This window comes from Lissotriton vulgaris, unplaced genomic scaffold, assembly GCF_964263255.1.
Source record: "Lissotriton vulgaris unplaced genomic scaffold, aLisVul1.2 SCAFFOLD_1561, whole genome shotgun sequence".
Classification (NCBI taxonomy): Eukaryota; Metazoa; Chordata; class Amphibia; order Caudata; family Salamandridae; genus Lissotriton; species Lissotriton vulgaris.
Window position 1 is genome coordinate 59,419 of NW_028249242.1, and position 144,179 is coordinate 203,597.

General features: G+C 52.5%; 1 protein-coding gene across 1 annotated transcript; it reads left to right on the top strand.

The window, feature by feature from the left end:
* Positions 1-44,200: 44,200 nt before the first annotated feature.
* LOC147663644 (uncharacterized) lies at positions 44,201-113,092 on the top strand. Its single transcript, XM_086950299.1, has 2 exons — positions 44,201-44,478; positions 112,339-113,092. Exons 1-2 carry the CDS (start codon positions 44,214-44,216, stop codon positions 112,437-112,439), a joined length of 366 nt encoding a protein of 121 aa, XP_086806425.1. The 5' UTR covers positions 44,201-44,213; the 3' UTR covers positions 112,440-113,092.
* Positions 113,093-144,179: the final 31,087 nt, after the last annotated feature.

The following is a 144,179-nucleotide window of genomic DNA, read 5'->3' on the forward strand; positions in this document are numbered from 1 at the left end:
CACATTAGCACATTACTTCTAAGGAAACTTACACATACTTACTCTCTTAAACAATCACTTATAGAACCACATACTTATTTAAACAGGAACTCTTTCAATCTCTCACTCTCACATATACTTACTTATATACATCAATTCTTATATATACAAGATTTAAACATATGTAGTTACTCATAAAGACACTAGTGAGAGAGGCATTCACTCTCTAACACACACATATACACACTCATCCACCCATACAATCCTACACAAATGCTGTCTTCAAAACACATACAAACAGTGAGTCAGTCATTGATGCATCTATGTGCTAAGTAACAGCCCCACCAAACCATACAGACACTCATACTGATACTAAAAAAACATGTCATGAGTGATGTAATATGTGATGTCATCAGCAGTGCATTGCACGCGCAAGTTATAGTGAGTCCAACTAACTATAACGTGGGAATTTCAATGGTTTTATATCAGTAAAATTTCCAGCTAACTATAACTGGTGTGAAACCTATGGTTTTTTCAGTGAATTTAATAGGTTTTTTAAATGCTAATTCCTAACTATAACCGGTCTGAAACCTATGGTTTTTTCAGTGAATATATATATGTATATGTATATATATATATGTATATGTATATATGTCTATATATATGTGGGGCACATATAATATATTGTTTCCGGGGTCCTGTGCATGGGCAGGAATATTCTAATGCTTATGACTTTGATGAGGATACCCCTGGAAGAGAACTAGGATTACAGGTAAGTAACTAATCCTTCAGACTACCTAGTGACCAATGCTAGCAATGTCACTACCAACCATAGTATGGCACTTGTTAATTTCCCCTGGGGAGGGGTAAATGGCCTCAAAAGGGTTGTTGTTAGTTCAGACCTCCCAGTGGACTGTCTTTTGGGCAATGATTTGGAATCCTCCTTATGGTCAGATGTGGAGTATAGGACTCATGTGGAAATGTTATGTTTGTCAGCACATGTCCTTGCTGTGACTAGGTCACAGGCCAAGAAATGCCCAGCTGAACTAGTGCTGGATCCTGGAACAATGGACCAGACACTAACCAAGCGTAAGAACAGTAGGGTTAAGGCAGTGCCTTCCCCCTTGCCTCAAGGTGAGGATCAGCTCGCAAAGGAGACTGACCCAAAGACCCCCAGAAGGAACTGTCCTAGAAGAACTTGAGCCTGAACATGTTGAGTTTCTTGGGACAGGGGGACCTTCCAGGGCAGACTTGGGACAGGCACAATTAGACTGTTCATCTCTTGAACCCCTCAGACAGCAGGCTGCTGCTGAGGCTGCAGGGAATGCCACAGGTGCCCATAAAGTGTATTGGGATGATGGACTCCTTTACTCTGAGGCAAGAGACCCCAAGCCTGGTGCTACCAGGAGGCTGGTCATCCCCTTGTCTCTGAGAGGTTTCCTGCTCACCTTGGCCCATGAAATTCCCCTTGCAGGTCACTTAGGCCAGAACAAGACTTGGGACAGGCTTGTCCCACACGTTCACTGGCCCCATATGTCTGAAGACACTAAAGAGTTTTGTCGCTCATGTGTCACCTGTCAAGCCAGTGGCAAATCAGGTGGCACAACAAAGACCCCCCTTATACCACTTCCTGTGGTGGCGGTACCCTTTGAAAGAGTGGGGATTGACATTGTTGGACCAATGGACCCCCCAACAGCCTCTGGGCACAGATTTATACTGGTGGTAGTGGATCATGCCACCAGGTATCCAGAAGCTATTCCCCTTAGGACCACTACAGCTCCTGTTGTGGCCAGGGCCCTACTTGGAGTTTTCTCCAGAGTGGGGTTTCCTAAGGAGGTTGTCTCTGACAGAGGTGTAAACTTCATGTCAGGATACTTGACTGCTATGTGGAAGGAGTGTGGTGTCAACTACAAGTTCACCACCCCCTATCACTCACAATGCAATGGGCTTGTTGAAAGATTCAACAAGACCCTCAAAGGGATGATAAAAGGGTTACCTGAAAAGCTTAGGCGAAGATGGGACATCCTTTTACCCTGCCTTCTGTTTGCTTACAGAGAGGTCCCACAGAAGGGGGTTGGTTACAGCCCTTTTGAACTTCTCTTTGGGGATCCTGTAAGAGGACCCCTGTGTCTTGTGAAGGAAGGATGGGAGTTACCTCTCAAAAAGCCTAAACAGGACATAGTGGACTATGTAGTTTGTCTCCGCTCCAGGATGGCAGAGTACATGGAGAAGGCATCCAAAAACCTTGAGGCCAGCCAAGAACTCCAAAAAGCTTGGCATGAACAAAAGGCTGTCCTTACTGTTTACCAGCCTGGACAGAAGGTGTGGGTGTTGGAGCCAGTGGCCCCAGCAGCTCTCCAAGACAAATGGTCTGGACCCCATACTATCATTGAACAGAAGGGAGAGGTCACCTATCTAGTAGACCTTGGAACTCCCAGGAGCCCTCACAGAGTACTTCATGTGAACAGGCTCAAGGCATTTGTCAACAGGGAAGACATGGGCTTGCTCATGGCTACAGATGAGGGACAAGAGGAAGAGAGGGACCCTCTCCCAGACCTGCTCACTCAGAACCCTGATGATGGGTCAGTAGATGGTGTAGTCTTTTCTGACAGCCTCTCTGAGCATCAACAAGAGGATTGTAAACAGGTTCTTCAATCCTTCAGACAAATGTTCTCTCTGACACCCAGTCAGACAAACTGGTGCACCCATGTGGTGGACACTGGTGACAGTCTGCCTATAAAGAGTAAGATCTACAGGCAACCTGACCACGTCAGGGACTGTATAAAGAAAGAAGTACAGAAGATGTTGGAATTGGGAGTCATTGAACCCTCAGAGAGCCCTTGGGCTAGTCCTGTAGTTCTAGTGCCTAAACCTCACACCCAGGATGGTAAGAGAGAGATGAGGTTTTGTGTAGACTACAGGGGTCTCAATGCTGTCAGTAAAACAGATGCCCATCCAATACCAAGAGCAGATGAACTCGTAGATAAATTGGCTTCTGCCAAATTCTTGAGTACATTTGACCTGACAGCTGGTTATTGGCAAATCAGGTTAGCTGAGGATGCCAAGGCCAAGACAGCATTTTCTACCCCAGGAGGTCATTACCAGTTTGTGGTGATGCCCTTTGGTTTGAAAAATGCACCTGCCACTTTTCAAAGGTTGGTGAACCAAGTTCTCTCTGGGTTGGATTACTTCTGTGCAGCATATCTAGATGATATTGCTGTCTTTAGCTCCACCTGGGAGGATCACCTGATCCACTTGAGGAAAGTTTTGGAGGCCCTGCAAAAGGTAGGCCTCACTATCAAGGCTACCAAGTGCCAGATAGGGCAGAGTCAAGTTGTATACTTGGGCCACCTTGTAGGTGGAGGCCAAGTTCAACCTTTGGAGAGCAAGATACAGGCCATAAAGGACTGTGCTCCTCCAACCACCCAGACACAGGTCAGAGCTTTCTTGGGCCTGTTTGGTTACTATAGGAAATTTGTCAGAAATTATGGAACCATTGTGACTCCACTTAATGACCTGACAAGTAAGAAAATGCCAAAGAAAGTTCAGTGGACAGTTAACTGTCTAAAGGCATTTGATGACCTAAAGCAGGCCATGTGCACTGCACCTATTCTCAAGAGTCCAGACTACTCCAAGCCATTCATTGTCCAAACAGATGCTTCTGAGTTGGGTGTGGGAGCTGTTCTATCTCAACTGAATATTGATGGTCATGACCAGCCCATTGCTTTTATAAGTAGAAGGCTGACCCCTAGAGAGAAACGTTGGTCAGCTATTGAGAGGGAGGCCTTTGCTGTGGTTTGGGCCCTGAAGCAGTTGAGGCCATACTTGTTTAAAACTCACTTCAAGATTCAGACCGACCATAAGCCCCTCTTATGGCTAAATCAAATGAAGGGTGAAAACCCCAAACTTCTTAGGTGGTCCATTTCCCTACAGGGAATGGACTTTACAGGGGAGTACAGACCAGGGACTGACCATGTCAACGCAGATGGTCTCTCCAGGTACTTCCACTTAGAACAAGAAGACTCACCTGGTCAAGGTTAGTTTAATGTCCCTAAGTTTTGGGGGAGGGGGGCTTTATATAGGAGAGTAGGGTCTGCAATCCTATGGTCACCTCCGATTTTTGTTTTTTGCTTCACTGGTTTACGACTTTCCCTGGCTGTGGGTCTGCTAATCAGACCCACAGCCTAGCTGTCTCTAAATTGACAACCATGTACCTTAGGTGCATATCTAATTGGATACTGAGTCACCTTATCACTCCCTGTACAGTGTACCCTAGGTACCCAGGGCATAGGTGCACTCGGGGCCTACCAGGGGCTGCAGCATGTATTATGCCACCCCTGGCTGGCCATCCAAATCTGACACAACTGGCTGATCAATCAGCTGGGGCAAGGTAGTGTAATCACCCTTTGCTTTAGCTGTAGTATCCCTATGTCTAACCCTAAAATGGACACATATCCTCCTATCAGTCACTCCTATGGCAGGCCTTATCAATCCTGAAGGCAGAGTGTTTGGAATTATGTGGAATGGTGCTCTAGCATGAGCTGAGCCTGTCTGCAGCTTTCGGAACCAAGTCCTTTAGCTGTTTCCATGATAACGCTATACCATATACTCTTAAGTACATTATAATCCTCGCGGTTATTGCCAACTTTGGTATAGCAGTATCAAAACATGTCGAGTAAGGTGTCATACGAATTGGAATACTACCCCCTCGCCAATTCTGGCGACGGGGGTAGCATTTCACCCTTCTAGAGGGACACGACATGTATGTAACTGTGAACCCCGGTTAAAGTTAACTCTAGCATCAGCATCACAAAATGGATGCTGCCACCACAGACACAAGTCTGACCTCCTGCTGCTGGGAGTCCTTCCAGCGAGGGAGGCTTCGACAAAGGGTTTCCTGCCTTGGGAGATACTAACACCACCCCAGACAGGATTTTTTGTATTAGGTAGGACAGGGCTGAAAGGAATGAGACATGCCTGGGGCACACAAGGTGTCCCTGTGCATACACCGGTCTAAACCAGTTCCTGGGGCACTCCAGCCCCAGTTCTGGCGCCAGACCGGACAAAGGATAGGGGGTGTAACCACCCCCCTTCCTGATCCCACCCAGAGGAGGGACCTAGTCGTAGTACAGCCCCATTTAGCCAGATAAAGGTAGGAGCTGGTCCCATTCCAAATTAGATTATCCTGAACAACTTTACAAGAAGAAACTCTGGACTTCGACGTTCTGCTCCACAGAAGACTGAAGAAATCTCCCTTGTGGGCAAGGAGTGTCCACCCTGCACAAGCCGGCACCATCAGCGTGCAGTGGCTTCCCTTTGTCGTCTTCCTTCAAGGATCCAGACTTAAGAGCCCGACGAGACCCGGATTCCCAGACCTCTCTGACCTCTGCCTACATCCGTGGGTGCGCCGAAACACGTGGGACCTGCCATCTAGAACGAAGCAGCACTTCGCTCCAGCACGACTTCGGAGGTAACCTCGTCCAAGTGCTTTGGGGACTGAGAAGCCCCGACCTAGAGCAGCTCCTGCACCGAAGACTAGCCCTCCAGCATCCATGAGATCTGCGTGGGGCCCTTCTGCCTGTTTGCTGTTCGACGCGTTGTCTGGTCACTTGCCGGCTGGCTAGTGACCTCCTAGACGACGAACTCCGAAATCTTCACTGCTGTTCTGGTTGCTCCAGACTGGCCCTTGCTCCCTTTCAAAAGAGGAGCAACCCCGGACCCTCCTGGTCCACTCCAAACGCCGTTTCCACTCACTGCGTGGGTTGCCTTTGCCAATGCCTGTTGACTCCGAATCCGAAGCCGACACCGCCGACAGCGAGAGCCTGCGTGGGACAGCTCGTGCCTCCATCCTGGTCGTCGAAGACACCACCTGGTCCACGTGGCTGCAGAGACAAGCGTCCACCCTCACCTGATCGCGACGGCGACATCTGGTTCCACTCCTGGTTCCACTCCAGTCACTGGCTACTGACTTTAAACATTGTACCCTCTGCTTTCAGGTTCTTCTCTTCACTGATCCACCCTTGGATCACACCGGACATCTTCCTCCTGATCGCCTGCAGCATCTTTTCTTCCAGGCTCCATAGACTTCAACGCCGGAACCCGACACGACTTGGCACCTATGCACCCGCAGCCTGTGGGTGAGGTAACACGAGCATTTCGGTGCTCAAGGGTAGCTTGACTCTCCTAATGTCCAGTTCCACAGTCGTTTTTGTCTTACCTAGTCAGTATTGTCCGTACTCACCTTTTTCTTGAACTGTACTGTCCTTAGACACTGTTACGCATCTCGCGTGTGAGTTCACACTCTGCACACGCGTTCCGTGGGCCTCCTATTACTTACCTAGAGTTAGTGTAGCGTGGTCCGAGCGATCCTACAGCCTCTGGACAGCTCCATTCCTTTTATCGACTTTCACATTCCACTTACTTAGTATATGGTTTGTCGTGCCCCTAGGGCACCATTGTAATTTGTGCAACTTAAACGTATTTTTCCTAAGAGATTGTCATGTGCTTAGCCCTCTGATCTCATAAAGAGTTCAGAGGTGTATGTTAGTTAATAAATATCTTGTTTATTTTCATAACAACCTGTGTGGTGTCCTTTCACTTGGTATTCAAGTGGTTATATGTGGTAAAACAGCTGGCTTCACATGCCAAAAGAGTTTAGCCTAAGACTGCTTTGTCCATGCTACACTTAGGATAGCTGGTCTATACGGTTGACTTACAACCAATCACCATAATGGTTGTTTGGACTGTTACAAGATAATCACTAGAACTAGTGAGCATCATATATCAGGCCAACTTCTCACATTTGGTGTCAAACGCTTTGGAATCCCAAATCCGGGGGGAGAGGGGGGGGGGGTTGAATACCACCCTTCTAGAGGGAGAAATCTGAAAGAAACACGTTAGTGTTAGATTCCTTACCTTAGAATAACCCCAGGCGTCAGTCTGGATCCGGAAACTTTTGCGTAGCAGTACCCCTGCGCGTCGGTAGGCGTCGTCTGCAGGCGTCCCCTGCGGCTCCGCGTCCGTCGTCGGCGTCGTGCGCCGTGATGACGTCGCTGGAGTACATAGACGCCGCCTCCGCGCGCTGACGTCAGTTCTTCTTTTTTCCGCGCCAGTGGACGCAGATCTGGAAGAGCAGTACTCCGGTCTTTGACCAAGTTTTTCGACTTTTTTCTCTATTGTGCCTGATAGGATGCCTGGATTTAAGAATTGCGATGACTGTGAGCGCACGATGTCGGTCACAGACCATCACCGCCTCTGCCTCCGGTGTCTGGGCCCCGACCACGACGTGGAATCGTGCCTCGACTGCCGGGCCCTTACCAACAAGGCTAGGCGGGAGCGGTCCCGCAAGCTGCTGGAGCTCCGGGTGTCGGCCCCACGTCGGGACCGGGAGCGGTCCCGGTCCGGCCGGAGGTCGGGGGAGCGTTCGAGGGAGCGGTCGCGGAGCCGCGCTGGGCGCTCCGGAAGTCGACACCACTCGTCAGGCTCGTCAGGTAGGAAGCACAAGAAGTCGGGGCGTCGTCATCGTACCCCCGACTCCCCCCGACGCTCGCGCGATGCGGCCGGGGGCTCGGGTGACCCCAACCCCGCGGCTCCGCGAGAGTCGCCGGCGCGGCCTGCCTCATACCCTCCGGTCCCTGGGCATGGCGCGACGCCTGAGGAGATCGAGGCGTTCCTCATGGCCATGAGGGCGCTCGCTTCTCCGACGGGGCCTACGGCGCCTTCGGGCCCAGTGCTACCGTCTGGGGGCCCTGGCGGTTCGGGTGTCCCTGCCTCGGCGCCGTCGGGTGCTCCGGGCCCGGCGTCGCCGACGGCTCCGACCCCGGCGCCGCAGGGGCCTTCGGGATCGGCGCCGGCTGGTCTTCCGGCCTCCCCGGCGCCGTTGCCATCGGGGTTACCCCCGGCGCCGTCCCCGCGCGGCGCCGGTTCTCCACTGCCGGTTCCGGCCGGCGGTGGGGTTCCGGCGCCGGCTCCGGGCGGCGCCGTCCCCTTACCTTCTCCGACGCCGGACGCGGCGCCGGATGGGCGTCGCACGACGCCGGTCCCGGCGCCGATGGGGCCCATGAACCCCGAGGAGCCGGTCTTCATCATTGACTCCGAATACGGAGAGGATGAGGAGTACGGTGAAGGTTGGGAGGGGTCCGAGGACCCTCTGGCTCGCGAGTGCCAGTATGACCCGGACTGGACGGGTGACTTGGGGGATGCCAGTGGTTTGGACGACTCCCCTAACCCTGGTTTGATCTCTCCTCCAACCGTGGCATCGGTGGAGGGAGCTGCCTATTCTGTGGTGCTGATGAGGGCTGCCAAGGCCTTAAACCTTGAGCTCCCCGTCGCGGCCGTGAGGCCTAACATCCTCACCGAGGTCTTCAAGCCGCAGTCATGCCCTTTGGAGCCTCTGCTGCCGTTTAATGAAGCCTTGTCTGACGTTCTGTTGGGCACGTGGTCCAGGCCCGCTTCAGGTGCGCCTGTTGATCGGAACGTGGCCAGGCGCCACCGTCCTTGTCCGGACGACCCCAAGTACCTGTCTACCCACCCCACTCCTGAGAGTCTGGTGATCCAGGCCTCGACCTCCCAGTCCGCATTCCCGTCGGCCCCGCCCGACCGGGAATCCAGGAGGTATGACCAGTTTGGAAAGAAGGTCTTCTCGTCCATTAGTTTGGGCCTGCGGTCTTGCAACACCGCCTGCCTCTTGGGCCGCTACACCCACTCTGTGTGGGATACGGTCGCGGAGCTGCTGCCAGAATGCCCCATGGAGGTGCGGGCAAAGCTCGGTCAAGCTGTAGCTGAGGGCCGGGATGCAGCGAAATATTCCATTCGGTGTGGTCTTGATACGACCGACTCGCTGGGCAGGGCTATGTCTACGACGGTGGCGATTCGCCGTCACGCCTGGCTGAGATCCGCCAATTTTTCGGCTGATGTCCAAAATACCCTGATGGACATGCCGTTTGATGGCTGTCACCTGTTCGGTGACAAAGCGGACCACGCGCTGGAACGCTTCAAGGACTCCAGGGTCACGGCCAAGTCCTTGGGTCTCTCGACCCAGCGTCAGCAACCGGGTTCGTTTCGTCCCTTTCGTGGCCAAGGAAGGGGCGCCCCCACACGTGCTGCCAGCCACGCGCCGCAACAATCCTTCCAACGCGGTGGCGGCCGTGGAAACCGCCGTGGTGGCGGTCGGGGACAACGGCGGGGTCAGACCACACCTTCCCCCGCAGCATCTACCCCAAAATCCTCCTAGTCCGTGCTTTCGGCCCCATGTGACGCCAGTGGGTGGCAGGGTTCGCCATCACCACGCTCACTGGCGCACGATCACTTCGGACAGGTGGGTGCTGCAAATTGTCCGAAGGGGCTACTCCCTCCCCTTCGAGACCTCTCCTCCAGCCATGCCACCGCAGAACCACCGTGTGTCGGGGGACCACTTGACACTTCTGCAGGAGGAAGTTACGGCCCTCTTGGCCAAGGGGGCCATCGAGCGCGTTCCTGGGCCAGAAGTAGGGCGTGGTTGTTATTCCCACTACTTTCTGGTGCCCAAGAAGGACAAGGGGGGCCTACGTCCTATCTTGGATCTAAGGAACGTCAACGGCTTCCTCCGGAAGGAGAAGTTCAAGATGTTGACGTTAGCTCAGGTCTTGGCTGCTCTAGACCCGCAAGACTGGATGGTAGCGTTGGACTTGCAGGACGCCTATTTTCACATCCCCGTCCTGCCGGCCCACCGGCGTTACCTGCGGTTCACGGTAGGCCAGGAGCACTTTCAGTTTATCGTGCTCCCCTTCGGCCTTACCAGCGCCCCACGGGTGTTCACAAAGGTGATGGCGGTGGTCGCAGCCCATCTGCGCAGGTTAGGGGTTTCAGTCTTCCCCTACCTAGACGACTGGTTGTTGAAGGCGGGCTCGCCCCAGACAGTCGTCCACCACCTTCAGATGACGGCAGACCTCTTGCACGGCCTGGGGTTCTCCATCAACGTGCCGAAATCACACCTGTGTCCCTCTCAAAAGCTCCTTTTCATCGGAGCGGTTCTGGACTCGGCGCAGTTTCGGGTTTATCCTCCGGAACGGCGGGTTCGGGATATTCAGGCTTTGATTCCCATCTTTCAGCCGCTATCCCGAGTCTCGGTCAGGTTGACGCTGCGGCTGCTGGGACTGATGGCTTCCTGCATCCTTCTGGTGCATCACGCCAGGTGGCGGATGCGGGCTCTGCAGTGGGACCTGAAGTTTCAGTGGGCCCAGCATCAGGGCAACTTGTCCGACCACGTCTTGATCTCGGAGGGCACTGCGAGACAACTGCAGTGGTGGCTTACGGACCGCGATTGGGTCAGGGGCAAGTCCCTCTCCCTTCCCCAACCGGAGCACGTTGTCGTGACGGACGCGTCCCTCCAGGGCTGGGGTGGCCACTTGGGAGAGGCAGAGATCAGAGGCATCTGGTCTCCGGCGGAGTCCCGGCTCCATATCAATCTGTTGGAGCTACGGGCGATTCGTCTGGCACTGAAGGCATTCCTCCCCTTTGTCAACGGGAGTGTAGTGCAGGTGTTCACCGACAACACCACCGCCATGTGGTACTGCAACAAACAGGGCGGTGTGGGGTCGTGGACCCTTTGCCAGGAGGCTCTGCGCCTCTGGCAATGGCTGGGACGTCAGGGCGTGACTCTGACGGTTCAACACCTGGCAGGTTCTCTGAACGCCAGGGCGGACGAACTCAGCCGTCGGTGCTCGATGGATCACGAATGGCGTCTGAACTCGGACGTGGCGCAAGGCATCTTTCTGCAGTGGGGAGAGCCTTGGTTAGATCTATTCGCCACAGAAGAGAACGCGCAATGTCATCAGTTCTGCGCGTTGGAGTTTCCAAGACGGCACTCGCACGGCGACGCCTTTCGGCGCGAGTGGAGTTGCGGTCTGTTATACGCCTTTCCGCCTATACCACTTCTGCCCAGGGTGCTGAAGAAGATCAGGCGCGACCGGGCCCAAGTTATCCTTGTGGCTCCGGACTGGGCTCGAAGGTACTGGTATCCCGAGCTACTCAGCATGTCAGTCGGTCCCCCGATCCGCCTGCCCCTTCAGGAGGACCTTCTGTCGCAGCAGCAGGGGACGGTCCTCCACCCGAACCTGTCCAGTCTCCACCTCCATGCTTGGAGATTGAGCGGCGGCAGTTGAGGCCATTTGACTTGCCTCCTGAAGTCTGTGATGTTATTCTGGCAGCCAGGCGTCCCTCCACTAAGTCGGTATACGCCTGTCGGTGGAACAGATTTGTGGCATGGTGCACAGCAAAGGCTGTGGATCCTCTTTCTGCCCCTCTTTCGGAGGTTCTTCTGTTTCTTCTTTCTCTTGCCCAGCAGGGCTCTGCTCTGGGCACTATCAAGGGCTACCTTTCTGCCCTTTCAGCCTTTTTGAGGCTTCCTGATCAGCCTTCTTTGTTCAAATCCCCGATTGTAACTCGATTCTTGAAAGGCATCACTCACATGTTTCCACCTGTTCCGTTTGTGATGCCTCAGTGGGATTTGAACCTGGTTCTAACTTTCCTGATGTGCGCTCCCTTTGAGCCCCTTCATTCTTGCCCTCTCCGTCTCCTGACTTTAAAGACGGCTTTCCTGGTTGCCATCACCTCTGCCAGGAGGGTGAGTGAGCTCCAGGCTCTTTCTGTCCAACCTCCTTTCCTGTCCATTCATCCTGACAAGGTGGTTCTGAGGACTAGACCTTCTTTCCTGCCCAAGGTTGTTTCGGCCTTTCACATCGGGCAGTCCATCACCCTCCCTTCCTTCTTCCCGCCTCCGCATCCTTCAAAGGATGAAGAGCGGCTCCATCGTCTGGACCCAAAACGTGCGCTTTCATTTTACATGGATCGCACACGCCAGTTCCGGGTGGATGACCAACTGTTTGTTGGCTACGTGGGTGCGAAGAAGGGACGGGCGGTTTGTAAACGAACCATCTCTCGATGGGTCGTCCTCTGCATCAAAGCGTGCTACTCTTTGGCTCGGAAGGAGCCTCCTGTTGGGCTGAGGGCCCATTCCACTCGGGCCACGGCGGCTACTACTGCCCTGGGCCGGGGAGTCCCCTTGCAGGACATTTGCCAGGCGGCTACGTGGGCCTCGCTGCACACCTTTGCGAGGCACTACTGCCTGGACAGTCAAGTCCGGAGGGATGGCTTCTTTGGCCGTTCTGTCCTCCAGGACTTTCTGGTGTAGTTTTGTATTGGTTCGCAGACCCACCACCGGGGTTGGTATTGCTGGGGTATGTATTCTAAGGTAAGGAATCTAACACTAACGTGTTTCTTTCAGATGAACAAGTTACTTACCTTCGGTAACGATATATCTGTAAGAAACATTAGTTAGTGTTAGATTCCTTACCGAACCCACCCATCCTCCCCGTTCTGCGAACTGATACCTAGGGTTAAGGTCATCCCTTTCAGGGCCCTAGTTTGTACATGGCACCAGTGTTGGTTCTCTCATGGCTCTGCGTCTCCTGGCGCGGAAAAGCTGTGTGCAAAGAACTGACGTCAGCGCGCGGAGGCGGCGTCTATGTACTCCAGCGACGTCATCACGGCGCACGACGCCGACGACGGACGCGGAGCCGCAGGGGACGCCTGCAGACGACGCCTACCGACGCGCAGGGGTACTGCTACGCAAAAGTTTCCGGATCCAGACTGACGCCTGGGGTTATTCTAAGGTAAGGAATCTAACACTAACTAATGTTTCTTACAGATATATCGTTACCGAAGGTAAGTAACTTGTTCGACATGTACACACTTAGTTTCCCGCTAAATCTTTAAAAGAACCTCAGCATGGCAAAATGGATGCTGCTGCCACAGACTCGAGTCTGACCTCCTGTTGCTGGACAAAACTCCGGCAGGGGAGGCCTGGACAATAGGTCTCCTGTCCAGGGAGGTACCAGCACCTCCCCAGACAGGTTTTAGTGTATTGGGGCAGGGTGGGTTGCATTCAGTGAATGATTTTCAGGCACTGCCTGGGCCACACAAGGTGTCCTATGCATATCCCAGTACAAACCGGTTGCTAGGGCACTCAGCCTCAGCTCTGGCGCAAAACTGGAAAAAGAGGAAGGGGTGTAACCATCCCTCCCCAGGTCCTCCCATAGGTGGGACCCTAAAGTTAGTCCAACCAATAAACTTAGTATAAGTTTGGGAACCCAGTCACTGAGACTTTAGATTACCCTGGACGAAACTCTGAAACATAAATCTTGGACCTTCGACATTCTATATCGACTGGCAGAAGGAAGAAATCTCCCTTGGTCAAGGAGTGACTCCCCTGTTAAAACAGGCACCAAAAAAGCATCTTGCCTGTCTGCATTTTCAAGGCTCCCGACTGATCCCGAAGAATCTGCGACACAGGACACAGACTTCCAGACATCTCCGAGGCTGACAAGAGTCCCCAGCAAAGCTGAGACCTGTAGCTATCACAAGAGACGTGGGACCGGAACTCCTGGACATCCTGCACAGTTGCTAGTGCATAGACTTCCCGAGCTTTCCCGAAGTTGTGCATTGGGCTACTTGTAGTCCAAGCACTGAGCACCTTTTTCTCGAAGATTGTGGGCCTACACTCCACGAGTGTTCCGTGGGCCTGCTTTCAGCATTTCCGCTCAAGGCGCCTTTGCGATCCCTAGTCCGTCGACTGGTGGGTCCCCAAAAAGAACAATCCTTTGATTCTTGGGTTTTCCTGGTTGCTCCATATGTGCCCTGACTCCCCTCCAAAGGGTGAAGTCCCTCAGACCGGGCTGGTCTGCACCGAAGCCAGTCTTGTCATCTTGTGTGGGTTGCTGTTTCCAAGGCTTGTTGGGTCCAATCCAGATACCGACACTATAGCACTCTACATCCGACATGGGAAAGCTCGAATCCAGCTCCTGGTTGTCGTCGATGCCTCCTGGACCTCGTGGCTGAAGAGTCAAGCTTCACCTCCTTCACCTTAAAGCACCCGACATCTGCTGGCATCTTCCTGTCTCCTTCCTGGTCACTGGCTAGTGACCCAGGCTCTGTCCCCTCTGCTTTCAGATTCTTCAGATCTTCGATCCACCCATGGATCTATCCGTATCTATGAAAGATGCCAATACTGGAGAACCAAAGATTACAGGTAAGAAACTTTTATTCTTTTAGTGAATACTTCTGTATTATTTTGGAATTTTGGGGGGGAAATATGCATTTAATTCTGCAATTGGACAGGTACTCCAAAAATATTTATTACATGATGTGAGGTTTTCAGTTTGTGAAACTTAAAAATCAAATTGTGAATTTTGTTGCACTATCTAGAACTTTGTGTGTATGGTCCTAACTACGGTGCTACGGTGGTACACAGTGCATGCCAGTATCTGAAAGAAACACGTTGGTGTTAGATTCCTTACCTTAGAATATCCCCAGGCGTCAGTCTGGATCCGGAAACTTTTGCGTAGCAGTACCCCTGCGCGTCGGCAGGCGTCCCCTGCGGCTCCGCGTCCGTCGTCGGCGTCGTGCGCCGTGATGACGTCGCTGGAGTATATAGACGCCGCCTCCGCGCACTGACGTCAGTTCTTCTTTTTTCCGCGCCAGTGGACGCAGATCTGAAGAGCAGTACTCCGGTCTTTTGACCAAGTTTTTCGATTGTTATTTCTCTAATTGTGCCTGATAGGATGCCTGGGTTCAAGCACTGTGATGACTGTGAGCGCACGATGTCGGTCACAGACCATCACCGCCTCTGTCTCCGGTGTCTGGGCCCCGACCACGACGTGGACTCCTGTGTCGACTGCCGGGCCCTCACCAACAAGGCTAGGCGGGAGCGGTCCCGCAAGCTACTGGAGCTCCGGGTGTCGGCCCCACGTCGGGACCGGGAGCGGTCCCGGTCCGGCCGGAGGTCGAGAGAGCGTTCGAGGGAGCGGTCGCGGAGCCGCGCCGAGCGTTCCGGAAGTCGACACCACTCATCAGGCTCATCAGGTAAGAAGCACAAGAAGTCGGGGCGTCGTCATCGTACCCCCGACTCCCCCCGACGCTCGCGCGATGCGGCCGGGGGCTCGGGTGACCCCAACCCCGCGGCTCCGCGAGAGTCGCCGGCGTGGCCTGCCTCATACCCTCCGGTCCCTGGGCACGGCGCGACGCCTGAGGAGATCGAGGCGTTCCTCATGGCCATGAGGGCGCTCGCTTCTCCGACGGGGCCTACGGCGCCTTCGGGCCCAGTGCTACCGTCTGGGGGCCCTGGCGGTTCGGGTGTCCCTGCCTCGGCGCCGTCGGGTGCTCCGGCCCCGGCTCCGACCCCGGCGCCGCAAGGGCCTTCGGGATCGGCGCCGGCTGGTCTTCCGGCCTCCCCGGCGCCGTTACCATCGGGGTTACCCCCGACGCCGCCCCCGCGCGGCGCCGGTTCTCCGGTGCCGGCTCCGGCCGGCGGCGGGGTTCCGACGCCGGACGCGGAGCCGAACCTGTCCAGTCTCCACCTCCATGCTTGGAGATTGAGCGGCGGCAGTTGAGGCCATTTGACTTGCCTCCTGAAGTCTGTGATGTTATTCTGGCAGCCAGGCGTCCCTCCACTAAGTCGGTATACGCCTGTCGGTGGAACAGATTTGTGGCATGGTGCACAGCAAAGGCTGTGGACCCTCTTTCTGCCCCTCTTTCGGAGGTTCTTCTGTTTCTTCTTTCTCTTGCCCAGCAGGGCTCTGCTCTGGGCACTTTCAAGGGCTACCTTTCTGCCCTTTCAGCCTTTTTGAGGCTTCCTGATCAGCCTTCTTTGTTCAAATCCCCGATTGTAACTCGATTCTTGAAAGGCATCACTCACATGTTTCCACCTGTTCCGTTTGTGATGCCTCAGTGGGATTTGAACCTGGTTCTAACTTTCCTGATGTGTGCTCCCTTTGAGCCCCTTCATTCTTGTCCTCTCCGTCTCCTGACTTTAAAGACGGCTTTCCTGGTTGCCATCACCTCTGCCAGGAGAGTGAGTGAGCTCCAGGCTCTTTCTGTCCAACCTCCTTTCCTGTCCATCCATCCTGACAAGGTGGTTCTGAGGACTAGACCTTCTTTCCTGCCCAAGGTTGTTTCGGCCTTTCACATCGGGCAGCCCATCACCCTCCCTTCCTTCTTCCCGCCTCCGCATCCTTCAAAGGATGAAGAGCGGCTCCACCGTCTGGACCCAAAACGTGCGCTTTCATTTTACATGGATCGCACACGCCAGTTCCGGGTGGATGACCAACTGTTTGTTGGCTACGTGGGTGCGAAGAAGGGACGGGCGGTCTGTAAACGGACCATCTTTCGATGGGTCGTTCTCTGCATCAAAGCGTGCTACTCTTTGGCTCGGAAGGAGCCTCCTGTTGGGCTGAGGGCCCATTCCACTCGGGCCACGGCGGCTACCACTGCCCTGGGCCGGGGAGTCCCCTTGCAGGACATTTGCCAAGCGGCTACGTGGGCCTCGCTGCACACATTTGCGAGGCACTACTGCCTGGACAGTCAAGTCCGGAGGGATGGCTTCTTTGGCCGTTCTGTCCTCCAGGACTTTCTGGTGTAGTTTTGTATTGGTTCGCAGACCCACCACCGGGGTTGGTATTGCTGGGGTATGTATTCTAAGGTAAGGAATCTAACACTAACGTGTTTCTTTCAGATGAACAAGTTACTTACCTTCGGTAACGATATATCTGTAAGAAACATTAGTTAGTGTTAGATTCCTTACCGAACCCACCCATCCTCCCCGTTCTGCGAACTGATACCTAGGGTTAAGGACATCCCTTTCAGGGCCCTAGTTTTACATGGCACCAGTGTTGGTTCTCTCATGGCTCTGCGTCTCCTGGCGCGGAAAAGCTGTGTGCAAAGAACTGACGTCAGCGCGCGGAGGCGGCGTCTATATACTCCAGCGACGTCATCACGGCGCACGACGCCGACGACGGACGCGGAGCCGCAGGGGACGCCTGCAGACGACGCCTACCGACGCGCAGGGGTACTGCTACGCAAAAGTTTCCGGATCCAGACTGACGCCTGGGGATATTCTAAGGTAAGGAATCTAACACTAACTAATGTTTCTTACAGATATATCGTTACCGAAGGTAAGTAACTTGTTCTTCATGTTTCTATCACTAAAGTGATGATTTGAGCTGCACATTAAAAGGCATTTTTTTCCCTGTTTTTAGTTATAGTAGAAAAGCAAACTTCAGAGCCTTCAAATGTAATTCTCACTTGTGGAGGTGGAAGTGGCATTGTGCAGAGTACAGCTGTGCTCATTATGAAACAAGAAAAGGCCAATTTGGAGAGAGAGTTGATTCAACAGAAAAAGAAATACGAACGTCTTTTAAGGTAAAGCAATCTGTAAGGCTGAAATGCATGATTACACTGTTTTAGTGAGATTCCTTCAAGGGCCACTACTATGAATGCAGCTTTCATGCAATGTGCACATTTTTATATTTAAAGTGTTATTGCGCATCACCAAGTTTCAACAGAGGTCCTTAAACACTCTTGATCATGAGCATAGAGACCAGAAGTATTGTGGCTATGGATTCCCCCCTGACCCCATTTTGTTCTCAAGTGGGAATAGGGGCTATTTGCCACCTTGTATATTTTTATCTGAAAGAAACACGTAGTGATAGATTCCTTACCTTAGAATTACTCCTAGGCGTCAAACTGGATCCCAAACGTTTTTGTGAGCAGTACCCATGCGTGTCGGTAGGGGTCGTCGTGCGGCTCCGCATGCGTTGTTGCAGCCAGGATAACGTCGCTGGAGCTACTTAGACGCGCCCATGCCTGCTGACGTCAGTTCTGTTCTTTCTTTTTCCGCGCCAGTAAGCTCAGATCCGGGAAGAGCAAGTAACCCCTGTTACTTTTTCACTGAGTTTTTTTGAGGCCTTTTGTCTCAATTCTTTGCAGTCGATAGACTCCTGCTGCCGAATGGATGCCCAGCTTTAGGAACTGTGGGGACTGTCACTGCATGATGTCGGTGATAGACCCACACCGCGTGTCTCTCTACTGCCTGAGGCCCGACCACAACTCCAAGTCGTACCCCGACTGCCGGACCATGGCGCCAAAGACTTTGTGGGAGCGGTCGCGAAAGTTGCTGTAAGTCCGGCAGTCGGCTCCGTGCTGCTCCAGGTCCCGGTCCCGTGGGAGGTCGAGGGACCAGTCGCGGAGCCGTCACCATTGTTCCTCTGGATCGAAATCTTCGCACTGGGGGTCAGGTAAGTCAAAGCATTCCAAGAAGTAGTTGAAGAATCGATGTCGCTCTTCGACTTCCCCTCACCCATCGCGGTTGAGGGAGTGGGGGGGTGCCGCGGCTCCGGCGGAGCCTGAGACGTCGCCGCCGGCCTACCCGCCCGCCTGCTCAGGTGCAAGAGTTTTTTGCTGCCATGGCCAGACTCTTTGGGCCGCCTGGCGCCGCTGGTGCGCCTATGGGCCCTGCAGGCCGGACTGGGGGGTCCTCCCCTTCTATCGCCGGCGGCTTAAGCTCCATCGCCGCAGGCCCCCCTGGATCCAGGTTCCAATCCCAGCGGCACCGGTTGACCTCATAACACCACCACCGATGTCGACCCCTCCTCCGGCACCACCTCAGATGTTGTTTGATTCCACAGTCGACGTGGGCCCCAGTTTCAGCCCTGAACCGGACACAGCGTCGATCGGCGTCGCTCGACGCTGATTACGACGGCGATGGGGCCTTTTTACCCCTATGTCCGTCCTCCTTATTTTCAGTCTGTTTCACAGACTTTGGAGGACTGGAGGGTTCTGAAGACCCTCTCACACAAGAGTGTGATTATGATCCGGACTGGACTGAGGATTTGGGTGATGCCAGTGGTATTGACAACTCACCTGACCTTGGCATGCTGTCTGCTCCTACCGTGGCTACGGAGGAGGGAGTTGGTTACGCAGTGGTGTTGCGTAGGGCGGCCGAGGCCCTCAACCTCGAACACCCTACAGGGGCTGTCAGGACTAACCTCCTGACAGAAGTGCTTCAGCCAGCGGCAACCTCTTCTGAGCCCTTGCTGCCTCTTAATGACTTACTTCCTGAAGTTCTTTTGGGCTCTTGGTCCAGGCCCAACACAGGGGCTTCTGTGGACAGGAACGTGGCCCGACGCCATCGCCCGGCTCTGGGCGACCCCTTCTTTCTCTCCCAACACCCCACTCCCGAGAGCTTGGTTGACCAAGCCTTTGCTTCTCAGATCGCATTCCCTACCTCACCTCCGGATAGGGAATCAAAGAAGCTGGAGCAGCTTGGCAAGAAGCTGCTTTCATCTGCCAGCTTAAGGCTGCAGTCGGTGAACACTGCATGCCTCTTGGGTCGTTATTCCCACTCTTTGGGATACGGTTGCGCAGGTGCTGCCCAACTGTCCGGAGGAGGCCCTGACCGGATTCTCCCAAGCTATAGCAGCTGGGAGAGACGCAGCAAAGTTCACCATCGTTGTGGGCTTGATACCGCTGACTCGCTGGGCAGGGCGATTTCCACGATGGTGGCGCTTCGGTGCCACGCCTGGCTGAGAACTGGCTTCTCGGGGGATGTCCAGAACACTCTGATGGGGATGCCCTTTGATGGCATTCCCCTCTTTGGCAGTAAAGCGGATAGTGCGTTAAAGCGCATCTGAAAGAAACAGGCTAGTATTAGATTCCTTACCTTAGAATATCCCCAGGCGTTGGACTGGATCCGGAAACTTTTGCGTAGCAGTACCCTTGCGCGTCGGTAGGCGTCGTCTGCGGGTCCGTCATTGGTGCCGGGATGAAGTCGCCGGAGTACTTAGACGCCGCCCTCGCGCGCTGACGTCAATTCTTTTTTCCGCAAGCGCCGATCCGGAAAAAGTGGTACCATTAGTCAATTTTTGACTAAACTTTATTGATCATTTTTTATCTTTCTTCGAAGTCGATCGACTACGACGGTGCCGATAGGGATGCCCAGGTTTAAACCCTGCGTCGACTGCAGCAGAGTGATGTCGGTTACCGAACCCCATCGCCAGTGTCTACATTGCCGGGGGCCCGACCCCGATGACAAGTCGTGCCCCGACTGCCGGGCCTTGACGTCGAAGGCTAGGCGGGAGCGGTCCCGCAAGCGCCTTGAGCTCCGGCATTCGGCCCCGCATTGTTCAAGGTCCCGGGTCAGAAGGAGGTCGAGTGACCGGTTGCGGTGCCGGAGTCATCACAGCTCGGTGAGTCGTCACCACTCCTCGGGCTCCAAGTCCTCAGGCAAGAGGCACAAAAAGTCAAAGAAGCGACATCGCTCTTCTGAATCCGCGCGACGCGGCCGTGGTTTCCGGCGACACCGCCCACGCGGCTCCACCGGAGCCGCAGGTGTGGCGGCCTGCTCCATACCCGCCAGTGTAGGAAGGTACCTCCTGACTATGGTTGCCCCCAACTTTTTGCCCTGTGTTTTAGCTGGTTTTTGACATAGTCGACCTGGGATCCTGCCAATCAGGACCCCAGGCCTACTGCTCTCTCTGTAAAATGGATTCCATGTACCTTAGGTACATTTCCAATTGGTACTGGGCCACCTTATCAGACCCTGTAACTCAGGGCATAGGTGTACCCAGGGCCTACCAGGGCTGAAGCATGCATTATGCCACCCCTGGCTGGCCTCCTAAATTTGACACAACTGGCTGCATGACAGCTGGGGCAAAGTTGTGTAATCACCCTTTGCTGTAGATATAGTATACCTATATCTAACCCTAAAATGGACACACAGATTCCTATCAGTCACTCCTATGGCAGGCCTTAACAATCCTGAAGGCAGAGTGCCTGGAATCGTGTGAGATGGTGCTCTGGCATGAGCTGAGCCTGTCTGCAGCTTGCGGAACCAAGTCCTAATAGCTGTTCCATGATATCGCATACCATATACTCTTAAGTGCATTATAATCCTCGCGGTTAAATGCTATCTTTGGTATTGCTTTATCAAAGCATGTCGAGTAAGGTGTCATACGAATTGGAATACTAACCCCTCGCCAATTCTGGCGACGGGGTTAGCATTCCACCCTTCTAGAGGGACACGACATGTATGTAACTGTGAACCCCGGTTAAAGTTAAACGAAGCCTCAGCTCCACAAAATGGATGCTGCCACCACAGACACGAGTCTGACCCCCTACAGCTGGGAGTCCTTCCAGCGAGGGGAGCCTGGACAAAGGGTTTCCTGTCAGGGGCGGTGCTAGCACCGTCCCAGACATGGTTTTGTGTATCCTGGGTAGGCAGGGCTTTACAGGAAGGTGACTGCTGAGTGGCACCCCGGTGCTCACTACGCATAGGCCGGTCAGAACCAGTTCCAGGGGCACACCAGCCCCTGGCCTGGGGAAAGTCCGGCATGGCAGAGGGGTGTAACCACCCCCCTCCTAGTCCCACCCATAGGCAGGACCTAGTCACCGGGTCAGCCCCCTTTTTTAGTATAAAGATAGGAGCGGGCCCCCTGTTCAAATTAGATCATCTTTGGAATCAAGACACGACTTTCTACGAAAGGACATCAAGATTTCTTCTTCAAGATTCTCCCTTGTGGCTAAGGAGTAGTCACCCTGCATCCGCAGGCACCATCCTAAGAACACTGCGGTCTGCTGCAAGTCCTTCTTCACGAATCCGACGACCCAGCTCGACGAGACCCGGCTTCCCTGGCACCTCTGACCTCTACTCACCTCTACAGCAAAGCTGAGAACCGTGAGTGCGACGAGACCTCGAGGGACCGACTATCGCCAAGACTGCACGACTTCTTTGCAACAAGCCCACCGTGTGCTCCACTGGTGAGTGCTTTGGGGTCCAAGAAGCCCCAACCCTGAGCAGCTCCAGCACCGAAGATCAGCCTTCCAGCATCTCCACGATCTGCGTGGGGCCCTTCTGTTTTTGCGTGCTCACCGCGCTGTGTGGCTACTAGCCGGCTGGCTTGTGGCCTTCTTCACGACGCCCGACGACATCACTGCTGCTCGTCTGGTTGCTCCAGACTGGCCCTTGCTGCCTTCTTCAAGAGAGGCACCCCGGACCCTCCTGGTCCACTCCAGACGCCATTTTGAGTCCACCGCGTGGGCTTGAATTTGCCAAGGCTTTGTTGCCCAATCCTGGGTCCAGCGACGCCGACAGCTTCATCCATCGTGGGACAGCTCGCTCCTCCATCCTGGTCGCCGACAACGCCTCCTGGTCCGAGAGATCTGCGAGCACAGCGTCACCCACTCACCTAGTCGAGGTGACTACCATCCGGTGCCCTCCTGGTGCCACCTGACTACTGGCTAGTAGTCTCGAACTTGGTCCCCTCTGCTTTCAGGTGTCATCTTCCTTCGATCCAGGCTTGGATCCATCGAACTTTCTTCACTGGTCGCCTGCCAGCAACTTCTTTCTTCCAGGCTCCTGGTCCGTCTACGAGGATTCCCGACGTCTTTTGAGACCTATGCAGCTGCAGCCCCTGGGCTAGGTAACTTCGGCATTTCGGTGCCCCAGCATAGCCTCACTATCGAAGGGTCAGAATCCACTTTCGTTTTCCTCCTACCAGGTCGGGTTCGCCCGAGAACACTAACTTTGTCATTACTAGCTACCATAGACTTTGTCCCGCATCACGCGTGAGAGTGCACACTCTGCACCTGAGTCCCCTAGGCCTCCTAGAAGTAATCTGAAGGTTCTATAGTCAAGACCTAGCGATTCCAAAGCCTATTAGTACTGTACTTACCTGCTAGTAATTTCGCATTCCACTTTCAGAGTATATGGTTTTCCGTGCCCCTCGGGCATTTGTATATACTGTGCTAACTTAAGTATTTTCGTAAGAGTTTTGTTTTGTGCTTAGTACCCTGTCCTCATAAAGAGTACAGGGCTGTTGTGATTCTTAATAAATATCTTGTTTATTTTCATAACACTTGTGTGGTGTCCTTTCACTGGGTATTCAAGGGGTATATGTGTGGTAAACAGCTGGCTTAACACGCCCTCTCGAGTCTTTAGCCTTAGACTGCTCGTATCCACGCTACTAGGATAGCTGGTCTATAAGGTTGACTTACAACCAATCATCAATAAGGGTTGCTGGACTGATACATAGTGTTCACTAGAATAGTGAGTGTAGGAGAGTAGGGTCTGCAATCCTATGATCACCCAGGTTTTTTGCTTTTGTTTCACTGGTTTACGACTTTCTCTGGCTGTGGGCCTGCTAATCAGACCCACAGCCTGGCTGTTCTCTTTCTAAATTACGACATGTACCCTAGGTGCATTTACCAATTGGTACTGGGCCACCTTATCAGACCCTGTAACTCAGGGCATAGGTGTACCCAGGGCCGCCAGGGGCTGCAGCATGTATTATGCCACCCCTGGCTGGCCTCCTAAATTTGACACAACTGGCTGCATGACAGCTGGGGCGAAGTCGTGTAATCACCCTTTGCTTTGGATATAGTAGCCCTATATCTAACCATACAATGGACACCCGAGTTCCTATCAGACACTCCTATGGCAGGCCTTGACAATCCTGAAGGCAGAGTGCGTGGGCTCGTGTGAACTAGGCTCTGGCCCGAGCCGAGCCCGGTTGCAGCTTGCGGAATCAAGACCCAATGGCTGTTCCATGATAACGCGTACCACATCGGTAACTTCGGTGTCGCGTTATCAAGACATGTCGAGTAAGGTGTCATACGAATCGGGATGCTGCCCTCTCACCAACTCTGGCGACGAGGTTAGCATTCCGCCCTTTTAGAGGGACACGACATGTACGTAACTGTGAACCCCGGTTAAAGTTAACTAAAGCCTCAGCTCCACAAAATGGATGCTGCCACCACAGACACGAGTCTGACCTCCTGCTGCTGGGAGTCCTTCCAGCGAGGAGAGCTTGGACAAAGGGTTTCCTGTCGAGGGCGGTGTTCGCACCGTCCCAGACAGGGTTTGTGTATTCTGGGTAGGTAGGGCTTTTGCGAGAAGGTGACTGCCGAGTGGCACCCCGGTGCTCACTACGCATCTGCCGGTCAGAACCAGTTCCAGGGGCGCCAGCCCTGGCCTGGGGAAAGTCCGGCAGGGGAGAGGGGTGTAACTACCCCCCTTCCTGGTCCCACCCTTAGGGCAGGACCTAGTCATGTACCCACCCCTTTCTTTTGGATAAAGACCGGAGCGGGGACCCTTCCAAATTAGAACATCTTTGAATCAAGAACTACTTTCTACGAAAGGACACTCAAGACTCTTCTCAAGATTTCTCCCTTGTGACTAAGGAGTAGTCACCCTGCATCAGCGGGCACCATCTAAGAACTCTGCGGTTTGCTGCAAGTCCTTCCTCAAGGATCCGACGGCCCAGCTCGACGAGAACCGGCTTCCCTGGCACCTCTGACCTCTACCCACGTCATCAGCTCAGCTGTGATCTGTGGGTGCGACGAGACCTCGAGGGACCGGCCATCATCAGAACCTGCACGCTCTTAACCAGCACGACCATCGAAGCAATTCTCTGGTGAGTGCTCTGGGGTCCGAGAAGCCCCGACCCTGAGCCGCTCCAGCACCGAAGTGCAGTCTCCCAGCATCTCCACGATCTGCGTGGGGCCCTTCTGCTCGCTGCTCAGCACGTTGTCTGGTCACTAGCCGCTGGCTTGTGCCCTTCTGTGACGACATCCGACAATCAACACTGCTGGTCTGGTTGCTCCAGACTGACCCTTGCTTCCATCTTTGCGAGAAGCACCCCGGGCCCTCCTGGTCCACTCAAGACGCCATCTTAGGCCCACCACGTGGCCCTGAGATCTGCCAAGGCTTGTTGCCCCATCCTGGGCCCAGCGACGCCGACAGCATCATCCTTCGTGGGACAGCTCGCACCTCCACCGTGGTCGCCGATAACGCCTCCTGGTTGTGAGACTGCAGAGCCTAGCGTCGCCCACTCACCTGGTCGAGGTGACGGCCAACCGGTGCCCTCCTGGTACCCTCTGACTACTGGCTAGTAGTACGAACTTGGTCCCCTCTGCTTTCAGGTATCAACGATCTCTGATCCAGGCTTGGATCTCTACGAACTATTCATCACTGGTCGCCGGCCAGCAACTCCTTTTTCTTCCGGCTCCTGGCTCGTCAGCGAAGACCCCGACGCCTGTAAGACTTGTGCAGCCGCAGCCCTCGTGGCTAGGTAACTCGGCATTTCGGTGCCTGCATAGCCTCTTTACTCTAGGGTCCCGAGTCCCTCGCTTCCGACTTGCCTTATCGGGTCCGCCCGAGACCTTAAACTTTCCGTGTCCTCGGACACTTGTTTTAATTGTGCACTTGAAGTATTTTCCTAAGAGATTTGGTTTGTGCTTAGTACCCTGTCCTCATAAAGAGTACAGGGCTGTTGTGATTCTTAATAAATTTACTGTTTATTTTCATAACATTTGTGTGGTGTCCTTTCACTTGGTGTTCAAGAGGTATGTGATGGTATAACAGCTGGCTTAACACGCCCTCTCGAGTCTTTAGCCTTAGACTGCTCGTATCCACGCTACTAGGATAGCTGGTCTATAGGTTGACTTACAACCAAACACCATAAGGGTCGTTGGAACGATACATAGCGGTCGCTAGAATAGCGAACGCTGCATATCGGGCCAACTTCTCACAGTGAGCACTGCATATCAGGCCACCTTCTCACAGCCGGTCCCTGAGCAAAACGCGACACCGGAGGAGATCGATGCCTTCCTCAGGGCCAAGAGGTCGCTCACTCCTCCGTCGGGTTCCGCGGCGCCTTCGGGCCCCGCGGTCCTGACTGGGAGCCCAAGCGGAGCCCAAGCGGGCCGAGCGTGTAGAAGAGTAGGGTCTGCTTTCCTATGGTCACCCCACTTTGAGAAGTTGGCCCGATATGCAACGTTCGCTATTCTAGCGACCGCTATGTATCGTTCCAACGACCCTTATGGTGTTTGGTTGTAAGTCAACCTATAGACCAGCTATCCTAGTAGCGTGGATACGAGCAGTCTAAGGCTAAAGACTCGAGAGGGCGCGTTAAGCTAGCTGTTTACCACACATGTACCCCTTGAACACCCAGTGAAAGGACACCACACAAGTGTTATGAAAATAAACAGTATATTTATTAAGAATCACAACAGCCCTGTACTCTTTATGAGGACAGGGTACTAAGCACAACCAAATCTCTTTAGCAAATACTTCAAGTGCACGTTTAAACAAGTGTCCGAGGACACGGAAAGGTTAAGGCAAGTCGGAAGCGAGGGACTCGGGACCCTAGAGTAAGGAGGCTATGCAGGCACCGAAATGCCGAGTTACCTAGCCACGAGGGCTGCGGCTGAACAAGTCTTTCAGGCGTCGGGGTCTTCGCTGACGAGCCAGGAGCCGGAAGAAAAGGAGTTGCTGGCCGGCGACCAGTGATGAATAGTTCGTAGGGATCCAAGCCTGGATCAGAGATTGATGAAACCTGAAAGCAGAGGGGACCAAGTTCGTACTACTAGCCAGTAGTCAGAGGGTACCAGGAAGGCACCGGTTGGCCGTCACCTCGACCAGGTGAGTGGGCGACGCTAGGCTCTGCAGTCTCACGGACCAGGAGGCGTTGTCGGCGACCACGGTGGAGGTGCGAGCTGTCCCACGAAGGATGGTGCTGTCGGCGTCGCTGGGCCCAGGATGGGGCAACAAGCCTTGGCAGATCTCAGGGCCACGTGGTGGGCCTAAGATGGCGTCTTGGTTGGACCAGGAGGGTCCGGGGTGCTTCTCGCAAAGATGGAAGCAAGGGCCAGTCTGGAGCAACCAGACCAGCAGTGATGGTTCTCGGATGTCGTCACAGAAGGGCACAAGCCAGCGGCTAGTGACCAGACAACGTGCTGAGCAGCGAGCAGAAGGCCCCACGCAGATCGTGGAGATGCTGGGAGACTGCACTTCGGTGCTGGAGCGGCTCAGGGTCGGGGCTTCTCGGACCCCAGAGCACTCACCAGAGAGTTACCTCGATGGTCGTGCTGGTTTTAAGAGCGTGCAGGTTCTGATGATGGCCGGTCCCTCGAGGTCTCGTCGCACCCACAGATCACAGCTGAGCTGATGACGTGGGTAGAGGTCAGAGGTGCCAGGGAAGCCGGTTCTCGTCGAGCTGGGCCGTCGGATTCCTTGAGGAAGGACTTACAGCAAACCGCAGAGTTCTTAGATGGTGCCCGCTGATGCAGGGTGACTACTCCTTAGCCACAAGGGAGAAATCTTGAGAAGAGTCTTGAAGTCCTTTCGTAGAAAGTATTCTTGATTCAAAGATGATCTAATTTGGAAGGGTCCCCGCTCCGGCCTTTATCCTAAAGAAAGGGGCGGGTATGACTAGGTCCTGCCCTAAGGGTGGGACCAGGAAGGGGGTAGTTACACCCCTCTCCCCTGCCGGACTTTCCCCAGGCCAGGGCTGTCGCCCCTGGAACTGGTTCTAACCGGCAGATGCGTAGTGAGCACCGGGGTGCCACTCCGCAGTCACCTTCTTGCAAAAGCCCTACCTACCCAGAATACACAAACCCTGTCTGGGACGGTGCGAACACCGCCCTTGACAGGAAACCCTTTGTCCAAGCGCTCCTCGCTGGGAGGACTCCCAGCAGCAGGAGGTCAGACTCGTGTCTGTGGTGGCAGCATCCATTTTGTGGAGCTGAGGCTTTCGTTAACTTTAACCGGGGTTCACAGTTACGTACATGTCGTGTCCCTCTAGAAGGGCGGGATGCTAACCTCGTCGCCAGGGTTGGTGAGAGGGCAGCACCCCGATTCGTATGACACCTTACTCGACATGTCTTGATAACGCGACGCCGAAGTTACCGATGTGGTACGCGTTATCATGGAACAGCCATTGGGTCTTTTCTCCGCAAGCTGCAACCGGCTCGGCTCGGGCCAGAACACAGTTCACACGAGCCCATGCACTCTGCCTTCAGGATTGTCAAGGCCTGCCATAGGAGTGACTGATAGGAACTCGGGTGTCCATTGTATGGTTAGATATAGGGCTACTATATCTAAAGCAAAGGGTGATTACACGACTTCGCCCCAGCTGTCATGCAGCCAGTTGTGTCAAATTTAGGAGGCCAGCCAAGGGTGGCATAATACATGCTGCAGCCCCTGGCGGCCCTGGGTACACCTATGCCCTGAGTTACAGGGTCTGATAAGGTGGCCCAGTACCAATTGGTAAATGCACCTAGGGTACATATCGTAATTTAGAAAGAGAACAGCCAGGCTGTGGGTCTGATTGGCAGGCCCACAGCCAGAGAAAGTCGTAAACCAGTGAAACAAAAGCAAAAAATCTGGGTGATCATAGGATTGCAGACCCTACTCTCCTACAATGGTCACCCCACTTTTTGCTTTTGCTTCACTGGTTTTCGACTTAATGTGGCTGTGGGCCTGCTAATCCGACCCACAGCCCAGCTGTGCTCTCTCTAAATTCACTACAATGTTCTTTAGGTACATTACCAATTGGACATTGGGTCACCTTATGAGCCCCTGTACAGTGTACTATAGGTATCCAGGGCATAGGTGCATCCAAGGCCTACCAGGGGCTGCAGCATGTATTATGCCACCCTTGGCTGGCCATCCAAATCTGACACAACTGGCTGATGAATCAGCTGGAGCAAGGTGGTGTAATCACCCTTTGCTTTAGATATAGTGTGAGAAGTTAGCCTGATATGCAGTGCTCACTATTCTAGTGATCACTATGTATCAGTCCAAACAACCCTTATTGATGATTGGTTGTAAGTCAACCGTAGACCAGCAATCCTAGTAGCATGGACAAGAGCAGTCTTTAGGCTAGACTCTAGAGGGCGTGTTAAGCCAGCTGTTATACCATCACATCTACCCGTTGAACACCAAGTGAAAGGACACCACACAAGTTGTTATGAAAATAAAAGGATATTTATTTAGAACACAACAGCCCTGGACTCTTTATGAGGACAGGGCGCTAAGCACAATACAAAGCTCTTTTGAAAATACTGAAAGTTGCACAATTTATACAAATGCCCGAGGGGCACGAAAAACCATATACTCTAAAAGTGGAATGCGAAATTACTAGCAGGTAAGTACTACTCTAATAGGCTTTAGGATCGCTAGGACTGGACTACTGAACCTTCAGATTACTAGCAGGAGGCCTAGGGAGATCGGGTGCAAAGTGTGCACTCTCATGCGGGACAAAGTATATGGATGGTAGATTTCGTTAAGTCAGTGTTATCGGATGAATCCGACTAGGTAGAGCTGAAACGAAAAAGGATCTGGAACTTTGGATAGTTAAGCTATGCTGGAGCACCGAAATGCTGAGGTTACCTAGCCCAGGGGCTGCGGCTGCATAGGTCTGAAAAGACATCGGGAATCCTCGTTGCAGTCTATGGAGCCTGAAAGAAGAAGTTGATGGCAGGCGACCAGTGATGAAGTTCGATGTGATCCAAGCCTGGATCGGTGATGGAGGATACCTGTAAGCAGAGGGGACCAAGTTCAGAATCACTAGCCAGTGATTAGATGGGCACCAGGATGGCACCAGGCGAAGTCACCTCTACCAGGTGAGTGGGCGACGCTGGGCTCTGCAGTCTCTCGGCCAGTAGGCATTGTCGGCGACCAGGATGGAGGTGCGAGCTGTCCCACGAAGGTATCTGCTGTCTGTGAGAAGTTGGCCTGATGCAAAGTGCTCACTAGAATAGTGAACATTATATATCAGTCCAAACAACCCTTATGGTGATTGGTTGTAAGTCAACCTTATAGACCAGCTATCCTAGTAGCGTGGATACGAGCAGTCTTCAATCTAAACTCTAGAGGGCGTGTTAAGCCAGCTGTTATACGATCACATATACCCCTTGAACACCAAGTGAAAGGACACCACACAAGTGTTATGAAAATAAACAGTGTATTTATTTAAGTCACAACAGCCCTGTACTCTTTATGAGGACAGGGTACTAAGCACACAACAAAACTCTTATGAAAATACTTCAGATTGCACAATTTACACAAATGCCCGAGGGGCACGAAAAACCATAAACTATGGAAGTGGAATGCGAAATTACTAGCAGGTAAGTACTGTACTAATAGGCTTTGGAATCGCTAGGACTACGTTACTGAACCTTCAGATTACTAGTAGGAGGCCTAGGGGACTCGGGTGCAGAGTGTGCACTCTCACGCTGGATGCGGGACAAAGTCTATGGGAGCTAGTAAAGACAAAGTTAGTGTTCTCGGGCGAACCCGATAAAGTAGATCGAAAACGACAGTGGATCCTGACCCTTGGATAGTGAGACTATGCTGGGGCACCGAAATGCCGAAGTTACCTAGCCCAGGGGCTGCAGCTGCATATGTCTCAAAAGACGTCGGGAATCCTCGTAGACGAACCAGGAGCCCGAAGAAAGAAGTTGCTGGCAGGCGACCAGTGAAGATTGTTCGAGTGATCCAAGCCTAGATCGAAGATGGATGACACCTGAAAGCAGAGGGGACCAAGTTCGTGACTACTAGCCAGTGATTAGATGGGCACCAGGAGGGCACCGGATGGTAGTCACCTCGACTAGGTGAGTGGGCGACACTGGGCTCTGCAGTCTCACGGACCAGGAGGCGTTGTCGGCGACCAGGATGGAGGTGCGAGCTGTCCCACGATGGATGATGCTGTCGACGTCGCTGGACCCAGAATTGGGGCAACAAGTCTTGGCAAATTCAAGCCCACGCGGCGGACCTAAAATGGCGTCTGGAGTGGACAAGGAGGGTCCGGGGTGCTCCTGTTTTGGAAGGGAGCAAGGGCCAGTCTGGAGCAACCAGACCAGCGGCAGTGATGTCGTCGGGCGTCGTTAAGAAGGCCACAAGCCAGCGGGCTAGTAGCCAAACAACGCGGTGAGTAGCAAAAAGCAGAAGGGCCCCACGCAGATCGTGGAGATGCTGGGAGGCTGGACTTCGGTGCTGGAGCTGCTCAGGGTCGGGGGCTTCTCGGACCCCAAAGCACTCACCAGAGGATCCCTCGGCGGTCGTGCTGGATAGAAGTCGTGCAGTTTTGATGATGGCCGGTCCCTCGAGGTCTCGTCGCACCTACGGTTCTCAGCTTAGCTGTAGAGGTCAGAGGTGCCAGGGAAGCCGGGTCTCGTCGTGCTGGTCGGTCGGATCCCTGAGGAAGGACGTGCAGCAAACCGCAGAGTTCTTAGATGGTGCCTGCGGATGCAGGGTGACTACTCCTTAGCCACAAGGGAGAAATCTTGAGAAGAAGTCGAGAGTTCCTTTCGTAGAAAGTAGTTTCTTGATTCAAAGATGATCTAATTTGGAAGGGTCCCCGCTCCTGCCTTTATCCTAAAGAAAGGGGTGGGTACGCGACTAGGTCCTGCCCTAGGGGTGGGACCAGGTAGGGGGGTGGTTACACCCCTCTCCCATGCCGGACTTTCCCCAGGCCAGGGGCTGGTGTGCCCCTGGAACTGGTTCTAGCCGGTAGATGCGTAGTGAGCACCGGGGTGCCACTTGCAGTCACCTTCCTGTAAAGCCCTGCCTACCCAGGATACACAAAACCCTGTCTGGGATGGTGCTAGCACCGCCCCGGACAGGAAACCCTTTGTCCAAGCTCTCCTCGCTGGAAGGACTCCCAGCAGCAGGAAGTCAGACTCGTGTCTGTGGTGGCAGCATCCATTTTATGGAGCTGAGGCTTCGTTTAACTTTAACCGGGGTTCACAGTTAAATACATGTCGTGTCCCTCTAGAAGGGTGGAATGCTCACCCCATCGCCAGAATTGGCGAGGGGTTAGTATTCCAATTCGTATGACACCTTACTCGACATGTTTTGATAACGCAATACCAAAGATAGCATTTAACCGCGAGGATTATAATGCACTTAAGAGTATATGGTATGCGTTATCATGGAACAGCTATTAGGACTTGGTTCCGCAAGCTGCAAACGGGCTCAGCTCATGCCAGAGCACCATTTCACACGATTCCAAGCACTCTGCCTTCAGGATTGTCAAGGCCTGCCATAGGAGTGACTGATAGGAATCTGTGTGTCTCCATTTTTTAGGGTTAGATATAGGTATACTATATCTAAAGCAAAGGGTGATTACACCACCTTGCCCCAGCTGTCGTGCAGCCAGTTGTGTCAAATTTAGATGGCCATCCAGGGGTGGCATAATACATGATTCAGCCCCTGGTAGGCCCTGGGTACATCTATGCCCTGAGTTACAGGGTCTGATAAGGTGGCCCAGTCCCAATTGGATAATGCACCTAAGGTACACATGCCAATTTAGTGAGAGAACAGCTAGGCTGTGGGTCTGATTGGCGGGCCCACAGCCAGGGAAAGTCGTAAACCAGTGAAACAAAAGCAAAAAATCTGGGTGATCATAGGATTGCAGACCCTACTCTCCTACACTGTCAACGTCGCTGGACCCAGGATTTGGGCAACAACTCTTGGCAAATGTAAGCCCACGCGGTGGACTCAAAATGGCGTCTGGAGTGGACCAGGAGGGTCCGGGGTGCTCCTCTGTTGGAGGGAAGCAAGGGCCAGTCTGGAGCAACCAGACCAGCGGTGTTGTCGTCGTGGTGCGTCGTCAGGAGGGCCACAAGCCAGCAGGCAAGTAGCCGGACAACGCAGTGAGCAGCAAAGAGCAGAAGGGCCCCACGCAGAACTGGTGGATGCTGGGGGGCTGAACTTCGGTGCTGGAGCTGCTCAGGGTTAGGGCTTCCCAAACCCCAAAGCACTCACTCGAGGATCCCTCGGCGGTCGTGCTGGGCAAGCGTCTTGCAGTCCTGAAGATGGCCGGTCCCTCGAGGTCTCGTCACACCCACGAATCTCAGCTGGGCTGATGATACAGGTAGAGGTCAGAGGTGCCAGGGAAGCCGGGTCTCGTCGAGCTGGGCAGTCTTGATCCGGAGGAGAGACTTACAGCAAACCGCGATGCGCTTGGGTGGTGCCTGCTGTGCAGGGTGGCTACTCCTTAGCCACAAGGGAGAGTCTTCTGAAAGGTTCAAGAGTTCTTTCGTGGAAAGTCATCAAGATTCGGAATTATCTAATTTGGGAATGGGGCCCGCTCCTATCTTTATACTAAGAAAAGGGGCTGGCACGCGACTAGGTCCTGCCCATGGGTGGGACCAGGAAGGGGGGTGGTTACACCCCTCTCCCATGCCGGACTTTCCCCAGCTCAGGGGCTGGTGTGCCCCTGGAACGGGTTCTAGCCGGCAGATGCATAGTAAGCACCGGGGTGCCACTTGCAGTCACCTACCTATTCAGCCCTGCCTACCCAGGATACACAAAACCCTGTCTGGGATGGTGCTAGCACCGCCCCTGACAGGAAACCCTTTGTCCAAGCTCTCCTCGCTGGAAGGACTCCTAGCAGCAGGAGGTCAGACTTGTGTCTGTGGTGGCAGCATCCATTTTGTGATGCTGAGGCTCGAGTTAACTTTAACCGAGGTTCACAGTTACATACATGTCATGTCCCTCTAGAAGGGTGGAATGCTAACCCCGTCGCCAGAATTGGCGAGGGGTTAGTATTCCAATTCGTATGACACCTTACTCGACATGTTTTGATAAAGCGATACCAGAGTTGGCATATAACCGCGAGGATTATAATGCACTTAAGAGTATATGGTATGCGTTATCATGGAACAGCTATTAGGACTTGGTTCCGCAAGCTGCAAACGGGCTCAGCTCATGCCAGAGCACCATCTCACAAGATTCCAATCACTCTGCCTTCAGGATTGTTAAGGCCTGCCATAGGAGTGACTGATAGGAATACGAGTGTCCATTTTAGGGTTAGATATAGGTATACTATATCTACAGCAAGGGGTGATTACACCACCTTGCCCCAGCTGTCATGCAGCCAGTTGTGTCAGATTTAGATGGCCAGCCAGGGGTGGCATAATACATGCTGCAGCCCCTGGTAGGCCCTGGGTACACCTATGCCCTGAGTTACAGGGTCTGATAAGGTGGCCCAGTACCAATTGGTAAATGCACCTAAGGTACACGTGTCAATTTAGTGAGAGAACAGCAAGGCTGTGGGTCTGATCAGCAGGCCCACAGCCAGAGACGACGTAAACCAGTGAAGCAAAAAGCAAACATCTGGGGTGATCATAGGATTGCAGACCCTACTCTCCTACATATAGTATCCCTATATCTAACCTAAAATGGAAACATATCCTCCTATCAGTCACTCCTATGGCAGGCCTTATCAATCCTGAAGGCAGAGTGCTTGGAATTATGTGAGATGGTTGTGAGAAGTTGGCCCGATATGCAACGTTCGCTATTCTAGCGACCGCTATGTATCGTTCCAACGACCCTTATGGTGTTTGGTTGTAAGTCAACCTATAGACCAGCTATCCTAGTAGCGTGGATACGAGCAGTCTAAGGCTAAAGACTCGAGAGGGCGCGTTAAGCCAGCTGTTTACCACACATGTACCCCTTGAACACCCAGTGAAAGGACACCACACAAGTGTTATGAAAATAAACAGTATATTTATTAAGAATCACAACAGCCCTGTACTCTTTATGAGGACAGGGTACTAAGCACAAACCAAATCTCTTTAGCAAATACTTCAAGTGCACAATTAAAACAAGTGTCCGAGGACACGGAAAGTTTAAGGTCTCGGGCGGACCCGATAAGGCAAGTCGGAAGCGAGGGACTCGGGACCCTAGAGTAAAGAGGCTATGCAGGCACCGAAATGCCGAGTTACCTAGCCACGAGGGCTGCAGCTGCACAAGTCTTACAGGCGTCGGGGTCTTCGCTGACGAGCCAGGAGCCGGAAGAAAAGGAGTTGCTGGCCGGCGACCAGTGCTGAATAGTTCGTAGAGATCCAAGCCTGGATCAGAGAGTGTTGATACCTGAAAGCAGAGGGGACCAAGTTCGTACTACTAGCCAGTAGTCAGAGGGTACCAGGAGGGCACCGGTTGGCCGTCACCTCGACCAGGTGAGTGGGCGACGCTAGGCTCTGCAGTCTCACGGACCAGGAGGCGTTGTCGGCGACCACGGTGGAGGTGCGAGCTGTCCCACGAAGGATGATGCTGTCGGCGTCGCTGGGCCCAGGATGGGGCAACAAGCCTTGGCAGATCTCAGGGCCACGTGGTGGGCCTAAGATGGCGTCTTGAGTGGACCAGGAGGGTCCGGGGTGCTTCTCGCAAAGATGGAAGCAAGGGCCAGTCTGGAGCAACCAGACCAGCAGTGTTGATTGTCGGTCGTCGTCAAGGAAGGGCACCAGCCAGCGGCTAGTGACCAGACAACGTGCTGAGCAGCGAGCAGAAGGGCCCCACGCAGATCGTGGAGATGCCGGGGGGCTGCACTTCGGTGCTGGAGCGGCTCAGGGTCGGGGCTTCTCAGACCCCAGAGCACTCACCAGAGAGTTACCTCGATGGTCGTGCTGGTTTTAAGAGCGTGCAGGTTCTGATGATGGCCGGTCCCTCGAGGTCTCGTCGCACCCACCGATCACAGCTGAGCTGATGACGTGGGTAGAGGTCAGAGGTGCCAGGGAAGCCGGTTCTCGTCGAGCTGGGCCGTCGGATCCTTGAGGAAGGACTTGCAGCAAACCGCAGAGTTCTTAGATGGTGCCCGCTGATGCAGGGTGACTACTCCTTAGTCACAAGGGAGAAATCTTGAGAAGAGTCTTGAATGTCCTTTCGTAGAAAGTAGTTCTTGAATCAAAGATGATCTAATTTGGAAGGGTCCCCGCTCCGGCCTTTATTCTAAAGAAAGGGGTGGGTACATGACTAGGTCCTGCCCTAAGGGTGGGACCAGGAAGGGGGGTAGTTACACCCCTCTCCCCTGCCGGACTTTCCCCAGGCCAGGGCTGCCGCCCCTGGAACTGGTTCTAACCGGCAGATGCGTAGTGAGCACCGGGGTGCCACTCCGCAGTCACCTTCTCGCAAAAGCCCTACCTACCCAGAATACACAAACCCTGTCTGGGACGGTGCGAACACCGCCCTCGACAGGAAACCCTTTGTCCGAGCGCTCCTCGCTGGAAGGACTCCCAGCAGCAGGAGGTCAGACTCGTGTCTGTGGTGGCAGCATCCATTTTGTGGAGCTGAGGCTTCAGTTAACTTTAACCGGGGTTCACAGTTACGTACATGTCGTGTCCCTCTAGAAGGGCGGAATGCTAACCTTGTCGCCAGAATTGGTGAGAGGGCAGCACCCCGATTCGTATGACACCTTACTCGACATGCCTTGATAACGCGACACCGAAGTTACCGATGTGGTACGCGTTATCATGGAACAGCCATTGGGTCTTGATTCCGCAAGCTGCAACCGGGCTCGGCTCGGGCCTGAACCTAGCTCACACGAGCCCACGCACTCTGCCTTCAGGATTGTTAAGGCCTGCCATAGGAGTGACTGATAGGAACTCGGGTGTCCATTGTATGGTTAGATATAGAACTACTATACCTAAAGCGAAGGGTGATTACACGACTTCGCCCCAGCTGTTGTGCAGCCAGTTGTGTCAAATTTAGGAGGCCAGCCAGGGGTGGCATAATACATGCTGCAGCCCCTGGCGGCCCTGGGTACACCTATGCCCTGAGTTACAGGGTCTGATAAGGTGGCCCAGTACCAATTGGAAATGTACCTAGGGTACATGGAATCCATTTTAAAGAGAGAGCAGTAGGCCTGGGGTCCTGATTGGCAGGATCCCAGGTCGACTATGTCCAAAACCAGCTAAAACACAGGGCAAAAAGTTGGGGGCAACCATAGTCAGGATGTACCTTCCTACAATGGTGCTCTAGCATGAGCTGGTATCCCGAGCTACTCAGTATGTCAGTCGATCCCCCGGTTTGTCTGCCTCTTCAGGAGGACCTTTTGTCGCAGCAGCAGGGGACGGTCCTACACCCGTACCTGTCCAGTCTCCACCTCCATGCTTGGAGATTGAGCGGCGACAGTTAAGGCCATTTTACTTGCCTCCTGAAGTCTGTAATGTCATTCTGGCAGCCAGGCGTCCCTCCACAAAGTCGGTATACGCCTGCAGGTGGAACAGATTTGTGGCATGGAGCATAGCAAAGGCTGTGGATGCTCTCAATGCCCCTCTTTCTGAGGTTCTCCTCTTCCTTCTTTCTCTTGCCCAGCAGGGCTCTGCTCTGGGCACTATCAAGTGTTACCTTTCTGCCCTTTCAGCCTTCTTGAGGCTTCCTGATCAGCCTTCTTTGTTCAAGTCCCCCATTGTCAACAGATTCTTAAAGGGCATCACTCATATGTTCCCTCCTGTTCCTTTCGTGATGCCCCAGTGGGACTGGAACCTGGTTCTAACTTACTTGATGTGCGCTCCCTTTGAGCCGCTTCATAACTGTCCTCTACGTCTTCTTACACTTAAGACTGCTTTCCTGGTTGCCATCACCTCTGGCAGGAGAGTGAGTGAGCTCCATGCTCTTTCCTCTAAACCTCCCTTCCTTTATGTCCATCCGGACAAGGTTGTGTTGCGTACAATACCCTATTTCCTGCCCAAGGTAGTCACAGCCTTCCACATCCGGCAGTCCATCACCTTGCCCACCTTCTTTCCGCCTCCGCATCCCTCGAAAGAGGAAGAGAGGCTCCACCGTCAGGACCCAAAACATGCGCTCTCTTACTATCTGGATCGCACACGCCAGTTCCGGGTGGATGACCAACTCTTTGTTGGTTACGTGGGTGCTAAGAAGGGACGGGCGGTGCTCAAGCGGACCATCTCTTGGTGGATCGTGTTGTGCATCCAAGCGTGTTACTGTGAGAAGTTGGCCTGATATGCAGTGCTCACTATTCTAGTGATCACAATGCATCAGTCCAAACGACCCTTATGGTGATTGGTTGTAAGTCAACCTTTTGAACCAGCTATCCTAGTAGCGTGGATACGAGCAGTCTTCGGGCTAAACTCTAGAGGGCGTGTTAAGCCAGCTGTTATACCATCACATATACCCCTTGAACACCAAGTGAAAGGACACCACACAAGTGTTATGAAAATAAACAGTGTATTTATTTAAGTCACAAGAGCCCTGGACTCTTTATGAGGACAGGGTACTAAGCACACAACAAAACTCTTATAAAAATACTTCAAGTTGCACAATTTACACAAATGCCCGAGGGGCACGAAAAACCATATTCTATGGAAGTGGAATGCGAAATTACTAGCAGGTAAGTACTGTACTAATAGGCTTTGGAATCGCTAGGACTACGTTACTGAACCTTCAGATTACTAGTAGGAGGCCTAGGGGACTCGGGTGCAGTGTGTGCACTCTCACGCGGGATGCGGGACAAAGTCTATGGGAGCTAGTAAAAACAAAGTTTAGTGTTCTCGGGCGAACCCGACCTGGTAGGAGGAAAACGAAAGTGGATCCTGACCCTTGGATAGTGAGGCTATGCTGGGGCACCGAAATTCCGAAGTTACCTAGCCCAGGGGCTGCGGCTGCATAGGTCTGTTTAGACGTCGGGAATCCTCGCTGACGAACCAGGAGCCTGAAGAAAGAAATTGCTGGCAGACGACCAGTGAAGATAGTTCGAAGTGATCCAAGCCTGGATCTTGAAGATAGATGACACCTGAAAGCAGAGGGGACCAAGTTCGTAACTACTAGCCAGTAGTCAGAGGGCACCAGGAGGGCACCGGATGGTAGTCACCTCGACTAGGTGAGTGGGCGACGCTGGGCTATGCAGTCTCACGGACCAGGAGGCGTTGTCGGCGACCAGGATGGAGGTGCGAGCTGTCCCACGATGGTTGATGCTGTCGGCGTCGCTGGGCCCAGGATTGGGGCAACAATCCTTGGCAAATTCAAGCCCACGCGGTGGACCTAAAATGGCGTCTTGAGTGGACCAGGAGGGTCCGGGGTGCTCCTCTTTTGGAAGGGAGCAAGGGCCAGTCTGGAGCAACCAGACCAGCGGCAGTGATGTCGTCGGGCGTCGTTAAGAAGGCCACAAGCCAGCGGGCTAGTAGCCAAACAACGCGGTGAGCAGCAAAAAGCAGAAGGGCCCCACGCAGATCGTGGAGATGCTGGGAGGCTGGACTTCGGTGCTGGAGCTGCTCAGGGTCGGGGCTTCTCGGACCCCAAAGCACTCACCAGAGGATCCCTCGGCGGTCGTGCTGGATAGAAGTCGTGCAGTTCTGATGATGGCCGGTCCCTCGAGGTCTCGTCGCACCTACGGTTCTCAGCTTAGCTGTAGAGGTAGGTAGAGGTCAGAGGTGCCAGGGAAGCCGGGTCTCGTCGTGCTGGTCCGTCGGATTCCTGAGGAAGGACGTGCAGCAAACCGCAGAGTTCTTAGTTGGTGCCTGCGGATGCAGGGTGACTACTCCTTAGCCACAAGGGAGAAATCTTGAGAAGAAGTCGAGAGTTCCTTTTGTAGAAAGTAGTTTCTTGATTCAAAGATGATCTAATTTGGAAGGGTCCCCGCTCCTGCCTTTATCCTAAAGAAAGGGGTGGGTACGCGACTAGGTCCTGCCCTAGGGGTGGGACCAGGAAGGGGGGTGGTTACACCCCTCTCCCATGCCGGACTTTCCCCAGGCCAGGGGCTGGTGTGCCACTGGAACTGGTTCTAGCCGGCAGATGCGTATTGAGCACCGGGGTGCCAATTGCAGTCACCTTCCTGTAAAGCCCTGCCTACCCAGGATACACAAAACCCTGTCTGGGATGGTGCTAGCACCGCCACTGACAGGAAACCCTTTGTCCAAGCTCTCCTCGCTGGAAGGACTCCCAGCAGCAGGAGGTCAGACTCGTGTCTGTGGTGGCAGCATCCATTTTGTGGAGCTGAGGCTTCAGTTAACTTTAACCGGGGTTCACAGTTACGTACATGTCGTGTCCCTCTAGAAGGGTGGAATGCTAACCCCGTCGCCAGAATTGGCGAGGGGTTAGTATTCCAATTCGTATGACACCTTACTCGACATGTTTTGATAAAGCGATACCAAAGATGGCATTTAACCGCGAGGATTATAATGCACTTAAAAGTATATGGTATGCGTTATCATGGAACTGCTATTAGGACTTCCGCAAGCTGCAAACGGGCTCAGCTCATGCCAGAGCACCATCTCACAAGATTCCAAGCACTCTGCCTTCAGGATTGCCAAGGCCTGCCATAGGAGTGACTGATAGGAATCCGTGTGTCCATTTTGGGGTTAGATATAGGTATACTATATCTAAAGCAAAGGGTGATTACACCACCTTGCCCCAGCTGTCGTGCAGCCAGTTGTGTCGGATTTAGATGGCCATCCAGGGGTGGCATAATACATGCTTCAGCCCCTGGTAGGCCCTGGGTACACCTATGCCCTGAGTTACAGGGTCTGATAAGGTGGCCCAGTTCCAATTGGATAATGCACCTAAGGTACACATGTCAATTTAGTGAGAGAACAGCTAGGCTGTGGGTCTGATTGGCAGGCCCACAGCCAGAGAAAGTCGTAAACCAGTGAAACAAAAGCAAAAGATCTGGGTGATCATAGGATTGCAGACCCTACTCTCCTACATGACCCCCCCCCCCCCCCCAAAAAAAACTTTGGGACAATAAACTAACCTTGACCAGGTGAGTCTTCTTGTTCTAAGTGGAAAAACCTGGAGAGCCCATCTGCATTGCCATGATCAGTGCCAGGTCTATGCTCCACTGTAAAATCCATCCCCTGTAGGGAAATGGACCACCTAAGCAGTTTGGGGTTTTCACCCTTCATCTGATTTAGCCATAAGAGGGGCTTATGGTCGGTCTAAATCTTGAAATAAATGCCAAACAAGTATGGCCTCAGTTTCTCCAGGGCCCAAAGGCCTCCCTCTCAATAGCTGACCAATTTTTCTCTCTGGGGGTCAGCCTTCTGCTTATAAAAGCAGTGGGCTGGTCATTACTGTAGGAGAGTAGGGTCTGCAATCCTATGATCACCCAGATTTTTTGCTTTTGTTTCACTGGTTTACGACTTTCTCTGGCTGTGGGCCTGCCAATCAGACCCACAGCCTGGCTGCTCTCTCTCTAAATTACAACATGTACCCTAGGTGCATTTACCAATTGGTACTGGGCCCCCTTATCAGACCCTGTAACTCAGGGCATAGGTGTACCCAGGGCCTACCAGGGGCTGAAGCAGGTATTATGCCACCCCTGGCTGGCCTCCTAAATTTGACACAACTGGCTGCATGACAGCTGGGGCAAAGTCGTGTAATCACCCTTTGCTGTAGATATAGTATACCTATATCTAACCCTAAAATGGACACACAGATTCCTATCAGTCACTCCTATGGCAGGCCTGAAGTTTCAGTGGGCCCAGCATCAGGGCAACTTGTCCGACCACGTCTTGATCTCGGAGGGCACTGCGAGACAACTGCAGTGGTGGCTTACGGACCGCGATTGGGTCAGAGGCAGATCCCTCTCCCTTCCCCAACCGGAGCACGTTGTTGTGACGGATGCGTCCCTCCAGGGCTGGGGAGGCCACTTGGGAGAGGCAGAGATCAGAGGCATCTGGTCTCCGGCGGAGTCCCGGCTCCATATAAACCTGTTGGAGCTCCGGGCGATTCGTTTGGCACTGAAAGCATTCCTCCCCTTTGTCAGCGGGAGTGTGGTGCAGGTGTTCACGGACAACACCACCGCCATGTGGTACTGCAACAAGCAGGGCGGGGTGGGGTCGTGGACCCTTTGCCAGGAGGCTCTGCGCCTCTGGCAGTGGCTGGAACGTCAGGGCGTGACTCTGACGGTTCAACACCTGGCAGGTTCTCTGAACGCCAGGGCAGACGAACTCAGCCGTCGGTGCTCGATGGATCACGAATGGCGTCTGAACCCGGACGTGGCGCAAGGCCTCTTTCTGCAATGGGGAGAGCCTTGGTTAGATCTATTCGCCACAGAAGAGAACGCGCAATGTCATCAGTTCTGCGCGTTGGAGTTTCCAAGACGGCACTCGCACGGCGACGCCTTTCGGCGCGAGTGGAGTTGCGGTCTGTTATACGCCTTTCCGCCTATACCACTTCTGCCCAGAGTGCTAAAGAAGATCAGGCGCGACCGGGCCCAAGTCATCCTTGTGGCTCCGGACTGGGCTCGAAGGTACTGGTATACCGAGCTACTCAGCATGTCAGTCGGTCCCCCGATCCGCCTGCCCCTTCAGGAGGACCTTCTGTCGCAGCAGCAGGGGACGGTCCTCCACCTGAACCTGTCCAGCCTCCACCTCCATGCGTGGAGATTGAGCGGCGACAGTTGAGGCCATTTGACTTGCCTCCTGAAGTCTGTGATGTGATTCTGGCAGCCAGGCGTCCCTCCACAAAGTCGGTATACGCCTGCCGGTGGAACAGATTTGTGGCATGGTGCACAGCAAAGGCTGTGGACCCTCTTTCTGCCCCTCTTTCCGAGGTTATCCTCTTTCTTCTCTCTTGCCCAGCAGGGCTCTGCTCTGGGCACTATCAAGGGCTACCTTTCTGCCCCTTCGGCCTTTCTAAGGCTGCCTGATCAACCTTCTTTGTTCAAGTCCCCTATTGTAACAAGGTTCTTGAAGGGCATCACTCACATGTATCCTCCTGTTCAGTTTGTGATGCCTCAGTGGGACTTGAACCTGGTTCTAACCTTCTTGATGTGTGCTCCCTTTGAGCCACTTCATTCCTGTCCTCTCCGTCTTCTGACTTTGAAGACGGCCTTCCTGGTCGCCATCACCTCTGCCAGGAGAGTGAGTGAGCTCCAGGCTCTTTCTGTCAAACCTCCTTTCCTGTCCATTCATCCTGACAAGGATGTCTCTGCTTTTCACATCGGGCAGTCCATCACCCTCCCCTCCTTCTTCCCGCCTCCGCATCCTTCAAAGGATGAAGAGCGGCTCCATCGTCTGGACCCAAAACGTGCGCTTTCATTTTATATGGATCGCACACGCCAGTTCCGGGTGGATGACCAACTGTTTGTTGGCTACGTGGGTGCGAAGAAGGGTCGGGCGGTACATAAACGGACCATCTCTCGGTGGGTCGTTCTGTGCATCAAGGCGTGCTACTCTTTGGCTCGGAAGGAGCTTCCTGTTGGGCTGAGGGCCCATTCCACTCGGGCCACGGCGGCTACTACTGCCCTGGGCCGGGGAGTCCCTTTGCAGGACATTTGCCAGGCGGCTACGTGGGCCTCGCTGCACACTTTTGCAAGGCACTACTGCCTGGACAGTCAAGTCCGGAGGGATGGCTTCTTCGGCCGTTCGGTCCTTCAGGACTTTCTGGTGTAGGATTGTATTGGTTCGCAGACCCACCACCGGGGTTGGTATTGCTGGGGTATCTATTCTAAGGTAAGGAATCTAACACTAACCTGTTTCTTTCAGAAGAACAAGTTACTTACCTTCGGTAACGATATATCTGTAAGAAACAGTAGTTAGTATTAGATTCCTTACCGCCACACCCATCCTCCCCATTCTGCGAACTGATACCTAGGGTTAAGGACATCCCTTTCAGGGCCCTAGTTTCAAATGGCACCAGTGTTGGTTCTCACATGGCTCTGCGTGTTCTGGCGCGGAAAAGCTGTGTACAAAGAACTGACGTCAGCGCGCGGAGGCGGCGTCTATATACTCCAGCGACGTCATCACGGCGCACGCCGCCGACGACGGACGCGGAGCCGCAGGGGACGCCTGCAGACGACGCCTACCGACACGCAGGGGTTCTGCTAAGCAAAAGTTTCCGGATCCAGACTGACGCCTGGGGATATTCAAAGGTAAGGAATCTAATACTAACTACTGTTTCTTACAGATATATCGTTACCGAAGGTAAGTAACTTGTTCTTCAGGCTCCATAGACTACAACGAGGATTCCCAACGTCTTTAGAACCCTATGCAGCCGCGGCCCCTGGGCTAGGTAACCTGAGCATTTCGGTGCTCCAATGTAGGTTCACTATCCAAGTGTCCAGATCCTTTTTCGTTTTTAGTCTACCTAGTCGGATTCGTCCGGAAACAGTGACTTTACAAATACTAGCCTCCATAGACTTTGTCCCGCATCTGCACCCGATCTCCCTAGGCCTCCTGCTCCTAACCTTAGGGTTCAGTAGTGTAGTCCTGGCGATCCTGAAGCCTCTGGATCTTGTTACTTACCTGCTAGTATTTTGCATTTCACTTTTAGTGTATATGGTTTTTCGTGCCCCTCGGGCATTTGTGTAAATTGTGCGACTTAAAGTTTTTTCTTAAGAGTTTTGTATTGTGCTTAGCTCCCTGACTCATAAAGAGTTCAGGGTAGACTTGGTATTAATAAATATACTTTATTTTTATAACAACTTGTGTGTTGTCCTTTCACTTGGTGTTCAAGGGGTATATGTGATGGTATAACAGCTGGCTTAACACGCCCTCTAGAGTTTAGCCTAAAGACTGCTCTTGTCCATGCTACTAGGATAGCTGGTCTATAAGGTTGACTTACAACCAATCTTTAATAAGGGTCGTTTGGTGTGATACACAGTGATCACTAGAATAGTGAGCACTATGTATCAGGCCAACTTCTCACACTGGGGATATTCTAAGGTAAGGAATCTAACACGAACTACTGTTTCTTGCAGATATATCGTTACCGAAGGTAAGTAACTTGTGCATTTGGTCAATTCTGTGAATGCTTGACAATGATGTAGTTCTAGTTTGAATCACTAAAGTTACCAAGTATTTTTTTTTCCAAACTAAGAATTGAGTCTCAGCTAAAGATGGAAAACCAGAAGTTGAAGGAAGCAGCAAGAAATGATTTGATATCTGAAGCATCACAGGACCCTCTTCCAACACCTGCTGGAAAACCTGAAGCTCCAGTTGAAAATAACGATCATGTTCCTTCTAAATGTCATGAATCCACAACACAGGAAACAATTATTTTGGATTCCCCAAAAAGTAGTATTTTTGATCCCAGATCAAAAGCATTATCGTTGCCTCGACCGACACAGTTCTTTGACAACTCAAATTTGGGAACAATTTCGGGTATGTATCATTTGTTAGAGCATAGTAGAACGAAGTTAAATGAGTGAGTTGTTTATTTGTATATTTCTCCATGAGGGGATATCAATTGATGATCATAAACACTGATCTTGTACAAAAAAAGCATTTATAACAACCTCTTTACAGATTACTTTAACAGAATGTTTGTTTTCCTTTATAAACAAGGCAATTTAAAATATATCTTATTAGTGTTAAACTAAGGGACTGAATCTACTTTACTGTAGTGAGTATTTTAAAGATAAGCGAATTAAAGTAATTAAATAGACCATGATCGAGAGCAGTTTCATGGTGACAAAATAGAACACTACACTGTCCCTGCAATGTTATATGTGCTGGTTCTCTCTCTTGGCATTCTCTCGACAAAAAAAGGCATCATATATTATTCACTGAAAAGAACACAGGTTAAAATAACGTTATTGTTTGGTGAATTTGTCAACGTTTTGAAATGTAAAAAATACACAGAAATTTACCAGTTATAAATAGCAGACCTTACTATAACTTGCACCCCTGCTGTGCACTGCTTATTAACTTACATATTACGTCGCTCATTACATCATTGATGACATCACTTATGACTTCAAGCAATTAGTGTGCTAGTGTGTTTACGTATTGGCAGGTAACTACCATATTACTTTTCTACCGGAATTTGTACAGCCTTGGTCCAGCTGATGGATGTGTTTTCAAAACATATGTGCTCCTAATGCATCATAGGTGTGTGGAGTTATTAAACACATTAGAAACGTTTGCACCCAAGACTGTGTGCATGTATCTGAAAGAGACACGTTAATGATAGATTCCTTACCTTAGAATATCCCCAGGCGTCAGACTAGATTCAGAAATTTTTTGCGTAGCAGGACCCATGCGCGTCAGTAGGCGTCGTCCGCTGCTCCACGTCCGTCGTTGGCGTTGTGGGCGCCGTGATGACGTCGTCTGAGTATATAGACGCCGCCTCCGCGTGCTGACGTCAGTTCTTCTTTTTTCCGCGCCAGCAAGCGCAGATTTGGAAAAAGTTGTACCCTAGTCACTTTTTGACTAAATTTTTGAGATCCTTTTTGATCTATTTTCGAAGTCTGCTCGACTCTGAGGGTGCCGGTAGGGATGCCCGGGTTCAAGCCCTGCGCCGACTGATGTTGGTTACCGACCCCCATCGCCGGTGCCTGCACTGTTTAGGCCTGGACCATGACGACAAGTCCTGCTCCGACTGCCGGGCCCTGACTTCTAAAGCTAGACTGGAGCGGTCCCGTAAGCGACTCGATTTCGGCAGTCCGCCCCGCACCGCTTGAGGTCCTGGTCCGAAAGGAGGTCGAGGGACCAGTCACGGGGCCGGAGCCCCCACAGTTCCGGCCCCGTCGCTCTTCTGACTACCCCCGACGCTCGTGCCACGCGTCCGGGGGTTCGGGCAACACCACCCACACGGCTCCGCTGGAGCCGCAGGGGTCGGGCCTGCTCCATACCCGCCGGTCCCTGGGCAGAACGCGACGCCGGGGGAGATTGCAGACTTCCTCATGGCCATGAGGTCGCTCGCTCCTCCGCCTGGTTCCGCGGCGCCTTCGGGTCAAGCGGTTCCGACTGGGTCCCCAAGCGGGTTGGGTGCTTAGATGCCGGCGGGTGCTTTCGGCTCCGGCGCCATCGGCGACTTCGGTCCCGACGCTGCAGAGCCCCACTGGGTCCGGTTCCGGATCCGGGTTGCCGCCGGTCGACCTCACGACCTCGCTGGCGTCTGCCCCGAGAGTGTCGCCCCTGGCGCCGTCCCCGGACGACGTCGTCCCTGGTCCTGCCCTCGATTCCGGTCCGGCGCCGGAGCGGCGCCGCTCTCGACGCCGCTGGGAGATTTTTATTTCTATGACCCTGACCCATCTTTTGAGCCTGAGTACCAGGCGGTGGGTGATGAGGAGGATTGGGAGGGGTCTGAGGAGCCTCTGGCACATGAGTGTGTTTTCTGAGGACTGGACAGGAGAGCTTGGGGTTGCCAGTGGTCTGGACACTTAGCCCGACACTGGTTTTGTCTCCCTTCCTAGCGTGTCTACAGAGGAGGGGGCTACCTATAGTGTGGTGCTGATGAGAGCGGCCAAGGCCTTGGGCCTTGAGCTCCCCGTCGCGACCGTGAGGAATAACCTCCTCACTGAGGTCCTTAAACCGCAGTCAAGCTCGGCCGAGCCTCTGCTCCAGTTTAATGAGGCCCTATCAGACATTCTTCTGGGCACTTGGTCCAGGCCCGCCACAGGGCAGCCTGTGAATAGGAGCGTGGCCAGGCGCCACCGCCTGGCTCCGGGCGACCCTTGCTTTCTGTCTACCCACCCCACCCCTGAGAGCTTGGTTATCCAAGCCTCCAATTCCCAGACCGCATTCCCGTCGGCTTCCCCCGACCGGGAATCCAAGAGGTACGAGAATTTCGGTAAGAGGGTATTCTCCTCCCTAAGTTTGGGATTGCGGTCAGTCAATACTGCGTGCCTCTTGGGCCGCTACACCCACTCTCTGTGGGACAGGGTCGCGACCGTGCTGCCAGAATGCCCGGTGGAGGTCCGGGCTAAACTCGGCCAGGCCCTTGTGGAAGGCCGCGATGCGGCACGTTACTCCATCCGGTGTGGGCTGGACACTACCAACTCTCTAGGCAGAGCGATGGCAACGACAGTGACAATTCGTCGTCACGCCTGGTTGAGGTCCGCCAATTTCTCGGCCGATGTCCAAAACACACTTATGGACATGCCGTTCGATGGCCGTCGCCTCTTTGGCGATAAGGCAGACCATGCGCTTGAGCGCTTTAAGACTCCAGGGCTACGGCCAAGTCCTTGGGCCTCTCGGCCAAGCGCCAGCAAACGGCTGCTTTTCGCTCCTTTCTTTGTCAAGGAAGGGGGGCCCCCACACGTCCTGTCAGCCATGGGCCGCAGACTACCATCCAGCGCGGTGGCGGACGTGGAAACTGCTGTGGCGGCGGTCGGGGACAACAGCTAGGCCAGTCCACACCTACCCCTGCAGCATCCGCCTCGAAATCCTCCTAGTCCGTGCTTTCAGGCCCATGTGACGCCAGTGGGGGTCAGGGTTCGCCATCACCACCACCGCTGGCGCACTGTCACTTCAAACAAGTGGGTGCTGCAAATCGTCCGAAGGAGCTACTCCCTCCCCTTCGAGGCGACCCCTCCAGCCATGTCACCGCAGTGCCACCGCGTGTCAGGGGATCACTTGCGACTTCTACAAGAGGAAGTTACCGCCCTCTTGGCCAAGGGGGCCATAGAGCGCGTTCCTGGGCCAGAAGTAGGGTGTGGTTGTTACTCCTACTACTTTCTGGTACCCAAGGAGGGCAAAGGGGGCCTACGCCCTATATTGGACCTGCGGAACCTCAACGGCTTCCTCCGGAAGGAGAAGTTCAAGATGCTGACATTGGCTCAGGTCTTAGCGGCCCTAGACCCTGGAGACTGGATGGTAGCGTTGGACTTGCAGGACTCTTATTTTCACATCCCCGTCCTGCCGTCCCACCGGTGTTACCTGCGGTTCACGGTAGGCCTCGAGCACTTTGTTTACCGTGCTCCCCTTTGGCCTTACCAGCGCTCCACGGGTGTTCACGAAAGTGATGGCGGTGGTGGCAGCTCATCTGCGCAGATTAGGGGTTTCAGTCTTCCCCTACCTCGACGACTGGTTGTTGAAGGCGGGCTCGCCCCAGACAGTCGTCAGCCACCTCCAGACTACGGCCGACCTCCTGCACCTGCTGGGGTTCTCCATCAATGTGCCGAAGTCACACCTGTGTTCCTCTCAGAAGCTCCTCTTCATCGGAGCGGTTCTCGACTCGGCGCAGTTTCGAGTTTATCCTCCAGAACAGCGGGTTCGGGATATTCAGGCTCTGATTCCGATCTTTCAGCCTTTATCCCAAGTCTTGGTCCGGTTGACGCTGCGGCTTCAAGAGGGCCCACTTCACTCGGGCCACGGCGACTACTACTGCCCTGGGCCGGGGAGTCCCCTTGAGGGACATTTGCCAGGCAGCTACGTGGGCCTCGCTACACACATTCGCAAGGCACTACTGCCTTGACAGCCAAGTCCGGAGGGATGGCTTCTTTGGCCGTTCCGTCCTCCAGGACTTTCTGGTTTGATTATTGGTTCGCAGACCCACCACCGGGGTTTGTATTGCTGGGGTATCTATTATAAGGTAAGGAATCTATCACTAACTTGTCTCTTTCAGATGCACAAGTTGTGAGAAGTTTGCCTGATATATGATGCTCACTAATTCTAGTGATCACCTTGTATCAGTCCTAACAACCCCTATGGTGATTGGTTGTAAGTCAACCTTATACACCAGCTATCCTAATGGTAGCATGGACAAAGCAGTCTTAGGCTAAACTCTTTTGGCATGTGAAGCCAGCTGTTTTACCACATATAACCCCTTGAATACCAGATGAAAGGACACCACACAGGTTGTTATGAAAATAAACAATATATTTATTAATAGCAAACACCTCTGAACTCTTTGAGGTCAGAGGGCTAAGCACATGACTTTGGAAAAATAAGTTTAAGTTGCACAAATACAATGTTGCCCTAGGGGCACGTCAAACCATATACTAAACAAGTGGTATAAGGAAATCGATGAAAGGAAAGGAGCTGTCCAGAGGCTGTAGGATCGCTGGGACTACACTACCCTAACCTTAGGTAAGTAATAGGAGGCCCACGGAATGCGTGTGCAGAGTGTGAACTCACACGCGAGATGCGTAACCAAGTCAATGGACAGTACAGTTTACGAAAAAGGTGAGTACGGACAGATCTGAAAGAAACACGTTAGTGTTAGATTCCTTACCGGAGAATATCCCCAGGCGTCAGTCTGGATCCGGAAACTTTTGCGTAGCGGTACCCGTGCGCGTCGGTAGGCGTCGTCTGCAGGCGTCTCCTGCGGCTCCGCGTTCGTCGTCGGCGTCGTGCGCCGTGATGACGTCGCTGGAGTATATAGACGCCGCCTCCGCGCGCTGACGTCAGTTCTTCTTTTTTCCGCGCCAGTGGACGCAGATCTGAAGAGCGGTACCCGGTCTTTTGACCAAGTTATTTCAAACTTATATCTATCTTTTGTGCCTGGTAGGATGCCCGGTTTCAAAAACTGTGACGGTTGTGACCGCACGATTTTCGGTCACGGACCATCACCGACTCTGTCTCCGGTGCCTGGGCCCCGACCACGACGTCGACTCCTGCGTCGATTGCCGGGCTCTGACGAACAAGGCTAGGCGGGAGCGGTCCCGCAAGCTACTCGAGCTCCGGGTGTCGGCCCCGCGTCGAGAGCGGTCGCGGTCCGGACGGAGGTCCAGGGAGCGTTCGAGGGAGCGGTCGCGGAGCCGCGCCGGGCGCTCCGGAAGTCGACATCACTCATCGAGTTCATCAGGTAAGAAACACAAGAAGTCGGGGCGTCGTCATCGTACCCCCGACTCCCCCCGACGCTCGCGCGATGCGGCCGGGGGTTCGGGTGACCCCAACCCCGCGGCTCCGCGAGAGTCGCCGGCGCGGCCTGCCCCATACCCTCAGGTCCCTGGGCAAGGTGCGACGCCTGAGGAGATAGGGCCCTCATGGCCACGAGGAATGCCTCTATCTCCTCCGGCGGGTTCCACGGCGCCTACGGGCCCAGTGCACCCGTCCGGGGGCCCTAGCGGTCCAGCTGACCCTACCTCGACGCCGTCGGATGCTCCGACACCGGCGCCGCCGACGGCGCCGACACCGGCGCCGCTAGGGCCTTCAGGGTCGACGCCGGATGGACGTCCATCCAACCCGGCGCCGATTCCATCGGGGTTGCCCCCGGCGCCGCCTCCGCGCGACGCCGGTTCCTCGGTGCCGCCTTCGGGCGGCACTGAGGCTCTGGCTCCGGGTGGCGCCGTCCCCATACCCTCACCGAATCCGGACGCGGAGTCGGACCGGCGTCGCTCGACGCCGGGCTCGACGCCGATGGGGCCTGTCGACCCCGTGGAGCCGGTCTACATGGTTGACACCGACTATGGTGATGATGTAGAGTACGGTGAGGGCTGGGAGGGGTCTGAGGACCCTCTGTCACGTGAGTGTCAGTATGACATGGACTGGACAGGTGATTTGGGGGACGCCAGTGGTTTAGATGACTCTCCTAACCCTGGTTTTGTCTCTCCTTCTTCCGTGGCATCGGAGGAGGGAGCTGCCTATTCAGTGGTGTTGATGAGGGCTGCCAAGGCCTTAAACCTTGCTCCCCGTCGCGGCCGTGAGGCCTAACATCCTCACTGAGGTCTTCAAACCGCGGTCATGCCCTCAGGAGCCTCTGCTGCCGTTTAACGAAGCCTTATCAGACGTTCTGTTGGGCACGTGGTCCAGGCCCTCTTCAGGTGTGCCTGTTGATCGGAACGTGGCCAGACGCCACCGTCCTTGTCCGGACGACCCCAAGTTCCTGTCCACCCACCCCACCCCTGAGAGCCTGGTGATCCAGGCCTCTACCTCCCAGTCCGCATTCCCGTCGGCCCCGCCCGATCGGGAATCCAAGAGGTATGACCAATATGGCAAGAAGGTCTTCTTGTCCCTGAGTTTAGGACTGCGGTCTTGCAACACCGCTTGCCTCTTGGGCCGCTACACCCACTCTGTGTGGGATACGGTCGCGGAGCTGCTGCCAGAATGCCCCATGGAGGTGCGGGCAAAACTCGGCAAAGCTGTAGCTGAGGGCCGAGATGCAGCTAGATATTCTATTCGATGTGGTCTTGATACGACCGACTCGCTAGGCAGAGCGATGTCCACGACGGTGGCGATTCGTCGCCACGCCTGGTTGAGATCCGCCAACTTCTCGGCAGCTCCATGCTTGGAGATTGAGCGGCGGCAATTGAGGCCATTTGACTTGCCTCCTGAAGTCTGTAATGTAATTCTGGCAGCCAGGCGTCCGTCCACGAAATCGGTATACGCCTGTCGGTGGAACAAGTTTGTGGCATGGTGCACAGCAAAGGCTGTGGATCCTCTTTCTGCCCCTCTCTCCGAGGTTCTTCTGTTCCTTCTCTCTCTTGCCCAGCAGGGCTCTGCTCTGGGCACTATCAAGGGCTACCTTTCTGCCCTTTCGGCCTTTCTTAGGCTTCCTGATCAGCCTTCTTTGTTCAAGTCCCCAATTGTAACGAGATTCTTGAAGGGCATCACACACATGTATCCTCCTGTTCCGTTTGTGATGCCTCAGTGGGACTTGAACCTGGTTCTAACCTTTTTAATGTGTGCTCCCTTTGAGCCCCTTCATTCTTGCCCTCTCCGTCTCCTGACTTTAAAGACGGCTTTGCTGGTTGCCATCACCTCTGCCAGGAGGGTGAGTGAGCTCCAGGCTCTTTCTGTCAAACCTCCTTTCTTGTCCATCCATCCTGACAAGGTGGTTCTGAGGACTAGACCTTCTTTCCAGCCCAAAGTAGTTTCTGCTTTCCATATCGGGCAGTCCATCACCCTCCCTTCCTTCTTCCCGCCTCCGCATCCTTCAAAGGATGAAGAGCGGCTCCATCGTCTGGACCCAAAACGTGCGTTTTCATTTTACATGGATCGCACACGCCAGTTCCGGGTGGATGACCAACTGTTTGTTGGCTACGTGGGTGCGAAGAAGGGACGGGGGGTACATAAACGGACCATCTCGCGGTGGGTCGTTCTCTGCATCAAGGCGTGCTACTCTTTGGCTCGGAAGGAGCCTCCTGTTGGGCTGAGGGCCCATTCCACTCGGGCCACGGCGGCTACTACTGCCCTGGGCCGGGGAGTCCCCTTGCAGGACATTTGCCAAGCGGCTACGTGGGCCTCGCTGCACACCTTTGCGAGGCACTACTGCCTGGACAGTCAAGTCCGGAGGGATGGCTTCTTTGGCCGTTCTGTCCTCCAGGACTTTCTGGTGTAGGAATGTATTGGTTCGCAGACCCACCACCGGGGTTGGTATTGCTGGGGTATCTATTCTAAGGTAAGGAATCTAACACTAACGTGTTTCTTTCAGATGAACAAGTTACTTACCTTCGGTAACAATATATCTGTAAGAAACATTAGTTAGTGTTAGATTCCTTACCGAACCCACCCATCCTCCCCGTTCTGCGAACTGATACCTAGGGTTAAGGACATCCCTTTCAGGGCCCTAGTTTCAAATGGCACCAGTGTTGGTTCTCTCATGGCTCTGCGTCTTCTGTCGCGGAAAAGCTGTGTACAAAGAACTGACGTCAGCGCGCGGAGGCGGCGTCTATATACTCCAGCGACGTCATCACGGCGCACGCCGCCGCCGACGGACGCGGAGCCGCAGGAGACGCCTGCAGACGACGCCTACCGACGCGCAAGGGTACTGCTACGCAAAAGTTTCCGGATCCAGACTGACGCCTGGGGATATTCTAAGGTAAGGAATCTAACACTAACTAATGTTTCTTACAGATATATCGTTACCGAAGGTAAGTAACTTGTTCTTCTGACTAGTTAGGACTAAAACGACTGGAAATCTGGATACTAGGAGAGTTAATCTACCCTTGAGCACCGAAATGCCTCCTGGTCCACGTGGCTGCAGAGTCAAGTGTCCACTCTTCACCTGATCGCGACGACGACATCTGGTTCCTTCCTGGTTCCACTCCAGTCACTGGCTAGTGACTTTGAACATTGTCCCCTCTGCTTTCAGGGTTTCAGCACTCCTGATCCACACTTGGATCACACCGGACACCTTCCTCCTGGTCGCCTGCAGCATCTTTTCTTTCAGGCTCCATAGACTCCAACGCAGAAACCCGACACGACTTCGCACCTATGCACCCACAGCCGTGGGTGAGGTAACAAGAGCATTTCGGTGCTCACGGGTAGATTGACTCTCCTAGTGTCCAGTTTCACAGTCGTTTTAGTCCTAACCAGTCAGGATTGTCCGTACTCACCTTTTTCTTGAACTGTACTGTCCATAGACGTTGTTACGCATCTCGCGTGTGAGTTCCCACTCTGCACACACGTCCCGTGGGTCTCCTATTACTTACCTCAGGTCAGGATAGTGTAGTCCCAGTGAACCTACAGCCTCTGGACAGCTCCATTCCTTCTATCGATTTCCTTATACCATTTATTTAGTATATGGTTTGTCGTGCCCCTAGGGCACCATTGTAATTTGTGCAACTTACTTGTATTTTTCCTAAGAGATTGTCATGTTCTTTGCCCTCTGACCTCAAAGAGTTCAGGTTGTTATTAATAAATATATTGTTTAGTTTCATAAGAACCTGTGTGGTGTCCTTTCATCTGGTATTCAAGGGGTTATACGTGGTAAAACAGCTGGCTTCACATGCCAAAAGAGTTTAGCCGAAGACTGCTTTGTCCATGCTACCATTAGGATAGCGGGTCTATAAGGTTGACTTGCAACCAATCACCATAAGGGTTGTTTGGACTGATACAAGGTGATCACTAGAATTAGTGAGCATCATATATCAGGCCAACTTCTCACAGTCTTCACCATAGGGAATCTCTACCTGTGGTGTGTTTTGGCAAAGTAAAAGGCTGGTGCTGGGATGGAGTACTGAAGTGAGGCTCCACTAATGTTTGGCTCAACTTCCTCCAATCACTATCCACCATATATGCCTTTCTTTCCAGGACTGAGTTGCAGTGTGCTCTCAGGGTCAACCTCTGGCTACCTAAAGCTGGAGGCTGGGTCCCTCTGTTTGGCTTACTGGAGGGACAGGTCAGGTTTGGCGCCCTTAGGTCCCAGGTTTGGCTGTGCCGAACAGTGTCCATCTGTGGGAGGTCCCTAACTAAGTTTAAGGGGGATCCCTCAGGAGTTTGTTTTATTTTCACCTGGCTAGGACTGCTAGCCTTTGTGAGAAGGTGGCCTGATATGCAGTGCTCACTATTCTAGTGAACACTATGTATCAGTCCAGCAACCCTTATTGATGATTGGTTGTAAGTCAACCTTATAGACCAGCTATCCTAGTAGCGTGGATACGAGCAGTCTAAGGCTAAAGACTCGAGAGGGCGTGTTAAGCCAGCTGTTTACCACACATATACCCCTTGAATACCAAGTGAAAGGACACCACACAAGTGTTATGAAAATAAACAAGATATTTATTAAGAATCACAACAGCCCTGTACTCTTTATGAGGACAGGGTACTAAGCACAAAACAAAACTCTTACGAAAATACTTAAGTTAGCACAGTGTATACAAATGCCCGAGGGGCACGGAAAACCATATACTCTGAAAGTGAAATGCGAAATTACTAGCAGGTAAGTACAGTACTAATAGGCTTAGGAATCGCTAGGACTTGACTATAGAATCTTCAGATTACTCCTAGGAGGCCTAGGGGACTCGGGTGCAGTGTGCGCACTCTCACGCGTGATGCGGGACAAAGTCTATGGTAGCTAGTAATGACAAAGTTAGTGTTCTCGGGCGAACCCGACCTGGTAGGAGGAAAACGAAAGTGGATCCTGACCCTTGGATAGTGAGGCTATGCTGGGGCACCGAAATGCCGAAGTTACCTAGCCCAGGGGCTGCAGCTGCTTAGGTCTCAAAAGACGTCGGGAATCCTCGTAGACGGACCAGGAGCCTGGAAGAAAGAAGTTGCTGGCAGGCGACCAGTGAAGAAAGTTCGATGGATCCAAGCCTGGATCGAAGGAAGATGACACCTGAAAGCAGAGGGGACCAAGTTCGTGACTACTAGCCAGTAGTCAGGTGGCACCAGGAGGGCACCGGATGGTAGTCACCTCGACTAGGTGAGTGGGTGACGCTGTGCTCGCAGATCTCACGGACCAGGAGGCTTGTCGGCGACCAGGATGGAGGAGCGAGCTGTCCCACGATGGATGAAGCTGTCGGCGTCGCTGGACCCAGGATTGGGCAACAAAGCCTTGGCAAATTCAAGCCCACGCGGTGGACTCAAAATGGCGTCTGGAGTGGACCAGGAGGGTCCGGGGTGCCTCTCTTGAAGAAGGAAGCAAGGGCCAGTCTGGAGCAACCAGACCAGCAGCAGTGATGTCGTCGGGCGTCGTGAAGAAGGCCACAAGCCAGCCGGCTAGTAGCCACACAGCGCGGTGAGCACGCAAAAGCAGAAGGGCCCCACGCAGATCGTGGAGATGCTGGAGGGCTGATCTTCGGTGCTGGAGCTGCTCAGGGTTGGGGCTTCTCGGACCCCAAAGCACTCACCAGTGGAGCACACGGTGGGCTTGTTGCAAAGAAGTCGTGCAGTCTTGGCGATCGTCGGTCCCTCGAGGTCTCGTCACACTCACAGTTCTCAGCTTTGCTGTAGAGGTGAGTAGAGGTCAGAGGTGCCAGGGAAGCCGGGTCTCGTCGAGCTGGGTCGTCGGATTCGTGAAGAAGGACTTGCAGCAGACCGCTGTGTTCTTAGGATGGTGCCCGCTTGATGCAGGGTGACTACTCCTTAGCCACAAGGGAGAATCTTGAAGAAGGAAATCTTGATGTCTTTCGCTGAAAGTCGTGTCTTGATTCCAAAGATGATCTAATTTGAACAGGGGGCCCGCTCCAATCTTTATACTAAAAAAGGGGGCTGGCCCGGTGACTAGGTCCTGCCTATGGGTGGGACTAGGAGGGGGGTGTGAGAAGGTGGCCTGATATGCAGTGCTCACTATTCTAGTGAACACTATGTAAGTCAACCTTATAGACCAGCTATCCTAGTAGCGTGGATACGAGCAGTCTAAGGCTAAAGACTCGAGAGGGCGTGTTAAGCCAGCTGTTATACCACATATACCCCTTGAACACCAAGTGAAAGGACACCACACAAGTGTTATGAAAATAAACAGTTATTTATTAAAGATCACAACAGCCCTGTACTCTTTATGAGGACAGGGTACTAAGCACAAACCAAAACTCTTACAAAAATACTTAAGTTAGCACAGTATATACAAATGCCCGAGGGGCACGGAAAACCATATACTTGAAAAGTGGAATGCGAAATTACTAGCAGGTAAGTACAGTACTAATAGGCTTTGTAATCGCTAGGACTTGACTATAGAATCGTTAGATTACTTCTAGGAGACCCAGGGGACTCTGGTGCAGTGTGTGCACTCTCACGCGAGATGCGGGACAAAGTCTATGGTAGCTAGGAATTGCAAAGTTAGTGTTCTCGGGCGAACCCGACGTGGTAGGGAGAAAACGAAAGTAGATTCTGACCCTTGGATAGTGAGGCTATGCTGGGGCACCGAAATGCCGAAGTTACCTAGCCCAGGGGCTGCAGCTGCATAGGACTCAAAAGACGTCGGGAATCCTTGTTGACGGACCAGGAGCCTGGAAGAAAGAAGTTGCTGGCAGGCGACCAGTGAAGAAAGTTCGGTGGATCCAAGCCTGGATCGATGGAAGATGACACCTGAAAGCAGAGGGGACCAAGTTCGAGACTACTAGCCAGTAGTCAGTGGGCACCAGGAGGGCACCGGATGGTAGCCACCTCGACAAGGCGAGTGGGTGACGCTGTGCTCGAAGATCTCACGGACCAGGAGGCGTTGTCGGCGACCAGGAAGGAGGATCGAGCTGTCCCACGAAGATAGAAGCTGTTGGCGTCGCTGGACCCAGGATTGGGCAACAAAGCCTTGGCAAATTCAAGCCCACGCGGTGGACCTAAAATGGCGTCTGGAGTGGACCAGGAGGGTCCGGGGTGCCTCTCTTAAAGAAGGAAGCAAGGGCCAGTCTGGAGCAACCAGACCAGCAGCGGTGATGTCGTCGGGCGTCGTTCAGAAGGCCACAAGCCAGCCGGCTAGTAGCCAAACAACGCGGTGCACAGCAAACAGCAGAAGAGCCCCACGCAGATCGTGGAGATGCAGGGAGGCTGATCTTGGGTGCTGGTGCTGCGCAGGGTTGGGGCTTCTCGGACCCCAAAGCACTCACCAGTGGAAGACTCGGTGGGCTTGCAGTAAAGATGTCGTGCAGTCTTGGCGATCGTCGGTCCCTCGAGGTCTCGTCGCACTCACGGTTCTCAGCTTTGCTGTAGAGGTGAGTAGAGGTCAGAGGTGCCAGGGAAGCCGGGTCTCGTCGAGCTGGGTCGTCGGATTCGTGATGAAGGACTTGCAGCAGACCGCAGTGTTCTTTAGGATGGTGCCTGCAGATGCAGGGTGACTACTCCTTAGCCACAAGGGAGAATCTTGAGGAAGAAATCGTGAAGTCCTTTCGCAGAAAGTCGTGTCTTGATTCCAAAGATGATCTAATTTGAACAGGGGGCCCGCTCCTATCTTTATACTAAAAAAGGGGGCTGACCCGGTGACTAGGTCCTGCCTATGGGTGGGACTAGGAGGGGGGTGGTTACACCCCTCTGCCATGCCGGACTTTCCCCAGGCCAGGGGCTGGTGTGCCCCTGGAACTGGTTCTGACCGGCCTATGCGTAGTGAGCACCGGGGTGCCACTCAGCAGTCACCTTCCTGTAAAGCCCTGCCTACCCAGGATACACAAAACCATGTCTGGGACGGTGCTAGCACCGCCCCTGACAGGAAACCCTTTGTCCAGGCTCCCCTCGCTGGAAGGACTCCCAGCTGCAGGGGGTCAGACTCGTGTCTGTGGTGGCAGCATCCATTTTGTGGAGCTGAGGCTTCGTTTAACTTTAACCGGGGTTCACAGTTACATACATGTCGTGTCCCTCTAGAAGGGTGGAATGCTAACCCCGTCGCCAGAATTGGCGAGGGGTTAGTATTCCAATTCGTATGACACCTTACTCGACATGTTTTGATAAAGCAATACCAAAGATAGCATTTAACCGCGAGGATTATAATGCACTTAAGAGTATATGGTGTGCGATATCATGGAACAGCTATTAGGACTTGGTTCCGCAAGCTGCAGACAGGCTCAGCTCATGCCAGAGCACCATCTCACACGATTCCAAGCACTCTGCATTCTGGATTGTCAAGGCCTGCCATAGGAGTGACTGATAGGAATCTGTGTGTCCATTTTAGGGTTAGATATAGGTATACTATATCTACAGCAAAGGGTGATTACACGACTTTGCCCCAGCTGTCATGCAGCCAGTGCTGTCAAATTTAGGAGGCCAGCCAGGGGTGGCATAATACATGCTTCAGCCCCTGGTAGGCCCTGGGTACACCTATGCCCTGAGTTACAGGGTCTGATAAGGTGGCCCAGTACCAATTGGAAATGTACCTAGGGTACATGGAATCCATTTTACAGAGAGAGCAGTAGGCCGGAGGTACCTTCCTACAGCCTTGGTGCTCTTAATCTGCTGATTGGGGAGTGTAGGAAGGTGGATACCGGACTATGGTTACCCCCAACTTTTTGCCTGGTGTTTTGCTGATTTTTCGACTTAGTTGACCTGGGACCCTGCTATTCAGGACCCCAGGCCTACTGCTCTCTCTCTAAAATGGATTCCATGTACCTTAGGTACATATCCAAATGGTACTGGGCCACCTTGTCAGACCCTGTAACTCAGGGCATAGGTGTACCCAGGGCCTACCAGGGGCTGCAGCATGTATTATGCCACCCCTGGCTGGCCATCTAAATCTGACACAACTGGCTGCAGGACAGCTGGGGCAAGGTGATGTAAACACCCTTTGCTTTAGATATAGTATATGTAGGAGAGTAGGGTCTGCAATCCTATGATCACCCAGATTTTTTGCTTTTGTTTCACTGGTTTACGACTTTCTCTGGCTGTGGGCCTGCCAATCAGACCCACAGCCTGGCTGTTCTCTTTCTAAATTACGAGATGTACCCTAGGTGCATTTACCAATTGGTACTGGGCCACCTTATCAGACCCTGTAACTCAGGGCATAGGTGTACCCAGGGCCGCCAGGGGCTGCAGCGTGTATTATGCCACCCCTGGCTGGCCTCCTAAATTTGACACAACTGGCTGCATGACAGCTGGGGCGAGGTCGTGTAATCACCCTTTGCTTTAGATATAGTAGCCCTATATCTAACCCTCCAATGGACACCCGAGTTCCTATCAGTCACTCCTATGGCAGGCCTTGACAATCCTGAAGGCAGAGTGCATGGGCTCGTGTGAACTAAGCTCTGGCCCGAGCCGAGCCCGGTTGCAGCTTGCGGAATCAAGACCCAATGGCTGTTCCATGATAACGCGTACCATATCGGTAACTTCGGTGTCGCGTTATCAAGACATGTCGAGTAAGGTGTCATACGAATCGGGATGCTGCCCTCTCACCAACTCTGGCGACGAGGTTAGCATTCCGCCCTTCTAGAGGGACACGACATGTACGTAACTGTGAACCCCGGTTAAAGTTAACTAAAGCCTCAGCTCCACAAAATGGATGCTGCCACCACAGACACGAGTCTGACCTCCTGCTGCTGGGAGTCCTTCCAGCGAGGAGCACTTGGACAAAGGGTTTCCTGTCAAGGGCGGTGTTCGCACCGTCCCAGACAGGGTTTGTGTATTCTGGGTAGGTAGGGCTTTTGCGAGAAGGTGACTGCGGAGTGGCACCCCGGTGCTCACTACGCATCTGCCGGTTAGAACCAGTTCCAGGGGCGACAGCCCTGGCCTGGGGAAAGTCCGGCAGGGGAGAGGGGTGTAACTACCCCCCTTCCTGGTCCCACCCTTAGGGCAGGACCTAGTCATGTACCCACCCCTTTCTTTAGGATAAAGGCCGGAGCGGGGACCCTTCCAAATTAGATCATCTTTGAATCAAGAATACTTTCTACGAAAGGACTTCAAGACTCTTCTCAAGATTTCTCCCTTGTGGCTAAGGAGTAGTCACCCTGCATCAGCGGGCACCATCTAAGAACTCTGCGGTTTGCTGTAAGTCCTTCCTCAAGGAATCCGACGGCCCAGCTCGACGAGAACCGGCTTCCCTGGCACCTCTGACCTCTACCCACGTCATCAGCTCAGCTGTGATCTGTGGGTGCGACGAGACCTCGAGGGACCGGCCATCATCAGAACCTGCACGCTCTTAAAAACCAGCACGACCATCGAGGTAACTCTCTGGTGAGTGCTCTGGGGTCCGAGAAGCCCCGACCCTGAGCCGCTCCAGCACCGAAGTGCAGTCTCCCAGCATCTCCACGATCTGCGTGGGGCCCTTCTGCTCGCTGCTCAGCACGTTGTCTGGTCACTAGCCGCTGGCTTGTGTCCTTCTGTGACGACATCCGAAAATCAACACTGCCGGTCTGGTTGCTCCAGACTGGCCCTTGCTTCCATCTTTTCGAGAAGCACCCCGGACCCTCCTGGTCCACTCAAGACGCCGACAGCGACATCCGTCGTGGGACAGCTCGCACCTCCACCGTGGTCGCCGACAACGCCTCCTGGTCCGTGAGACTGCAGAGCCTAGCGTCGCCCACTCACCTGGTCGAGGTGACGGCCAACCGGTGCCTTCCTGGTACCCTCTGACTACTGGCTAGTAGTACGAACTTGGTCCCCTCTGCTTTCAGGTTTCATCAATCTCCGATCCAGGCTTGGATCCCTACGAACTATTCATCACTGGTCGCCGGCCAGCAACTCCTTTTCTTCCGGCTCCTGGCTCGTCAGCGAAGACCCCGACGCCTGTAAGACTTGCAGCCGCAGCCCTCGTGGCTAGGTAACTCGGCATTTCGGTGCCTGCATAGCCTCCTTACTCTAGGGTCCCGAGTCCCTCGCTTCCGACTTGCCTTAACCTTTCCGTGTCCCCGGACACTTGTTTTAAACTGTGCACTTGAAGTATTTGCTAAAGAGATTTGGTTTGTGCTTAGTACCCTGTCCTCATAAAGAGTACAGGGCTGTTGTGATTCTTAATAAATATACTGTTTATTTTCATAACACTTGTGTGGTGTCCTTTCACTGGGTGTTCAAGGGGTACATGTGTGGTAAACAGCTGGCTTAACGCGCCCTCTCGAGTCTTTAGCCTTAGACTGCTCGTATCCACGCTACTAGGATAGCTGGTCTATAGGTTGACTTACAACCAAACACCATAAGGGTCGTTGGAACGATACATAGCGGTCGCTAGAATAGCGAACGTTGCATATCGGGCCAACTTCTCACATTGGTGAGCAGCGGTTGGGATTTGAGCTTGCTGTTGTTTTACCACACGTATCCTAAGAATATCTTGTTGAAAGATCACACAAGTACTGTTAGTACATATAACTAAAGCTTAGAATACTCTGAGTTCTACTGAACCAGCTGTTGTAGCTCCTCAAGGCTTAGCACACCTTGGCTACAGCTCTTAGCAAGGGAAAAGTAGGTAAACACATAGTGTAGGTAGGTGCATCACTTACACCACACTAGAAACAGTATGTCGGACAAAGGAGGAAACTCTGAGTCTCCCCTTGTGTCAGTTGACCCTCCACAGGTCATCCCGTCAAGATATACTGCGCTTAACTTCCATGAGTTACGACAAGTATGTACCTCTAGGAAGATTAAGCAAGGGGCTAACCCCACCACCTCCTTTCTGATTGGTCTCCTAGAGACTTATGATGCCAGAAAGGCTGAGAAGCTTCTTAGCCCTTCTAATCCAGAAGGAGGCATGCCTCCCCTCGAGGGAACCCGGGACGATCCTGACCTCATTCACCTCGCAACTGAGAACGAAGATGGCGAGGAGGATGAGGATGAGGATCTCTCTGGGGACGAGGCAGATAAGGGACAGGTAGAAGTCGTCAGACTGACACGGTCCAACTTAAGCAGACATGATAGTGGTACTGGGGGACCCCCGGCGCTACTGTCAGGTGCGCTTAACATTGGGAATGGACGAGTTAGGTCTCTATCAAGAGCCTCTAACAGATCCGTTCGAACCAATGGCTCTCGCAACTCTTCTCAAAGAGGGATGACGTCCCCTCAGAGGAGAGTGTACGAAGCTAAGGAAAGGGCAGCTAATCTGAGGATCGAAAGGGAAGAACTTGCCCTGGCCAAAGAAAAGCTTGCTTTTGCTAGAGAGCAACAGTTAAGTGGGGCAGTCCCCACTGGTGGCAGCAATGTACCTAGTAATAGGGAAAAGAGTTTCGATACGAAACACCTTGGGAAGATAGTGCCCCCCTTTAAACAAGGGGACGACATCCACAAATGGATTACTGCTTTGGAGAGGGCCTGCACTGTGCAAGGTGTTCCCCAGAGTCAGTGGGCAGCTATCTTGTGGCTCTCCTTTGAAGGTAAAGGAAGAGACAAGCTTCTCACCACAAGGGTAGAGGACGCTAACAATTACCAAGTCTTGAAGAATACACTCGTTGAAGGGTTCGGCCTAACCACTGAGCAGTACAGGGTGCTGTTCAGGGATACCCAGAAAACGCAGACTCAAGACTGGTCTGATTTTGTCGATTGTGCCACTAAGGCTTTTGAGGGCTGGTTGCTGGGCAGTAAGGTTACTGATTACAAAGGATTGTACAATTTGATGATGAGAGAACAAATTTTAAACAATTGTCAGAACCAGTTGTTGCATCAGCATCTTGTCGACTCGGATCTGACCTCTCCCCAAGAATTGGGGCAGAAGGCAGACAAATGGGTTCGTACGAGAGTTAAACAGAACCAGGGCCAGAATCAAGGTGGTCAGAAGAAAGCAGACCAGAAGGGTAAAGATTCTAAGGGGGAACAAAATGACCAGAAGTCTTCGACAGGTCCCCAACAACCCAAAGAGGGTGGGGGTCAGGCTCCCCAAAAGAAGAAAGAAGGCCAATCCAAACGATGGTGCCAGTACTGTAAAAGTAAATCTCACTGGTTTAGTGAGTGCACCAAGAAAGGAGGAGGGCAGACTCCTGCCACTGCAGCCCCTAAGGCACCTGTGCCCCCTAGTACAGCCAGCAGTGGTAGTGCACCTCCCAAGGGTTTAGTAGGGTTAACCCTGGGTTCTGAGGGGCATGACAACTTAGTTGGCACACTCACTCAGGCTGTCCTTGTCAGTGACGTGGACGTGTCCCCTGACGTAAGCCCCAATACTTTGGGCAAATACAGACAGACGCCTTTCATAAATGGAAAGATGGCTCAGGCCTATAGGGACACTTGTGCCAGCGTCACCATGGTGACGCCTAACTTTGTGGACCCTGGACAGATCATGCCAGGTACAGAATTCCTGGTGACCAATGCAAGCAATGTCACTACCAATCACAGTATGGCAATTGTAGCTTTCTCCTGGGGAGGGGTAACTGGCCAAAAGAAGGTTGTAGTTAGTCCAGACCTCCCAGTGGATTGTTTGTTGGGCAATGATTTGGAGTCGTCACAATGGTCAGAAGTGGAGCACCGGACTCACATGGAAATGTTAGGTTTGCCAGCACATGTGTTCGCTGTGACTAGGTCACAGGTCAGGAAATGCCCCACTGAACAGGTGCTGGATCCTGGAACAACGGACCAGACACCTCCCAAGAAAAAAAGCAGTAGGGTTAAGGCTGCGCCTTCCCCCTTGCCCCAGGTCGAGGATCAAGTCTCAGAGGAGGCTGACCTACAGGAATTGAGGGAAACTGAGCCGAGAGAGTTCGAACTTGATCAAGTTGAATTCTTGGGCTCAGGGGGACCCTCAAGGGAAGATCTGGGGAAGGACCAGTTAGACTGCCCTTCTCTTGAACCCCTCAGACAGCAGGCTGCTGCTGAGGCTGCTGGGAACGCCACAGGTACCCACAAGGTATACTGGGAAGATGGACTCCTATACACTGAGTCAAGAGACCCCAAGCCTGGCATGACCAGGAGGCTGGTCGTCCCCTTGTCTCAGCGTGGTTTCCTACTTACCTTGGCCCACGAGATTCCCTTAGCAGGTCACTTAGGCCAGACGAAAACGTGGGACAGGCTTGTCTCGCACTTTCACTGGCCTCACATGAACGAAGATACCAAGGAGTTTTGCCGCTCCTGTGTCACTTGCCAAGCCAGTGGTAAGTCAGGTGGCACGACAAAGGCCCCCCTTATACCAATGCCTGTGGTGGGGGTGCCCTTTGAACGGGTGGGGATCGACATCGTCGGTCCCATGGAACCACCGACAGCATCAGGGCACAAGTTTATACTGGTGGTAGTGGATCATGCCACCAGGTATCCTGAAGCTATTCCCCTTAGGACCACTACAGCACCTGTTGTGGCAAGAGCCCTAGTTGGAGTATTCTCCAGAGTGGGCTTCCCTAAGGAGGTCGTCTCCGACAGAGGTGCAAACTTTATGTCGAGCTACTTAACTGCTATGTGGAAGGAATGTGGTGTCAACTACAAGTTCACTACACCCTATCATCCACAATGCAATGGGCTTGTTGAGAGATTCAACAGGACCCTAAAAGGGATGATTCATGGACTACCGGAAAAGCTTCGGCGTAGATGGGACGTCCTGATCCCCTGCCTCTTGTTCGCCTACAGAGAAGTCCCACAGAAGGGGGTTGGCTACAGCCCTTTTGAACTTTTGTACGGGCATCCTGTAAGAGGACCCCTGTGTTTGGTGAAGGAAGGATGGGAGAGACCTCTCAAAAAGCCTGCAACCAACATAGTGGACTATGTGCTCGGCCTCCGCTCGCGGATGGCTGAATACATGGAGAAGGCATCCGAAAACCTTAAGGCCAGCCAAGAACTCCAAAAAGCTTGGCATGACCAAAAGGCTGTCTTGACTGTTTACCAGCCCGGACAGAAGGTGTGGGTGTTGGAGCCAGTGGCCCCAGCAGCACTCAAGGACAAATGGTCCGGGCCCCACACCATCCTGGAGAAAAAGGGAGAGGTCACCTACCTGGTCGACCTGGGAACTCCCCGGAGCCCCCACAGGGTGCTTCATGTCAACAGGCTAAAAGCATATGTCGACAGGAAGGACATGAGTTTGCTCATGGCCCTAGATGAGGGACAGGAAGAGGAGAGTGACCCTCTCCCCGACCTGCTCTCTCAGAATCCTGACGATGGCTCGGTAGATGGTGTTGTCTTTTGTGGCAGCCTCTCCGAACGTCAACAGAGCGACTGTAAACAGGTTCTTCAGTCGTTCCGACATCTGTTTTCTCTGACACCCAGTCAGACCGATTGGTGCACCCATGAGGTCGACACTGGTGACAGCTTGCCCGTAAAGAGTAAAATCTACAGGCAGCCTGATCACGTTAGAGACTGCATCAAAAGTGAAGTGCAGAAAATGTTGGAGCTGGGAGTCATTGAACCCTCGGATAGCCCTTGGGCTAGTCCCGTAGTTCTAGTGCCGAAACCTCACACCCAGGGTGGTAAGAGAGAGATGAGGTTTTGCGTAGACTACAGGGGTCTCAATGCAGTCACTAAGACTGACGCCCACCCAATACCAAGGGCAGACGAGCTTATCGATAGATTGGCTTCGGCCAACTACTTAAGTACGTTTGACCTGACAGCTGGGTATTGGCAAATCAGGTTAGCTGAGGACGCCAAGCCTAAAACCGCGTTTTCAACCCCTGGTGGGCATTATCAGTTCGTGGTGATGCCCTTTGGTCTGAAAAATGCACCTGCCACCTTCCAACGGTTGGTGAATCACGTCCTTACTGGGCTGGATGACTTCTGTGCGGCGTATCTTGACGATATTGCTGTCTTTAGCTCCACCTGGGAGGATCACCTGGTCCACCTGCGGAAGACGTTAGAGGCACTGCAAGCAGCAGGTCTCACTATCAAGGCCACCAAGTGCCAGATAGGGCAGACACAGGTTGTATACCTGGGCCACCTTGTAGGTGGAGGTCAGGTTCAGCCACTGGAGAGCAAGATACAGTCAATCAGGGACTGGGCTCCTCCAACCACCGAGACTCAGGTTCGAGCTTTCTTGGGCCTGACTGGTTACTACAGGAAGTTTGTCAGGAACTATGGTTCCATCGTGACACCATTAAATGAACTGACAAGTAAGAAAATGCCAAAAAAGGTTCAGTGGACAGCGAGCTGTCAAAAAGCATTCGATGACCTAAAGCAGGCCATGTGCACGGCGCCTATCCTCAAGAGTCCGGACTACTCCAAACCATTCATTGTCCAAACAGATGCTTCTGAGTTGGGTGTGGGAGCTGTTCTTTCTCAACTGAATTTTGATGGTCAAGACCAGCCCATTGCTTTTATAAGCAGACGGCTGACCCCTAGAGAGAAGAATTGGTCAGCTATTGAGAGGGAGGCCTTTGCTGTGGTTTGGGCCCTGAAGAAGCTGAGGCCATACTTGTTTGGCACTCACTTCAAGATTCAGACCGACCATAAGCCCCTCTTGTGGCTAAATCAGATGAAGGGTGAAAACCCCAAACTGCTTAGGTGGTCCATTTCCCTACAGGGGATGGACTTCACAGTGGAACATAGACCTGGTACTGATCATGGCAATGCCGATGGGCTCTCCAGATATTTCCACTTAGAACAAGAAGACTCACCTGGTCAAGGTTAGCTAGTTGTTCTGACGTTTGGGGGGGGGTCATGTAGGAGAGTAGGGTCTGCAATCCTATGATCACCCAGATTTTTTGCTTTTGTTTCACTGGTTTACGACTTTCTCTGGCTGTGGGCCTGCCAATCAGACCCACAGCCTGGCTGTTCTCTTTCTAAATTACGAGATGTACCCTAGGTGCATTTACCAATTGGTACTGGGCCACCTTATCAGACCCTGTAACTCAGGGCATAGGTGTACCCAGGGCCGCCAGGGGCTGCAGCGTGTATTATGCCACCCCTGGCTGGCCTCCTAAATTTGACACAACTGGCTGCATGACAGCTGGGGCGAGGTCGTGTAATCACCCTTTGCTTTAGATATAGTAGCCCTATATCTAACCCTCCAATGGACACCCGAGTTCCTATCAGTCACTCCTATGGCAGGCCTTGACAATCCTGAAGGCAGAGTGCATGGGCTCGTGTGAACTAAGCTCTGGCCCGAGCCGAGCCCGGTTGCAGCTTGCGGAATCAAGACCCAATGGCTGTTCCATGATAACGCGTACCATATCGGTAACTTCGGTGTCGCGTTATCAAGACATGTCGAGTAAGGTGTCATACGAATCGGGATGCTGCCCTCTCACCAACTCTGGCGACGAGGTTAGCATTCCGCCCTTCTAGAGGGACACGACATGTACGTAACTGTGAACCCCGGTTAAAGTTAACTAAAGCCTCAGCTCCACAAAATGGATGCTGCCACCACAGACACGAGTCTGACCTCCTGCTGCTGGGAGTCCTTCCAGCGAGGAGCACTTGGACAAAGGGTTTCCTGTCAAGGGCGGTGTTCGCACCGTCCCAGACAGGGTTTGTGTATTCTGGGTAGGTAGGGCTTTTGCGAGAAGGTGACTGCGGAGTGGCACCCCGGTGCTCACTACGCATCTGCCGGTTAGAACCAGTTCCAGGGGCGACAGCCCTGGCCTGGGGAAAGTCCGGCAGGGGAGAGGGGTGTAACTACCCCCCTTCCTGGTCCCACCCTTAGGGCAGGACCTAGTCATGTACCCACCCCTTTCTTTAGGATAAAGGCCGGAGCGGGGACCCTTCCAAATTAGATCATCTTTGAATCAAGAATACTTTCTACGAAAGGACTTCAAGACTCTTCTCAAGATTTCTCCCTTGTGGCTAAGGAGTAGTCACCCTGCATCAGCGGGCACCATCTAAGAACTCTGCGGTTTGCTGTAAGTCCTTCCTCAAGGAATCCGACGGCCCAGCTCGACGAGAACCGGCTTCCCTGGCACCTCTGACCTCTACCCACGTCATCAGCTCAGCTGTGATCTGTGGGTGCGACGAGACCTCGAGGGACCGGCCATCATCAGAACCTGCACGCTCTTAAAAACCAGCACGACCATCGAGGTAACTCTCTGGTGAGTGCTCTGGGGTCCGAGAAGCCCCGACCCTGAGCCGCTCCAGCACCGAAGTGCAGTCTCCAAGCATCTCCACGATCTGCGTGGGGCCCTTCTGCTCGCTGCTCAGCACGTTGTCTGGTCACTAGCCGCTGGCTTGTGTCCTTCTGTGACGACATCCGAAAATCAACACTGCCGGTCTGGTTGCTCCAGACTGGCCCTTGCTTCCATCTTTTCGAGAAGCACCCCGGACCCTCCTGGTCCACTCAAGACGCCGACAGCGACATCCGTCGTGGGACAGCTCGCACCTCCACCGTGGTCGCCGACAACGCCTCCTGGTCCGTGAGACTGCAGAGCCTAGCGTCGCCCACTCACCTGGTCGAGGTGACGGCCAACCGGTGCCTTCCTGGTACCCTCTGACTACTGGCTAGTAGTACGAACTTGGTCCCCTCTGCTTTCAGGTTTCATCAATCTCCGATCCAGGCTTGGATCCCTACGAACTATTCATCACTGGTCGCCGGCCAGCAACTCCTTTTCTTCCGGCTCCTGGCTCGTCAGCGAAGACCCCGACGCCTGTAAGACTTGCAGCCGCAGCCCTCGTGGCTAGGTAACTCGGCATTTCGGTGCCTGCATAGCCTCCTTACTCTAGGGTCCCGAGTCCCTCGCTTCCGACTTGCCTTAACCTTTCCGTGTCCCCGGACACTTGTTTTAAACTGTGCACTTGAAGTATTTGCTAAAGAGATTTGGCTTGTGCTTAGTACCCTGTCCTCATAAAGAGTACAGGGCTGTTGTGATTCTTAATAAATATACTGTTTATTTTCATAACACTTGTGTGGTGTCCTTTCACTGGGTGTTCAAGGGGTACATGTGTGGTAAACAGCTGGCTTAACGCGCCCTCTCGAGTCTTTAGCCTTAGACTGCTCGTATCCACGCTACTAGGATAGCTGGTCTATAGGTTGACTTACAACCAAACACCATAAGGGTCGTTGGAACGATACATAGCGGTCGCTAGAATAGCGAACGTTGCATATCGGGCCAACTTCTCACAGTATACCTATATCTAACCCTAAAATGGACACCCGTATTCCTATCAGTCACTCCTATGGCAGGCCTTGACAATCCTGAAGGCAGAGTGCTTGGAATCGTGTGAGATAGCCCTCTGGCATGAGCTGAGCCCGTTTTCAGCTTGCGGAACCAAGTCCTAATAGCTGTTCCATGATAACGCATACCATATACTCTTAAGTGCATTATAATCCTCGCGGTTAAATGCCAACTCTAGTATCGCTTTATCAAAACATGTCGAGTAAGGTGTCATACGAATTGGAATACTAACCCCTCGCTAATTCTGGCGACGGGGTTAGCATTCCACCCTTCTAGAGGGACACGACATGTATGTAACTGTGAACCCCGGTTAAAGTTAACTCAAGCCTCAGCATCACAAAATGGATGCTGCCACCACAGACACAAGTCTGACCTCCTGCTGCTGGGAGTCCTTCCAGCGAGGGAGGCTTGGACAAAGGGTTTCCTGTCAGGGGCGGTGCTAGCACCATCCCAGACAGGGTTTTGTGTATCCTGGGTAGGCAGGGCTTTAGAGGAAGGTGACTGCAAGTGGCACCCCGGTGCTCACTATGCATCTGCCGGCTAGATCCAGTTCCAGGGGCACACCAGCCCCTGAGCTGGGGAAAGTCCGGCATGGGAGAGGGGTGTACCCACCCCCCTTCCTGGTCCCACCCATGGGCAGGACCTAGTCGCGTGCTAGCCCCTTTTCCTAGTATAAAGATAGGAGCGGGCCCCCTTCCAAATGAGATCATCTTTGAATCCTGAAACTACTTTCTACTAAAGGAACTCTCGACTTCTTCTCAAGATTTCTCCCTTGTGACTAAGGAGTAGTCACCCTGCATCCGCAGGCACCATCCAAGCATCGCGGTCTGCTGTAAGTCTCTCCTCCGGATCAAGACTGCCCAGCTCGACGAGAACCGGCTTCCCTGGCACCTCTGACCTCAACCTGCATCATCAGCCCAGCTGAGATTCGTGGGTGTGACGAGACCTCGAGGGACCGGCCATCTTCAGGACTGCACGACGCTTGCCCAGCACGACCGCCGAGGGATCCTCGAGTGAGTGCTTTGGGGTCCGAGAAGCCCCAACCCTGAGCAGCTCCAGCACCGAAGTTCAGCCCCCCAGCATCCACGAGATCTGCGTGGGGCCCTTCTGCTCTTTGCTGCTCACCGCGTTGTCCGGCTACTTGCCTGCTGGCTTGTGGCCCTCTTGACGACGCACCACAACGACAACACCGCTGGTCTGGTTGCTCCAGACTGGCCCTTGCTTCCCTCGAACAGAGGAGCACCCCGGACCCTCCTGGTCCACTCCAGACGCCATTTTGAGTCCACCGCGTGGGCTTACATTTGCCAAGAGTTGTTGCCCCAATCCTGGGTCCAGCGACGTCGACAGCAGATACCTTCGTGGGACAGCTCGCACCTCCATCCTGGTCGCCGACAACGCCTCCTGGTCCGTGAGACTGCAGAGCCCAGCGTCGCCCACTCACCTGGTCGAGGTGACTCCATCCGGTGCCATCCTGGTGCCCATCTAATCACTGGCTAGTGATTTAGAACTTGGTCCCCTCTGCTTACAGGTGTCTTCCATCTTCGATCCAGGCTTGGATCCCTCCGAATCTCTTCACTGGTCGCCTGCCAGCAACTTCTTCTTTCAGGCTCCATAGACTGCAACGAGGATTTCCGACGTCTTTCCAGACCTATGCAGCCGCAGCCCCTGGGCTAGGCAACCTCAGCATTTCGGTGCTCCAGCATAGCCTTACTATCCAAGGGTCCAGATCCTTTTTCGTTTCAGCTCTACCTAGTCGGATTCGTCCGATAACACTAACTTTGTAATTTCTAGCATCCATAGACTTTGTCCCGCATCCCGCGTGAGAGTGCACACTCTGCACCCGATCTCCCTAGGCCTCCTGCTAGTAATCTGAAGGTTCAGTAGTCAAGTCCTAGCGATCCCAAAGCCTATTAGCGTAGTACTTACCTGCTAGTAGTTTCGCATTCCACTTTTAGAGTATATGGTTTTTTCGTGCCCCTCGGGCATTTGTGTAAATTGTGCAACTTTGCGTATTTTACTAAGAGCTTTGTATTGTGCTTAGCACCCTGTCCTCATAAAGAGTCCAGGGTTGTTGTGTTCTAAATAAGTACACTTTATTTTCATAACAACTTGTGTGGTGTCCTTTCACTGGTGTTCAAGGGGTATATGTGATGGTATAACAGCTGGCTTAACACGCCCTCTAGAGTTTAGCCTAAAGACTGCTCTTGTCCACGTTACTAGGATAGCTGGTCTACGGTTGATTTACAACCAATCATCAATAAGGGTTGTTTGGACTGATACATAGTGATCACTAGAATAGTGGGCACTGCATATCAGACCAACTTCTCACTGGGAGGGCCCTTTGGGGTCCACCACTGGACTCCTTGACCTCTACAGCCCTGGGCTGACTGAGGCAGGTTAGAGAGGGGCAGGTTACCTGCTCCAGACTGGGTCCCACCTTGGAAGGGTTCACTGACATCAGGGGCTCTGCCAGGCTAGGCCTGACTACCTCTGGGGCAGTTCCTTCACAAGCGGTAAGATCAGTTCCCTTAGGAGGCTGATCCTTTTCCTAAAGTCTGGTGGGAGGGAGATTTCTCTTCCTCCTCAATGCTCTCTGTTTGAGTGGAGTGATCCATAGTTTCAGGCTTCACAACACTATTATCTGTCTGAGTTTGGGCTGTGGCCATCACAGCCCCACCAACCTTTTCAGGAAGGGACTCTGTTTGGGTATGGGCTGTTACCATCACAGCCCTGCAAATCTTTTAAGGAAAGGAATCTGTCTGAGATTGAGCTGAGACTGGCACAGCCCTCCTGACCTGTTCAGTGAGGACATCTTCGACTGGGGCTGTGGCCATCACAGCCCCACTAACCTTTCCATGGAGGTTTATCATTTTAAAATGGGTTTCTTGCTCTACCTCTGCCCAGGCTGAGATCTCTAAATCATTCCCCAGTAGACAATCTACAGGCAAGTTTGATATCTGAAAGAGACACGTTAGTGATAGATTCCTTACCTTAGAATATCCCCAGGCGTCAGACTGGATCCGGAATTTTTTGCGTAGCAATACCCCTGCGCATCGGTAGGCGTCGTCTGCGGCTCCGCGTCAGTCGTCGGCGTCGTTAGAGCCGGAAGGACGTCGTCGGAGAACTTAGACGCCGCCCATGCGCGCTGACGTCAGTTCTTCTTTTTTCCGCGCCAGCTAGCGCAGATCCGGAAGAAGCTCTACCCCCAGTCAATTTTTGACTGAACTTTTTGATCTTTTGATCACTCTTTTTTGTCGAGTCTTCGACTCTATCGGTGCCAGGGATGCCCGGGTTCAAGCCTTGCTCGAAGTGCGATCGACTCATGTCGGTCACGGACCCCCATCGACGGTGCCTGAAGTGCTTAGGCCTCGACCATGATGATCGAACCTGCTCCGACTGCCGGGCTCTGACGTCGAAGGCTAGGCGGGAGCGGTCCCGCAAGCGACTCGAGCTGAGGCAGTCGGCCCCGCGCCGTTCCAGGTCCCTGTCCCGGTCCCACGGGAGGTCGAGGGACAGGTCGCGAGGTCGGAGTCATCGAAGCTCCGGGAGTGGACACCGGTCGTCTGGTTCCAAGTCCTCAGGTAAGAGGCATGAGAGGTCGGTGTGAGAAGTTGGCCTGATATATGATGCTCACTAGTTCTAGTGATCACCTTGTATCAGTCCAAACAACCCTTATGGTGATTGGTTGTAAGTCAACCTTATAGACCAGCTATCCTAGTAGCGTGGACAAAAGCAGTCTTTAGGCTAAACTCTGAATGGCATGTGAAGCCAGCTGTTTTACCACATATAACTCCTTGAATACCAAGTGAAAGGACACCACACAGGTTGTTATGAAAATAAACAGATATTTATTAACTAACATACACCTCTGAACTCTTTATGAGGTCAGAGGGCTAAGCACATGACAATACTCGAAAGGAAATACGAGTCCGCACAGTATTTACAAGAACGCCTGAGGGGCGCTACAAACCATATACTAAATAAATGGAATGCGAAAGTCAATCAAAGGAATGGAGCTGTCCAGAGGCTGTAGGATCGTTGGGACCACACTACCCTAACTGAAGGTAAGTAATAGGAGGCCCACGGAACGCGTGTGCAGTGTGTGAACTCACACGCGAGATGCGTACAATCGTCTATGGACAGTACAGTTTAAAGAAAAGGTGAGTACGGACGTCCCTGACTAGATAGGACTAAAACGACTGTGGAACTGGACACTAGGAGAGTCAAGCTACCCTTGAGCACCGAAATGCTCGTGTTACCTCACCCACAGGCTGCAGGTGCATAGGTGCCAAGTCGTGTCGGGTTCCGGCGTTGAAGTCTATGGAGCCTGGAGGAAAAGATGCTGCAGGCGATCAGGAGGAAGATGTCCGGTGTGATCCAAGGGTGGATCAGTGAAGAGAAGAACCTGAAAGCAGAGGGGACAATGTTCAAAGTCACTAGCCAGTGACTGGAGTGGAACCAGGAGTGGAACCAGATGTCGTCGTCGCGATCAGGTGAAGGTGGACGCTTGTCTCTGCAGCCACGTGGACCAGGTGGTGTCTTCGACGACCAGGATGGAGGCACGAGCTGTCCCACGCAGGTTCTCGCTGTCGGCGGTGTCGTCTCCGGATTCGGGTTCAACAGGCCTTGGCAAAGGCAACCCACGCGGTGAAACGAAACGGCGTCTGGAGTGGACCAGGAGGGTCCGGGGTGCTCCTCTTTTGGAAGGGAGCAAGGGCCAGTCTGGAGCAACCAGACCAGCAGCAAAGTTGTCGGAGTTCGTCGTCTAGGAGGTCACAAGCCAGCCGGCAAGTGACCAGACAACGCGTCGAGCAGCAACCAGGCAGAAGGGCCCCACGCAGATCTCGTGGATGCTGGAGGGCTGATCTTCGATGCAGGAGCTGCTCGGGGTCGGGGCTTCTCAGTCCCCAAAGCACTTGGACGAGGATGCCTCTGAAGTCGTGCTGGAGCGAAGTGCTGCTTCTTCCAAGATGGCCGGTCCCACGTGTCTCGTCGCACCCACGGGTCTCAGCTGTGCTGCAGATGTGGGTAGAGGTCGGAGAGGTCTGGGAATCCGGGTCTCGTCGGGCTCTGAAGTCTGGATCCTTGCAGGAAGACGACAAAGGGAAGCCGCTGTACGCTGATGGTGCCTGCTTGTGCAGGGTGGACACTCCTTGCCCACAAGGGAGATATCTTCAGTCTTCTGTGGAGCAGAACGTCGAAGTGCAGAGTTTCTTCTTGGGAAGTTGTTCAGGATAATCTGATTTGGAATTGGACCAGCTCCTACCTTTATCCTGCTAAAGGGGGCTGCACTACGACTAGGTCCCTCCTCTGGGTTGGACCAGGAAGGGGGGTGGTTACACCCCCTTTCCTTTGTCCGGTCTTGCGCCAGCTCTGGGGCTGGAGTGCCCCAGGAACTGGTTCTGACCGGTGTATGCACAGGGCACCTTGTGTGCCCCAGGCATGTCTCATTCCTTTGAGCCCTGTCCTACCTAATACACAAAATCCTGTCTGGGGTGGTGCTAGCACCTCCCAAGGCAGGAAACCCTTTGTCTAAGCCTCCCTCGCTGGAAGGACTCCCAGCAGCAGGAGGTCAGACTCGTGTCTGTGGTGGCAGCATCCATTTTGTGATGCTGAGGTTCGAATTAACTTTAACCGGGGTTCACAGTTACATACATGACATGTCAATTTAGTGAGAGAACAACTAGGCTGTGGGTTTGATTGGCAGGCCCACAGCCAGAGAAAGTCGTAAACCAGTGAAACAAAAGCAAAAAATCTGGGTGATCATAGGATTGCAGACCCTACTCTCCTACACCGGGGTTCACAGTTACATACATGTCGTGTCTCTCTAGAAGGGTGGAATGCTACCCCCGTCGCCAGAATTGGCGAGGGGGTAGTATTCCAATTCGTATGACACCTTACTCGACATGTTTTGATAATGCTATACCAAAGTTAGCATTTGACCGCGAGGTTCATAATGCACTTAAGAGTATATGGTATAGCGTTATCATGGAACAGCTATTAGGACTTGGTTCCGCAGCTACAACCGGGCTCAGCTCATGCCAGAGCACTATCTCACATAATTCCAAGCACTCTGCCTTCAGGATTAATAAGGCCTGCCACAGGAGTGACTGATAGGAATATATGTGTCCATTTTAGGGATTAGATATAGGAATACTATATCTAAAGCAAAGGATGTTTACACCACCTTGCCCCAGCTGTCGTGCAGCCAGTTGTGTCAGATTTGGATGGCCAGCCAGGGGTGGCATAAGACATGCTGCAGCCCCTGGTACGCCCTGGGTACACCTATGCCCTGGATACCTAAGGTATGCTGTACAGGGACTGATAAGGTGGCCCAGTACCAATTGGGTAAATGCACCTAAGGTGCATGCTTGTCAATTTAGAGAGAGAACAGCTAGGCTGTGGGTCTGATTAGCAGGCCCACAGCCAGGGAGTCATAAACCAGTGAAGTAAAAAGCAAAAATCGGGGGTGACCATAGGATTGCAGACCCTACTCTCCTACAGTCGGTGCGACGTCATCGATCCTCCAACCCACCCCGACGCTCGCACGATGCGGCCGGCGGCTCAGGCGACACCGCCCACGCGGCTCCGCGGGAGTCGCTAGCGTCGCCGACTGCCCCACACCTTCGGGTCCCTGGGCACGGCGCGACGCCGGAGGAGGTCAAGAGGTACCTCATGGCCATGAGGGCCCTCCCTCCTCAGTCTGTTCCCGTGGCGCCTTCGGGCCCAACGGTTCCATCTGGAGGTTCTAACGGGTCGGGCGCTTCGGCCCCAACGCCGCCGGCGACTTCGGTCTCGGCGCCGCAGGACCTCGCCAGATCCGGCTCCGGATCCGGGACGTCGCCGGTCGACCTTACGACCTCACCAGCGCTGTGAGAAGTTGGCCTGATATATAATGTTCACTATTCTAGTGAGCACTTTGTATCAGTCCAAACAACCCTTATTGATGATTGGTTGTAAGTCAACCTTGATAGACCAGCTGTCCTAGTAGCATGGATACGAGCAGTCTTCGGGCTAAACTCTAGAGGGCGTGTTAAGCCAGCTGTTATACCATCACATATACCCCTTGAACACCAAGTGAAAGGACCCCACACAAGTGTTATGAAAATAAACAGTGTATTTATTTAGATCACAACAGCCCTGTACTCTTAATGAGGACAGGGTACTAAGCACACAACAAAACTCTTACGAAAATACTTCAGATTGCACAAATGCCCGAGGGGCACGAAAAACCTTACACTACAAAAGTGGAATGCAAAATTACTAGCAGGTTAGTACTGGACTAATAGGCTTTGGAATCGCTAGGACTGGGCTACTGAACCTTCAGATTACTAGCAGGAGGCCTAGGAGACTCGGGTGCAGAGTGTGCACTCTCACGCGGGATGCGGGACAAAGTCTATGGATACTAGTAAATGCAAAGTTAGTGTTCTCGGGCGAACTCGACTAGGTAGGTCAAAAACGAAAGTGGATCTAGGCAATTAAAGAGTTGTTCTACGCTGGAGCACCGGGGTACTCGGTTTACCTAGCCCAGGGGCTGCGGCTGCATAGGGTTCAAGTGTCGTCGGAAACCCTCGTTGACGAACCAGGAGCCTGAAAGAAGAAGTTGCTGGCAGGCGACCAGTGAAGAGATTCGGATGGATCCAAGCCAGGATCGAAGATGGAAGACACCTGTAGGCAGAGGGGACCAAGTTCTGAATCACTAGCCAGTGATTAGATGGGCACCAGGATGGCACCGGATGGAGTCACCTCGACCAGGTGAGTGGGTGACGCTGGGCTCTGCAGTCTCACGGACCAGGAGGCGTTGTTGGCGACCAGGATGGAGGTGCGAGCTGTCCCACGATGGTTGCTGCTATCGACGTCGCTGGACCCAGGATTGGGGCAACAAGTCTTGGCAAATGCAAGCCCACGCGGTGGACTCAAAATGGCGTCTGGAGTGGACCAGGAGGGTCCGGGTTGCTCCTCTTTTGGAAGGGAGCAAGGGCCAGTCTGGAGCAACCAGACCAGTGTTGTTGATGACGTCGGTCGTCGTCGAGAAGGCCACAAGCCAGCGGGCTAGTAGCCAGACGACGCGTTGAACAGCAAAAAGCAGAAGGGCCCCACGCAGATCTGATGGATGCTGGAGGGCTGAACTTCGGTGCTGGAGCTGCTCAGGGCTGGGGCTTCTCGGACCCCAAAGCACTCACTCGAGGATCCCTTGGCGGTCGTGCTGGATAAGCGTCGTGCAGTTATGAAGATGGCCGGTCCCTCGAGGTCTTGTCACACCCACGGATCTCAGCTGAGCTGACGATGTGGGTAGAGGTCAGAGGTGCCAGGGAAGCCGGGTCTCGTCGTGCTGGTCAGTCGGATTCCGGAGGAAGGACGTGCAGCAAACCGCAGTGTTCTTAGATGGTGCCTCGAGGTCTCGTCACACCCACGAATCTCAGCTGGGCTGATGATGCAGGTTGAGGTCAGAGGTGCCAGGGAAGCCGGTTCTCGTCGAGCTGGGCAGTCTTGATCCGGAGGAGAGACTTACAGCAGACCGCGATGCTTGGATGGTGCCTGCGGATGCAGGGTGACTACTCCTTAGTCACAAGGCGGAAATCTTAGGAAGAAGTCTTGAGTTCCTTTCGTAGAAAGTAGTTTCAGGATTCAAAGATGATCTAATTTGGAAGGGGGCCCGCTCCTATCTTTATACTAGGAAAAGGGGCTGGCAGGCGACTAGGTCCTGCCCATGGGTGGGACCAGGAAGGGGGGTGGTTACACCCCTCTCCCATGCTGGACTTTTCCCAGCTCAGGGGCTGGTGTGCCCCTCGAACTGGTTCTAGCCGGCAGATGCATAGTGAGCACCGGGGTGCCACTTGCAGTCACCTTCCTCTAAAGCCCTGCCTACCCAGGATACACAAAACCCTGTCTGGGATGGTGCTAGCACCGCCCCTGACAGGAAACCCTTTGTCCAAGCCTCCCTCGCTGGAAGGACTCCCAGCAGCAGGAGGTCAGACTTGTGTCTGTGGTGGCAGCATCCATTTTGTGATGCTGAGGCTCGAGTTAACTTTAACCGGGGTTCGCAGTTACATACATGTCGTGTCCCTCTAGAAGGGTGGAATGCTAACCCCGTCGCCAGAATTGGTGAGGGGTTAGTATTCCAATTCGTATGACACCTTACTAGACATGTTTTGATAAAGCGATACCAGAGTTGGCATATAACCGCGAGGATTATAATGCACTTAAGAGTATATGGTATGCGTTATCATGGAACAGCTATTAGGACTTCGTTCCGCAAGCTGCAAACGGGCTCAGCTCATGCCAGAGCACCATCTCACACGATTCCAAGCACTCTGCCTTCAGTATTGTCAAGGCCTGCCATAGGAGTGACTGATAGGAATCTGTGTGTCCATTTTAGGGTTAGATATAGGTATACTATATCTAAAGCAAAGGGTGATTACACCACCTTGCCCCAGCTGTCATGCAGCCAGTTGTGTCAGATTTAGATGGCCAGCCAGGGGTGGCATAATACATGCTGCAGCCCCTGGTAGGCCCTGGGTACACCTATGCCCTGAGTTACAGGGTCTGATAAGGTGGCCCAGTACCAATTGGTAAATGCACCTAAGGTACATGGAATCCATTTTACAGAGAGAGCAGTAGGCCTGGGGCCCTGAATAGCAGGGTCCCAGGTCAACTAAGTCGAAAAACCAGCAAAACACCAGGCAAAAAGTTGGGGGCAACCATAGTCAGGTATCCACCTTCCTACAGGCGCCATCCCCACGGGTGTCGCCCCCGGCGCCTACTGTGGTTGCCGCCCCCAATGTTTCTTGCGGTCCGACTCAGGTGCCGGAAGGGCGCCACTGGCCGCCGATTCCGTCGGCCTTTGGGGATTTTTATCTCCACGAGGAGGCCCTGTCTACTAATCCTGGTTTGCAGGACACAGGTGACGAGGAAGATTGGGAGGGGTCCGAGGACCCTCTGGCACTGGAGTGCCAGTCTCAACAGGACTGGACATATGAGCTTGGGGAGGCCAGTGGTGTTGACACTTCGCCAGACACTGGATTTATCTCACCTCCGACTATGGCTTCGGAGGCGGGCTCTACATATAGTGTAGTGTTGACGAAGGCAGCTAAGGCCTTAAACCTTAAGCTCCCCATCGCGGCCGTGAGGACTAACCTCCTCACAGAGGTCCTCAAACCGCAGTCAAGCTCCAGTGAGCCTCTGCTGCCGTTCAATGAGGCCCGCCACAGGTCCGCCTGTGGATAGGAACGTGGCCAGACGCTACCGCCCGGCCCCGGGTGACCCATGCTTTTTGTCCACCCACCACACCCCCGAGAGTCTGGTCATCCAGGCCTAAAACTCCCAGACCTCATTCCCGTTGGCCCCGCCCGACAGGGAATCCAAGAGATACGAACAGTTCGGGAAGAAGGTTTTCTCGTCTGTTAGCTTAGGGCTGCGGTCTGTGAATACCGCCTGTCTCTTGGGCCGCTACACCCACACTCTGTGGGACACGGTTGCGGAGCTGCTGCCACAATGCCCGGAGGAGGTCCAGGCTAAACTCGGCCAAGCCCTTGCGGAAGGCCGAGATGCAGCACGTTTTTTTATCCGGTGTGGGCTGGATACAACGGACTCACTGGGCAGGGCGATGGCAACGACTGTGGCGGTTCGACGCCACGCCTGGTTGAGGTCCGCCAACTTCTCGGCCGATGTCCAGGCCACACTCCTAGACATGCCGTTTGATGGCCGTCGCCTCTTCGGCGACAAGGCAGACCATGCGCTGGAACGTTTCAAGGACTCCAGGGCTACGGCCAAGTCCTTGGGCCTCACGGCCCCACGCCAGCAAACGGGTGCCTTTTGCTCCTTTCGTGGCCACGGAAGGGGCGCCCCCCACGTACTGCCAGCCACGCACCTCAGAATGTCCAACAGCGCGGTGGCGGACGTGGAAACCGCCGTGGCGGCGGTCGGGGACCACGGCGAGGCCAGTCCACACCTCCCTCAGCAGCACCTGCCTCAAAACCTTCCTAGTCCGAGTTTTCAGGCCCATGTGACGCCTGTGGGAGGCAGGGTTCGCCATCACCTCTCCCACTGGCGTACAGTCACTTCGGACAGGTGGGTGCTGCAGATTGTCCGAAGGGGCTACTCCCTCCCCTTCGAGGCATCCCCTCCATCCATGCCACCACAATGCCACCGTTTTTTTCGGGGGATCACTTGTAACTTCTGCAAGAGGAAGTCACAGCCCTCTTGGCCAAGAGGGCCATCGAGCGTGTTCCTGGGCCAGAAGTAGGGTGTGGATGTTACTCCCACTACTTTCTGGTACCCAAGAAGGGCAAAGGGGGCCTACGCCCTATCTTGGACCTGCGGAACGTCAACGGCTTCCTCCAGAAGGAGAAGTTCAAGATGCTGACTTTGGCTCAGGTCCTTGCTGCCATGGACCCGGGAGACTGGATGGTGGCGTTGGACCTGCAGGAAGCTTATTTCCACATCCCCGTCCTGCCGGCCCACCGGCGTTACCTGCGGTTCACGGTAGTCCAAGAGCACTTCAGTTTACCGTGCTCCCCTTCGGCCTTACCAGCGCCCCACGGGTGTTCACAAAGGTGAATGCGGTGGTCGCAGCTCATCTGCGCAGGCAGGGGGTATCAGTCTTCCCCTACCTCGACGACTGGTTGTTGAAGGTGGGCTCGCCCCAGGTAGTCGTCACCCACCTCCAGACTACGGCCGACCTCCTGCACTTGCTGGGGTTCTCCATCAATGTGCCGAAGTCACACCTGTGTCCCTCTCAGAAGCTCCTCTTCATCGGAGCGGTTCTCGACTCGGCGCAGTTTCGGGTTTACCCACCCGAACAGCGGGTTCGGGATATTCAGGCTCTGATTCCCATCTTCCAGCCGTTATCCCGAGTCTCGGTCAGATTGACGCTGCGGCTTCTGGGGCTGATGGCCTCCTGCATCCATCTGGTGCATCACGCCAGGTGGCGGATGCGGGCTCTGCAGTGGGACCTGGAGTGTCAGTGGGCCCTGCATCAGGGCAACCTGTCCGATCATGTCTTGATCTCGGAGGGCACTGCGAAACAACTGCAGTGGTGGCTCACGGACCGCGAATGGGTCAGTGGCAGATCCCTCTCCCTACCCCACCCGGAGCACGTAGTTGTGACGGACGCGTCCCTCCAGGGCTGGGGAGGCCATATGGGAGAGGCGGAGATCAGAGGCCTCTGGTCTCCGGCGGAGTCCCGGCTCCATATCAACATGTTGGAGCTGCGGGCGATTCGTCTAGCACTGAAAGCATTCCTCCCCTCTGTTCGGGGGAGTGTAGTGCAAGTGTTCACCGACAACACCACCGCCATGTGGTACTGCAACAAACAAGGCGGAGTGGGGTCGTGGACCCTATGCCAGGAGGCTCTGCGCCTATGGCAATGGCTGGAACATCAGGGTGTGACCCTGGTGGTTCAACACCTGGCAGGCTCTCAGAATGCCAGGGCAGACGAACTCAGCCGTCGGTGCATGATGCATCACGAATGGCGTCTGAACTCGGACGTGGCACAAGGTCTCTTTCAGCAATGGGGAGAGCCTTGGTTAGATCTATTCGCCACAGAAGAGAACGCGCAATGTCATTAGTTCTGCACGTTGGAATTTCCAAGGCGGCACTCGCTCGGAGACGCTTTTCGTCGCGAGTGGAGTTGCGGTCTATTGTACGCCTTTCCGCCTATCCCACTTCTGCCCAGAGTGCTGAAGAAGATCAGGTGCGACCGGGCCCAGGTTATCCTTGTGGCTCCGGACTGGGCATGAAGATACTGGTACCCCGAGCTACTCAGCATGTCAGTTGATCCCCCGATTCGTCTGCCTCTTCGGGAGGACCTTCTGTCGCAGCAGCAGGGGACGGTGCTGCACCCGAACCTGTCCAGTCTCCACCTACAAGCTTGGAGTTTGAGCGGCGACAGTTGAGGCCATTTGACTTGCCTCCTGAAGTCTGATGCATCATTCTGGCAGCCAGGCGTCCCTCCACAAAGTTGGTATACGCCTGCAGGTGGAACAGATTTGTGGCATGGTGCACAGCAAAGGCTGTGGATCCTCTCTCTGCACCCCTTTCGGAAGTGCTGCTCTTTCTTCTTTCCCTTGCCCAGCAGGGCTCTGCTCTGGGCACTCTTAAAGGGTACCTTTCTGCTCTTTCCGCCTTCTTAAGGCTACCTGATCAGCCTTCTTTATTCAAGTCCCCCATTGTAAATAGATTTCTGAAGGGCATCACACACATGTTCCCTCCTGTTCCCTTTGTGATGCCCCAGTGGGACTTGAATCTTGTTCTCACTTATCTGATGTGTGCTCCCTTTGAGCCGCTTCATAACTGTCCTCTCCATCTTCTCACATTGAAGCCTGCTTTCCTGGTCGCCATCACCTCTGCCAGGAGGGTGAGTGAGCTCCAGGCTCTTTCTTCTACTCCACCTTTTCTATCTGTTCATCCAGACAAGGTGGTGTTGCGTACACGACCTTCCTTTCTGCCCAAGGTTGTCTCGGCCTTCCACATCGGGCGGTTCATTACTTTGCCCACCTTCTTTCTGCCTGCGCATCCCTCGAAAGAGGAAGAGAGGCTCCACCGGCTGGATCCAAAACGTGCGCTCTCCTATTACCTAGATCGCACACGCCAATTCCGGGTGGATGACCAACTCTTTGTTGGTTACGTGGGCGCGAAGAAGGGAAAGGCAGTACACAAGAGGACCATTTCGCGGTGGATCGTCTTGTGTATTCAGGCATGTTACTCCATGGCGAAAAAGGAGCCCCCTGCTGGATTGCGGGCTCATTCCACTCGTGCCACGGCAACAACAACTGCCCTGGGCCGAGGAGTCCCCTTACAGGACATTTGCCAGGCAGCGACATGGGCCTCGCTACACACGTTCGCAATACACTACTGCCTGGACAGTCAAGTCCGGAGGGATGGCTTCTTTGGCCGTTCCGTCCTCCAGGACTTTCTGGTGTGATATTGGTTCGCAGACCCACCACCGGGGTTGGTATTGCTGGGGTATCTATTCTAAGGTAAGGAATCTATCACTAACGTGTCTCTTTCAGATGCACAAGTTACTACTTGTGTAACGATATATCTGTAAGAGACATTAGTTAGTGATAGATTCCTTACCGACCCACCCATCCTCCCCGTTCTGCGAACCGATATCTAGGGTTAAGGTCATCCCCTTCAGGGCCCTAGTTTCATGGAACCAGTGTTGGTTCTATCATGGCTCTGTGTATCTGGCGCGGAAAAGCTGTGTATCAGAACTGACGTCAGCGCGCATGGGCGGCGTCTAAGTACTCCGACGTGATTCCGGCGCTAACGACGCCGATGATGGACGCGGAGCCGCAGACGACGCCTACCGACGCGCAGGGGTATTGCTACGCAAAAATTTCCGGATCCAGTCTGACGCCTGGGGATATTCTAAGGTAAAGAATCTATCACTAACTAATGTCTCTTATAGATATATCGTTACACAAGTAGTAACTTGTGCGACACTGCCACTCTCTTGGGACCAGTGAGCCCTCCCCAGCTGAGATTTACCACTGCCATGGGATTATCTCTCTGCACTCCATCAATGTTGGTGACCTGGTATGTGGCTCCAGGTAAAAGTTGCCTTGAGGGGACTAGGCTCTCGGTCACCATAGTGATGCTAGCCCCTGTGTCTCTGTAGGCCTCATTTATGAGGGGTTCCTGTCTGTACTTGCCCAAAGTGTTGGGACAAGCAGTGAAGTTGGCAAACCCCATGCCATTTTCACAAACAGGAGTATCTGTGGTAGGGGATCTGGTTAGGCCAGAGTCCACCTGAGTTCCCCAAGTATACCCAACCAAATTCTTGGGGGCACTCCCACCACCTGGGGGATTACTACTAGTAGTAACAGGAGGTGTTGGAGTATTACCTGGAGGAATGTTTTCCTTATTGTTGGCCTTGGGGCAACTGCTGTTAGTTTTCCAAATGGCCTTCCTATTTGCAGGCATGGCAATAAGGTTTCTTTTGGGTATTGGAAGGATTCTGGGACCCCACACCCTTCAGAGGATTTTTGGGGCCCTTTGTGGTTTGATCTGAAGATTTATTCCCACCCTTCTCTTGAGGCTTGGTTGATTCTTTCTTTTGGTCACCATCCTGGTTCTTAGACCTAATCCTGGTTCTCACCCATTTGTCTGCCCTCTTACCCAATTCTTGTGGAGAGGTCAGATCAGAGTCTACCAGGTGCTGGTGTAATAACTGGTTCTGACAATTATTTAAGACTTGCGCTCTCATAATTAGATTATACAATCCTGTGTAATCAGTAACCTTACATCCCAGTAGCCAGCCTTCTAGAGCCTTAGTGGCACAATCAACAAAGTCAGCCCAATCCTGAGACTGAATTTTCTGGGTGTCCCTGAACAGCAACCTGTACTGTTCAGTTGTTAAGCCAAACCCATCAACCAGTGTATTCTTCAGGACTTGGTAATTGTTAGCATCCTCAGCTCTAGTAGTGAGGAGCTTGTCTATACCTTTACCTTCAAAGGAGAGCCACAATATAGCTGCCCACTGACTCTGGGGGATGCACTGGACAGTGCAGGCCCTCTCCAGAGCAGTCATCTATTTGTGGATGTCATCTCCTTGCTTAAAGGGGGGCACTATTTTACTCAGGTGTCTAGTATCAAAACTCCTGTCTTTATCTCTAATGATAATGCTGCCACCAGTGGGGTCTGCCCCACTCAATTTCCATAAGTATCCATAGGGATACTATATCTAAAGCAAAGGGTGATTACACCACCTTGCCCCAGCTGTCGTGCAGCCAGTTGTGTCTGTTTAGATGGCCAGCCAGGGGTGGCATAATATATGCTTCAGCCCCTGGTAGGCCCTGGGTACACCTATGCCCTGGGTACCTTTAGTACACTGTACAGGGACTGAGAAGGTGGCCCAGTACCAATTGGTAAATGCACCTAAGGTACACGCTTGTCAATTTAGAGAGAGAACAGCTAGGCTGTGGGTCTGATTAGCAGGCCCACAGCCAGGGAAAGTCGTAAACCAGTGAAGCAAAAAGCAAAAATCGGGGGTGACCATAGGATTGCAGACCCTACTCTCCTACAATGGCTCTGCGTTTCTGGCGCGGAAAAAGCTGTGTCTAAGAACTGACATCTGAAAGAGACACGTTAGTGATAGATTCCTTACCTTAGAATATCCCCAGGCGTCAGACTGGATCCGGAAACTTTTGCGTAGCAGTACCCTTGCGCGTCGGTAGGCGTCGTCTGCGGCTCCGCGTCCGTCATGGGCGCCGTGATGACGTCGTCGGAGTACTTAGACTCCGCCTCCGTGTGCTGACGTCAGTTCTTCTTTTTTCCGCGCCAGCCAGCGCAGATCTGGAAAAAGCAGTAACCCAGTCAGTTTTTGGCTAACTTTTTTGAGATAATTTTTGTTCCTTCTCGATGTCTTGCGACTCCGATCGGTGCCGTAGGGATGCCTGGTTTCAAGCATTGTGAAGATTGCGACCGCACCATGTCGGTCACGGATCCTCACCACCTGTGCCTGACTTGTCTAGGCGTCGACCACGACGACATGGCCTTCTCCGACTGCCGGGCCCTTTCTTCGAAAGCCAGGCCGGAGCAGTCCCGCAGGCGACTCGAACTCCGGCAGTCGGCCCAGCGCCGCGTGAGGTCCCGGTCCCACGGGAGGTCGAGGGACAGGTCGCGGGGACGGAGTCACCAAAGCTCCGGGAGTCGGCACCACTCCTCCGGGTCGAAGTCGTCGTCAGGTAAGAAGCACAAGAAGTCGAAGAGGAGTCATCGCTCTTCTGACTCCCCCCGACGCTCGCGCGACGTGGCCGGGGGTTCGGGTGACATTGCCCACGCGACTCCTTCGGAGTCGCAGGCGTCACGTCCCGCCCCACACCCTCCGGTCCCTGGGCGAGACGGGACGCCGGAGGAGATTGAGCGCTTCCTCATGGCCATAATTATTTACAACAAGGGGTGGTGAGGGACAGAGTCTCTGAATTAAGCAGAAAGCTCTCACCCAGTCAGTAGATCAGGGCTAGATCCAACACCGTTTTTTAGCTCCCTGCACCATCCCAGTTTCAGAACCTGGCTGTATGCAAATTAGTCTGTTCCTGTCCCAGTGCATGATGGGAACAGGGCAAACCAAACTACAAAAGCCAATTCTTACACTGGGAAGGAAACAAGCTCCCGGGGACCGGTTTCTGGCATTACAGCCGTCTTCGACCCGGTTTGCTTGAATCCTGATGGTGCAATGAGCAAGGGTCTCACATCTGAGAATACCCTTCCACGCTTAGGGTGGACAAAAATATTTACAACAAGGGGTGATCTTTGGACTGGGTAAGAGTGGTCTGTTTAACTCAGACACTCTGTTCATCACCACCCCCTTTTTGTAAATCGTTTTTGGCCACTATAGGTGTGGCAGGGTATACTCAGACATGAGTCCCTTTCTCACTGCTCCATCAGGATTCAAGCAAGCCGGGCCGAAGAAGGCTGAAATGCCAGAAACCGGTCCCCGGTAGCTTGTCTCCTTTCTGGTGAAGAATTGGCTTGGTAGTTTAGTCTGCCCTGTTCCCATGATGCACTGGGCCAGGGACAGACTGATTTGCATATAGCCAGGTTCTGAGCTGGGATGGTGCCCGAGGACGGCGCCGCCCCCGATTCCTCCTTTGCTCCGGGTCCGGTGTCAGAGCGGCGCCGCATCTGACGCCGTTTGGAGATTTCCACTTCTATGAACCGGCCCCATTGATTAACAACCCTGAGTATCAGGAGATGTGTGAGGATTGGGAGGGGTCTGAAGACCCTCTGACCAGGGAGTGTCAGTCTCAAGAGGACTGGGCAGGAGACCTTGGGGATGCCAGTGGTCTGGACACCTCACCAGACACTGGTTTTGTCTCACCTCCTACCGTGGCTACGGGGGAGGGGGCAACCTATAGTGTGGTGTTGACGAGGGCTGCCAAGGCCTTGGGCCTTGAGCTCCCCGTCGCGGCCGTGAGGACTAACCGCCTCACAGAGGTCCTTAAACCGCAGTCAAGCTCGACCGAGCCTCTGCTGCCCTTTAATGAGGCCTTGACCGACATTCTTTTGGGCACCTGGTCCAGGCCCGCTACGGGTTCGCCCGTAGTTAGGAACGTGGCCAGACGCCAACCCCCGGCCCCGGGCGACCCATGTTTCCTGTCCACCCACCCCACCACCGAGAGTCTGGTCATGCAGGCCTCCAATTCCCAGACCGCATTCCCGTCTGCCCTGCCGGACAGGGAATCTGAGAGGTATGAGAATTATGGAAAGAAAATATTCTCCTCGCTTAATTTGGGACTGCGGTGTGAGAAGGTGGCCTGATATGCAGTGCTCACTATTCTAGTGAACACTATGTATCAGTCCAGCAACCCTTATTGATGATTGGTTGTAAGTCAACCTTATAGACCAGCTATCCTAGTAGCGTGGATACGAGCAGTCTAAGGCTAAAGACTCGAGAGGGCGTGTTAAGCCAGCTGTTATACCACACATATACCCCTTGAACACCAAGTGAAAGGACACCACACAAGTGTTATGAAAATAAACAAGATATTTATTAAGAATCACAACAGCCCTGTACTCTTTATGAGGACAGGGTACTAAGCACAAAACAAAACTCTTACGAAAATACTTAAGTTAGCACAGTATATACAAATGCCCGAGGGGCACGGAAAACCATATACTCTGAAAGTGGAATGCGAAATTACTAGCAGGTAAGTACAGTACTAATAGGCTTAGGAATCGCTAGGACTTGACTATAGAACCTTCAGATTACTTATAGGAGGCCTAGGGGACTCGGGTGCAGAGTGTGCACTCTCACGCGTGATGCGGGACAAAGTCTATGGTAGCTAGTAATTGCAAAGTTAGTGTTCTCGGGCGAGCCCGACCTGGTAGGAGGAAAACGAAAGTGGATTCTGACCCTTGGATAGTGAGGCTATGCTGGGGCACCGAAATGCCGAAGTTACCTAGCCCAGGGGCTGCAGCTGCATAGGTCTCAAAAGACGTCGGGAATCCTCGTAGACGGACCAGGAGCCTGGAAGAAAGAAGTTGCTGGCAGGCGACCAGTGAAGAAAGTTCGATGGATCCAAGCCTGGATCGAAGGAAGATGACACCTGAAAGCAGAGGGGACCAAGTTCGAGACTCCTAGCCAGTAGTCAGTGGGCACCAGGAGGGCACCGGATGGTAGCCACCTCGACTAGGTGAGTGGGTGACGCTGTGTTCGCAGATCTCACGGACCAGGAGGCGTTGTCGGCGACCAGGATGGAGGAGCGAGCTGTCCCACGATGGATGAAGCTGTCGGCGTCGCTGGACCCAGGATTGGGCAACAAAGCCTTGGCAAATTCAAGCCCACGCGGTGGACTCAAAATGGCGTCTGGAGTGGACCAGGAGGGTCCGGGGTGCCTCTCTTGAAGAAGGAAGCAAGGGCCAGTCTGGAGCAACCAGACCAGCAGCAGTGATGTCGTCGGGCGTCGTGAAGAAGGCCACAAGCCAGCCGGCTAGTAGCCACACAGCGCGGTGAGCACGCAAAAGCAGAAGGGCCCCACGCAGATCGTGGAGATGCTGGAGGGCTGATCTTCGGTGCTGGAGCTGCTCAGGGTTGGGGCTTCTCGGACCCCAAAGCACTCACCAGTGGAGCACACGGTGGGCTTGTTACAAAGAAGTCGTGCAGTCTTGGCGATCGTCGGTCCCTCGAGGTCTCGTCGCACTCACAGTTCTCAGCTTTGCTGTAGAGGTGAGTAGAGGTCAGAGGTGCCCGGGAAGCCGGGTCTTGTCGAGCTGGGTCGTCGGATTCGTGAAGAAGGACTTGCAGCAGACCGCAGTGTTCTTAGGATGGTGCCTGCGGATGCAGGGTGACTACTCCTTAGCCACAAGGGAGAATCTTGAAGAAGGAAATCTTGATGTCTTTCGCAGAAAGTCGTGTCTTGATTCCAAAGATGATCTAATTTTAACAGGGGGCCCGCTCCCATCTTTATACTAAAAAAGGGGGCTGACCCGGTGACTAGGTCCTGCCTATGGGTGGGACTAGGAGGGGGGTGGTTACACCCCTCTGCCATGCCGGACTTCCCCAGGCCAGGGGCTGGTGTGCCCCTGGAACTGGTTCAGACTGGCCTATGCGTAGTGAGCACCGGGGTGCCACTCAGCAGTCACCTTCCTGTAAAAAACCCTGCCTACCCAGGATACACAAAACCATGTCTGTGACGGTGCTAGCACCGCCCCTGACAGGAAACCCTTTGTCCAGGCTCCCCTCGCTGGAAGGACTCCCAGCTGCAGGGGGTCAGACTCATGTCTGTGGTGGCAGCATCCATTTTGTGGAGCTGAGGCTTCGTTTAACTTTAACCGGGGTTCAAAGTTACATACATGTCGTGTCCCTCTAGAAGGGTGGAATGCTAACCCCGTCGCCAGAATTGGCGAGGGGTTAGTATTCCAATTCGTATGACACCTTACTCGACATTTTTTGATAAAGCAATACCAAAGTTAGCATTTAACCGCGAGGATTATAATGCACTTAAGAGTATATGGTATGCGATATCATGGAACAGCTATTAGGACTTGATTCCGCAAGCTGCAGACAGGCTCAGCTCATGCCAGAGCACCATCTCACACGATTCCAAGCACTCTGCCTTCAGGATTGTTAAGGCCTGCCATAGGAGTGACTGATAGGAATCTGTGTGTCCATTTTAGGGTTAGATATAGGTATACTATATCTACAGCAAAGGGTGATTACACAACTTTGCCCCAGCTGTCATGGAGCCAGTTGTGTCAAATTTAGGAGGCCAGCCAGGGGTGGCATAATACATGCTTCAGCCCCTGGTAGGCCCTGGGTACACCTATGCCCTGAGTTACAGGGTCTGATAAGGTGGCCCAGTACCAATTGGTAAATGCACCTAGGGTACACGTGGTAATTTAGAGAGAGAACAGCCAGGCTGTGGGTCTGATTGGCAGGCCCACAGCCAGAGAAAGTCGTAAACCAGTGAAACAAAAGCAAAAAATCTGGGTGATCATAGGATTGCAGACCCTACTCTCCTACTTGCGGTCTTCCAACACCGCATACCTCTTGGTCTGCTACACCCACTCTTTGTGGGAGACGGTGGCGGAAGGGCTGCCACAGTGCCCGTTGGAGGTGCGGGCCAAACTCGGCCAAGCCCTTGTGGAGGGCCGAGATGCAGCCAAGTATTCTATCCGGTGTGGGCTGCATACCACCGACTCGTTGGGCAGAGCAATGGCAATGACGGTGGCAGTGAGACGCCACGCCTGGCTGAGGTCCGCCAATTTTTCGGCAGATGTCCAGAACACACTCATGGACATGCCGTTTGATGGCAGTCGCCTTTTTGGCGAAAAGGCGCTTGAGCGCTTTAAGGACTCCAGGGCTACGGCCAAGTCCTTGGGCCTCTCGGCCCCGCGACAGCAAACGGCTGCTTTTCGCTCCTTTCGTGGCCAAGGAAGGGGCGTCTCCACACGTGCCGCCAGCCACTCACCGCAGAATAACATCCAGTGCGGTGGCAGCCGTGGGAACCGCCGTGGAGGCGGTCGGGGACAAAGGCTAGGTCAGTCCACACCTTTCCCCGCGGCATCCGCCTCTAAACCCTCCTACTCCATGCTTTCAGGCCCATGTGACGCCAGTGGGTGGCAGGGTTCGCCATCACCACTCCCACTGGCGGACTATCACTTCGGACAGGTGGGTGCTGCAAATCGTCCGAAGGGGCTACTCCCTCCCCTTCGAGACGACTCCTCAAGCCATGTGTAGGAAGGGGAAGTCTCTAGTTGGCGCAGTGCAACACTAGCGACAAGCAGGGACTCTCTCTTCCTCGTCAGGGCTGAGGGTTACCTTCCAGACAACCTCTGCTTACCCTCTAGGTAGTGTGGCTTAAGCAGTCGTAGGCTAATCTTTGGGGCACATAGGGTTAAACACTTGCAATATTACACCTTCACAACCAACCCACCACACAACGAGACCAGACTGTATTCTATAAAAATATATATCTTTATATAGGTTTTTAAGCAGGCTTGTGAATACAGTCAACGCACTTTAAGGTATCGGTTTCAAGTTACTTAGTTCAAGTTGCCACAGTTCTTTCTAGCAATAAGCGTTCTCTTGGGGCCCTCAGGCCGGTGTCAACAAAGTTCTTGTGGAGCAGGCGGCTTCCAGGGGATCTGTCCCACGTCGCGTTGCCTTCCCGGGGTCGCTGTTTGTTGCGGATCTCAGCCGAGCAGTTCACGGGTCATCCGGGGCAGCGGTGTTCTGTGGCGGCAGGGTCCTCTCCTCGTCGTCCGCTCCGACCCTGGAGGTGGCGGCTGTGTGATGGCGGCAGGTGGCAGTACGGTCCCCAAATGCAGGACGTACCCAGCCAAGTGCCGGTGCAGCTGTGCGCTCACAGCTGAGCTGTCGGGCAAGATACTGACCTAGTGGATTCTCACAGGGCAACTGTCCGTCTTTGCAAGTGGATTGGCTGCTCGTTTCGCAGTCAACTCGAGAGCTCGGACCGGACGGGTCCTCCTTCGCTTTGCTCTCGGGCTCCAGGTGCAGTTGCGGTCACGGTGTTCGGGCCAGCGGCGGCTGGTCCTCACTTTGCTTTCGCTGTTGCGTTGGGCCCCGGTCACGGTGGTCAGGTGGATGTCGTTGCCTTGGAGGAGATTCCTCCGTCGGTACTGCAGCGCTAAGCAGCACACGTAGTCGCTTTCTTCAGGGTGTAGCGCCCACTGGTCCTGGGGCGCTGGTCAGGGGGCAAGTTCAGTTGCAGGCCCTTGGAGATCTTTTAGCAGAGTTTGGCACAAAGTAAAGCAAAAGTCTTCTCGCAGTCTTTCCTTCTTCCTCTCCTTCGGCAGCAAGGCACCAGACACAGGCAAGAGTCAGCCCCCTTCCTTGTCCCTCACGGTCCTTCTCGTCGGGCAGAGTTCCTTCTGTAGCCCAAACAGGATCTAATTTTCAAGGAGCAGGGCTCCTTCTTTTATAGGACATTTCTTTTGTTCTCGCAGGCCAGGGGGGCCTTTGCATAGCCACTTTCAGTCCTTGAGTACTCTGGTGGGTGTACTCCGGCTTCTGCTTTCAGTGTGAGGGGCAGGCGCATCAGTCGCCTCACAGGAGGTGGAGCCAGCATTGTGCGGACAGGGGCTGCCAGAGTACCTTGTTGATGGGGGCTTCGCCCTTCCTGGGCCAGGTGCCGGCTGAGTCATCAGTCGCTCCCCAGGAGGGTGGAGCCAGCATTGTGGTGGCAGAGCACAGCTACAGTTCAAGTCAAGAGCCACTCCTACCTCCCACTAAGGTGTAATCTGCGCATTCACCACCTGTCATCCCCCAGCCCTGTCACTCACACATCCCAGACAGTCAGATACACATACCAGCAGAGGCGGGTTGAATGGTTAGGCAAGCAAATGCTTACTTTCTAAAAGTAGCATTTGCAAACCCAGGATACTAAAATAAACTTTACTAAAAGAAATATTTTATCATCCTGAGTTCAGGCATACTAAACACGGCTCGCTACCATGCTCCTTGAGCCTGCTGGGATTATAGGGTGTAATAATTCCAGCAGCTCAGTCTGGCCTAATGGAGCAGGTAGCCTTCAATAGTGAAATACGGTTTTGGTTGTAAGTCACTACTAGGACATGCCACACACATCAGGGCTTGTCCTACCTTACACCTACAACGCACCCTGCCCGCAGGCCTACCATAGGGGTGACTAATATGTAGTCAAGGGAAGGTTCGGGGGCTGGCAAGTGGGGGCACTTGCCCAGCTAGCGTGACGGTACGAGACCGCACGCGGGTTCTGCGGTCGCAGTTCCCAGACACATCTTTACGGCTGCTTCGGTGGGTGGCGCAACCAGCGCTGCAGGCCCACCAGCAGTATTGGCATCTACAAGCCCCGGCACTCTCTAGTGCACTTTACTAGGGACTAACAGTAAATCCAATGAACCAATCATGGATACCAATCGCATGTACAATTTACAGTAGGGAGCACTTGCACTGCGGCACGGGTCAGCCGTGGCGCAGTGCCCTGAGTATCGGAAAACCAGCAAAACATCGGAGGCACATCAGCAAAAGGTGGAAGGGAGACTCAAGCCAAGGTGCCAGGTCTAACATGTGTCCCCTCCAGCTGAAATGTGGGGGGAACTACCCTTCCCCAGGGAGTTCCACATCACTAAGGCGGAAAAATCTGGACAGACCGTCAGCATTGGCGTGATCGGTGCCAGGGCGGTGTTCCACCGTAAAGTCCATACTCTGTAGAGAAATGGACCACCTCAACAGTTTCGGGTTCTCACCCCTCATTTGCATCAACCATCTGAGGGGCCTGTGGTCCGCCTGAACTCGGAAGTGAGACCCAAACAAGTAGGGTCTTAGCTTCTTCAGCGCCCAGACCACAGCAAATGCTTCACGCTCTATTGCACTCCACCTACTTTCCCGTGGAAGTAACCTCCTACTTATGAAGGCTATGGGTTAGTCAAAGCCCTCCTCAGTCATCTGTGAAAGAACAGCCCCTACACCATGCTCTGAAGCGTCTGTTTGCACTATGAATTCTTTGGAAAAATCCGGAGCCAGGAGCACGGGCGCCGTGCACATGGCAGTCTTCAGGGTGTCAAAAGCATTCTGACAGGTGTCAGTCCAAATCACATTCCTGGGCTGCTTCTTCGAAGTCAGCTCTGTCAAGGGGGTCACGATCGTGCCATAGCCCTTGACAAACCTCCTGTAATACCCAGTGAGCCCCAGGAAGGCTCTCGCTGCAGTCTGGGTCTTGCGGGGTTCCCAAGCCAGGATGGTCTCGATTTTGGGCTGCAAGGGTGCTACCTTGCCACTCCCAACTTGGTGTCCCAAGTACACCACTGAACCCTGCCCAATCTGGCACTTGCTTGCCTTGATTGTGAGGCCTGCTCTGCGCAGGGCCATCAACACTTCCCAGAGGTGTCGCAGGTGTTCTGGCCAGGTGCCACTGAACACCGCGATGTCATCCAGGTAGGCGGCACTAAACTCGTCCAGTCCAGCCAACACCTGGTTGACCAATCTCTGAAAGGTGGCAGGGGCATTCTTCATTCCAAATGGCATAACCCGGAACTGGAAATGCCCATCTGGTGTAGAGAATGCCGACCTCTCCTTTGCCCCATCGGTCAAGGCGATCTGCCAGTACCCAGACGTTAAATCAAACGTGCTGAGGAACTTGGCAGCCCCTAGCCGATCAATGAGCTCATCAGCTCTGGGGATGGGGTGCGCGTCAGTCTTCGTGACTGAATTGAGTCCTCTGTAGTCCACACAGAACCGGAGTTCGGGTGTGGCTCCCGGCGCAGCAGCCTTCGGAACCAAGACCACGGGGCTGGACCAAGGACTGCTGGAAGACTCAACCACCCCAAGGGCAAGCATCTTGGAGACCTCCTCCTTGATGCAGGCCCGGACCCTGTCAGTCACCCTGTAAGCCTTATGCTTCACAGGTAAGCTGTCTCCGGTGTCCACATCATGGACGCACCAATCTGTGACACTTGGAACCAGGGAGAACAGATCTGGAAACTGCCCCAGCAACTGGCGGCAGTCTTCCTGTTGTTCGGCGGTCAGGGTGGGTGAGAGGTTAACTCCATCCACTGACCCATCTTTCTCACAGGCCACCAAGAGGTCAGGAAGAGGCTCCGACTCCTCCTCCATTCCGTCATCAGTTGCCAACAACATGCCCACTTCGGACCTTCGCAAGTGGGGCTTGAGGCGGTTGACATGTAGGACCCGCAAAGGGTTCCTGGGCGTCTTCATGTCCACCAAGTATGTCACGGGGCTCTTGCGCTCCAAAACCTCAAATGGGCCTGTCCACTTATCTTGAAGGGCACAGGGCTCCACTGGGGCCAGGACATACACCTCTTGTCCAGGCTGAAGCTCGACCAGAGTGGCATTCTGGTCGTACCACCGCTTAATTTCCTCCTGGCTCGCTTCCAGATTTGCCTCGGCAAGTTGTCTGAAGCGTCTGGTCTGGTTTCTGAAGGCCAGCATGTAGCTATATACATTCTGGGGAGGTTTCCTGGGAGATTGCTCCCAGCCTTCCTTTACCAAACTCAGTGGTCCTCTCACGGGGTGACCGTACAGCAGCTCAAAGGGGCTGAACCCTAGGGACTTCTGTGGCACCTCGGGATATGCAAAGAGTAGGCATGGTTAGAGGACGTCCCACTTACGCCTCATCGGACCGTCTAGGCCCATGATCATGCCTTTCAGGGTTCGGTTGAATCTCTCAACCAACCCGTTACCTTGGGGATGGTAAGGCGTGGTGAACTTATACGTTACGCCACACTCTTGCCAAAGGGACTTCATATACTTGGATATGAAATTGGTCCCCCTGTCGCTCACCACCTCTAGAGGGAATCCCACTCGTGAGAAAATTCCCATCAGTGCACGTCCCACCACGGGGGCCGTCACTGTCCTCAGAGGGATGGCTTCAGGGTACCGGGTGGCATGATCCACCAAGACCAGGATGAACCTGTTGCCCATGGCTGTCTTGGGGTCCAGAGGCCCAACAATGTCAATACCCACTCGCTGGAATGGCGTACCGACCACAGGGAAGGGTTGGAGGGGAGCCTTGTTCTTCCCTCCGGTCTTCCCACTTGCCTGGCAAGTCGGACAGGTTCGGCAATGAGCGTCTGAACTCTTATGCATTTGGGGCCAGTAAAAGTGGGTGACAAGCCTGTCATAGGTCTTGTCCATCCCCAAATGTCCTGCTAAAGGCACATCGTGAGCCAGACCCAGTAGGAAGGCTCTGAACTTCTGGGTTACCACCAGCACACGGGCTGACCCAGGTTCAGCAGCCTTAGGCTCTGAATACAGGAGGTCGTTCTCCCAGTACACGTAATGTGTTTTGGCCTGAACACCATTGGCCTGGTCTGCAGCCTGCTGCCGCATACCCACGAGAGAAGGGCATTCTTTCTGCTCCTTGCAGAATTCCTCCCTGGAGGGTCCTCCTTCTTGCTGCCAATGGGTCAGCTCAGGCAGGTCCCCCAGTTCGGCAATCTGTTCCCCTGTAGGCTCCAGGGCATCCCCCTCAAGGTCTGCTTCCCCCTGGACCGTGGGAACTTCAGGGGCCGGTTTCCCGCGCCCCCTGCGCCTTCTCCCTAAGGCCGATTCCTGGGCCTCTCCTTCAGGCCCCAGGACCTCTTGATCACCCCTACTGGCTGCCATTGACCGGGTGGTCACGCACGCCCAGTCAGGCAGACCCACCATCCGCAGGTGAGTCGTCTTTTCCACCTTTTCCCAAGGGGAGTGCTCCAAGTCATTCCCTAGCAAACAGTCAACAGGCATGGTTTTTCTCACACAGACCTGCAGAGTACCAGAGACCCCCCCCCCACTCGAAGGGAACTTGAGCCATCGGACACTGACTCTCAGAATTATCAGCGTTGATAACCCTACAGTAGGCATGGGGTACAACCTGCTCTTGAGACACCAGGTGCTGCCTCACTGCAGTCACACTGGCTCCTGTGTCTCTAAGAGCTTCAGCTTCCTTCCCATTGATGATCACCACCTGCCCATATTTCTTAGTGTTAGAGGGCAGGTAGTTCGTAGGGATCATCTCACTGTCTCCTAGCGAGACTAGGGTCATCTGAACGGGATCTCCACCCCCCGGGACCATCACTTCTTCTCCTAAGTGAACACTAGTCACTTGACGGGGCGGAGCACCAGTGGGTGCGGGTTTTCCAAACAGGCGACACTTGGGGTCACTGGATATGTGCCCAGGCTCGCCACATTTGTAACAATTGAAGGGCCCCTTTGGAACAGGCTTACCTGTCGGGGCCCCATTCTGCTTTGGGGGTGGGGGAGGCTGAGAACCTTGCTGCGGGCTCCCCTGGGAACTACTTTGGGGGCCTTTTTGGAACCCTTTCTGTTTTCCCCCTTGTCCCCCCCACTCTTCTGCTGGGGACCCTGCCCACTCTTGGCGGAGTCTCCCACGGGACCCTTGTGGACCCTGGTGCTGAGCCAGCGGTCCGCCTCCTCAGCAAGCTTCCTCGGGTTGGACAGCTTGCTATCGATCAGGTGTTGGCGTAACTCAGGAAAACAGTGATCAGACAAGTGCTCCCATGCAATTAAATCAAAGAGACCTTGAAAATCATTCACTTTGCTACCCTTCACCCAACCATCCAGTGCTCTGCAAAAATAAGTCGCATACTCCACATACGTATTCCCAGGCCGCTTAGTACATCCCCTAAACTTCTGTCTATACATTTCAGGGGTGAGCCCGTACCTGCGCATTAAAGCTTCCTTCATGTGGGAATAGGATCTCTGATTCTCAATGGGCAAATCTAGCAAGGTATCTCGCCCTTCGCTAAGGAACCTTCCCCACAACCCCGCTCCCCAATCCTTGTCAGGGACCCGGTGGGAGGACATGGCTACCTCGTATGCCCTAAACCACTGTCCTATGTCATCCCCCTTAAAGAACTCCTTAACTACGTCCTTCGGGATGTGCACTCTTGACTCTACCTGCACTGGCGATGTGCTGCCACCAGAGGGAGGACGATCCAAGTCTCTCTCCTTGAGACTTATCTCCCTCACTTTCACTTCATAATCCATTTGGTGCTTTCGCTCTTCCAGCGCCATTCTTTTTGTTTCAAGCTCCAGTTGGATTTTCAATTCTGCCAGCTTTCTCTCGTGATTCCTTGTTTCCTTCCTGTCTGCCAGCTCCTCTGGCGACAGGCCTTTACCAAAGCTGTGCACGCTGTCCTGCCTTTCGAGATCCACCAGATCCATAGGTGCATTCTGCTCTTCAGTTGCATCTTGCTCCGCGAGGGCATCTTGATCCTCCGGGGCCTTTCTGGACTCTATCCAGGCTTTCAGGGCCTTGTAGAATTCTGGCTTATTCTTGCAACCAGCGTGCGGAACTTTGAGTTTCTTACAGAAAAACTTCAGCTCCGTCTTGGAGGTGGAGTGGGACGCCGCAAAGCTGGACAAATACTCAAACACCTCAGAGGTCGTGGACTCCGCTCCATCCAGGCTCTTCGTGCCTGGCATGGTTTTCGCACTCGGAATCTTCTTTCGGCAAAATTCAAAAAGCAAAGTCTGTGGCTAAGTAACTGGACCGTAATCCCTGTGTAGTGGTCAGAAGCTCAGGTATAGATATCGCAAGTGTAAATTCGAAAATCCTCACCGCTGCGTCCAATGTAGGAAGGGGGAGTCTCTAGTTGGCGCAGTGCAACACTAGCGACAAGCAGGGACTCTCTCTTCCTCGTCAGGGCTGAGGGTTACCTTCCAGACAACCTCTGCTTACCCTCTAGGTAGTGTGGCTTAAGCAGTCGTAGGCTAATCTTTGGGGCACATAGGGTTAAACACTTGCAATATTACACCTTCACAACCAACGCAACAGCGAAAGCAAAGTGAGGACCAGCCGCCGCTGGCCCGAACACCGTGACCGCAACTGCACCGGGAGCCCGAGAGCAAAGCGAAGGAGGACCCGTCCGGTCCGAGCTCTCGAGTTGACTGCGCAACGAGCAGCCAATCCACTTGCAAAGACGGACAGTTGCCCTGTGAGAATCCACTAGGTCGGTATCTTGCCCGACAGCTCAGCTGTGAGCGCACAGCTGCACCGGCACTTGGCTGGGTACGTCCTGCATTTGGGGACCGTACTGCCACCTGCCGCCATCACACAGCCGCCACCTCCAGGGTCGGAGCGGACGACGAGGAGAGGACCCTGCCGCCACAGAACACCGCTGCCCCGGATGACCCGTGAACTGCTCGGCTGAGAACCGCAACAAACAGCGACCCCGGGAAGGCAACGCGACGTGGGACAGATCCCCTGGAAGCCGCCTGCTCCACAAGAACTTTGTTGACACCGGCCTGAGGGCCCCAAGAGAACGCTTATTGCTAGAAAGAACTGTGGCAACTTGAACTAAGTAACTTGAAACCGATACCTTAAAGTGCGTTGACTGTATTCACAAGCCTGCTTAAAAACCTATATAAAGATATATATTTTTATAGAATACAGTCTGGTCTCGTTGTGTGGTGGGTTGGTTGTGAAGGTGTAATATTGCAAGTGTTTAACCCTATGTGCCCCAAAGATTAGCCTACGACTGCTTAAGCCACACTACCTAGAGGGTAAGCAGAGGTTGTCTGGAAGGTAACCCTCAGCCCTGACTAGGAAGAGAGAGTCCCTGCTTGTCGCTAGTGTTGCACTGCGCCAACTAGAGACTCCCCCTTCCTACACCATGCCACCGCAACACCACCGCGTATCGGGGGATCACTTGCTGCTTCTGCAGGAGGAAGTTTCGGCCCTCTTGGCCAAAGGGGCCATCAAGCGCGTTCCTGGGCCGGAAGTAGGACGTGGTTGCTACTCCCACTACTTTCTGGTACCCAAGAAGGGCAAAGGGGGCCTACGCCCTATCTTGGACCTGAGGAACGTCAACAGCTTCCTCCGGAAGGAGAAGTTCAAAATGCTGACTCTGGCTCAGGTCTTAGCTGCCCTGGACCCAGGAGACTGGGTGGTAGCGTTGGACTTGCAGGACACGTATTTCCACATCCCCGTCCTGCCGGCCCACCGGCGTTACCTGCGGTTCACGGTAGGCCACGAGCACTTTCAGTTTACCGTGCTCCCATTCGGCCTTACCAGCGCCCCACAGGTGTTCACGAAGGTGATGGCGGTGGTCGCAGCTCATCTGCGCAGGTTAGGGGTTTCAGTCTTCCCCTACCTCGATGACTGGTTGTTGAAGGCGGGCTCGCCCCAGACAGTCGTCCACCACCTCCAGACTACGGCAGACCTCTTGCACCAGCTGGGGTTCTCCATCAATGTGCCGAAGTCACACCTGTGTCCCTCTCAGAAGCTCCTTTTCATCGGAGCGGTTCTCGACTCGGCGCAGTTTCGGGTTTACCCACCCGAACAGCGGGTTCGGGATCTTCAGGCTCTGATTCCAATCTTCCATCCTTTATCCCGAGTTTCGGTCAGGTTGATGCTGCGTCTTCTGGGGCTGATGGCTTCCTGCATCCTTCTGGTGCAACACGCCCGGTGGAGGATGCGGGCTCTGCAGTGGTACCTGAAGTTTCAGTGGGCCCAGCATCAGGGCTGTAGGAGAGTAGGGTCTGCAATCCTATGATCACCCAGATTTTTTTGCTTTTGTTTCACTGGTTTACGACTTTCTCTGGCTGTGGGCCTGCCAATCAGACCCACAGCCTGGCTGTTCTCTTTCTAAATTACCTCATGTACCCTAGGTGCATCTACCAATTGGTACTGGGCCACCTTATCAGACCCTGTAACTCAGGGCATAGGTGTACCCAGGGCTGCCAGGGGCTGCAGCATGTATTATGCCACCCCTGGCTGGCCTCCTAAATTTGACACAACTGGCTGCATGACAGCTGGGGCAAAGTCGTGTAATCACCCTTTGCTGTAGGTGTAGTATACCTATACCTAACCCTAAAATGGACACACAGATTCCTATCAGTCACTCCTATGGCAGGCCTTGACAATCCTGAAGGCAGAGTGCTTGGAATCGTGTGAGATGGTGCTCCGGCACGAGCTGAGCCTGTCTGCAGCTTGCGGAATCAAGTCCTAATAGCTGTTCCATGATATCGCATACCATATACTCTTAAGTGCATTATAATCCTCGCGGTTAAATGCTATCTTTGGTATTGCTTTATCAAAACATGTCGAGTAAGGTGTCATACGAATTGGAATACTAACCCCTCGCCAATTCCACCGCGTGGGCTTGAATTTGCCAAGGCTTTGTTGCCCAATCCTGGGTCCAGCGACGCCGACAGCTTCTATCTTCGTGGGACAGCTCGATCCTCCATCCTGGTCGCCGACAACGCCTCCTGGTCCGTGAGATCTTCGAGTCAAGCGTCACCCACTCACCTTGTCGAGGTGGCTACCATCCGGTGCCCTCCTGGTGCCCACTGACTACTGGCTAGTAGTCTCGAACTTGGTCCCCTCTGCTTTCAGGTGTCATCTATCTTCGAGATCCAGGCTTGGATCCAACTGAACTTTCTTCACTGGTCACCGGCCAGCATCTTTTCTTCCGGCTCCTGGTCCGTCTACGAGGATTCCCGACGTCTTTTCAGACCTATGCAGCTGCAGCCCCTGGGCTAGGTAACTTCGGCATTTCGGTGCCCCAGCATAGCCTCACTATCCAAGGGTCAGAATCTACTTTCGTTTTCTCCCTACCAGGTCGGGTTCGCCCGAGAACACTAACTTTCTAATTCCTAGCTACCATAGACTTTTGTCCCGCATCTCGCGTGAGAGTGCACACACTGCACCCGAGTCCCCTAGGCCTCCTAGAAGTAATCTAACGATTCCCTAGTCAAGTCCTAGCGATTCCAAAAGCTATTAGTACTGTACTTACCTGCTAGGAATTTCGCATTCCACTTTCAGAGTATATGGTTTTCCGTGCCCCTCGGGCATTTGTATATACTGTGCTAACTTAAGTATTTTTGTAAGAGTTTTGGTTTGTGCTTAGTACCCTGTCCTCATAAAGAGTACAGGGCTGTTGTGATCTTTAAATAAATAACTGTTTATTTTCATAACACTTGTGTGGTGTCCTTTCACTTGGTATTCAAGGGGTATATGTGTGGTAAACAGCTGGCTTAACGCGCCCTCTCGAGTCTTTAGCCTTAGACTGCTCGTATCCACGCTACTAGGATAGCTGGTCTATAAGGTTGACTTACAACCAATCATCAATAAGGGTTGCTGGACTGATACATAGTGTTCACTAGAATAGTGAGCACTGCATATCAGGCCACCTTCTCACAAGGGCAACCTGTCCAACCATGTCCTGATCTCGGAGGGCACTGCGAGACAGCTGCAGTGGTGGCTCAAGAACCGCGATCGGGTCAGCGGCAGATTCCTCTCCCTTCCCCAACCGGAGCACGTAGTTGTGACGGACGCGTCCCTCCAGGGCTGGGGAGGCCAAATTGGAGAGGCGGAGATCAGAGGCCTCTGGTCTCCGGCGGAGTCCCGGCTCCATATCAATCTTTTGGAGCTGCGGGTGATTTGTCTAGCACTGAAGGCATTCCTCCCCTCTATCCGAGGGAGTGTAGTGCAGGTGTTCACGGACAACACCACCGTCATGTGGTACTGCAACAAACAGGGCGGGGTGGGGTCTTGGACCCTCTGCCATGAGGCTCTGCGCCTCTGGCAATGGCTGGAACATCAGGGCGTGACTCTGGTGGTTCAACACCTGACCGGTTCTCTGAACGCCAGGGCGGACAAACTCAGCCTCCGGTGCATGATGGATCACGAATGGCGTCTGAACTCTGACGTGGCGAAAGGTCTCTTTCTACAGTGGGGAGAGCCTTGGTTAGATCTATTCGCCACCGAAGAGAACGCGCAATGTGATCAGTTCTGCGCGTTGGAATTTCCAAGGCGGCACTCGCTCGGAGACGCTTTTCGTCGCGAGTGGAGCTGCGGTCTGTTGTACGCTTTTCCTCCTATACCACTTCTGCCCAGAGTGCTGAAGAAGATCAGGCGGGACCGGGCACAAGTCATCCTTGTGGCTCCGGACTGGGCACGAAGGTACTGGTATCCCGAACTACTCAGTATGTCAGTCGATCCCCCGGTTTGTCTGCCTCTTCAGGAGGACCTTCTGTCGCAGCAGCAGGGGACGGTCCTCCACCCGAACCTGTCCAGTCTCCACCTCCATGCTTGGAGATTGAGCGGCGACAGTTGAGGCCATTTGACTTGCCTCCTGAAGTTTGCAACATCATTCTGGCAGCCAGGCGTCCCTCCACAAAGTCGGTATACGCCTGCAGGTGGAACAGATTTGTGGCATGGTGCACAGCAAAGGCTGTGGATCCCCTTAATGCCCCTCTTTCTGAGGTTCTCCTCTTTCTTCTTTCTCTTGCCCAGCAGGGCTCTGCACTGGGCACTATCAAGGGCTACCTTTCTGCCCTTTCAGCCTTTCTGAGGCTGCCTGATCAACCTTCTTTGTTCAAGTCCCCTATCGTTAATCGGTTCCTGAAGGGCATCACACATACGTTCCCTCCTGTTCCCTTCGTGATGCCTCAATGGGCCTTGAACCTGGTTCTTACATTTCTGATGTGCGCTCCCTTTGAGCTACTTCACAACTGTCCTCTTCGCCTTCTCACTTTGAAGACTGCCTTCCTGGTAGCCATCACCTCTGCCAGGAGAGTGAATGTAAATGTAATGTAAATGTATAGGCATTTATATAGCGCACTACTTACCCGAAGGGTCCCAAGGCGCTTCGACCGCTGCGAAACCCTTCCTGGCTTCCCTGAGAGATGGTCCCTTAATGGGTATCTCCAGGGTGAGACCAGGCATCCCCGGCGGTCTGGTGGGGCCGTTAGTGAAGATGAGGCAAGCTAATGCCCAGAGTTGCCGAGTGTGATCGCTGATCAGAGTGGGCACCGAGGCGAGAGAATTATCGAGTCCGCTGACCCTGGTCCAGAAACCTGCCGCGCCGGGAATCGAACCCTGGTCCCGGGCCGTCCTCTGCTCTCGGACAAGGTTGTTGTTAGACCCGGGACCCCGGGCTGGCCAAGGCTCACGCCAAAGTCAGTCAGGGATCACCAAGTCTAAGTCAGGGCAAGGAAGTTACACACCAAGATAACCCCTGCTTACCCTCTAGGTAAAGTGACGTGAGCAGCAAGGCTAATCACGGAGGCGATGTCTAAAGCGTTTGCGCGGGCACCCAGCAACAACACCCAAGCCCCACCACAAAGGAAACTCCACACAAGGTTATATAAAAAAATAGCCTTTGTATTATAGTAAAAACACATTAGATAACGCACACACTTTACATCTGAAAGAAACACGTTAGTGTTAGATTCCTTACCTTAGAATATCCCCAGGCATCAGTCTGGATCCGGAAACTTTTGCGTAGCAGTACCCCTGCGCGTCGGTAGGCGTCGTCTGCAGGCGTCCCCTGCGGCTCCGCGTCCATCGTAGGCGTCGTGCGCCGTGATGACGTCGCTGGAGTATATAGACGCCGCCTCCGCGCGCTGACGTCAGTTCTTCTTTTTTCCGCGCCAGTGGACGCAGATCTGAAGAGCAGTACTCCGGTCTTTTGACCAAGTTTTTCGATAGTTATTTCTCTCTTTGTGCCTGATAGGATGCCTGTGTTCAAGCACTGTGATGACTGTGAGCGCACGATGTCGGTCACAGACCATCACCGCCTCTGTCTCCGGTGTCTGGGCCCCGACCACGACGTGGACTCCTGTGTCGACTGCCGGGCCCTCACCAACAAGGCTAGGCGGGAGCGGTCCCGCAAGCTACTGGAGCTCCGGGTGTCGGCCCCACGTCGGGACCGGGAGCGGTCCCGGTCCGGCCGGAGGTCGAGAGAGCGTTCGAGGGAGCGGTCGCGGAGCCGCGCCGAGCGTTCCGGAAGTCGACACCACTCGTCAGGCTCATCAGGTAAGAAGCACAAGAAGTCGGGGCGTCGTCATCGTACCCCCGACTCCCCCCGACGCTCGCGCGATGCGGCCGGGGGCTCGGGTGACCCCAACCCCGCGGCTCCGCGAGAGTCGCCGGCGTGGCCTGCCTCATACCCTCCGGTCCCTGGGCACGGCACGGCGCGACGCCTGAGGAGATCGAGGCGTTCCTCATGGCCATGAGGGCGCTTGCTTCTCTGACGGGGCCTACGGCGCCTTCGGGCCCAGTGCTACCGTCTGGGGGCCCTGGCGGTTCGGGTGTCCCTGCCTCGGCGCCGTCGGGTGCTCCAGCCCCGGCGCCGCCGACGGCTCCGACCCGGCGCCGCAAGGGCCTTCGGGATCGGCGCCGGCTGGTTTTCCGGCCTCCCCGGCGCCGTTACCATCGGGGTTACCCCCGACGCCGCCCCCGCGCGGCGCCGGTTCTCCGGTGCCGGCTCCGGCCGGCGGCGGGGTTCCGGCGCCGGCTCCGGGCGGCGCCGTTCCCCTACCTTCCCCGACGCCGGACGCGGAGCCGGACCGGCGTCGCTCGACGCCGGTCCCGGCGCCGATGGGGCCCATGAACCCTGAGGAGCCGGTCTACATCGTTGACTCCGAATACGGAGAAGATGAAGAGTTCGGTGAGGGTTGGGAGGGGTCCGAGGACCCTCTGTCACGCGAGTGCCAGTATGACCCGGACTGGACAGGTGACTTGGGGGATGCCAGTGGTCTGGACGACTCTCCTAACCCTGGTTTGATCTCTCCTCCTTCCGTGGCATCGGTGGAGGGAGCTGCCTATTCTGTGGTGCTGATGAGGGCTGCCAAGGCCTTACACCTTGAGCTCCCCGTCGCGGCCGTGAGGCCTAACATCCTCACCGAGGTCTTCAAACCGCAGTCATGCCCACAGGAGCCACTGCTGCCGTTTAATGAAGCCTTGTCAGACGTTCTGTTGGGCACGTGGTCCAGGCCCGCTTCAGGTGCGCCTGTTGATCGGAACGTGGCCAGGCGCCACCGTCCTTGTCCGGACGACCCCAAGTTCCTGTCTACCCACCCCACTCCTGAGAGTCTGGTGATCCAAGCCTCGACCTCCCAGTCCGCATTCCCGTCGGCCCCGCCCGACCGGGAATCCAAGAGGTATGACCAATTTGGCAAGAAGGTCTTCTCGTCCATTAGTTTGGGTCTGCGGTCTTGCAACACCGCTTGCCTCTTGGGCCGCTACACCCAATCTGTGTGGGATACGGTCGCGGAACTGCTGCCGGAATGCCCCATGGAGGTGCGGGCAAAACTCGGTCAAGCTGTGGCTGAGGGCCGGGATGCAGCTAAATATTCGATACGGTGTGGTCTTGATACGACCGACTCGCTGGGCAGGGCTATGTCAACGACGGTGGCGATTCGTCGCCACGCCTGGCTCCGATCCGCCAATTTTTCGGCTGATGTCCAGAATACCTTGATGGACATGCCGTTTGATGGCTGTCACCTGTTCTGTGACAAGGCGGACCACGCGCTGGAACGCTTCAAGGACTCCAGGGTCACGGCCAAGTCCTTGGGTCTCTCGACCCAGCGTCAGCAAACGGGTTCGTTTCGTCCCTTTCGTGGCCAAGGAAGGGGCGCCCCCACACGTGCTGCCAGCCACGCGCCGCAACAATCCTTTCAACGCGGTGGCGGCCGTGGAAACCGCCGTGGTAGCGGTCGGGGACAACGGCGGGGTCAGACCACACCTTCCCCCGCAGCATCTACCCCTAAATCCTCCTAGTCCTTGCTTTCGGCCCCATGTGACGCCAGTGGGTGACAGGGTTCGCCATCACCACGCTCACTGGCGCACGATCACTTCGGACAGGTGGGTGCTGCAAATCGTCCGAAGGGGCTACTCCCTCCCCTTCGAGACCTCTCCTCCAGCCATGCCACCGCAGAACCACCGTGTGTCGGGGGACCACTTGACACTTCTGCAGGAGGAAGTTACGGCCCTCTTGGCCAAGGGGGCCATCGAGCGCGTTCCTGGGCCAGAAGTAGGGCGTGGTTGCTATTCCCACTACTTTCTGGTACCCAAGAAGGACAAAGGGGGCCTACGTCCTATCTTGGACCTAAGGAACGTCAACGGCTTCCTCCGGAAGGAGAAGTTCAAGATGTTGACGTTAGCTCAGGTCTTGGCTGCTCTAGACCCACAAGACTGGATGGTAGCGTTGGACTTGCAGGACGCCTATTTTCACATTCCCGTCCTGCCGGCCCACCGGCGTTACCTGCGGTTCACGGTAGGCCTGGAGCACTTTCAGTTTATCGTGCGCCCCACGGGTGTTCACAAAGGTGATGGCGGTGGTCGCAGCCCATCTGCGCAGGTTGGGGGTGTAGGAAGGTACCTCCTGACTATGGTTGCCCCCAACTTTTTGCCCTGTGTTTTAGCTGGTTTTGGACATAGTCGACCTGGGATCCTGCCAATCAGGACCCCAGGCCTACTGCTCTCTCTGTAAAATGGATTCGATGTACCCTAGGTACATTTCCAATTGGTACTGGGCCACCTTATCAGACCCTGTAACTCAGGGCATAGGTGTACCCAGGGCTGCCAGGGGCTGCAGCATGTATTATGCCACCCCTGGCTGGCCTCCTAAATTTGACACAACTGGCTGCATGACAGCTGGGGCAAAGGCGTGTAATCACCCTTTGCTGTAGGTGTAGTATACCTATACCTAACCCTAAATGGACACACAGATTCCTATCAGTCACTCCTATGGCAGGCCTTGGCAATCCTGAAGGCAGAGTGCTTGGAATCGTGTGAGATGGTGCTCTGGCATGAGCTGAGCATGTCTGCAGCTTGCGGAACCAAGTCCTAATAGCTGTTCCATGATATCGCATACCATATACTCTTAAGTGCATTATAATCCTCGCGGTTAAATGCTAACTTTGGTATTGCTTTATCAAAACATGTCGAGTAAGGTGTCATACGAATTGGAATACTAACCCCTCGCCAATTCTGGCGACGGGGTTAGCATTCCACCCTTCTAGAGGGACACGACATGTATGTAACTGTGAACCCCGGTTAAAGTTAACTGAAGCCTCAGCTCCACAAAATGGATGCTGCCACCACAGACACGAGTCTGACCTCCTGCTGCTGGGAGTCCTTCCAGCGAGGGAGGCCTGGACAAAGGGTTTCCTGTCCGGGGCGGTGCTAGCACCGTCCCAGACATGGTTTTGTGTATCCTGGGTAGGCAGGGCTTTTCAGGAAGGTGACTGCTGAGTGGCACCCCGGTGCTCACTACGCATAGGCCGGTCAGAACCAGTTCCAGGGGCACACCAGCCCCTGGCCTGGGGAAGTCCGGCATGGCAGAGGGGTGTAACCACCCCCCTCCTAGTCCCACCCATAGGCAGGACCTAGTCACCGGGTCAGCCCCCTTTTTTAGTATAAAGATGGGAGCGGGCCCCCTGTTAAAATTAGATCATCTTTGGAATCAAGACACGACTTTCTGCGAAAGGACTTAGAGATTTCTTCCTCAAGATTCTCCCTTGTGGCTAAGGAGTAGTCACCCTGCATCCGCAGGCACCATCCTAAAGAACACTGCGGTCTGCTGCAAGTCCTTCATCACGAATCCGACGACCCAGCTCGACGAGACCCGGCTTCCCTGGCACCTCTGACCTCTACTCACCTCTACAGCCAAGCTGAGAACCGTGAGTGCGACGAGACCTCAAGGGACCGACGATCGCCAAGACTGCACGACATCTTTACTGCAAGCCCACCATGTCCTCCACGGGTGAGTGCTTTGGGGTCCGAGAAGCCCCGACCCTGCGCAGCTCCAGCACCCAAGGTCAGCCTCCCTGCATCTCCACGATCTGCGTGGGGCCCTTCTGCTGTTTGCTGTGCACCGCGTTGTTTGGCTACTAGCCGGCTGGCTTGTGGCCTTCTGAACGACGCCCGACGACATCACTGCTGCTGGTCTGGTTGCTCCAGACTGGCCCTTGCTTCCTTCTTGAAGAGAGGCACCCCGGACCCTCCTGGTCCACACCAGACGCCATTTTAGGTCCACCGCGTGGGCTTGAATTTGCCAAGGCTTTGTTGCCCAATCCTGGGTCCAGCGACGCCGACAGCTTCTATCTTCGTGGGACAGCTCGATCCTCCTTCCTGGTCGCCGACAACGCCTCCTGGTCCGTGAGATCTCCGAGCCCAGCGTCACCCACACGCCTTGTCGAGGTGGCTACCATCCGGTGCCCTCCTGGTGCCCACTGACTACTGGCTAGTAGTCTCGAACTTGGTCCCCTCTGCTTTCAGGTGTCATCTTCCATCGATCCAGGCTTGGATCCACCGAACTTTCTTCACTGGTCGCCTGCCAGCAACTCCTTTCTTCCAGGCTCCTGGTCCGTCAACGAGGATTCCCGACGTCTTTTGAGTCCTATGCAGCTGCAGCCCCTGGGCTAGGTAACTTCGGCATTTCGGTGCCCCAGCATAGCCTCACTATCCAAGGGTCAGAATCTACTTTCGTTTTCTCCCTACCAGGTCGGGTTCGCCCGAGAACACTAACTTTGCAATTCCTAGCCACCATAGACTTTGTCCCGCATCTCGCGTGAGAGTGCACACACTGCACCCGAGTCCCCTAGGCCTCCTATAAGTAATCTGAAGGTTCTATAGTCAAGTCCTAGCGATTCCAAAGCCTATTAGTACTGTACTTACCTGCTAGTAATTTCGCATTCCACTTTTCAAGTATATGGTTTTCCGTGCCCCTCGGGCATTTGTATATACTGTGCTAACTTAAGTATTTTTGTAAGAGTTTTGGTTTGTGCTTAGTACCCTGTCCTCATAAAGAGTACAGGGCTGTTGTGATCTTTAATAAATAACTGTTTATTTTCATAACACTTGTGTGGTGTCCTTTCACTTGGTGTTCAAGGGGTATATGTGGTATAACAGCTGGCTTAACACGCCCTCTCGAGTCTTTAGCCTTAGACTGCTCGTATCCACGCTACTAGGATAGCTGGTCTATAAGGTTGACTTACAACCAATCATCAATAAGGGTTGCTGGACTGATACATAGTGTTCACTAGAATAGTGACCACTGCATATCAGGCCACCTTCTCACACTGATCAGCCTTCTTTGTTCAAGTCCCCGATTGTAACGAGATTCTTGAAGGGCATCACACACATGTATCCACCTGTTCCGTTTGTGATGCCTCAGTGGGACTTGAACCTGGTTCTTACCTTTCTGATGTGTGCTCCCTTTGAGCCCCTTCATTCTTGTCCTCTCCGTCTCCTGACTTTAAAGACGGCCTTCCTGGTTGCCATCACCTCTGCCAGGAGAGTGAGTGAGCTCCAGGCTCTTTCTGTCCAACCTCCTTTCCTGTCCATTCATCCTGACAAGGTGGTTCTAAGGACTAGACTTTCTTTCCTGCCCAAAGTAGTTTCTGCTTTTCACATTGGGCAGTCCATCACCCTCCCCTCCTTCTTCCCGCCTCCGCATCCTTCAAAGGATGAAGAGCGGCTCCATCGTCTGGACCCAAAACGTGCGCTTTCCTTTTATGTGGATCGCACACGCCAGTTCCGGGTGGATGACCAACTGTTTGTTGGCTACGTGGGTGCGAAGAAGGGACGGGCGGTGTGTAAACGAACCATCTCTCGGTGGGTCGTTCTGTGCATTAAAGCGTGCTACTCTTTGGCTCGGAAGGAGCCTCCTGTTGGGCTGAGGGCCCATTCCACTCGGGCAACGGCTGCTACTACTGCCCTGGGCCGGGGAGTCCCTTTGCAGGACATTTGCCAGGCGGCTACGTGGGCCTCGCTGCACACCTTTGCGAGGCACTACTGCCTGGACAGTCAAGTCCGGAGGGATGGCTTCTTTGGCCGTTCTGTTCTCCAGGACTTTCTGGTGTAGGAATGTATTGGTTCGCAGACCCACCACCGGGGTTGGTATTGCTGGGGTATCTATTCTAAGGTAAGGAATCTAACACTAATGTGTTTCTTTCAGATGAACAAGTTACTTACCTTCGGTAACGATATATCTGTAAGAAACCTTAGTTAGTGTTAGATTCCTTACCGAACCCACCCATCCTCCCCGTTCTGCGAACTGATACCTAGGGTTAAGGACATCCCTTTCAGGGCCCTAGTTTCAAATGGCACCAGTGTTGGTTCTCACATGGCTCTGCGTTTTCTGGCGCGGAAAAGCTGTGTACAAAGAACTGACGTCAGCGCGCGGAGGCGGCGTCTATATACTCCAGCGACGTCATCACGGCGCACGACGCCGACGACGGACGTGGAGCCGCAGGGGACGCCTGCAGACGACGCCTACCGACGCGCAGGGGTACTGCTACGCAAAAGTTTCCGGGTCCAGACTGACGCCTGGGGATATTCTAAGGTAAGGAATCTAACACTAACTAATGTTTCTTACAGATATATCGTTACCGAAGGTAAGTAACTTGTTCAGATTCCTTACCGACCCACCCATCCTCCCCGTTCTGCGAACCGATATCTAGGGTTAAGGTCATCCCCTTTCAGGGCCCTAGTTTCATGGCACCAGTGTTGGTTTTTGGCATAGCTCCGCGTTTCTGGCGCGGAAAAGCTGTGTCTAAGAACTGACGTCAGCACGCGGAGGCGGCGTCTAAGTACGATTACGTCATCACGGCGCCGACGACGGACGTGCAGCCGCAGGAGACGCCTACCGATGGGCAAGGGTACTGCTACGCAAAAGTTTCCGGATCCAGTCTGACGCCTGAGGATATTCTAAGGTAAGGAATCTATCACTAACTAATGTCTCTTACAGATATATCGTTACACAAGTAGTAACTTGTGCGTCAGCGTGCGAGGGCGGCGTCTAAGTTCTCCGGCGATGTCATCCCGGCGCCCAAGACGCTGACGATCGACACGAAGCCGCAGACGACGCCTACCGACGTGCAAGGGAACTCCTACGCAAAAGTTTCCGGATCCAGTCTGACTCCTGGGGGTATTCCAAGGTAAGGAATCTAATACGAACTACTGTTTCTTACAGCTATATCATTACTTGAAGGTAAGTACATTGTGCGTCTCTACAAGAAAAGACTTTACGGAAGGTAAGTAACCTGTTCTTTTAAATCTCATTGATTTCAAAAGCGAACAGACCTCTTTTTGTAGCTTGATTTTGTTAATACATCCTCTGCATTTCGGATATACATTTGAAGAAATGCAAAATGTTGATTATGATTTTTTTCCAAATTGGGTGGTATCCCATTGAAAATATTAGTTATATTTTAGGGCATGCGACAATGCCTGGAATTTTCCAGGTCAGCGGTTGGATGCATAAAGTAGAGGTATGTGTTTCTTCAAATGTAGCTGGCAGCACGCCCTGGTCTTGGTGTCAAAGCAGCAGTACTCTCAACATCTTTTTTTTAAATGTGGCTGACTCGTGTGATCTTTTAAACAATATCACCTTTGTTGTTTTGCGGCCCATTGCTAGGTGTGAACTACCTGCTATCTACATAAAAAAACATTGTAACTGCATAGCAACACCTGCAAAAACCTCAAACATTTCCAGATGTGATTTTAAGTCCCAACTATAACAGACACCTTTTATGCAACATAAATGTATGCATTTAGGAATTATTATTTAGTTTGTAAATAAACGCAGTACAGGCTTGGTGCTAAATGAGTACTGAAAAAGCTATCTAATTCTCATTTGTCTGTGCAGTACTGCTGCTTTTGGGGATTTGAATGTCTTTCACCTATAGGTTTATTAATGGGTCACATTCAGAATGGCATGTGGTATACTGCATGGCAATAGATAGTACTCCATAATATTTGCACCAGATCATCTTGCACCTGTGCGCTGCCTCCTGTCGAGTATGTGATTTCTTTCCTACATACGGCTGGACAGTTACCTTACTTGTGTGTAAAGGCAAATTTAAAACCGGTTGAAACAACAAATATGCACTTGTTAAGCCACTGGTTCTCTGCTCTACTGGTCGAAGGTCTGTAGGAAAAACTCGAGATCACCACTAGCTAGGCATTTTAATGATTGATTTCCCTGTTTCTGGTAATTTTAGGTCATACATTAATTGAAAAATTACGAAAAGAAGCTAATAGAATATACTCTTGTATCCTTCTATCTTCAATAGATGCAAAGTCTACTGAAACCGTGCCAGAAAAAGACCCCAACGATGAATGCTGGTTTGCTCCATCGAAAAGTGAAAAAGCACAAGAATGTAGACCATCTTAAGGGAGAACCAGATTTTCAATAGCACTTTCTCTACACAATCTCATGTACAGCTTTTCTTTTTAATGTATTATCCACATGTTTATTTCTTCGGTCTGTTTGCTACTTTCTTAATAGCTTTGCTTTTATTTCTATGTGTGATAAAACATCATGTTTGTCTTATTTCAAGTTTATTTCACCTGTCTATATTTAAAATACCCCTTAGGTATTCATCAGATGCGCTTATAATTCACTTTTATTTATAAATATTTTGACGGTTTAACCAAAGTAAATGTATAATTTGATGTCTGTGCCAAATAGACTTATTTTGTTGGCGCTCAGAATATAATGTGAACGTGCACCAATTAATGAGCAGTTTTTGCTTTCTTTTGCACTTTTTTATGTAAAGTTTTTTGCCAGGATTTGTTGTTTAATCTTGGGTTAATAATTATTTTGCTCACAAAGTGACTTGGTGAACTGTAAAAGTTAAAAAAAAAACCCTTAAGGAAGTTTACATGTAAATCTTGATTTTCTTATCTTCAGTGCAGAACATAATGGTGAACACATCATTTCTCGTAGTAACCTAATAGTTTTCTGTTTTTCCAGATGTCTGTAAGGCATGTGTTTCCTTGCACATAAATGTTATACATTTTTTAACGACTAAATAAAATTGTGGTAAAATTATGGCTTGGTCTTGTTTAATTAGCACAAGGCATCTCATTATATTTTCTCTCCTAGTTTTGCCACAGCAAAAAACGAACATTGAATGTATCTGTTCAAAATGTAGCGGCAGTGCAGTAGAAGCTAGTTAACAGTAGAGGGAACAAGGATTGGTAAATCCAAAAAGGAAGGCTAGCATTTTCCATTAAAATCCACGCCTCCTTGCTTTTCTAGTGTTTAACCCGTTCCGTGCTCGCGTCGGCCAACGGCCGTTGTGAGCACTACCTTGCTAGTGCTAAGCACGTCCGTTCGCTGTCGCTGCCCCAACCACTCATTAGAACTCCCGCACTGTGGCGGAATTTGCGCTGTGGTTAAGGAGTTAAAGAGCAGGCAGGAAATGGGTAGAGGGAGTAGAATTGTCAGACAAAGAAACTGAGTGCTGCAAAGCAAATTTTAGTGATTCAGTTCTTGGCTCACTTTTATTTATTGATGTCTTCATAAATTCGGATAGTTGACTTCCAGCCACATATTCCTCACCTTTTGAATATTCCCCAGGAGTCAGGATGCATCCCAAAACTTTGCCAGAAGGTGGCTCCATGCGGCCCATTACTGATGCCATTCCCTTCTGTAAATTATGTGTTGGGCCTATATAGGCGCCACTGCCTGCCCACTGTATTCCGTGCCATCCTTTCTGCGCCACCAAATTTGCATCCAGAGCTCTCTAAATTTCTTCCAGTATGCAAGGGATGTCTTTAGGAGAGTAGGGTCTGTTTTCCTATGGTCACCCCACTTTTTGCTTTTTGCTTCACTGGTTTTCGACTTAATGTGGCTGTGGGCCCAGCTGTGCTCTCTCTAAATTCAATACAATGTACTTTAGGTACATTACCAATTGGACATTGGGTCACCTTATGAGCCCCTGTACAGTGTACTTTAGGTACCCAGGGCATAGGTGCATCCAAGGCCTACCAGGGGCTGCAGCATGTATTATGCCACCCCTGGCTGACCACTCACATTGACACAACTGGTTGATCACTCACATTGACACAACTGGCTGTTCACTCAGCTGGGGCAAGGTCGTGTAATCACCCCTTGCTTAGATATAGTATTCCTATATCTAACCTTATATCTAGACACATATACACCTATAAGTCACTCCTATGGCAGGCCTTAACGTTCGTTCGTGATAACTTTATTTCGGTCAACGACCATAAAAGCCCAAGCAAAGTATGTACATACAATAAAATACATAAATAATTAACATTATTAAACAATCAGTTATCCACGAAAAATGGCCATCATTAAAAATTTGTCCCAATTAATCAAAGTGGACCTTCTGCGCCACATACCGTACAAAAAGCGGGAGACCGAGAACACAATAAGGGGGGATGTATCATATTTTAAAATTCTAATGGCTTGAGCACAATGTTTTAGTTCCAGATTTCTACATAGTGGTACCAGCCAGGCTCTCCGGATTACGCTATAAGCAGGGCAAAAAAACAAAACATGAGCAATGTCTTCTTTGCCATTGTTGCAGACAGGGCAGATTCCCTCCTCTTGACCTGCCCATTTGCAGGTCAGTGTTCCAAGTGGCAGGCAGCCGTGCCTTAATTGTGTGTATAATTTTCTTGCAGGGTGAGGTTCTATTTGATCCAGAAATTCCTCCCTGCTGGGCACGAGTTTTACCTGCAAAAACTCCGAAGACAACCTGCCTATACTTGGCGAACGGTGCAGCAGACTACGGTTGTAGTGACTCAGAGAGGCCAGCAGCACAGTTCTCCTCAGCACTGGACAACTCTCCGCCGGGGTTTCCCATATTTGGGGCATTCCCATTCGATAGGCAATAGTTTTAATATGGAGCAACCAGGGTATTTTCTTGCTCTTCAACGACCCCCAGACAGCAGCGAACTCAGCTCTATAATCCGCAAGCTCCGGTACTGTCCAGAGCCTTCTCCAGTACAGGAGGGGTTGGGCCGCTAGTAGTTCAGAGATGGGCTCCACACCTAGATCAAATCTCAAGGGTATGAGCGGGGTGCTTTGGGGTAATCTAATCAAATTCCTCATAAAGGCCCGTTCAACCCTGAGAAGGCTTGCTGTACTCGAATGTCCCCAAAGTTCTGCACCATAAGTTACAACAGGTCTAACTTGAACACTGTAGATTTCAAGCGCTGGGGAGACTGGCTTAAATAGCGTTGTCCGCTGAAACTTACCTATGCCCCCTAAAATCTTTGAGAGCTTATGGGTAGATTTGGATACCTGAGGGCCCCAACCAAAGTCCTCAGTCAAAGTGACCCCCAGGTATACAAAAGTTCTCACCCTTTCGAGCGGGATGCCGTTTAATGTGGGGTTAGGGCGAGTGCATTTCGGGGGACCGAAGATCATAAATTTCGTTTTCTCTAAATTGATCTCGAGTCCCCGCGAGGCGCAGAATGAAAGAAAACCGTCAAGAACCCGCTGGATGCCTGTTGATCGCGACAACAATAGGGTGTCGTCTGCGAACATCAGAGCAGGCACCCGACGTGATACCAACCAAGGGGTGTTGCTATCCCTGACTCTCAAGTTCCCCCACCAGGCCATTTATATAGAGACTAAAGAGCGTGGGAGCCAGGGCGCAGCACTGGCGTACGCCTCTAGTTACAGGGAAACGTGCAGATAGTTCCCCGTTCTTTCTGCACCTCACCCGGGCATAGTTCCCTGCATGAAACTGCTTCAAGACCTCCAATAGATAGGGAGGAAGGCCAAGATCTTTTAAGACCCTCCATAAACTCTCCCTCGGCACAAGGTCGAAAGCGGTCCGCAGGTCTACAAAGACCAGGTAGAGGCTGCCACCCTCGACACTTACGGTCTTCCAGAAAAGGACCTGCAGCCTAAAAAGTTGGTCCGTGGTCGAGATCCCTGATCTAAAGCCGGCCTGGAGGGTAGTCATTACTTCATGCTCCTCTGCCCATCCCAGTATTCTATCCAGGAGTATCCGGCCCATCAGTTTCTGGGTAGTGTCCAAGAGACTGATTGGTCTATAATTTGACGGCTCCAAAGGGCACCCCTTCTTGAAAATGGGGATCTCGGCCCCCGCCCAGGTGTCAGGTATCTTTGCCCCCAATAAGACCGCATTAAACAATACGGTTAGGTACGGAACCCAAATCTTAGGCTGAGAAGGAAAAAGGTCACCCGGTACCCTATCCAGGCCTGGTGCTTTGTTAGGGAGTTGTCTGGTAATTGCAGTCTCCACCTCCTTTGCTGAAATACTCTCGCCACTTCTCGGGGCCATCCTCACCTCGATGTCCCCATGGTCTATCTGGTGTTCCATGCCCGAGGCCCCACGCAGTCGACACTCGTGCTGGGGGTCTCGGGCAGGAGGGGCCTTCTAACTCCGGCATCCCAGACCCATCTAAATGGTCACTGTAGCTGGACACAGGGCTAGTATAGAGTGCAGAGAAATGCGCCTCCCACACTGAGGGGGGGGGGGATATTTGGTAGAAGGGTCCCCCCACCATCATTTGTACCGGAATTTACTAATGCCCAGAATAGTTTGGCATCTTTTGTAACAAGGGCACCTCTAAGTTCCTCCCACCTGGCTTCTTCCCACTCTCTTTTGCCCCTGGTCAGCACCTTTTTATAAATCAGTCTAGCTGCCCTAATGTTCTCTCTATCTTTTGCCTTGATTGCCGCAAGGGTGTTTCTAATACTATTTTTTAAAACCTTTTAAAACTATTTGAGAGTCACATTTACCTTGTGTTCACCACTTATCTCCTCGTGGCACTTTAGTACAGGGCTCTCAACTCCTCGTCGAGAGGTGCACAGCGGAGTTTAGCGCTGCCGCCATTCCTGGCGTCGATTGAGGCCACGCCCCTTTTGTGAGGCCACGCCCCCTTACCGAAGCAAAACAACAACCTCGGAGCATATATAAGGTCGCTGACTACAAGCGCCAGTTAATTGCTTTTCTAGGTCTCCTGAGGCGGAAGCCGGGAGGGTGTTTCTAATACTATTTTTTAAAACCTTTTAAAACTATTTGAGAGTCACATTTACCTTGTGTTCACCACTTATCTCCTCGTGGCACTTTAGTACAGGGCTCTCAACTCCTCGTCGAGAGGTGCACAGCGGAGTTTAGCGCTGCCGCCATTCCTGGCGTCGATTGAGGCCACGCCCCTTTTGTGAGGCCACGCCCCCTTACCGAAGCAAAACAACAACCTCGGAGCATATATAAGGTCGCTGACTACAAGCGCCGGTTAATTGCTTTTCTAGGTCTCCTGAGGCGGAAGCCGGGAGGGTGTTTCTAATACTATTTTTTAAAACCTTTTAAAACTATTTGAGAGTCACATTTACCTTGTGTTCACCACTTATCTCCTCGTGGCACTTTAGTACAGGGCTCTCAACTCCTCGTCGAGAGGTGCACAGCGGAGTTTAGCGCTGCCGCCATTCCTGGCGTCGATTGAGGCCACGCCCCTTTTGTGAGGCCACGCCCCCTTACCGAAGCAAAACAACAACCTCGGAGCATATATAAGGTCGCTGACTACAAGCGCCGGTTAATTGCTTTTCTAGGTCTCCTGAGGCGGAAGCCGGGAGGGTGTTTCTAATACTATTTTTTAAAACCTATTAAAACTATTTGAGAGTCACATTTACCTTGTGTTCACCACTTATCTCCTCGTGGCACTTTAGTACAGGGCTCTCAACTCCTCGTCGAGAGGTGCACAGCGGAGTTTAGCGCTGCCGCCATTCCTGGCGTCGATTGAGGACACGCCCCTTTTGTGAGGCCACGCCCCCTTACCGAAGCAAAACAACAACCTCGGAGCATATATAAGGTCGCTGACTACAAGCGCCGGTTAATTGCTTTTCTAGGTCTCCTGAGGCGGAAGCCGGGAGGGTGTTTCTAATACTATTTTTTAAAACCTTTTAAAACTATTTGAGAGTCACATTTACCTTGTGTTCACCACTTATCTCCTCGTGGCACTTTAGTACAGGGCTCTCAACTCCTCGTCGAGAGGTGCACAGCGGAGTTTAGCGCTGCCGCCATTCCTGGCGTCGATTGAGGCCACGCCCCTTTTGTGAGGCCACGCCCCCTTACCGAAGCAAAACAACAACCTCGGAGCATATATAAGGTCGCTGACTACAAGCGCCGGTTAATTGCTTTTCTAGGTCTCCTGAGGCGGAAGCCGGGAGGGTGTTTCTAATACTATTTTTTAAAACCTTTTAAAACTATTTGAGAGTCACATTTACCTTGTGTTCACCACTTATCTCCTCGTGGCACTTTAGTACAGGGCTCTCAACTCCTCGTCGAGAGGTGCACAGCGGAGTTTAGCGCTGCCGCCATTCCTGGCGTCGATTGAGGCCACGCCCCTTTTGTGAGGCCACGCCCCCTTACCGAAGCAAAACAACAACCTCGGAGCATATATAAGGTCGCTGACTACAAGCGCCGGTTAATTGCTTTTCTAGGTCTCCTGAGGCGGAAGCCGGGAGGGTGTTTCTAATACTATTTTTTAAAACCTTTTAAAACTATTTGAGAGTCACATTTACCTTGTGTTCACCACTTATCTCCTCGTGGCACTTTAGTACAGGGCTCTCAACTCCTCGTCGAGAGGTGCACAGCGGAGTTTAGCGCTGCCGCCATTCCTGGCGTCGATTGAGGCCACGCCCCTTTTGTGAGGCCACGCCCCCTTACCGAAGCAAAACAACAACCTCGGAGCATATATAAGGTCGCTGACTACAAGCGCCGGTTAATTGCTTTTCTAGGTCTCCTGAGGCGGAAGCCGGGAGGGTGTTTCTAATACTATTTTTTAAAACCTTTTAAAACTATTTGAGAGTCACATTTACCTTGTGTTCACCACTTATCTCCTCGTGGCACTTTAGTACAGGGCTCTCAACTCCTCGTCGAGAGGTGCACAGCGGAGTTTAGCGCTGCCGCCATTCCTGGCGTCGATTGAGGCCACGCCCCTTTTGTGAGGCCACGCCCCCTTCACTACATCTCCCGCCACTATAAAATATGTGTATATTCCGGAAGCGCAGCGGACGGGCGCAGCGGGGGCGCCGTTTGCGCGCCGAAGGCACGCCTAAGGCAAGCCCGTCTGCGCCCGTCCGCGACGGGACCGCGACCAGCGCCAGCCACGCTGTAGGTAAGAGTAGGGATGCTACGCGGATCGTTTGGTCCAGGTCTGCATTACTAGCTCTGAATACAGACAATCACTGTCATGCGCTCAGGTATGACCTGGCCAACGTTACACCACCGCGATCATGTCCGGTGTGCTACAAGACACTTCGCGACGTTCCGCCCCCTAAAACAGCATTTTTAAATTCCAAAACAGGCTCCCCGATTAACCACCCTGATATCACTATTAAAGCCGCCCTACTAAATTGCAGATCCCTCCCTAGGCATGCGGATGATATCTGGCTGCTACTAGAGGACTCCGATTGGGACGCCCTATTTCTTACAGAAACATGGCTGTCTGTGGATAGTGTAGCTTCTATCTCACTGGCTGTCCCACCAGGCTACAAAATGAGCGTCTCAAACAGAGAAAATGATAAAAAGGGCGGTGGGGTAGCGATTATTTTTAAAGACAAATATACACTGTCATCCTCAACGCCTACCTCCATCCCAGGCATTGAGGGGCTTCATTTCTGCTTTCAAATAAACCCCCATTTGTCCCTAGCCGGCCTGATTATCTATCGGCCTCCGGATTGCCATACCAACTATACCGCCGAACTGATGGACCTTATAGTCCAAAGCTCAATAGTTCACCCCCATTTTATTGCAGTTGGCGATTTTAATGTTCACATTGACAGTCCAGACTGCCCCCTAGCCACCCAACTTATTTCTACACTGGAAGCGGCGAACCTATTCCAAATTATCTCGGAACCAACGCACAAGGCAGGCCACACGTTGGACCTGATATTTTCCAATATCCCAGACTGTTCAGCTAAAACCGCACAACCATTGCTTTGGACGGATCACTTTTTAATCCCTTTTTCTTTCTCCCTCCCCTCCCACCACCAGACAAAAGGGAGACAATCCTATGTTCGCAGAAACTGGGTTAACATATCAGCAGAGACTCTCTGCCCTGCTCTCTCAGCTACTACTCCAACTCTGTCATTAGATGTGAACACGGACGCTGTGGCTCTAAATCTTTGGATAGGTAATACGTTGGATACCATCGCGCCTGCAAAAATCGCTACATCACGCAGAGAATCCCCTTCGGCCCCATGGTTCTCGACTGAGCTATTGGCTGAAAAAAGTCATTGCAAAAAACTAGAGCGTCTCTGGCGGATAAACTATTCCATATCAGCAAAAATTTGCTACAAAGAAGCCCTGCGTGTTTTCCACAAATCCATAAAAAAAGCAAAACAACTGTTCTTTGTGTCCTCCATTCAGCAAGCTGAGCAATCTCGCAAAGAAGTTTTTAAAATTGTTCAATCCTTCTTTAAACCTCGGGCAATTGAAACTGAAGTGACTCCGTCGGAGAAACTCTGCGAGGACATCTCGGTCTTTTTTGATAAAAAGATCGAGAAAGTCTACGACACCTTCACCAGTCCCGAGCCCACAATCATGTCCGACACAAATGATAATGTGGCATCCCTCCCCGCCTTAGCTCAATTCCATCCTATTTCCCTCGCCGAGGCCAAAAGGGAACTACAAAAATGTAAATCAGGGGCTCCTGATGACCCATGCCCGCCCAAGCTCTGGAAAATGATGTCGGACTCAATTACCACCTCACTGCTACACATCCATTGCAACAGGTCTATTCCCCGATTGTTGGAAACATGCCACACTCCTGCCTTTAAAAAAGAAACCAAACGGTGCCCCGGATGATCTTAGCAATCTCCGGCCAATCTCCCTGTTGGCAGCCCCCGGCAAAATGCTCGAAAAACTGATACAACGCCAACTAAACAGGTTCATAGAAGAAAGAGACATACTGCATGAAACCCAGTCAGGTTTCAGGGCGGGCTTTAGCACCGAGACCGCTCTGATAGAAGTGGCTGAGTTGATCAGGTGGTCTTTAGATTCAGGAGCATCGGCTATGTTGGTGCTCCTGGATCTATCTGCCGCTTTTGATACTGTGGATCATGGGAGGCTACTGTTAAGGCTAAAAAACACAGGCCTGGAAGATAAGGCTCTGGGCTGGCTACAGTCTTATCTCACTGATCGTACCCAGAAAGTAGCCTTGGGCCCCCTTTCTTCAAAACCCAAACCCCTCTGGTGTGGTGTCCCTCAGGGCTCGGCCCTCAGTCCATTACTTTTTAATATTTATCTGGCTCCACTCTTTTCTCTTATTGCTAAATGGGGCGTCAAGGCGATTTCATACGCCGATGACACACAACTAATTTTCCCCTTCTCGGATGTTTCAGAGGCAGCCTTCAGCAATATGAAGGGATGCTTGCGAGATGTTGCCAATTGGATGAATGCAAACAAACTCAAACTGAATGCGAGTAAGACGGAGGTCATCTTCTTTGGCAAACATACTCGGGCCCCCCCCAAGCCTGTGGTGGCCCTCCGAAATGGGTTTCCCTCCTCTACCCAGCACCAATGCGAAAAATCTGGGAGTAAGATGGGATGAGAGTCTTTCCTTCTCTCCACATATACAGCAGGTCTCTGCGTGCTGTCTCCATAAACTAAGAAACCTACGCAAATTTCTGTCCCTTCTGCCTGAAGACTGTCGCAAGACGGTGGTCCATGCTACAGTCACTTCCAGACTGGACTACGCAAACGGCCTCTACCTTGGCCTACCCAAATATCTGGTGCAACGATTGCAGATCGTGCAGAACGCGGCTGCGAGACGGCTAAAAAACATCCCTTTTAAACAGCATGTCTCTCCGCACTTGCGCGATCTGCATTGGCTCCCTGTAGCCTGCAGAATCAAGTTTAAAGCTCTAACTCTGGCGTTTAGAGCCCAAAAGGGGACCTGTCCCAACTATTTAAAGCTTAGACTCCCCAGATACTATCAGGAGAGATGCTTGCGCTCTAATTCACGACACCAGCTTTCTATCCCCCGCGCCAGGAGAGCCAGACTCGGAGGCAGATCCTTCTCTGCCTGCACGGCGACACTCTGGAACGCCCTACCGGCCAACATCCAATTGGCTCCAACGGAAGCCAGTTTTAAGAGGCAGCTAAAGACTTGGCTCTTTTCCCAGAATAACTAAACACTCCCTCCCCTTTCTCCGCCCATTCTGCCTGGAAAAATGATCACTCAGCGCCGGGACACCTCCTTGCGAGGTAGCTGTTCGCGCTATATAAATATCGGTATTATTATTATTATTAAGGAGCTCCTTTTTTGAGTTCCTGCATGCATCATTAAACCAGGGGTGAGTTTTTGGAACATGCTTCTTAATTCTACTTATGGGGTAGAACACATCCCCTAGTACCTCAACTAGCTGTTTATGCGTATCTATTGCCTGCTGCCAGCCAGGCGAGTTACCCATCTGCGCTATAAAGGGGATAGCGAGTTGGTAGATTTTAGCAAGCTTCGAGTTTGAATCTACAAGGTGGGGCCACTTAACCCTCCTTCTGTTATTAGTCAGCGTGAGGGGAAGTGTCATCGTGGCAGGTATGTGGTCAGGGGTGGTTAGTCCAAATGACCCTGGTTTGAAAGTTACTACCAAGGCATTGTGATCACTGTCCTGTCTTTGAATGACCCTAAATTCTTTCAGCTTATCCCAGTTTTTAGCATCCACCATTAGGTAGTCAATGATGGTTGTTTTGTTTGCCCGATTAAAGGTTGCCATTGCTGGGCGGTCACGGTCCAGTCTCCCATTGCACGCCCGCAAGGATGTCGCAAGGGAGAAACATTTTATTTGGAGCACAAGAGGTGTCCATGCCCTGACGGGGGCAATATTCGGGTCCGGGATATGCCATAGTGTATATACCTCGTCTTGGTCACCCAGTTCTAGACTACCCAGAGGTTCAAATTGGCAGTTAAGTTCCCCTCCGAGGATTATTGAGATAGAGGGGTCTAGCCCTTGAATGAAGGAATTCAGGGCTCTAACTGTAGCTGATTCCTGACCCTTCCTTGATGGTCTCGAGTAGGTGTTTATTATTGCTACTAGCGGTTGGCTTGGGGGTTCTACTAAGACACACTGGATGTCCGGGGAATTTGTTTGAATCTTGGTTGCTTGGATTCCCAGGTGAGTTCCTATCCAAATTGATAGCCCGCCCGACGGGCGCCCTCTACCTGTGGATACTGCCAAGGTATCAAACGTTGCAAAAGTTGCACTCGAGGTCTCTTCTAGTGCCCAGGTTTCTTGCATCAGGCAGATATCAAATGCCGCCATAAAGGTGGCCCACTCGGAAGTAAGCAGTTTGTTTTTTAGCCCGGCTATATTCCAGGAAACCAATTTTAGGCATCCTTCTTCTGAGTTTTCTGATCCTTGAACTTCCCTAATCCCCCTATTGCTAATCCTTTCCCTTGCTATATTGACAGCTTTTGGAGCCTCCCTCAACGTTGGTGTCGGGATATTTTCCTCTAGTGCCCCTGAACTTCTATGTACTACATTTGTGGCTTCTGATGGTGACATTCCTCCTTGACTAAGTCAATCTACATTTTACAAAACACTGAACCTATTCCAATGTGGCTGTATCGGGAGTAATGGACCAACAATCCTGGAGGCAGAGTGCTTGGTTTTATGTGAGATGGTGCTCTAGCATGAGCTGAGCCTGTCTGCAGCTTTCGGAACCATGTCCTTATAGCTGTTCTAGGATATAGCCATACCATATACTCTTAAGTGCATTATGAACCTCGCGGTCAAATGCTAACTCTGGTTTGGCTTTATCAAACCATGTCGAGTAAGGTGTCATACGCTTTGTAATACTACCCCTCGCCAGTTCTGGTGACGGGGGTAGCATTTCACCCTTCTAGAGGGAGAAGACATGTTGTTCCTACTAATCCCAGTTAAAGTTAACCAGAGCCTCAGCATCACAAAATGGATGCTGCCACAGACACAAGTCTGACCTCATGCTGCTGGGAGTCCTTCTAGCGAGGAAGGCTTGGACAATAGGTTTCCTGTCTTGGGAGGTGCTAGCACCACCCCAGACAGGCTCTTGTGTATTGGGGCAGGGAGGGCTGAAAGAAATGAGACACTGCCTGGGGCACACAAGGTGTCCCATGCATAGTCCAGTTCAAACCGGTGCTGGGGCACTCCAGCCCAGGCTCCGGCGCGAAACTGGACAAGGGGAAAGGGGTGTACCCACCCCCTTCCCTGGTCCCACCCATAGGAGGGACCTAGCAGGTAATCCAGCCCCTAAATTTGGTATATAGGTAGGAGCGGAGTCCCAAGACTTTAGATTAATCCTGACAAACTTGAAACGAAACTCTGGACCTTCGACATTGTACCTGAAGATAGAAGACTGAAGAATCTCCCTTGTGGTCAAGGAGTGACCACCCTGCACAAGCAGGCACCATCCAGCGATCAACGGCTTGATTTGTCGACGCTCCCGCCGGAGCCCGAGCACAGAGCCTGACAAGACCCGGACTTCCAGACTTCCTTCAGCCCGATCCACAGTCCCAGCAAAGTTGAGACCCGTGGAGGCGACGCGAGACATGGGTCTGGCCTTCTTGATAAGTCAGCGACTTTCTTTCCGTGCAGATTCTGAAGCATCCTCGAAGCTGTACATTGGGGATTGAGAAGCCCCAGCCCCGAGCATCATATGCACCGAAGATCAGCCCTGCATACTCCACGAGTTCTGCGTGGGGCCCTGCTGCATTTTCCTGCTCAACGCGTCTGTCCGGTCACTTGCCCGTTGGCTAGTGGCCATCTTGACGACGAAACCTTGAATTTACACCGCTGGTCTGGTTGCTCCAGACTGGCCCCTGCTTCCCTGAAAAGAAGCAGCCCATCAGACCTTGCTGGTCTGATTAAGAAGCCAACTTAGATTCCTGCGTGGGTTGCCTTTGCCAAGGCTTGTTGACTCCAATCCGGAAGCCGACACCGCCGACAGCAAGAGCCTTTGTGGGACAGTCCGTGCCTGACTCCTGGCCACGTGGCTGCAGAGACCAGCTTCACGACATCCCCTGATTGCTTCACGACATCGCCTGGTTCCTTCCTGGTCACTGGCTAGTGACCCAGACTCTGTCCCCTCTGCGTTCAGGTACTCTTCTTCCTCGATCCGTCCTTGGATCCAACCGGACACTTCTCTCCTTGTCGCCTGCAGCATCTTTCTTCATGGCTCCATAGGATTCAGCGACGAAACCAGACACACTTTGACACCTATGCACCTGCTTCCTGTGGGTGAGGTAACTCCGGTGCTCCTGTGGGTATTGACTATCCAACTGTCTAGGTTTCAAGTAACTTTCATCGATTCCAGTCAGAAGTACCCTAAAAGAACTAGTTTCTATCTCTTTCATTCCCATTCATTCTCTATGGTAACTTGCGTGTGAGTAAAGACTCTGCACACGCCTCCCGTGGGCCTCCTGCTTCCTATCCCTTGGTAGTACAGCGTAGCCCCAGCTATTCCCTAGGCCTATCCATTTTCTGAGCAGTGGTACTTATACCACTATTTTAGTATATGGTGTAGCGTGCCCCTAGGGCCCTACTGTATTTTGTGCAACTTATTGTATTTTAATTAAGTATCTTGTTATGTGCTTGTGCCTCATAAAGAGTTCAGAGGGATTGTCTAGAAATAAATACATGTTCGAGGCATATGGGCTGCAGATGGTACATTATGAATAGATCGCCATCTGGTGTTGGGCTCGGATGATTGCACTTTGTTTTTCTCTTGGAGAGTCTTTTGTCTCTTGGTGACTCCTCCCTTAGTTGGTAGTGCGCATGGGCATCGGCTCCATCCTTAGATTGTTTTTTTCCGCCATCGGGTTCGGATGAAGATCGAGACGCTCCAGATCAACTTCACAAGAAAGTGATTTTCGGCGCGTATTCCCTTTCCAATTCGACGGTATTGTTATTCGAACGCGTTCATTTCCATTCCGACGCGTTACAAATTCAAAATAGAAGAGAAAAACTTGGATCTACGTCGAAGAACAGGAGGCCTTTCTCGACGCAGTCAAGCCCGGAGTCCATGGAAAGGACTCCATTCAAAAAATGTCCAACGTGTGGTGCTAAGTTCCCACACAAGGACCTACACGAGGTGTGCAACCTCTGTCTATCGCCTGAACACGAATCCAGGGACTGCGAAGCCTGCGCAGCATTCTCCTCCAAGCTAACGATTAGAAATCGTCGAGCTCGAAGACACGAGGTTTCCAGAATGCAGGCGGAAGCGATCCCGGAGCTGTTAGGAGACGAACAAATCGAGGAAGAAGAGGACCAGTCGGGGTCGGAAGGGGACCAGTCGGAGGTTGAAGAACTCATCGAGCAACAAACCGTGAGTGACGACGTCCCCTTACCGAAAAACCGACCCCGTGCGGTAACGACCCCGCCCTCGGGCCCGGTCAAACCGCTGAAAAAAGTTTCCGACGCCCCGCCCTCGGGCCCGGCAACGAAACCGAAACTGAAACCGAAACACTCTGACTCCCACCATGTCGGATCCGAGAAAAGGGCGACATCGACTTCGGCACCGAGGCTACATACAAAGGAGAGCTCGGGATCGAAACATTCCATGTCGAAACATAAATATGACTTATCGCCCAAGAGACACTCGATACCAAGAAAGTCGGAATCGAGCAAACATTCGGTGTCGAAAACAACAAGATCTGACGATCGAAAACAAAAGCACCTCTCGGAACCAGGACCCTCTGTACCGATTCAGGAGCAACAGACAGATCCCAAACAAAAGATCTTGTTTATTGATCCACAAACTGGGAAAGTGGTCACGAAGAAGAGAAAGAGTGAACAGTCAGAAGATAAACCTCTTCCTTCAAAAAAGAGAACAATGGGGACGAATATAACTCCTCCTGCTTCTCCTCGTCCTAGAGTAACACCCTCTTCTCCTATTCCTCACAATAGGACAAATATTCCTACACCTTCCACACCAAGACCAGCTACACCTCAGTCAGATGTAGACAGTGATCTAGGGGAGGGAGAACCTCAAGGGGATGACGAAACTATCCCAGATGAGGAGGACCCATGGGAAAATTATGATGTAGGGTCAGATGAGGACAACGACCCAGAGCTATATCCCTCAAAGCCTTCACCACCTGATGATAACACAGGTTTTGTGCAGCTCATTAATAGGGCAGCAAAATACCATAAGGTAGATATACATACAGAACCTCAAATAGAGGATTTCTTGTTAGAGACTCTACCTAATGCACAGAGAACATCAGGTACTCTTCCTATGTTGAAAGGTCTTCTTACTCACACAGATGAGATATTCGAAAACCCAGTGAGAGCCAGGGTGTTAAACCCAAGAATTGATAAAAAATACAAAGCGGCTCCAAAGGACCCAATATTTATTAGAGGGCATGTACCGCTAGACTCGCTGGTGGTCTCAAACGCTCGTAAAAGAGCAAACTCATTATCTACAGGAGAGGCTCCTCCACCAGATAAAGAGTCAAAGTTAATAGATGCATCAGGTAAAAGAGTAGCATCACAGGCAGCGAATAGCTGGCGTATAGCCAATACACAAGCACTACTCGCACGTTACGACAGGGCACATTACGATGAGTTAGAAAAACTTCTTACACATCTCCCAAAAGAACATCAGAAGAAGGCAGACCAATTAATACAGGAAGGTAAAATAATAACAAATACTTCCATTAAATGTGCATTAGACGCAGCAGACACTGCAGCAAGATCGATTAACACTAGTGTCATGCTAAGAAGGCACGCATGGCTTAGAATCTCAGGATTCAAACAAGAGGTACAAACAGCCCTACTGAACAAACCATTTGATCAGAAGACATTGTTTGGTTCAAGCACAGACGAGACATTAGAGAAAATGAAGAAAGATACGGAAACGGCTAAGTCAATGGGAGCATTGCAACAGCCAACACACAGAGGTTCCTTTCGTAGATCCACCTATAGAGGGGGCTCAAAGAACACAGGAACGAATCAACAATCCACATCTTTCACACCAACATCACCCAGAGGTAATTCAAGAGGCAGTTACAGAGGTAACAACAATAAGGGAAGAGGCCGCGGAAATAATAATAACCGCAACGCCTCAACACCAAAACAGTGACTTCATAGAACTCCCCCCAGACCACATAACACCGGTCAGGGGACGTCTATCACAGTTCCTACCTGTCTGGGAAAACATCACGTCAGACAAGTGGGTGAGACAAATTATCCAACATGGTTATTGCCTAGAACTCACAGATACCCCACCAAACATCCCCCCCAAACAGCGTCCAATGAGTCAGGATCATCTGACATTGTTAAGAGAAGAAGTGCTAGCACTTCTACAAAAGCATGCAATAGAGAAGGTCCCAAAAGATCAACAGGGCACAGGAGTATACTCTCTATACTTCCTGATCCCCAAAAAGGACGGGTCCCTACGACCAATATTAGACCTCAGACCTCTCAATGCTTACATAAATTCGGAGCACTTCCACATGGTCACGCTCCAACAAGTACTCCCTTTACTGAAGAAAGGGGACTTTCTTTCTACACTGGATCTAAAAGACGCTTACTTTCATATCCCAATTCACAAAGCCCACAGAAAATACCTAAGGTTTGTGTTAGAAGGACAACACTATCAGTTCAAAGTCCTTCCATTCGGTGTCACAACAGCACCGAGAGTTTTCACAAAATGCCTAGCTGTGGTGGCAGCACACCTGAGAAGACAACAAATACATGTCTTCCCATACTTGGACGATTGGCTAATAAAGGCCAAGTCAAAGGAAGAATGTCTTCACAACACACAGAAGACAATTCAATTGCTGCACCACCTAGGGTTCACGGTGAACTACAAAAAATCACACCTGCAACCAAACCAGATTCAGCAATACCTGGGGGCTACAGTAGACACAGAAAAGGCAATAGCATACCCCAACCCAATCAGAGTACAGACAATGGTCGGGTTAATACAAAGATTTCAACCACAACACTCACTACCAGCACGAGTGTTTATGCAACTATTAGGCATGATGTCCTCCTGCATACTGCTAATACCACATGCCAGACTACAAATGCGCCCACTACAAGAGTGTCTAGCGACACAGTGGAATCAGGCTCAAGGTCAGATTACAGATCTGGTGTTGGTAGACGACCGGACATATCGCTCTCTGAAGTGGTGGAACACAGAAAACATTTCCAAGGGACGGTCGTTCCTAGAGCCAATTCCACAAGTGATAATAACAGCGGACGCATCGCTCTCCGGATGGGGAGCGCATATGGACAGATACACAGTACAGGGGAAGTGGAGTGTGCAGCAAAAGAAACTGCACATCAACTACCTAGAGCTATTAGCAATATTTCTAGCACTAAAAGCCTTCCAAATGCAAATAACAGGCAAAGCAGTCCTGATCAGAACAGACAACATGACTGCAATGTATTATATTCAAAAACAGGGGGGGACATGACGTAAATAATTAATTTACTCTCTTAATTTCTATGCAGGTAAGTACTTAATCAATAATAACTCAGATCGGATGAAAAAAGACAGAGTCCGTGGTGTTAGAGTTTCTAAGGGTTTTATTCCTCATAAAGGAATGGTCTTGATCAGGATATCATGTTCTGACCACCACAGGGGTGTCAGAAGGGATAGAGCGCTCTCGTTTATTAACAATACATAGCTTATATACTTGATTTATACCATAAGAAGTAATGTAAGAGGCGTAACAGCTGAGAGAAGACAAGATAACAGTATACACGTGATACTAATACGTAATCAAGAGGCGTGAACTAGGCGTGAACCAGAGGTGTGTGCTAGAAACGTCACTGATAGGTGACGCAAGTGGGTGGCACCAAGGGGTGGTGCTAACAGAATTGTTGCGATGTCAGCAGAAATTGGAAGCTTGGATGCGCGCGCAGCTGCATGACGTGTGATTGACGGGGTGCAGGGGACTTGACATTTACACTGACGGAAAGAGACAGAAGTCTGGCATGTCAGATCAACTTGTACTTCTATCATATCTGATATCTGATGTTTAGGAACTATACTATCTGGACGGAAAGGTCTCTAGGGCAGAAACTATTCTATGCTAACTGTGGATGCGTGAATGAGCGCCTAAGTGTCTACATGAGAAGCGTGGGGGCACGGGGCCTTCCATGGAAGCATGGTAACAGAGGCTATGAATTACTTGCATTGAGACAGGTCGGCCCTTTGGCTCTGCAGCTGGAGAGGATGTTTACAGGATCTAGTAGGCAGGAATGTATTCTCGGGGAGCGGAACAGATAACTCGAAGGTTATAGTCAGTCTTGGCAGAAAGCAGGCTGAGCTGAGCGCGAGGGGCCGCGCTGAAAGTAAGTCAGAGTTCACGGGTACAGAGGTAGCCTGGGCAGAGGCTGCCAGAGTCAGGAGCCACAAAAGAGGTTCGATGGCAGAAATTCAGGGCCTACTCTGCTGGAGCAGGAAAACACGTAAAGTGTACTACAAAAAGACGGTGGCATAGCATACTTAGGAACGGACTATATAATCCATTCATGGTGGATCTGAAAGAGGACAAGTTAACGTTGGACGCAAATGTATTTGCGTCTTCATAGCTGGCACAGGAGGGAAGTTACATGCACTTTAAGCTGGTACATGGAGTCGGTGGGGTACGTGCTAGGGAACATAACATGACCAAAAATTTATATTTCCTCATTCCCTCCTTGTTCCCTACGGACCCTTCATGATATATCGATCCTCATAAATCGATCAGTTTGTTCTTGTAACATCATTTGTTCTTCTTTCTTTCGATTACGTTTTGAGAGAAAACTGGAGTGTTCAATACATGACGTGGCACACAGTCCACAAATCGCTGGCCCACACTGTAGGCACAGGCAGCAACTGAATACTAGGACTAGGCCAATGCCTAGGAAGGATAGGATCTTCCATCCCCAAGCTGTTAACGTTGTCCAGAACCAACCGGACCAAGTCCAGGTGCCTGGATTCTGATGTATCTGATTTGCAATTTTATGAAGACGGGTGATAGCTTGATATACGGATGGTGCGTTTTGTGGTATGAAAACACAGCAACTTGACCCGATGACCTTACAGGCTCCACCTCTATCTGCCAAGATGACGTCAATAACAAGACGATTCTGAAGGACAACAACCCGCATGGCGGACTGCTCTTCGGTTAAGTTACCTAAGGCGGAGGCAGTTTCATTCACTACTGCTTCAAGTGTTCTAGTTAATCTGCGTATTAATTTACTATTCTGAACAGGTCCTAAAAAGAAAAAGAATCCTTTATTAAAGTCGGTGTACTGTTCCCATGCCGTTTCTGTGTAGTCGACAAGTGGGATGTCTCTTCTGGGTCTATTCTTTACTAGATTGGTATTTCTATGGTAATCAGGAGGAGCTAGAAAAACAGGTGGCAGAAGGAATGCAATGTAACAGGTACCATCCCAATCTGGAGGTAGACGTATGTATGCGGTATGACCACAAACAAAGTAAGAGTGACTAATAGCTTTGAAGGACGATTTTCCATGATCACTGAATTCGACCACAGTAGTGCATTTACTATGACCTAAGTGTACTGAACCTTTCTTTTTGATGCATAATTCACCAGTGACTGGCAATACTGACATAATTGGTAGAACTGGTGCAGCTTCGGACTCGACAGTAAGAATCATAAGGCTAATTGTATAATTACCTAATCCATATACTTCATTTTCTAGATCAGTTCCTATCCTAGTGGGGAGTCCCTCCTTATCTGGGTAACAGACGTCGAGCAGGACCAAGTTCAGGTTTCCCCAAACCCAACCCCCATCGAAAACAGCAATATCAGGATCTAAGGAATTGATTATTTTAAACCATGCTCCGCAGGAGCCATTGTGAGTGAACGGATACGGAAAGAGGGGCAGGGCTCCCTTGTAATTCTGGTAGGGAGGGAGTCGGCCACATATCCAGCAATTTGTAGCATTGTTAGTTTGATGAGAATGATGTAACATACTAATGAATGTGTTGTTGCGCAGCGCAAGTCTGTAGGAAAGCTCGTGTGGAGGTAACTCACTAAAAGTGTGTTCAGCAGATACATTGTAAGCAGATTGTTCACGCTTGAAAATAGGGTAATAGATAGGCAATAGGATGCTAGTAACGATAATTAAAACACTGAAAATAAACATGATTATTAGTGTCACTATGCAGTGACTACGAAGTGATTTACAATATGTACGTTTCTTTGCTTCTCTCTCTCTCTCTCTATCTCGATCTAGGGGATACATGTCAGAAACTATTTAACCGATTCACCTAGGGGAGGACTTAAACAATTAAACTGTCTGACTTGCTAGATCGTAATTTCATGCGATAATTTTCTTGAGGAGTTTTTTCTCGTTCAGATTCTGTAAAGTCTTTTTGTTCGACACAGTCTTTGGTGGGGGTGGACGAGTCTCGGTCAGGTTTCAGTCCAGAAATTTTTTTTATATGACTCGTGTGGACCCACCCCTTTCTTCCTTCTATTTTCACGGCCGTCCTTGTTGTTAGAAGAACGGTCTTCGGGGACTTCCAGCGGGGCTCCAGCGGACTCTTTCTGTCGAAATTTCGGACGAGCACCGTATCACCAGGACGGACGTCGTGTGGCTTTACATCAGTGTTGTCAGGGAAGGCTGCGGCAACCTGTGAACGACATGATTGGAGTGCAGACATCAAGGAGGCAAGGTAATCTGTCAACATGTTAGAATCAACATCAGTAATCTTTTTTGGAATGGGCGTCCCCCACATATTCGGTGGTCTTCCAAAGACCACCTCGTACGGGGATAGCCCTGATCTCGAATGGGCGACCATTCTCATGTAGAATAGTGCCACTGGCAGGGCGACTATCCAGTCGACCCCTTTCTCCTGACATATTTTGGCAAGGCGGATCTTTAGTGTCTGGTTATGCCTTTCAACAAGGCCTGCGGCTTCTGGATGTCGGACACAATGGAACTTCCACTGGTATCCCAGTAATAAAGAAACTTCTTTCATTAAGGCAGATGAGAATGGCTGACCGTTATCTGAGTACACGACACGAGGCAAGCCGTATCGTGGGAAAAATTCACGAACCAGCTGCTTGGCAGTGGTCGGAGCAGTGTAATCTGGGACTGGGTATGCTTCGGTCCAGCGGGACAGAGCACAGACAACTACGAGAACATATTTAAATCCTCGACAACGGTCCATCTGGATATAATCCATCTGGAGGACTTCAAAAGGGTGATCGGGAGGATGAAATCCACCTTGCTCTACAGGGACGCTTTTACCTGGATTGAACTGACAACAGATCATGCAAGTACGCACTTTCTGTTTTGCTGCTGCTCGTAAGTGTTTATTGTTCCAGAGATTTTGCAAACTGTCTAACATTGCTTTCTCTCCTAGATGTGCAGGACTATGTGCTGTATTTATCATAACTTGAACCATAGAGTCAGGGAGAAACCATGTAGATTTTCCCTTCGTCATCCAACCTTGATCTGTCTGGATCCCTCCTAGTTCGATCCATTTCTTTATTTCTTCTGTAGTAGCATGTGTCTGAATGTCGATAACATCTAGTGTAGGATCCCTGACTGTCATACAGTTTGTCGGATCTGTTGTCATTGTCGTATCAGTTATCTGAGTGTCGGTCAGTGCTGTATGTTTTGCTGTCTGATCTGCCAGGTCGTTACCCTGGGAAACAGAATCTGTGACTTTAGTATGTGCTTTACACTTCATGACGGATATGGCTGAAGGCAGATGTATTGCTTCTAACAGTGCTTGAATAAGAGGACCGTGTTGTATCTTGGCACCATGAGAGGTCAGAAAACCTCGTTCTTGCCAGAGCATGCCGAAGTCGTGTACGACTCCGAACGCATAACGGGAATCAGTGTATATGTTGACATTTCTGTTCTTGGCTAGAATACAGGCTCGGGTCAGAGCGATGAGCTCTGCTGCTTGAGCAGACAGTGTATCAATACGATGTGTTTCTTTAACTTCAGTTTTAGTGGTCACTGCATACGCGGCCACTAACTCTCCTGTACTTGTTCTCATACATGAACCATCCACATAAAGTGTCAGGTCTGGATTTGTCAATGGGACATCTGTTAAGTCTCGTCGGGGCTTCGTTACTGCATTAATGATCTCTATGCAATCATGCGGAGCTGGATCTGTCATAACTGTAGGTAACAGTGTTGCTGGGTTCAGGATACTGCAGCGTCTGATTTCTATGTGTGGCTGGAATAGTGTCAATTCGTAACCTGTCAGTCGTGCTATAGTCAAGTGTTGAGTTTGGGTTCTGTTTAAAAGAACCTCTACAGAATGTGGGACTTGTACTGTTAACTGATGACCTAGAACAATTGAATCGCTCTGTCTGATTGCTAACGCTGTTGCTGCTACTGACTTTAAGCACGCAGGGAGTGCCTGAGCTACTGAATCCAATGTACTTGAAAAATAAGCGCAAGGCTTATGTGAACCTGCTTGATCTTGAGTGAGGACAGACAATGCTGTACCGTCACGTTCTGTAACAAAAAGTGTAAACGGTTTGCTGTAACATGGTGTCGCTAAAACTGGTGCTTGGCATAATGCTTTCTTTAATTCCTCAAAGGCTTGTGTATGTTCCTGAGTCCAAGGGAGGGCAGGCGAAGTTGCTGCCTCCTGTGTCGTTAACTGGATGAGTGGTTTAGCTAGAAATGCATATTGAGGAATCCATTGTCTGCAGTATGAGGTGAGGCCTATAAAGGCCCGCACTTCCTTTTGTGTCTGGGGTCGCGGCATATTTACAATTAACTGAATGCGATCGGGAGTGAGCTGTCTCCCCACTTTGGACAGCAAGTGACCCAAGTACACAACTTGCTGAACACAGAATTGTAGCTTCGAAGGAGACACCTTGTGTCCCTTGTCGGCCAGGAAATGTAAAACTGTCAATGATGCTTGTTCACATTCGGGCTCACTTCGTGCGGTGATCAGTAGATCATCGACGTATTGCAGTAAAGCGGTATTAACTGGCATTTGAATACAATCTAGTTGTCTTTTCAGTGCTTGACTATAGATGCTGGGGCTTTCTGTGAATCCTTGAGGTGCGCGGGAGAATTTGAAACTTCGTCCATTTAAACTGAATCCGAAGAGATATTGGCTCTCCGGGTCAATAGGTACCCTGAAGAAAGCGTTCTTGAGGTCAATTACAGTAAAGAACGTTGCTTCTGAATCAATAGCAGTCAATAGGGAGGAGATATCGGGGACCACAGGGTACTGTGGTACGATGCACTTGTTCAGTTCTCGAAGATCAATCACCAGCCGATATACTGGCGGTGCATTGCGGTCTGTACGTTTAAGAATTGGAATGATGGGTGAATTACAGATATTGGAGTCGGTCTCGACGACCACCCCCTGGGCAATAAGCTCTTCAATGATTTTCAGTAAAGCCACTACAGCATCGGGTGGTAACTTGTATTGTCTGATTCTGGGTAGGACAACTCCTGTCTTGAGTGTAACACGATATGGAGTGATATGCATACAACCTACATCAGCTGGGCCTTTTGCCCATAAGTGATCTGGTACATTTTTCAATCTGACATCAAAATCACGTAAAACATAATGACCCTTGAAATCCCGTAGAAAGAGTCTGACTCCCTCCGGGGAACAGCATATTATAGCTCCTAGAGCCTTCAGTGTTTTAATTCCTAACAGATTTTCTGGACATGATTTCGTAAGTAACAAATCTGTAACTCGGGATAATGGACCCACAGCTAATGGTACTGGTTCCGATACTTCATTTACAATAGGCTGTCCTGAAAAACCAAGGGATACATTCTGTGAGCCTGAGAGGGGTGCCCCTGGGACTTCATTGTGACTGATGGTAGTGCGACTTGCCCCTGTATCAATTAAAAACTTTCTGTCTTTTCCTAATACGTGACTGTGTACATAAGGACCTTCTTGATCTACAGGAATTTCAATAAGAGGCAAACCACCTTCCCTCCCTAGGCTGTTTCATGTGTAGCGGGGGTAATCTGGATATGCAGATTGGGCATACTGGTACATCTGTTGTGAGACTTGCTGAGTCGCGGCAATGGGCTGTGGCTGTGGTACTGCTACTGTCTGTGCTGTGTGAGGTGGAGCATGCATAGGCTGTGTATTCTGTATTGGCTGTACATTTTGTGAAGTCTGTTGCTGGATCTGATCTTGTCTAGGCGGATGCGGTCTTTCTTTAGTTTTACCTGTTGAGATGTTATGTTTCAGGACTGGGCATTCATGTACATAATGACCTGGCTGCTTGCAATAATTACATGTCCCTTTAACGGGAACTGCAGAATGATTGGTCTGGGCCCCACCTTTTCGTTGACCGTCGGCTGGTATTGTCTGAGCTACTAGCATTTTCATTTTCGTGTCCTTCATACGCTTCTGTTCCTGATCTTGTTCTTCTCTAATTCTGTTCTGATGATATTGTAACATTTGTAACATCTGGGATGGCGTATTTGCCTGCCAAGTACTTTCAACTTTGTACACTCTATTTTTGACTAATGGTAGGGAATTCTCTACTAATTTTGATACAAAAAGGTGTGGATATGACTCGCTACTAGGTTGTAGGCCACTATTTATAATGAAACATTTCTCGAATCTTGAATAGAAGTCACTAGTATCTTCATCTTGTTTCTGTTTACAGGACGAGATTGCGTCCCAATCTTCCTTTCTAGTTGTCAATAATCTTGGCAATACCTGTACTATTAATCCGGGCAATGCTTTAGTCTTATCCCCAAGGCCTAACCCTGGGATTCGTTTGCTTTCTTCGTCTTCTATTTCTGCCCATGCTATCTTAGACTCTCCCACCTCCCAATCCTTTTCCTTTAATTTCTCGTAAATGCCCGTGGGCAACAGTACCTTTAACATTTTCATAATATCATCATACGTGTAATCTCCCATCAGTAACATGTCTTTAAGCTCTCTGTGAAAACCTGCAGGGTCCTTATCGTGACACGGGACTAATTTTTTCATTTCTAACAGTTCTAACTTAGTCAGTGGTGTGTGGACATACACACGCCTCAAAACTTGATCCGCACCCATAACTGGGTGTACTTCTCGTAAGGGGTTCTGACTTTCAATGCCACTCAGGCATTGCATGTGATACGTTTTCCTTTCTGGAGGCGGGGCGGGAACATATTCAGAACTTATGAAGGTGTTATATTTACGTTGTTGTTCTAGAATTATTTGTATTAATTTGGTACTGAAACCTCTCCATCTATCCATGAGTAGTGCTTCTAATGTTTCGTGTAAGGGACCTGGATCGGAATGATTGTTTCTGAACTTGATGAGGAGGTGCTGAATCATGTATACACCTGCTATTTTCTGCTCTTCTGGGGAAAGGTTCAAGAATGTCTGCACTAACGTATCATCATTGTATATGTCTGGGTTTTCGGCCCATAAACACGGCTGTCCGAGCTAATTCTTGTTCATCCATAGAATTGAGTACATGGTACCCCATTCGGTCTCGAAGCCTTTTATCAGTTTCCTGGAACTGATGTTCAGAAGAATTCGGGTTTGTTAAAGCAGAGAGAAAAACTCTCTTGTTTTCCGGACGGATGCCTTTCCTAAGGTAATTTCCCTTACCTACATACGCTATAGTATCTGTAGACCTTCCTGGTGCTGTAAGTTCTTCTTCCTCCTCGGAGGAAGCTTTATCATTCCCTTCCTGGTGTGCAATTAATACTGCCTTTCTAATTTTCTGGGACATACTGGCTATGCAAGCCCCTCTATCATGTTTTCCTTCGGCTATATTTTGACCCCACTTGTTTAGTCCGTCTAATTCACTTTGATCTGTCTCGGGCCTGTCTCGTTCTCTTAATAGACAATTTATGAAAAATCGTAATATCTGGGCTTGAATGTCAACTTTCTGTTTATGCATGGCATCTTTGACACTGTCAGGGTCTTTCCCTGTCTGAACAAACTCGTATATTCTATCGAGACGCTCCTTCATTCCTACATAGCATAGCAAGCTATCGGTGGCAGATCTTAATCGTAGTGATGCCAATATCATTAGATCGTTTTTTCCGGGTACTGGATCATATCTGCAAACTGACATGTTTTCCTTTAATGCGTCAAGACGCGACAAGTGGGGAGACTGGAAAGGATTCTGCGTGTCCCTTAAATTGAATCTGTGTGTCGGTGGCGGGGTCTGAGGACCCGCAGTCGCACCTCCTGAGGCGGATGCTTGGGCATTATCTCTCCGCGGAGTCTGTATCTGAACTTGAATTTGTCGTTTAGTAGGATCAGGTAAGACCTGTTTCGGTAAGTCAATCTTGAGTGCGGGAAGTGGCGGAGCTGGCGGAACAGGGGAGGTCTGTCGCGGTACCGGCGGAACATGATCTGGGGGCGTAGTGCCACCCCCATCCCTGTCAGTAGGCAGGGTACGAACAGGCAGATTGGTGTAAGCTGGTACTACATCCTCTAAATATGAATTTAGGAATATGTCTTTAGTAGTTTTATGCATCACTTTAGTCGGAACTAATGGTGTCGGTAAGTTTTTCGGTATTTCTGATAGGGCTTCAGATGTGCCATCTGCTGCAAGATACATACCGTTTACAAGATTATTTCGGGCACGGTCTATTTGTTCTGTTTTTACTCGGATCCCTTCAATAACTAATTCGTTTTCTTGGTCTTTCTCTGATTCTTTAATTCTGTCTTCTCTACGGAGTGCTTTGTCAGCACGCTTACGTGATTCCTTACGCCAAAATTCTATGGCGTCCTTCTGAGATTGTCTAGCTTTCTTTTTCCATAATGCTTCTTCTACCCTCATGATGCACTCGGCATCCCATGTTCCGGTGACAGGCCATCTGTGTCTTTCGTCTAGGTGTTTGGTGTAATCGGCCCATAAATCGAGATATAATATGGCATCTATGCCATGCTTCTGGTACATAAAATTGCCGGGAGTGTCCCTAGGGGGAATAGGAATTTCTTCCTCCAGTATCCCTTTCCTAGTTCCTATCTGCTTTAACTTGTTGAAAAACGGCATTTTGCTTACTTATTACTGAGTGCTCGATCCTTACTACTTAATACTGGTTACAACTTAATTGATACAAGAAACACAATAATGCACATTAAACGGTCACATTCATACCACGACATTAATCACATGAAAACATTTTAAGACATAGATGACTACCCCCCTATACTGGATGTACTGCTCAACAGTACAGATACACTGGTGTAACAGTGCAGAAATTCGGAATACTAGATATACTGCTAAACAGTACAGATACACTGCCTAAAAACAGTGCAGACCGGACTTGCGTACCCAAACCCGTCTAGATACGACCCAGCAATGGTACTCACCGGGAAGCACGGAAACAGAAGGCCTCGGAAAACTCGACTGGACTCGACTCGGTACTTCGGAGAACTTCGGAGAACTTCGGAAAACTTCGGAAAACTTCGGAAAACTTCGGAAACCTGGTGGGCCTCTTGACACCTCGGACCTTGCTTCTTTCGGCTAGGCTCTGGTCGGGATCCTCCGCACTCCTCACCGCCTCGTCTGGGCACTGATCGCAGTCTTCGTCACCTCCCTGAGTCAGAGGGAGATGCAGGAAATCCTGCCAGTACGCGTAGGTTCCTTCTAACTGATGGCAGGGGACATAGCTTGCAACGCACCAACCGGCGCGTGAGGTGGGGGAGGAGTCCCTATTCGGGCGCCAAAATGACGTAAATAATTAATTTACTCTCTTAATTTCTATGCAGGTAAGTACTTAATCAATAATAACTCAGATCGGATGAAAAAAGACAGAGTCCGTGGTGTTAGAGTTTCTAAGGGTTTTATTCCTCATAAAGGAATGGTCTTGATCAGGATATCATGTTCTGACCACCACAGGGGTGTCAGAAGGGATAGAGCGCTCTCGTTTATTAACAATACATAGCTTATATACTTGATTTATACCATAAGAAGTAATGTAAGAGGCGTAACAGCTGAGAGAAGACAAGATAACAGTATACACGTGATACTAATACGTAATCAAGAGGCGTGAACTAGGCGTGAACCAGAGGTGTGTGCTAGAAACGTCACTGATAGGTGACGCAAGTGGGTGGCACCAAGGGGTGGTGCTAACAGAATTGTTGCGATGTCAGCAGAAATTGGAAGCTTGGATGCGCGCGCAGCTGCATGACGTGTGATTGACGGGGTGCAGGGGACTTGACATTTACACTGACGGAAAGAGACAGAAATCTGAAAGAAACACGTTAGTGTTAGATTCCTTACCTTAGAATAACCCCAGGCGTCAGTCTGGATCCGGAAACTTTTGCGTAGCAGTACCCCTGCGCGTCGGTAGGCGTCGTCTGCAGGCGTCCCCTGCGGCTCCGCGTCCGTCGTCGGCGTCGTGCGCCGTGATGACGTCGCTGGAGTACATAGACGCCGCCTCCGCGCGCTGACGTCAGTTCTTCTTTTTTCCGCGCCAGTGGACGCAGATCTGGAAGAGCAGTACTCCGGTCTTTGACCAAGTTTTTCGACTTTTTTCTCTATTGTGCCTGATAGGATGCCTGGATTTAAGAATTGCGATGACTGTGAGCGCACGATGTCGGTCACAGACCATCACCGCCTCTGCCTCCGGTGTCTGGGCCCCGACCACGACGTGGAATCGTGCCTCGACTGCCGGGCCCTTACCAACAAGGCTAGGCGGGAGCGGTCCCGCAAGCTGCTGGAGCTCCGGGTGTCGGCCCCACGTCGGGACCGGGAGCGGTCCCGGTCCGGCCGGAGGTCGGGGGAGCGTTCGAGGGAGCGGTCGCGGAGCCGCGCTGGGCGCTCCGGAAGTCGACACCACTCGTCAGGCTCGTCAGGTAGGAAGCACAAGAAGTCGGGGCGTCGTCATCGTACCCCCGACTCCCCCCGACGCTCGCGCGATGCGGCCGGGGGCTCGGGTGACCCCAACCCCGCGGCTCCGCGAGAGTCGCCGGCGCGGCCTGCCTCATACCCTCCGGTCCCTGGGCATGGCGCGACGCCTGAGGAGATCGAGGCGTTCCTCATGGCCATGAGGGCGCTCGCTTCTCCGACGGGGCCTACGGCGCCTTCGGGCCCAGTGCTACCGTCTGGGGGCCCTGGCGGTTCGGGTGTCCCTGCCTCGGCGCCGTCGGGTGCTCCGGGCCCGGCGTCGCCGACGGCTCCGACCCCGGCGCCGCAGGGGCCTTCGGGATCGGCGCCGGCTGGTCTTCCGGCCTCCCCGGCGCCGTTGCCATCGGGGTTACCCCCGGCGCCGTCCCCGCGCGGCGCCGGTTCTCCACTGCCGGTTCCGGCCGGCGGTGGGGTTCCGGCGCCGGCTCCGGGCGGCGCCGTCCCCTTACCTTCTCCGACGCCGGACGCGGCGCCGGATGGGCGTCGCACGACGCCGGTCCCGGCGCCGATGGGGCCCATGAACCCCGAGGAGCCGGTCTTCATCATTGACTCCGAATACGGAGAGGATGAGGAGTACGGTGAAGGTTGGGAGGGGTCCGAGGACCCTCTGGCTCGCGAGTGCCAGTATGACCCGGACTGGACGGGTGACTTGGGGGATGCCAGTGGTTTGGACGACTCCCCTAACCCTGGTTTGATCTCTCCTCCAACCGTGGCATCGGTGGAGGGAGCTGCCTATTCTGTGGTGCTGATGAGGGCTGCCAAGGCCTTAAACCTTGAGCTCCCCGTCGCGGCCGTGAGGCCTAACATCCTCACCGAGGTCTTCAAGCCGCAGTCATGCCCTTTGGAGCCTCTGCTGCCGTTTAATGAAGCCTTGTCTGACGTTCTGTTGGGCACGTGGTCCAGGCCCGCTTCAGGTGCGCCTGTTGATCGGAACGTGGCCAGGCGCCACCGTCCTTGTCCGGACGACCCCAAGTACCTGTCTACCCACCCCACTCCTGAGAGTCTGGTGATCCAGGCCTCGACCTCCCAGTCCGCATTCCCGTCGGCCCCGCCCGACCGGGAATCCAGGAGGTATGACCAGTTTGGAAAGAAGGTCTTCTCGTCCATTAGTTTGGGCCTGCGGTCTTGCAACACCGCCTGCCTCTTGGGCCGCTACACCCACTCTGTGTGGGATACGGTCGCGGAGCTGCTGCCAGAATGCCCCATGGAGGTGCGGGCAAAGCTCGGTCAAGCTGTAGCTGAGGGCCGGGATGCAGCGAAATATTCCATTCGGTGTGGTCTTGATACGACCGACTCGCTGGGCAGGGCTATGTCTACGACGGTGGCGATTCGCCGTCACGCCTGGCTGAGATCCGCCAATTTTTCGGCTGATGTCCAAAATACCCTGATGGACATGCCGTTTGATGGCTGTCACCTGTTCGGTGACAAAGCGGACCACGCGCTGGAACGCTTCAAGGACTCCAGGGTCACGGCCAAGTCCTTGGGTCTCTCGACCCAGCGTCAGCAACCGGGTTCGTTTCGTCCCTTTCGTGGCCAAGGAAGGGGCGCCCCCACACGTGCTGCCAGCCACGCGCCGCAACAATCCTTCCAACGCGGTGGCGGCCGTGGAAACCGCCGTGGTGGCGGTCGGGGACAACGGCGGGGTCAGACCACACCTTCCCCCGCAGCATCTACCCCAAAATCCTCCTAGTCCGTGCTTTCGGCCCCATGTGACGCCAGTGGGTGGCAGGGTTCGCCATCACCACGCTCACTGGCGCACGATCACTTCGGACAGGTGGGTGCTGCAAATTGTCCGAAGGGGCTACTCCCTCCCCTTCGAGACCTCTCCTCCAGCCATGCCACCGCAGAACCACCGTGTGTCGGGGGACCACTTGACACTTCTGCAGGAGGAAGTTACGGCCCTCTTGGCCAAGGGGGCCATCGAGCGCGTTCCTGGGCCAGAAGTAGGGCGTGGTTGTTATTCCCACTACTTTCTGGTGCCCAAGAAGGACAAGGGGGGCCTACGTCCTATCTTGGATCTAAGGAACGTCAACGGCTTCCTCCGGAAGGAGAAGTTCAAGATGTTGACGTTAGCTCAGGTCTTGGCTGCTCTAGACCCGCAAGACTGGATGGTAGCGTTGGACTTGCAGGACGCCTATTTTCACATCCCCGTCCTGCCGGCCCACCGGCGTTACCTGCGGTTCACGGTAGGCCAGGAGCACTTTCAGTTTATCGTGCTCCCCTTCGGCCTTACCAGCGCCCCACGGGTGTTCACAAAGGTGATGGCGGTGGTCGCAGCCCATCTGCGCAGGTTAGGGGTTTCAGTCTTCCCCTACCTAGACGACTGGTTGTTGAAGGCGGGCTCGCCCCAGACAGTCGTCCACCACCTTCAGATGACGGCAGACCTCTTGCACGGCCTGGGGTTCTCCATCAACGTGCCGAAATCACACCTGTGTCCCTCTCAAAAGCTCCTTTTCATCGGAGCGGTTCTGGACTCGGCGCAGTTTCGGGTTTATCCTCCGGAACGGCGGGTTCGGGATATTCAGGCTTTGATTCCCATCTTTCAGCCGCTATCCCGAGTCTCGGTCAGGTTGACGCTGCGGCTGCTGGGACTGATGGCTTCCTGCATCCTTCTGGTGCATCACGCCAGGTGGCGGATGCGGGCTCTGCAGTGGGACCTGAAGTTTCAGTGGGCCCAGCATCAGGGCAACTTGTCCGACCACGTCTTGATCTCGGAGGGCACTGCGAGACAACTGCAGTGGTGGCTTACGGACCGCGATTGGGTCAGGGGCAAGTCCCTCTCCCTTCCCCAACCGGAGCACGTTGTCGTGACGGACGCGTCCCTCCAGGGCTGGGGTGGCCACTTGGGAGAGGCAGAGATCAGAGGCATCTGGTCTCCGGCGGAGTCCCGGCTCCATATCAATCTGTTGGAGCTACGGGCGATTCGTCTGGCACTGAAGGCATTCCTCCCCTTTGTCAACGGGAGTGTAGTGCAGGTGTTCACCGACAACACCACCGCCATGTGGTACTGCAACAAACAGGGCGGTGTGGGGTCGTGGACCCTTTGCCAGGAGGCTCTGCGCCTCTGGCAATGGCTGGGACGTCAGGGCGTGACTCTGACGGTTCAACACCTGGCAGGTTCTCTGAACGCCAGGGCGGACGAACTCAGCCGTCGGTGCTCGATGGATCACGAATGGCGTCTGAACTCGGACGTGGCGCAAGGCATCTTTCTGCAGTGGGGAGAGCCTTGGTTAGATCTATTCGCCACAGAAGAGAACGCGCAATGTCATCAGTTCTGCGCGTTGGAGTTTCCAAGACGGCACTCGCACGGCGACGCCTTTCGGCGCGAGTGGAGTTGCGGTCT

Bases quoted from the DNA above. Each gene is read 5' to 3' on its own strand.
- LOC147663644 (XM_086950299.1), top strand. From the start codon at position 44,214: ATGGAAAACCAGAAGTTGAAGGAAGCAGCAAGAAATGATTTGATATCT. The intron at 44,479-112,338 runs GTATGTATCATT...TATCTTCAATAG, and splicing joins AAATTTGGGAACAATTTCGG to ATGCAAAGTCTACTGAAACC.